This window comes from Carassius carassius, chromosome 36 (genome assembly GCF_963082965.1).
Source record: "Carassius carassius chromosome 36, fCarCar2.1, whole genome shotgun sequence".
NCBI classification, from domain to species: domain Eukaryota; kingdom Metazoa; phylum Chordata; class Actinopteri; order Cypriniformes; family Cyprinidae; genus Carassius; species Carassius carassius.
The window spans coordinates 2,490,251-2,634,429 of record NC_081790.1 but is presented as its reverse complement, the minus strand read 5'-3'; the positions used below and the strand labels follow the sequence as shown (position 1 = coordinate 2,634,429).

General features: G+C 35.8%; 5 protein-coding genes, 1 long non-coding RNA gene, 1 other non-coding gene and 1 pseudogene across 10 annotated transcripts in view; 2 read left to right on the top strand and 6 right to left on the bottom strand.

Moving 5' to 3' along the window:
• LOC132116907 (CBP80/20-dependent translation initiation factor-like) overlaps nucleotides 1-25,460 on the bottom strand; it is a 77,390-nt gene extending 51,930 nt beyond the window's left edge. Inside the window, exons 1-7 of the mRNA XM_059525798.1 lie at nucleotides 25,333-25,460; nucleotides 9,060-9,277; nucleotides 7,709-7,780; nucleotides 7,036-7,140; nucleotides 6,885-6,955; nucleotides 5,563-5,667; nucleotides 4,717-4,792 (exon numbers count right to left, since the gene is read on the bottom strand). Coding sequence (XP_059381781.1) covers nucleotides 4,717-4,792; nucleotides 5,563-5,667; nucleotides 6,885-6,955; nucleotides 7,036-7,140; nucleotides 7,709-7,780; nucleotides 9,060-9,239 — 609 coding nt within the window. The 5' untranslated portion in view covers nucleotides 9,240-9,277; nucleotides 25,333-25,460. The remainder of the gene's footprint in view (nucleotides 1-4,716; nucleotides 4,793-5,562; nucleotides 5,668-6,884; nucleotides 6,956-7,035; nucleotides 7,141-7,708; nucleotides 7,781-9,059; nucleotides 9,278-25,332) is intronic.
• A 40,789-nt stretch (nucleotides 25,461-66,249) lies between these two features.
• On the top strand, nucleotides 66,250-94,590 carry LOC132116906 (zinc finger and BTB domain-containing protein 7C). Of its 2 annotated transcripts, none has more exons than XM_059525796.1 (3): nucleotides 66,250-66,471; nucleotides 88,631-89,948; nucleotides 92,404-94,590. In XM_059525796.1, the coding sequence occupies exons 2-3, from the start codon at nucleotides 88,645-88,647 to the stop codon at nucleotides 92,972-92,974; spliced, it is 1,875 nt and encodes a 624-aa protein (XP_059381779.1). In that variant the 5' UTR covers nucleotides 66,250-66,471; nucleotides 88,631-88,644; the 3' UTR covers nucleotides 92,975-94,590. The 2 variants fall into 2 exon arrangements, with proteins under 2 accessions (XP_059381779.1, XP_059381778.1); XM_059525795.1 differs by lacking the exon at nucleotides 66,250-66,471 and adding an exon at nucleotides 80,817-81,023.
• A 2,528-nt stretch (nucleotides 94,591-97,118) lies between these two features.
• On the bottom strand, nucleotides 97,119-103,428 carry hnrnpabb (heterogeneous nuclear ribonucleoprotein A/Bb). 2 transcript variants are annotated; one of them, XM_059525793.1, is made up of 9 exons: nucleotides 103,295-103,428; nucleotides 102,726-102,887; nucleotides 101,718-101,886; nucleotides 101,484-101,642; nucleotides 101,270-101,401; nucleotides 98,439-98,532; nucleotides 98,192-98,356; nucleotides 98,026-98,109; nucleotides 97,119-97,441 (listed from the first exon to the last, which is right to left on the bottom strand). In XM_059525793.1, exons 2-8 carry the CDS (start codon nucleotides 102,866-102,868, stop codon nucleotides 98,039-98,041), a joined length of 933 nt encoding a protein of 310 aa, XP_059381776.1. In that variant the 5' UTR covers nucleotides 102,869-102,887; nucleotides 103,295-103,428; the 3' UTR covers nucleotides 97,119-97,441; nucleotides 98,026-98,038. The 2 variants fall into 2 exon arrangements, with proteins under 2 accessions (XP_059381776.1, XP_059381777.1); XM_059525794.1 differs by lacking the exon at nucleotides 103,295-103,428 and adding an exon at nucleotides 103,137-103,154.
• A 2,632-nt stretch (nucleotides 103,429-106,060) lies between these two features.
• On the bottom strand, nucleotides 106,061-109,046 carry LOC132116531 (small ribosomal subunit protein RACK1-like; annotated as a pseudogene).
• Nucleotides 109,047-109,331: 285 nt separating this feature from the next.
• Nucleotides 109,332-109,404, bottom strand: trnav-cac (transfer RNA valine (anticodon CAC)). The gene has a single exon. It is a non-coding gene; the product is annotated as a tRNA-Val (tRNA).
• Nucleotides 109,405-112,666: 3,262 nt separating this feature from the next.
• Nucleotides 112,667-131,570, bottom strand: LOC132116626 (uncharacterized). The gene is made up of 3 exons (XR_009425667.1): nucleotides 131,552-131,570; nucleotides 131,236-131,329; nucleotides 112,667-112,708 (listed from the first exon to the last, which is right to left on the bottom strand). It is a non-coding gene; the product is annotated as an uncharacterized LOC132116626 (long non-coding RNA).
• Nucleotides 131,571-135,024: 3,454 nt separating this feature from the next.
• Nucleotides 135,025-137,781, top strand: LOC132116625 (sphingosine 1-phosphate receptor 3-like). Its single transcript, XM_059525479.1, has 2 exons — nucleotides 135,025-135,160; nucleotides 136,323-137,781. The coding sequence occupies exon 2, from the start codon at nucleotides 136,443-136,445 to the stop codon at nucleotides 137,487-137,489; it is 1,047 nt and encodes a 348-aa protein (XP_059381462.1). The 5' UTR covers nucleotides 135,025-135,160; nucleotides 136,323-136,442; the 3' UTR covers nucleotides 137,490-137,781.
• Nucleotides 137,782-142,230: 4,449 nt separating this feature from the next.
• Nucleotides 142,231-144,179, bottom strand: part of LOC132116902 (SHC-transforming protein 3-like) — a 23,380-nt gene continuing 21,431 nt past the window's right edge. For both annotated transcript variants that reach the window (XM_059525791.1, XM_059525790.1), the window contains 2 exons: nucleotides 143,559-143,854; nucleotides 142,231-142,368 (listed from right to left, as the gene is read on the bottom strand). In XM_059525791.1, the coding sequence (XP_059381774.1) occupies nucleotides 142,240-142,368; nucleotides 143,559-143,854 (425 nt within the window). In that variant the 3' untranslated portion in view covers nucleotides 142,231-142,239. The remainder of the gene's footprint in view (nucleotides 142,369-143,558; nucleotides 143,855-144,179) is intronic.

Sequence of the window (144,179 nt, the reverse complement as noted above, 5' to 3'; positions counted from 1 at the left end):
TCAACATGTTAATGACAAAAAGTACATCATTATTAGTTAATATGTTGACAAAGATTATAAAGATGCTGACTATATATATATATATATATATATATATATATATATATATATATATATATATATATATATATATATATATATATATATATATATATATATATAAATGCATTAACTAATGCTAATCTTACTGTAAAGTGTTACCAATTTAACTTCAGGGTCAAAGTACAGTTAAGTAAAACACACACACACACATACACCTCCAAGACGGAAACAGACAGACTGACTCTGACCTTATTGGAAACGAAACCTATTTTGTGGGAATAATGGGAAGAGTGAACGTGATGAAACACACACACACACACACATTGTATCACTTCCTTCTGCTCTGTATTAAAGACAATAAAAGTTTACAGGGCACAGAAACATCCGCTTACACTGAATCACACACACACACACACACACACACACACACACAACAAACAAACAGAACAACAGCACGCAATATAAACACACCAGCCAAACACTCAGATCGTGTGTGTGTGTGTGTGTGTGTGTGTGTGTCTGTGCCACAGGGCATGTGAATCTGGCAGGTTATTGTTTATCAGGTGACAAACAAAACAGCTACAAAAATCTCTCACCTGAAAAACACACACACACACACACTTAAGTGGTCAGTGAGGTCTTGGATTAGGGATGTAGACTGTGTGTGTGTGTGTGTGTGTGTGTGTGTGTGTAACTAAAATAAATTATTCATGCCTACAATTATTTCACACAACTCTGACTGGAGATTCTTCAACTCAAGCTCATTATAAACACCTGTCAGTCTAGTATGCAAATGAGCTCCATTGTGATTGGCTGACCTCACAGTGTTGTCCTGAAACTTTCCAATGTGAGTACAATTCGCCACTAAATCTAGTTTTTTGTTGTTGTTTTTTTTTGTTTTTTTTTTACATGTAATGTACATGCATTATTTTTTTTATGAATTAATATTTGTATTGCATTAAATTTATCAAAAGTATTTGATGCAAAATAATTCTATTTAAAAGAAAAACTGTTCTTTTGAACTTATGATTCACCAAGGAATCCTAAAAATTAAATGCATCACAGATTCCACAAAATCAGAAATGTTTCTTGAGCAGCAAATAATGATATCAGAATGATTTCTGAAGATCATGTGACACTGAAGACTGGAGGAATGATGCTGAAAATACAGCTGTGCATCTTTGCAAATAATAAATTACTTTTCAAAATATGTTAATACTATATTTACTGTATTTGTGATCAAGTAAATGCTGCCTTGGTGAGCAAAAGAGAATTTTCGAATCGTTGTCTCTCCCAATACTTTATGTAATTTTTCCTTTTTTTTTTTTGCATTGTGGATTTTTTCTTTTGCTTTTGGAGAGAATAGAAACACAAATTATATATGCTATGGTTCTCCATGTACCTCTATAGATGTCTACTCAGCTATAATTTTTTTCAATGTTCTGAACCCAAAAACTGTAAAAAAAAAAAAAAAAAAATTGTGATCATTTTAACATCCAACAATCTGCACGTTCACCTTTAAAGTGTTTAAATAAACAGACGCACTTAAAATGACAGAGAACAAGGGGAAAGACAACAGATGATTTGAGTAAGAACAATGGCTGGCATCACACACAGTCCACCCTGTCTGCCATCACCGCGTCCAGACGCTGCCCACAGATGACCTTCTGACCCGCCTCTGCCACGCTAACAACATCCTGCTCGGTGGAGCCAAGAACTCACCGGTGGCCAGCAGAGGTGGGTAGAGTACCCAAAAACTGTACTCAAGTAAAAGTAAAAGTACTTCTAGAAATATTTACTCAAGTAAAAGTAAAAGTACTAGTCTTGAATAGTTACTTGAGTAAGAGTAAAAGAGTATCGGATAAAAAATCTACTCAAGTAGATAGTTACTAGTTACTTTGGGTCATATATACTGAGCCTATTTTTATTTAGATATATAGATAAAATGTATGTAATGTATGTGTGTGTGTATAAATGTATATATTTCATCAGCCTTTACTCCAATTTATGTAATTTATTATAAAACCCTGTCTGTTTACTTAAGTAACAGATATAGGTGTCATGCCATAACATATTTTTAATACGACTGACTTTATATTAAATGTGAATTTAACATTGAAAGTTAATGTGATTTAAATATTGCTACTAATCTTTCATTGTTCAGAAAGAGAGCAAATAACATTTACATTATTAAAGATAATTTTCACTGACAGTCTAGATTTCAATCACTCTCAGAAACTCCCATTAAAATCACTGAAACTGTTAACACTGTGAAATCAATATCTTAATTAAAGATTCGCACACACATCTGCACTTTGATTGTTCCTGCGAGAGAATTCGCCAGAAAGAGGTATTCAGTCAGTGAGCGAGTGAAGGAAGCACCGGCATTTTAGCGATGACTCATCTGAACAACTCTGATTGGTCAATGCTTTAATAAGCTCAAAAGAATCATGTGTGATTTGTTATAATGCGCAGCGCGGTATAAACGCATCTATCTCTGGCTCAGCGCCAGCAAGCGATCACAGATCTGAATTTAGCAGCTGATAATATGACTCGCTGAACGTACTTGCACCAGTGTGATTGTATTAAAATTAATAAAATCTTAATCGGCTATTTTTTGTCTTTTGGAAGCATCATTCAACTTGACTCCCCTCTGTTATAAGCCACACACGTACAACAAACTAATGTCACAGTGGTATCGTGTACTGTAATCGAATGTAGCCCAAGTTATTACCTGTTAAACAGTAGACAGCACACGCGGTGTTCATCTAATAAGGATCTCCATCGCAAGCAAATAATAGCCTTTGCAGATTTCATTTCAGTGCAGTTCCAGCCACGTTTTCAACGCTGCTGATGTTAAACGTTACAACTCTGAGTGAACCGCTTCAGATGCTCAGCACGTGCGGCAGGGAACTGAACGACTCATTCAAACTGATTCATGAACCAATTCACTCGTTTGCCAATTGGTTTGATCAAGCCTTTGAACAGTATTGACTCAAAAGAATGAATCATTCGCGAATGGGCATCGCTCATTGCCCAGAGAAAAGTAGACGGCGCGTTTGGAATAAACTGAAGCATTTATAACATTTATTGCATTAAGATAAAGTAACGAGAGGAGCGTCGCCCACAGTAACGAAGTAAAAGTACAGATTTTCCCCCAAAAATTTACTCAAGTAAGAGTATAAAGTACCCATCTTTAAATATACTCCGAAAAGTATTCGTTACCCCAAAAAATTACTCAAGTAAATGTAACGAAGTAAATGTAACTCGTTACTACCCACCTCTGGTGGCCAGACACAGCAGAAAGAACATTACAGTAGATTGGTGATGGCATTATGAAACCAGTAGATGGCGCTAACAGCTCTGTTATTTTACCATCATTGTAGCTTTATTATTTATTTTTCTATTTTCGGCTTAATTTAATTTTAAGTTTTTGAATTTTGTTGTTTGTTTTTGTCACTTTTTTCTTATATATATATATATATATATTTTTTTTTTTTTATTATTAATTTTTTTTTCATATATATATATATTTTCTTTCTATAAATATATGTCCAAATATATGAGTTTTTCATTTTCTTTCCGTTTTAGTTTGGTACATCAAGTTAGTAACAAATTATTATTTATTTTTTCAAATATTGTCTTGCCAACAAGCTGAAATAAGTTCTTGTTTAATATTTAATGGTTTTAGTAGTGCTGTCAAACAATTAAGCACGATTAATAACATCCAAAGGAAAAGTTTTTGTTTACATAATGTGTGCACTGTTTTTATTTATTTTTGTATATATAAATACACACACATACAGTGTATATATTGAAAATATTGGCATGTATTTACATGTATATGTTCATAGTACAGATAAATATATTTAATATTTAAACAGCATGCTTTTCTTAAATATATACATGTTTGTGTGTATTTATATAGACATTAAAATATACACAGTACTCATCCACATATTATTATTATGTAAACAAAAACTTATTTTGGATGCAGTTTAATTGTTGGACAACACCAGTTTTTAGTTTAGTAGCTCTGGTCAACAATGCCAGCACATCATAATTTCTTTGTTTTGAAATATCCTTTTATCATCATTCTCTCTTGACTCCTTCTGTAGGTAAATGGACATGAATCTGAAGCTAAAGTTGCTACAGCAGTTCATAAATACATGAACGTTAAATTCCAGACTAATGTAATGACTACTTTGCATGTTAGTATCTAGCTAAACTCATTACTAAAATTCACCTTAAAATTAGTAATCAATGCACATTAAAAAACTGCTGTAGCAACTTCAAAATCTCACATACTGTTTGTGAAGAACTGCATTCAAACACTTAATTCTGTGTCCCAGAACAAGAGGACTGTAGACAAACTCAATTTAGCTTGGATTAGACCGATAAACTAACACTAACCCAGAAGGCTGGCGTAATTCATACCATTCTCGGTGTTAACAGCAGATTCCTGAGCCTGAGCCTGAGCCCTGTCACACTGTCATATCATGACTTCACCACTAGATGTCAGTGTTGGATCAGTTCAAACATGTTTCAGCATCTCTCCAGCAGAGGGCGCACTTCTATACACTCCGATGGTACACAGCAGGACACAGACACTGATTGCAGACAGACTCCAGAAGGCTGAAGGATAAGTAAAAGCTTCTACTTATAGTTTCTTACCGGCAGGCTGGGCAGGAATTTCTCCATGTTGTCCAGGTCAATACCATCATCATCGTCAAATTTGCCCTTTATCATCCTGTGAACAGACAGACAATACATGACTGACAATGTTCAGCCAGACAACGAGTCTGCAGGCTTGTTTACGGTCAAACATTTAACACCTATAAGCGACAACAAATAAGCTTTTACGTATAATGATGGGCTTTTGAGTTTCCATACTGACTAACTAAATAAACCAGGCTGTAAAATTTAACTCTGTAAAGCCTGACATATGAAATAATAGTGATAAAATATTTTCTTTTCTTTTTTTTTTTCTTTTTTTTTTCAGGCAAAAATATATATTTTATAGTTTGTGCAGGGTTTTTTTTTGTTTGTTTTTGTTTTGGTATCATATTTGATCCATTAGGCTTTTATGGCTCATATAGTATGATATAGTGAGAACGTGGAGGAAAAACCAGTTGTAAACAATTGTACAATTATATTAAAAGGCCTTTTACTTGCTAAAGGTCTAAGCTATCAATCAGTTGACAGAAGGCATGGAGTAGATTGAGCGCAACAGGTTTTTCAGCAAAAGTTTCATCATATAATTAGATGCCTTAGAAATATTTAGCAAATATGATCCAGAAGGATTCTGTGGTGCATCTCTCATTCATCCAGTAGAGGGCAGTAATGAGTCGAGTGCCACATAAACACACAGCCACACCCATCCTGAACACTGAAAACTCCCTGCCATGCAGATTTACATGCAAATAAATCCACTTGAATAAAAGCATCCAGTGCATTAGAGTGAAGTGATTCAGACCGATGATCTGAGGTCTGTGTTATGGACGGTATCGTCTGTCTCACCCCTCTCGGTCGATGTGCGGGAGGTGTTTTGGTGTCCCTCTGTATGGCCTCCTGTGAAACTGTGACAAATCCAGTTTCTCCGGCTGCATGTCCCACGTAGCACCTCTGTGAACACACAACAGAAATCCTTAACTACTGTATATCTATTTACACTTAACTAAGGTCCTCAAGTCACATATTTTTATATTTATACACATGCATCAAGCTCATTCTAAGCCTCCGTTTCTCCCTGATCCGGGCTGTAAAACTCTGCTAATCAGCTGAAACTCTAGACTCTGTAAAGATGCTAATTAGCTCAGGCACTTTTTCTTTTCTTCTTAAAATACGCTGAATAGGTCAAGACAACCTCAGAGCGTGTTTTGAAAGGCGATATGGAGCTCTGAACAGATTATAGTGGCGTAACTCTAAATGAAAGCGTTTGCAACCTGCAAACTCGAGAAAAATAAACTAAACCACAGCTTATGAAATCTATAATGTACACAGATGTTCAAAAGTTTGCACTCGGTGTGTATTTTTGCTAAAGAAATTAATCCTTTTATTTGTCAAGGATGCATTCAATTGCTGAAAAGTGATGGTGAAGACATTTATAATATTGCAATAGATTTCTATTTCGAGTCAATGCTGTTCTTTTGAACTTTCTATTCATCAAAGTAGCCTAAAAGACTGTAACAGTTTCCACAAATATATGAAGTATTGTAGATAATCATAATGTTTCTCGAGCAGCAAATCAGCATATTAGAATGATTTCTAAAGGAGCATGTGACACTTCAGCTTTGATCACAGCAATAAATGAAACAGTTATTTTAAATTACAGTAACATTTCACAATATTACTGCCTTTACTGTATAATTTTAATCAAATGCAGCCTTGGTGAGCAGAAGAGACTTTCAAAAACAAAATCTCAAACTTTTGAACAGTAGTAGCTCATGGTCAGTTTTGATTTGATGTTAACACAGATGTTTACACACAGCTCAAATCTAATATAAGAAGAACTAGCCTCTAGTGTGTGTGTGTTCGAGGACTGAAGGTGACGGCCTCATTAATTAAATTTAGCCCGTGATGAGGTTTAAATTAGACTGTGAGTCAGCAGCACTGCAATAGCTCAAGCAGAACCAGAGCAGATGAAAACACATCAACAGACTGTTTTACTTGATTCACTGAACAAAGAAGTCAATTAACTCTGTGTGTTTCTATAGACTTGATTGAATTCAATCATCATTAAGCCATATCACGAGGTTTCATTTCAATGAATCATGCAGCCCTACTATTACATGTCATTATTTAATGGCTAGATTTATTAAAAGTATGAGTGTGAATCTCACCCATGACAGTCCAGGTTTGCAGCCCAAATGTCCGTCCCCAGAACATCAAAAGAACAGTCTCTGTTTCCATTCTACAACACACACATCGTGAACGTTTAAAAACAATGCATTTTTTTTCCCTGATGATATCAATATATTCATATAATGTCACCTTCGCTGGGGCACTGAACTGGTTGTTTCGTCCTCTGCTGCCCGATCTAGAACCAGAACTGGGTCTAGAACCGGTGCTGCCATTACTGCTGTGCTCCCAATCATCCTGAGAGAGACCAGATTGATTCAGATTCATCTGACGCTGGAGGTTAACATGGATACATTTCCTCAATCATTCAACATCCACAGGATACATTTAAAAAGTGATCGGGAATCTTTTCAAGCTGATTATTTTCTAAAGTAATGATAGAACAATGTATGCATAATGGAGTAGGTCAAATGAGTTTTCAGTTCAGTCAAACGCAAAGCAGTGAGATGATCACACACACGTTCAGTGACCTCATCACATCATGTGACCTCAGACACAATACTGTCACTGTGTCATTCACAATGCTCTCTCTCACACACACACACAACACTGCATCAAACCTTCTCACATGTGCCGTCTTTAATATTTAGACGCTCTAACCCTAACATTGCACTATCCAGGACAGATATTATGTGAACTGGGACCTAGCACTAGTTAGACGTTTCTGTTGTTTTCTGTGTCCATCCATTAATACGCTTGTCTGTGAAGTTTTCTGATGACAAACATCTGTTCCTGAACACCTCAAGTCAATTTCAAACATTTCTAGACATGGATCAGACGCACATACACACAGATGAAAACTCACTGGTTTGGACGAGCCCCTGCCCCGTGAGGACGACCAGCTCCCGTCAATCTTATCACTGCAGTCTTCTGTCCACTGAGAGACAGAGACACACCATTAGTGTCAAATTTGATTTATTTATTTTTGTTTTGATTATTAGTTAGAAAAACAGAATTACTGTACATCATTTTCAACATAGCTTTTGAGGTGCATGGGACGGGGTGTGTTTTGCCTGTAAGTGTGGGACAGGGTGTGAGGTGAAGGGCTGGGTGTGTTTTCCCTAGAGATGCACCGATTCCAAAAGTGTGCCCTGCCGATGCCGATTTTTGCCGATTATTAAAAACTATAATTGACAGCATATACAAAGTAAAATCTATACATTTTAATGCAACAAAAAAAAAAAATTTTTTTTAAACATTTACATAATAACAATTATTAAACATTACAATTCCCAAAATCTGGACAAAGGAACAGATGTTCTCTCACTTAAACAACCTTTAAAATAAAGTGCTAAAAGAGATAGAAATAACGATTAACTCAAAAGGAGTTGCTTTACTATTTAACAAAACATATTTCATTTCCCACTGTTTCTTAAATTGTCATTTTTTTCACTAGCCTTATTAAATGTGTAATCTTTCATATCAAATTCTTGCATTATTTAAATGAGTTCAGTTAGAATAATAAGAAACTGCAGAGCGGTTACCATTCCAATGAAATCAGTTTGAAGAAACTATCTTTCCACTGCAGCATCTGAAGCAGCATTAGATGTATTTACACAGACTGTTCGATGAAGCTGAGGTGCCATGCATGCATTTACACTGCAACCTTTTTAATGCATAAAGAATTTTATAAGGTTAATGTTTTAAATATATATTTTTAAATGTACAAATAAGAAATGTTGGGCTAAACAACGATAGTTTTAAATATGAAATCAAACCAGTAGGTGGCGGCAAATGACTGTTTGAATGAGTGAGTCATTTAGTCAACAGATTCGTTCAAACGGCTGATTCATTCAGGGATGAGGCAAGTGTCTACTGTCTTTACGAATGAGTTACTGAATCATTGACTCACTTGATTCGTTCAAAGACGTTGATTCATTGAGTAACGAAACATAGACACAACAGTTCTGCATGTATTTTTTTTTTTACTCCAGCAGTATGCATCTATATCTTTCTGTGTGTGCTGTTGCGCTGGATTGTTTTGAGTCTCTCTCACACACTCACTCGGGCTCCGTGAGCCTCATGTGACACGACGTCAAAACAGACTCGAAATCAGCAGAATGACCAGTTTCATGTGGAAAATCGGCTAATTCCAGTCCCTGGCCAGTCAGTGGATCAGTGCATCTCTGTGCAGTGTGGGATGGGGTGTGTTTTACCTGTGAGGCGTGGGACGGTGTCTTGTCCACATCCTGGTCTGTTTCGTTTTTGTCGCTCAGGAGTCCTTGCACCTGGTACTCCAGCACGTAGCTGTCGATGAAGCGCTCCAGTTCCTCGATCTCCTGCGAGCGCGTGCTTCCCGCCTCTGACGACGCTGATGCTACTGATGAGCTCTCCATGGCAACAGCCCAGTGGGGGGAGGAGGGAGAGAGGGGAGCTGTGGGCGGGGCAAAGAAAGACATAAGTAATGTGAAATGACTTTACAAATGGAGAATATAAATGTTATAATATATTACTTACAATTATTTTTTATGACACAATGATTTAATATGTCATTCAAATGTACACAAATGATGACTATTATATAAAAAAACAGACAAACTTTAGTGTTCATGCTGGGTTATTATTGTAATATAACAGATTTCATCCCTAAACATAACAAAAAATGAGCGATGAAAACAAATACAGAGATAAAAAAAAAAAAATAATAATATATATATATATATATATATATATATATATATATATATATAAAATATAATATAAAAACACTCATATGTATGTATCAACACACTACATATATATATATATATATATATATATATATATATATATATATATATATATATATATATATATATACAGGTCCTTCTCAAAAAATTAGCATATTGTGATAAAGTTCATTATTTTCCATAATGTAATGATAAAAATTAAACTTTCATATATTTTAGATTCATTGCACACCAACTGAAATATTTCAGGTCTTTTATTGTTTTAATACTGATGATTTTGGCATACAGCTCATGAAAACCCAAAATGCCTGTCTCAAAAAATTAGCATATTTCATCCGACCAATAAAAGAAAAGTGTTTTTAATACAAAAAAAGTCAACCTTCAAATAATTATGTTCAGTTATGCACTCAATACTTGGTCGGGAATCCTTTTGCAGAAATGACTGCTTCAATGCGGCGTGGCATGGAGGCAATCAGCCTGTGGCACTGCTGAGGTGTTATGGAGGCACAGGATGCTTCGATAGCGTCCTTAAGATCATCCAGAGTGTTGGGTCTTGTGTCTCTCAACTTTCTCTTCACAATATCCCACAGATTCTCTATGGGGTTCAGGTCAGGAGAGTTGGCAGGTCAATTGAGCACAGTAATACCATGGTCAGTAAACCATTTACCAGTGGTTTTGGCACTGTGAGCAGGTGCCAGGTCGTGCTGAAAAACTAAATCTTCATCTCCATAAAGCTTTTCAGCAGATGGAAGCATGAAGTGCTCCAAAATCTCCTGATAGCTAGCTGCATTGACCCTGCCCTTGATAAAACACAGTGGACCAACACCAGCAGCTGACATGGCACCCCAGACCATCACTGACTGTGGGTACTTGACACTGGACTTCAGGCATTTTGGCATTTCCTTCTCCCCAGTCTTCCTCTAGACTCTGGCTTCTTGATTTCCGAAAGACATGCAAAATTTGTCCAAAAGTCCAGTGCTGCTTCTCTGTAGCCCAGGTCAGGTGCTTCTGCCGCTGTTTCTGGTTCAAAAGTGGCTTGACCTGGGGAATGCGGCACCTGTAGCCCATTTCCTGCACACGCCTGTGCACGGTGGCTCTGGATGTTTCTACTCCAGACTCAGTCCAGTGCTTCCGCAGGTCCCCCAAGGTCTGGAATCGGTCCTTCTCCACAATCTTCCTCAGGGTCCGGTCACCTCTTCTCGTTGTGCAGTGTTGTTTGCCACACTTTTTCCTTCCCACAGACTTCCCACTGAGGTGCCTTGATACAGCACTCTGGGAACAGCCTGTTTGTTCAGAAATTTCTTTCTGTGTCTTACCCTCTCGCTTGAGGGTGTCAATGATGACCTTCTGGACAGCAGTCAGGTAGGCAGTCTTACCCATGATTGCGGTTTTGAGTAATGAACCAGGCTGGGAGTTTTTAAAAGCCTCAGGAATCTTTTGCAGGTGTTTAGAGTTAATTAGTGGATTCAGATGATTAGGTTAATAGCTCGTTTAGAGAACCTTTTCATGATATGATAATTTTTTGAGATAGGAATTTTGGGTTTTCATGAGCTGTATGCCAAAATCATCAGTATTAAAACAATAAAAGACCTGAAATATTTCAGTTGGTGTGCAATGAATCTAAAATATATGAAAGTTTAATTTTTATCATTACATTATGGAAAATAATGAACTTTATCACAATATGCTAATTTTTTGAGAAGGACCTGTATGTATGTGTATACATATATATACATATATATACACATATATATACATATATATATATACAGTACACATACATATACATTAGCGCTGGGCGGTATACCGGTTCATACCGAAAACCTGTGTATATTTTCGTTACGATCTTAATTTTTAATATGCCGCCATACCGATGTACTTAATTACTCAACGTTTGGAATGAACGTTATGCTGCGCCGCGGCCAAGCGACACTGTTTCAGACGGACCCTTTACAATGTTGCACTTCTAAGCAGCGACTGCGAGGCGTGGTGAGGGTAAACTCAGCAGTGCTCTGGTGTTACGTTATAACGCCTGTTTCACACATACACCGTCTGCAGTGCGTATTAATGAATTCCAGCTCTACGAGGTGTCAAAGAGCGGTGCTCTGCAGCAGTGCAGCGATTGTTAACGTACCGAGTCTATTTTTGCTGTGCTGCAGGCACTGAATTAAATGAAAGCGAATTGTTCGCGGGAAAAATTCACATGGATTGACACGGAAATGCAGTCATTTCACAATAAATGTATACTAATTAAAGCTGTTTCACATGCAAAACCATCGGTTTTTGGCTAGGTTTAAAACAAGAAAAAGAGCACTTTTAGATAAACAAGGAAGACAATATATATATTCACTTTTATGGAGGCAGAAAAACAAAATTCATTAAGACCCGTGGGATTGCTTGTGATAAAGATTTAAATGCAAAAGGCACGAGAGTGGTCAGTGGTCAGTTTCTGTCAGTGGTGTTTTAATTTTAAATATTTTAACAAGAAAAGTAGGCTAATTATTGTGTTTAAATGTTTTGCCGCTTGCTTGAGCAACTTATTATACAAACCTAAAAGTCAAATGCATGAATAATGCGTTGTTTATATTTATTGAGTTTAAACTAATGTCTATAACTATGAAAGATTGTTACTGTTCTATGATAAAAGACTCACAATGCTGAAAAAAAAAATGCGTCCTGTGTGAAAGCACAATGAGTCCGTGCTGTGGACTGCATATCACTGCAGGCAGATTATTTGTGAAACAGGCGTTGCAGGGAAGATGGATGCTGCAGAACTAGTAGAACATGACACAGAAGATCTCCAAAAAGAGGAGCCTGGTCTGTTGTTTGGAGGGTTTTTGGTTTCCAAAAATCCGATGTCGACCAAACATCCATTTTATGCAAGTGCTGTCGTACTGAAAGCATGTCTTGGAATATCAACCAGCAGAAAATGCATTGTACACCTGATTATGCATGAAAAAAAACAAAACGTCATAAACCGGGAAACCGGCATAATTTAGAAAAAAAACGTGATATAAATTGTTGTTCAAACCGCCCAGCACTAATATACATACATATATACATACACATATACATACACATATATATATATATATATATATATATATATTTGTTTTAGTAATTTATTAATTTGGTCAATTTATTTTTACTTCTTACTATTTTTCAAAATACAAACTTCAGCAACAGTGTAATTAAAATTAAACTTAAATCAATTAAATTTTAATTCAATTAAGTAATTATGTAAATGTTCACTTGTACTAATTCCCCAAAATAATAATAACAGGATCAAAGTAGCATTACTTCACACACTTGCTTAAATTTTTACTCATCCATTTGTTTTTGCATTACATAATGACAGCTCTGGGTGGGACGACATGCCCCGCTTACACCAGGTGACAGAGAGAGAGACAAAGAGAGAGAGAAAGAGAGAGAGAGAGAGAGAGAGAGAGAGACAGAGTGAGAGAGAGAGAGAGAGAGAGAGAGAGAGAGAGAGAGAGAGACAGAGTGAGAGAGAGAGAGAGAGAGAGAGAGAGAGAGAGAGACAGAGAGAGAGAGTTTAATCTGGTGTTAAGTCAATACTTGAATATTGGCCAAGCAAAGAGGATTTACAACTGGAGCAGCACCATCTTACCAGCACATCTCCACAATAACACTCCCACTTCCACTTATAAAACACATCTGCTCATATTTAAGATCATTTACTCGGTTTAGCAACTTTTTCACACCACACAAGATCTGTGCATGGATCTGTTGTGTACATATTCATCATGTTACCAAGCAGAGAGCATTAAAGTAACCAGAGATCTGACAGAGAAACTGAACTTGAAAGAGACAGCTAGTGTAAAAGAAAGACTGACAAAACCAGACCAGTGGAAATTGAAACAGGAAGCACAAGCATATGGCAGGAAGTCTAACTTCTGGAATACAATAAATGTTCTGAAGATCCACATCTGCAGCTGTTCTATCATCTGTCCAATCTATATGATCAATACTGCTCCACAGCACAGCTTATTCTGGTTACAGATTGACAAGACAAAGACGCCAACTGACCTGCAGAATCCATTCACAGGCTATTTTTATGTCACATCCTAATAATGAGCCATCTCTGAAAGATCTATCTTGATATTTGCCCACACTGTTTTGATGTATATATTATAAAATTATACAACCCAGCACAACTGCTTTCAACACTGAGAATAAAAATAATCAGAAATGTTTCTTGAGCAGCAAATCATCATATCAGAATGATTTCTGAAGATCATGTGACACTGAAGACTGGAGGAATGATGCTGAAAATACAGCTGTGCATCACAGAAATAAATTGCAATTTAAACTACAATAGAAACCAGCTATTTTAAATTGTAATAGTTTTTATTGTATTTTTGATCAAATAACTGCAGCCCTGGTATGGGCTCGGTGCACAAGATGATGTGAGTGTGTGCATACTTCCTTCCGGTCTTGTGACGCTCGCATTTACTGTAATGGAAACTTACTGTACATACGAAACTTGGCTAGATGTATATAATCAATGATTTTCAAATTTAACAGCGGATAGTGGTATATCAAAAAAAATGGGGAAACATCCTCCCAACATTTTTGCGTACCTCTGTGTGGAAATTAATCAAGATACAACGCGGAGATTGCTTTATTCTTCTGTTGATTATGCAGATCAGCGTCAGGTCCACAGGGATTTCTTCTTTCAAACACAAACCACTCAAATATGCAATACTTTACATTTTCAAAGAGCTGTTTTTTTTCTGACTGTTATGTAAGACCTAGGTTTCTGACTGTCAAACGAGACGCACAGAGATTTCTGATAAAGCATGTTTTATTAACTTTATTTGATAATTTATAACTAACTGTACAATTAAACAATGTAATTATGATAGGTTTGCATTAATTAAAAGATCGCTGTTTGCATTCATGTGTGTTTTATCTATGTTTATTTGTTTTGTGGAAGATCTGCAGCATAAATCATCTATGAGCAGCGCATGTATATTGTTATTTTTGCATTAATTATCAGATAAAACAGATATTTAAATCAGCCATGTACTAGTTAACTGTGTAAAATAATAAAATATGTTGTGAAATTAATGATGAGACAAACTAATGTGTGTGCACAATTGAGAAATGGATACTTCTGAAGATAAATCGCAGCCCACGTCTCACGAGGTAAATATCTCATTTTAAAAAATCAATGTAAGACAAACATTTTCTAGAAATAAGTAATTTGTACATTTATATAATTGGTAGGATAAAAATACATTATGTAGCTGTGTATACACAACCATGAGTTCAACTTTCATCTCGTGAACAGTAGTGAACATTAGTGTATTTAATTCAGTCGCCAGACCCAAACATACACAGTTTCAAATTCACTGGCTCAGTTAACATTTATAGTATAGTAATAATAGCAGTGTAGATCTTATTTGCATTTGAAGTGATATTATAAATCCTGTAAACATACTGAAGGTAATAATTGGATTTCTCCGGTATCTTTGCGGTATCCGAAATGCACACACACAGAGCAGTGAACACACACACACACTGTGAGCACACACCCGGAGCAGTGGGCAGCCATTTATGCTGCGGCGCCCGGGGAGCAGTTGGGGGTTCGATGCCTTGCTCAAGGGCACCTAAGTCGTGGTATTGAAGGTGGAGAGAGAACTGTACATGCACTCCCCCCACCCACAATTCCTGCCGGCCCGGGACTCGAACTCACAACCTTTCGATTGGGAGTCCGACTCTCTAACCATTAGGCCACGACTTCCCTTTCCTTTTCGTCCTTTCTCAAGTTTGACACACACACACACACACACATATATACAGTACAGACCAAAAGTTTGGAAACATTACTATTTTTAATGTTTTTGAAAGAAGTTTCTTCTGTTCATCAAGCCTGCATTTATTTGCTCAAAAATAAAGGAAAAACTGTAATATTGTGATATATTATTACAATTTAAAATAATTGTTTTTAAATGTATTATACTTTAAATCATCATATATTTCTGTGATGCAAAGCTGCATTTTTAGGATCATTATCACATGATCCTTTAGAAATCATTCTAATATGATGATTCATTATCAAAGTTGGAAAAAGTTCTGCTGCTTAATATTTTTTCAGAACATGTGATACTTTTTTAGGATACTTTGATGAATAAAAAGTAACAAAAAAAAAGAAGCTATGATTTTAAAATATAAATATTTTATAATAACAATATACACTACTGGTCAGTAATTTGGGGTCAGTAATTTTTTTTTCTTTTTTTTAAATAAAATCAAGACTTTTATTCAGCAAGGATGTGTTAAATTGATAAAAAGTGATAGTAAAGAAAATATATTATTAGAATTTTTTTTTATTTTGAATAAATGCAGTTCTTTTTAACCTTTTATTCATCAAATATATTAGACAGCAGAACTGTTTCCAACACTCATAATAAATCAGAATATTAGAATGATTTCTAAATGATCATGTGATCGACTGATGTTACATGTGACACTGAAGGCTGGAGGAATGATGCTGTTTTTACTGCCATCCTATAGTTAACAAACTGAAACAATGAAAAAATAAAAATGAAATATAAAAAGATACATTTCTTATTTTCATATTCTCTATCTCTCCAACAAAAACTATAATAGAAAATAATAAAAACTATGTAGATAAACTAAATGTTTTATTTTATTAAACTAAATAATTACAAGATTAACTAGAATTAACTAAGGATAAACTAAAAGATAAAATAAAATAAACTAGACTACAATAAACTAACAGTAACAGGACATAAAGCTGCCATCCATAAATCAATGTTCACACGGTGCAAAGTACAATAACAGGAATCATGTCAAAATTATGTCACCTTACAGCTCAAAAAATAAACAGCCTATAATGCTTTATAAAAAATCAGGCCTCACATAGCAGCCTTTAAACTCTCCTGTATGATGTGCATTATAAGAGCATTACTACAGGATAAATGACTTTTCGGTTCATTTATACAAGTGCATGTGTAGGAATGAGCTGAAAATATCATTAGGTTGGAATGAAAATCAGAAAAAAAGTTTTAGGATAAAACTAAATAAATATAGCTGTTGACAAAGTCTTTATGCAGTCTTGAACATACTGGCAGAAAAATAGCCTAAAAATCTGGGGGGAAATCTGCTAAGCCAGAAATAAGATTAATTGAGTTCTCATTAGGGCTTTTCCATTAGCTGGTCACATAATGATGCTTGTCACAATGAATGTATCTCGCGCCGTGCAGAATTTGATCACATCAAGGGTAAATGAGCACATGTGTCTGACAGGACAGTCACAGCAGCCTCGAGCGCTGCGACACATGATCTGCTAATGGAGCGGCTCTTTACACACCGTTCAACAACACGCACAGAAACACACCTAAAAGAAACATGCAGCGTTTCAGTTCCATACTGTGACGCAGTTCTGAGTAATACAGATTTATTTTGTGGGACAATATTTAGGCCCAAATGTAATAAAAGATTCATTTGAAATGTGTACAAAAATTAACTAGTGAATTTAACTAGTAAACATAATGTGAAGCATATCTATCAGTCATATATAAATAAGATAAGAAAAGATTTCTGTAATAGTGCACAGAAAAACATTTTGGGCAAAAACTATTTTCACTCCGAAATGCTATAATTATACTAATAAAAAAAATAAAAAATAAAATAAACGGCAAGTAGCACATTGAAACACATGAGATTTGGAAGCAGAAAGACTTTGAAGAAAAACAAATCTATTTTATGAATGTTATACACAGTTTACCAGGTTTTTTAATTTTTTTTTATTTGCAGCTTTGAAAAATCATTTATTACAGTGTAGCCATATTTTAGCCATGTGTTTAATTTTTAACAGAATAAATTTAATTGTTTTCAGAATCAGCAGATATTCTAATCGTAATGCATTTTGAAAATATGTCTTTATAATTTAAATATTTAATTTAATCCAATACATCACATTAAGGAAACTACAGTACATTTTTTTTTCTTTTGATTTGATTGTATTGTGTGTCTAATTAGCTGGAAAATGTGTTGCTTAATATTATTTTCCCATTGATACTTAAAAAAAAAATGAGTTACTTCTAGGATCCAAATACATTTTCAAGATTTTTTATGTTTTTTACTGATATTCTAAGTGACTAGCGAAATTAGAAACTAAAGGAGAAACCCCCTGCACCATCATGGACAGTAGTGGTTGACCGATATATAGCCAAGGCCGATATATCGGCTGACGTTTGGGACTTTTCAAGTACCGGCATAGGCCCGATAAGTTTTTCTGTTTTGCCGATGTGTTAGGGTTTTATTTTGCCGGCACTGAGAGCGGCTGCACCTGAACACACAGTGCTCACATTCTCTCGTTCACTGTTGTTGTTAATATTTGTGTCCACGGACAGAAGTCTGTCTATTCACTGGTACAACCCTCCCTTCTCTTCAAGAACTGTACTCATCCAGAGTGAGCAAAAGGGCTAGTAAAATCACTCTAGACCCCTGACATCCAGCACACTCCCTCTTTGAACTGTTGCCATCTGGTCGACGCTACAGAGCTCTGAGCACCAGAACAGTTTCTTCCCTCAGGCAATCAATCTCATGAACACTTGAGAATAAACATGGAACACACAACACTATTATACATTTATTTATTTAACACTAATTTTCACCTATCATGTGCACATACTAAAGTGTTTATTTTGTATATTGTGTTTTTTTTTATTTTGCACATTGTCTATTTTGTATATTATTCTTTTTAATATCTGTGTCCTGTCTTGTCACTGTCATTCTGTTGCACTTTGGAGCTTCTGTCACTAAAACAAATTCCTAATATATGTTTAAACATACCTGGCAATAAAGATCTTTCTGATTCTGAATCTAAAAACATTTACTAGTGACAAACCACTAGAGTAACTAGTAATTTAAAGTATTAAAGACATTGGTGGTGTGAAAAGATTCAGAAATGATAATAATAAAACGTCTTGATTATCCAGAACAGCTTCCATCTACACACACAAACACATGAACCACAAACAATGACAACAGCACAGCTACACTAACAGAATTAGGAACAGAAAGAAACACAACAATGTATAATACACAATAATGTGTGTGTGTGTGTGTGTGTTCAGCTGTTTAACACGTATCTAATTTCCCATCAAAATAGTTCCTTCTTGCAGCACTGCATTAAGATGTCACTGCTCTCTGATCTGATCTGCAGACGCTCACAAAGACCCCCGAAAGACAAAGAGAGAATCTGACAGAGAGAAGGAAGAGAAAAAAAATCAAGGAAGAAAGGACAACAAAGAATGAGAGACAGAAAAAGAGATTTCACATTTTTTACTTGCTTAAATTCTGATTCTTATTTTATTTCTAACTATGGTTTAATTAATAACTCCAGTCTTCAGTGTCAAATGATCTTCAGAAATCATTCTAAATTCTGATTTGGTGCTCAAGAAACATTTCTGATTATTATCAACATTTGTATATTTCATATAATGAATCATTTCAAAAGACAAGCTATATAAGTATATATAAAAACATAACATTGGTTTATCTTTTTATTATTACTACTACCCACTGCTTCTGTATGAGAAATGTACAATCACGGCAGTAAAGTACATTAAACTGACCACACACTGGAACTGAATGGAGTGAGTGGGTGGATGGAGCGATAAATAGAAGCATATGTTCAACCTGGAATGACTCAATGTGCAAACGTGGAAACAAAATAAGAGAAGGGTGACAGAACAGCAGAGAGAGAGAGACTGAGCGCTGATAGCGATGTGTGTCTGGTCTTTGTTGTCTGGTGCAGTAGAGTGTGTAAAATCCTCCACGTGTGTTACACTCGCTCACAACAGCTGTTTGAACAAAGAGCTCACGGACACGCCCCACACACACGCCGGCATCATCACAGCGGTGACATCAGCATGATGCATGACTTTCCCAAGATGTTCCATCAGTGCATGTTATTCCAGAGAAAACTCTTCTGTGTTTTCATGATCATGCATCAAAATCTCTCTCAAAAGACTGATAATAATGGAACATAAAATAAACCATAATATCCAAAGCCTTAATTGATTAATATTCACTTTCACTTATAAACATTATGCATTATGCCATTTTATATTGTCAATGATGCATGTTTAATTATAGACGAGCAAACCTGTGGACGTGCCCAACACTCAAACACACACTGACGGCAAGTTCAAAGTCTCCTGTACACTTTGACCTGGTGCAATATAAAGAAATATTCAGCATTTACTATCAGACTGTTATAACTGAGCAAACACTTTTAAACAGCATCACAGTCCTCGATAGACACACAAATGTGCTCAAGAGACAGAGAAAGAGTCACTTTAAACACAAACACTACAGATGTTGTGACACTGAAAACTGGAGTAATGATGCTGAAAATTAAGCTTTGCGTCACAATAATAAATTAAATTTTATAATACATTTGCATAGGTAATAGTTATTTTGAATTTTAATAATATTTCACAATATTTCTGTTTCTACTGTATTTTTTAACAAATAAATGCAGCCTTGGTGAGCAGAAGAGACCAGATTTAAAAAGTTGAATTCAAAATCTAAGTTTTATCTAAACCCAATAGACTAGCAGCTGTTCAGCTTTTCTAACAGATGTTTTAAACTGCTTGTCTTGCAGGTTTGAGTCATAGTGTGTGTTCCAGATCTCCTGACATCACAGAGGCTAGAGCTCTGATTGAAAGCTGTGATGATGTCAGCTGGTTGTCAAGACGACACCTTTCAGTCACATCAGCAACAGAGCTACGCTGACAACAGGGAGTCAGTCAACCGTTCTCATCCAACATTATCACAAACCACATCCGGAGCAATGCTTTCTGATCCATGGCCTGATTTTCTGTTCCAGAAGAAGTGTTGTTTAAGTCCGCCTCTTTGGCATACATACATAATCACATGACCGGTCATGATCAATGCAGTGAGTTTTCACAGGTGGGTAGGGCTGCAAAATAATCGAAAATAAAATCAAAATAGCGATATGACTTGGATCAAAACAATAAAGAAATCTAAATAAAAGTTTAATGATTTAACATTTGAAAATGAAAAAAATGTAAGAATATAATGTTTTTGAAATATTAAATATTAGTGTTGTAATATTACAGTTGTAATGTTAAATTTAAATGATTACTATTTTCTTATATTCTAATTTGTACTGTGAAATATTAAAATAGTCATAATTTTTCTTTTTCTTTAATAATTTTTATATTTATATTTAGAAGTAATACTAGTAATATTAATTTTGTTGGCTGATGTATTGCCACGTATTGCTTTATGTGGCAAATGCAGATTCAACATTCAACAATATTATATAATAAATACAATAAAATAAAATTAAAACATTAAAAATTAGGCCACAAACATGTTTTACAGACAAGTCAGGCATACCGATAAATAATCACAAAATTATTTCCAAATTGTGCAGCCCAACAAACTAGCACAGCGAACCTGGTAAGTATTTTTATTCATTTTAATTCACAATTTTATTTTTTACTCCAGGAGACGGCTTTAGTGCTGGAAATGATGATGTAAATGTGTAAAACTAAAGCCCAGCAGCACCAAAACAATACTTCTGTTGTTCTGTTCTACAACAGAACCTCAAAAAGAACAATAGCAAACCTTCACTCAAACTACAAGATCTAATCAGTGTACAGTCTTATTCTTCATAATGTGATCACAGCTTAACTCAAAACAACCCAAGAAGAAATCAACAGTGAACAACATCAGCTCAATGAATGATGGGCGATTCACTCACTCTAGACATCAGGCTCCTGATGCCTTACTGAATGCCATTGTATCTCAAACCTTGATGTGGATCATCTAAAAATGGTCAAATACTGGCTGATTAGCTGATGTAATCAGTTTATCATAGTACCAATATAGCAAACTTCTGTTGAACTCATCTTATCATTTTCTAATCACGTTAAACTATGACCAAACAGATCTTCAGATAATATACACCGAGAATTTATTCTCTAAATTTTTAAAGTACAACCAAACAGAAGTCAGAAAACAACATCTACAATGACAGACAACCACAGATAAAACATATACAAAAGCTTTTTAAGACAGATAATGCCGCACTTTCCCGTACTGAATATGACCTATAATGAACATCATCCACAACAATGCAATGTCAAATGCTTTTTATTTCAGTTAAGGTGTTCAGCAGCACACATGCACACTATTATCCAGGATGCATAAGCGTTGACACTATTAATTTGCATTTAAAATAAATAAATACTAAAACATACAGCCAGGATAATCCATAGGAGTTTAGTTCCACAATTTAGCAATTGTCAATGCATTTGTAGAGACTGTCAATATAAAAGTGCTGTTTAAAAGGTCTTTCTGTACAACAAGCACAGTAATATGAGAACATGCTGAACATGCGTGATATGAAACGACCGCAGTCTTTTAACAACGGGCCCACAAAACTCAATTACAGCCGGAAAGGGAGAGACAACACACACACATACACTGATGTCTCTACCTCTCTCACACATTTATGATGTGATCTGAATCCCAATGGAATGCGATGAGACTCGGCAGCTCTGATTGGCTGAAAAAGCAGGAAGTGAACACATTCCGTACACATTCCAACTCACACAGCACCACAAATGACCAATGAGAAGCACAGACACTGTCGGACTGAGCCAATCAGAATCTTCAGTTCATGATGAGAGCAGCAGGGATTGGATAAACAACGGTGGGCAGCTAAAACAGCCCTATCAGCACTGCTCTATGAGACAAACAAAGCCTCTCTCGTCAAGGAATAGATTTTATACAGCAAGAGGTGAAAATACAAGTGCATTATGATGTTAGTGTTCACAGTATGCATCATTCCTCATCATAAAGGGATTCTTGTATACTTGCGTTCTGTTCTATTGTATACAGTTAACAGTCTTTGCACTATTTTAGGTTTACTCATTTTTTCATTATTTCATTTCATTATATGTTTATCTTTTTATATATTTTACACACAGTCAATGAAGCTGACAAAATTAATATTTCATTGCAGATTGTATTCTGTATATACTGTAACTGTGTATGTGACAAATAAAACTCTTGAATCTGCACGACTATGAGACAAATTAATAAACTAAGTTTTTAATTGCTTTTTCATATTGAGCTTTTAAAGTTCTCTCATCAGATCTGACTGTCCAGCCATCATCTGCAAACATGCACACAATTCTCAAGAAACCTGCCATACACACACACACACACACACACGCAAGCAGAGGACAGAATGTAATCTTTCACATCTAATCACACTGAATCCTCTGCTCTGAGATTGATTGATTGGTCAGACTGAAGCGTTACAGATACTATAAATATATAGAGACAAAGGACATTCTTATGCTGCTGATTTAGCATTTATATCATTAATCTTATGACTTGTTTAACAGTTTTAATGCAGAGTGAAATTGCAATTCTATATGATGTTCTCAGACTGACATGTGCCTGTGTAGACATGTCTCTCTCTCTCTGTATACTGTACACACATACCTCCGTACATCCTAAAAAAATCACAGTGATTTGTGAGACAGCTGCAATCCCTTCAAATATTTCCCCCTATACATTTAAAACTGACTGAAGATACATCACTAAAACATGCATAAATCTTTGACTACAGCAACATAAAAATATATAAATAACAGCAGACTAGTTGTCATGCTTTTTCCCTCCAGTGTAGGGCTATTTTTTTTATTTGTAAAGACGCATACCATGCAACAGGAGCTAGATTTAATCAGTGCTACAATTATGCAACCACAAAAACAGAACTGTTAACACAAACATTTTAGAGGTTTTCATTCATGAACAAGATATTTCATTTAAAACTCTTACATACATTTGTGACAGCCAGCCTCACTCGTCCATTATATATGTATGCAGATCTATTGCATTTAATCCAGTCAAAATTATGCAACAATACATATGACAATGCAAATGTGTCTGACCATGATCTAGGAACGGATAAAAATTCTGATTACAAATGCAATCACAGTCACAGCTAAATAATGCACTAATGCCCCAGTAAGAGAAGAAGATGATTATATACAGCATATAATTAGTACAATTATGCTGAATACAGCCTACCTAACAACCAAACTATTGGCCACAATGCTGGTAACAGCAAACCGAATAGACTAGACTCTCTGATAATGACTGCTTTATGAGCTGAATCAGACAAATCCAGGATCTCATAAATTACCACCCGGCCGAAGGACAGAGAGTGAATGAATATAATCAGACACTCTTAAAGGAATAGTTCAACCAAAAACATTCACTTACATCACTCTACAATGGATCCTCTACAATGAATGGGTGCCGTGAGAATGTGAGTCCAAACAGCTGATAAAAACATCACAATAACCCACACAACCCCAGTCCATCAATTAACATCTTGTGAAGTGAAATGCTGTGTGCTTGTAAGAAACAAATGCATCAAGACATTTAATTTTAAACTAATACTTCTGGCCAAAATATGAGTCCATAATCCATTATAAAGCTTCCCTGGGAAGTCCATCTCCTGTTGTCTTTCACACCAAAATCACCCACATATTCATTTAGAACTGTTTTGGCTTGTAAATGGTGCTTGATCTGTGCAGATTTCTCTCCTGATTCAGACCAGATTACTTTTTTTACAACAGAAGACAATGTTATGGATAGAGGAAGCAACAGAAGCAATGGTTTGAAGTTTAAAAGGCCTTAATGATGAATTTGTTTCTTACAAACACGCAGTTTTTGGCTTCACAAGATGTTTACTGATGGACTGGATTGGTGTGGATTACTTTTGGATTATTGTGATGTTTTTAACTCATTCTGACGCACCCATTCACTGCAGAGGATCCGTTGGTGAGCAAGTGACTTAATGCTACATTTCTCCAAATCTGTTCGGATAAAAAAAATATATATATATATAATATATATATATATATATATATATAATAAAAAAATAAATGAATAAAAATAAAGCATATTTTCATGTGAACTACACCTTTAACAGGACTAATAAGTGCATCTGAAAAGAGGGGCCTATATAATCACTAGTGTAAATGCAGCCCAGCTGCGTGTCACTGCTGTTGAGGAAGGTGAAGCAGCAGGGGAAAATCAGGGCTGTTTAACTGCATGCAGGCGTGTGTTTGTGGCCCTGCCAGTGTCTGATGCAACCACACCGGAGATCGATGTGATATGAAACCGGTAATACGGTCCAGAACCGATCAGCAGAATACAGCTCTGAGACTGCAGGATCTCTTATGGTCATCAAGATGAGGATATTTATACAGACACCGACAGATCCCAGATCAGTTAATCACTTAACACTAGCACATCTGACAGTTCATAACATTTGGGCCTTTATTGCTTTAAATTAGTTCTCTATTATGGCTGGAGACTTTCAAAACAGCAACAATAAAACCAAAACACACAGCGATCAGAAGAATGTGAGCTGTCATCAGGTTCAATCAGAACGCCAGACGTCTGTCATTTCTCTGTGATCAAAGCGCCTCTGCCGCCGCCGCCAGATCAAACCGATACATTCTATCAACAACAAGATACAAAGTTGCGGATCGCAGCTCGTGTGAGGCGTTACAATGTATCACAATCGTTCCATCCGGTCGCGCGCTGTTACTACAGGCTGCGCTGGATACGCCACAGTAAACACCCCAAACCGGCGAGACCTTCAGATCTGCGCTAAACACACGCAAATACTCACCGTAGATCTGCGATCGGGCCTGCGGAGATCGCCGGGTGTCCTCCTGGGTTAAATCCGCCCGGTCATGAGTGTTTCCCGTGGACAGAGACGTGCCTGGGAGGGAGAGATTGAGATTAGCCTGCGTCCCTCTACCTCTCTCTCTCTCTCTCTCTCTCTCTCTCTCTCTCTCTCACACACACACACACACACACACACACACACGCCCGCGCGCGCAGGCATGAAAATGCAGGAATGTGACGTTTAGTCCGGTTTGCTGACAGGACACGGGCACTTGGCAATCGGGGATTGTGGGAATTTGAGTTCAAAGACAATGGCAATTTTTAAGGAATATCTTGTTGAATCGTTATATATATGGTATCTTTTCTCAATGTTAAATATTTTCTTTTCTATTTCAGTTTATTTTATTTTTGTACTAATGCTTTGGAAATATATATACTAAAATGTAATATCATGGCATTTTGATTCATACTGTAGTACTAAAGTACATTCATTTTATTTTTTATTATATTTTATTTTATTTGTAATATGGCAGTTTGATGTATACCATAGTACCTATTTTGACTTGTTAATGTCCTTATTTTATTTTATTGGTGCTTTGGAAATATTTTTTGTAAAAAGTTCATGACAATACTTACATACTCTAGTAAGTAGTAAATAAGTATATAATATAATAAATCACCCGTGAATGATGCCTAACATATAAAGAAAACTGTTGTTTAAAAAAAAAAGTTTAAGAAACATTTTGTGTAAAATGAGGTATTAAAATAAAATGAATTGTATTATCAAACTAACAGTTTAATTAAACGATTATGTTTCAGAAGTACCATGGTACATTACTTTTAGGTTGTATCACAGTTTTCATTCCCTTACTAAAAATACCATGATAATTTGATAATAGTAAAATTTATTTACCATGGTATTTATTTATATGATACTCTAAGGTATTTCCAAGAATACCACAGTGTTATCAAAGTTAATTGTCCAAAGAATCATTAGATTACCAGGGTACTCTAGTTTCTAAGGAGAAAACTAATGTATTTTTATACACAGAGCATATTCAGTCACATAATAGCACATATTAGATGGCATATCATATATGGCATGTACATTGTACATATGGTACATTGTACAGTGTATTGTACAGCATACATTCCCTGTATAGTGTTAAATCTGCAGTGCTAACTGTATGTATGTACATATTGCGTATAATGTGTAGTGTTAACTGTAAGTATGTCTAATACTACACTGTGTGTATTGACCATTTGTATGTGCATATTGCACACTTTTCACCTGAATTTCACTCACCAAGGCACATGTGCTGTGGTGATGTGACAATAAAAGTGACTTGACTTGATATAAAAGTTTATCAGTCTCTTTCCTTGTTTTCTGATGCCCCCTAGTGGTCATAAATATCCTCCGTCGCATCCTGTGGATCTTTGTCTGTTCACTGTCGCCCCCTTGTGCAAGTTCAGTAAAAGACACATGGTTTTGTAATACTTGTCATTTGGGCTATTTAACTGGAAAATATATTTCTTTAATTTATAATGAAGACATAACCTAATTATAAACATAGCAAAAAAAAATTCATTTATTCTAAACATTTAAATTGTTGAGTTGCACTGAACACCATGTGACGTTTTTGTTTTAGGGTTTGGCAGTGTATAACTAACAGTATTTACAATACAAGGTCCAATATTAATTTCCACAACACATAATTTTCAGAACTGTTTTATGGAGTTTTGTCCACTTTTTTCGGAAAGACATTTCGTAAACTGAACAATCGGTAAGTTGTTAAACTAGGGTTGCCAGGTTTACCTAACAAAACTAACCCAAACGGTAACACCACGGCGATATCCCAACTATCAAAACTTTAAATATAATATAAACTTTGAATATAATATGAACTTTAAATATAATATAGACTTAAGTACATATACCATATCTATTTTATACAGATCAAAAAACACTATTTCATAGTTATTATAGCTAAACACCGCTCAAAGGCTCTATAGCAGTGGCCCTGCTTCAGAAAACTTAACATCTTGCGCAGTTTTATCAATGGTAGAATATAAAATATCTCAATAAAAATATTTCCGTAAAATATAATTATATGTCAAAACTTACACCCGCGGGGAAAAATCATTTTAAAAGTAGGCCGATTTAGCGGGAAAACAGCGGACTTGGCAACCCAATCCATCGCTCTGCACTTCAGTCCCTCACAGCCTCATTTTCATTTCTGTCAAAAAATGAAATATGGCGCTGCCCTGACTTTTATGTATTCTGAGAAGATTTAAAAAGACAAGTGAAAAGTCGCCTCCCTCTACATGCCAAATCCACATGTTCACACGCACACACACACAATTATCAGTTTGTTTGTGAAGGTCATCGCATGTGATGTCCTTCTTCGACACCTTTCAGTCGCTTGGCCATTTTGGCGAGAACTGTTTTCATCAATAACAGCACTGCCAAGCTCATGTCTTACACACACACACACACACACACACACACACACACACACACACACTCACTGACACTCAGAAGTCTCCTGAAGTTCCACACTCTCCAGATGGCAATAACACTTTAGCTGTCGCTGTCAGAGACTAATTAATCTTCCTGGTGTGATCCATCTTCCTCCATCCTCTCTATCACTCCATCTCTGGCCCGGCCTGGACAGCCTGTCACCAGCGCAGGCCTCCACACACATCGGCCCCCGTTCTGTGAGAGCACCTCCAAATCTCCATTTCCTCCTGAGAGACTCCATGGTGCCAAAACTCAGCAGCATCGAGACAGTTCTGCTAGTTTAAGTTTGTTGTTTGGGTTGTTACTTACTTATTACCCATTGTCCTCTTTTCCTATTTGCTGCTTGACGATTACAAAAACACTTAATTTGCCATTGCAATCAAAACTAATGATAAAAATAAACACATAGTAGCCTAATAAACATTACAATAAACCAGTGCTATTTTAAAATCACGAATGTACTCGATTTTGTTAATATTTTAAATTAGACTTTATATATATTTTACTTTAATTTTTGTTCAAGTTTTAGGAATTGTGTTGTGTGTTTTGACATTTTCATGTATTTTGTTAATGTCTATTTTTAATTTAATAACTTTAAAGAATATCAGAAATGTTGCCTTGGCTAGCTGAAATAAAATAAATTTTTATTAATGTATTTTTTATTTCATATTATTTTATTTACATTTTACATTTACATTTACATTTATTCATTTAGCTGACGCTTTTATCCAAAGCGACTTACAATTGCTATATATGTCAGAGGTCACACGCCTCTGGAGCAATAGGGGTTAAGTGTCTTGCTCAGGGACACATTGGTGTCGCACAGTGGATTAGAACCCGGGTCTCTCACACCAAAGAGATGTGTCTTATCCACTGAGCCAACAAAAACTTTTTATGGTTTTAGTTCATGATAATAACTGTTTAATAAAATATAATTATCATCAAATGGATAAACAAACAAACAAGCAAACCAATCTTATTTTACTTTATAAACTTTAAGTGTTTTTATTAGTATTAATTATTATTATTTATTTTTTTATTCATTTTTTTCAAGTTTTAGTAAATTATTATTATTATTATTATTATTTATTTTTTATTTTTTTTTAGTACTTCAACTTAACAAACCAAACAAAATGAGAAATGTTGCATTGGCTACAAGCTGAAGTTTTATATTTTATTTTATAAAAATTTTATATCATATTATTTTATTTGTCCTTTTATTTTACATTTTTATTTTATTTAGTTTTAGTTAATAGACATCAAATGGATAAACAAACAAGCAAACCAGTATTATTTTAGTATTACTTATATAGTATTAAAGTTTTATGTTAGTAGTTTTATATATATATATATATGTGTGTGTGTGTGTGTGTGTGTGTGTTTGTATATATATATTTATGTATATATATTTTAATGTTAAGGTTTTAGTAAATGGTTATTTATTTATTTTTTTTATGTCTATTTATTTATTTATTTTATTTTTTTTAATTAATTTTAGTTCTTCAACTTATACCAAACTAAAACAATAAATGTTTCCTTGGGTACTATCTGGAATAAAATAAGTTTTTTTTTTTTTTTACTAAATTTCAAGCAACAACATTTATAAGGAGTTTAGATTTAGCTAATGATAACAACCCTGCAATAAACAACAACAAACAAACAAATAAATACATAAAACACAGCAAACCGCTATATGAAGGAAATGCAATATTAATTTATGATTTTACAGCAGTATAACTGCTTCTGTACTGTGGTGATATTATAGTATAACATGGTATGTCCACTGTATTTTTTAATAAAAAAATAGATATTCTGGACATGTTAAGTACCATTGTAGTATCATTGCATTTTGAAGTACCATATATAATTGTATTAGGAATGTACCATGGCACCATAGTACTTTTCTTTTATTAAGGTACTATTGGATGTTTCATATGTGATTTATAAGCATGAAATGGTGCAGCTCGGATCTGGTGTGGCTTGGAGCCTGACTGTTTTATATCTGCCATCTGAGCACTGGGTTTGTTTCGGTGATATAACACACTTTATTGTAATAGTCTGTCATTAGATGGTGAGTCACGCGGGCGTCGTGCCAGCCTGTGTGTGGGCAGTGGGCTCGGGCGGCACAATTTGTTGACTGTTTATTTGTCATGAACCTTTGCGTGTGTTCCGTTCAGTTGTGACACACAAACACACACATTCCCACACAATATGACCGCTACATGTGTGATATGGGTCATCCCTAATGCTTTAAATAAAAAGTAAAATATTAAACTGAATGTTTTTAAAGATGAAAATCATATTAGCTTGTTTTATCAGTGAAAAAAAGGTTACATTTCATTATTTACTAATCAAAATAATGCAAACAAAACAGTTATATTCTTAGGAATAGTTTTAAATGGTGCTTAATTTGGCTTTCCATCATGTTCATCTTTTGTAAAAGCTCTTTAACTAATAAAAGCCAATATTAGCAATGGATATGATCGATTTTGATATATTTTGTGGTATTACTTAGTTTGTGTGACTAAAACAATCCATTCTCTTTTGTTAAATTACAGAAAAAAAGTATATATGTATATATACATATATAATAAGTTATTTTAGCACTTCAACTTACACTAAAGAAGTTTAAGAATTGTTTCCTTGGCTATAGCTGAAATAAAATAAATCTATTTATTTATTTTAATATTTCATATTATTTCAGTCAATGTATATTTAATTTCAGTCAATGATTTTTGTTTTATTGTTATTTTGAAACCATTTATATATAATCATTTACTTATTTATAAAAAATTATGAAGCAAGAAACTGAAATAAATCTTGTAAAATTGAGAAATAAATTAGAATTAAAAATATATAATTTAATTAAATAATTTATAAAAATTGAAATCCATTGTAAGATAACTTTAGCTCTTTATTTCCATCCCATTTTTGTTGTTGATATCATCTAAATATCCAAATTATAACCAATATACCTGAAGTCTGCTATAGAGCTGGATTTAAATGGCTTTTTGAAGGTTACAGAGTTCAAAAAACAGGAATGACCCATCCGTTATTCCATATTTCCGCCTATCACTCAAAACGGTCCCACTTTCCAGACACAACACAAGTGGGTTGATGTAAAGACTGTTTTGCATTTGTTTTCCTCTGTGAATACTGCAGCCCTGTCCAGAGCGAGCGAGCAGAGCCAGTGGAGTGTATGCAAGGCAGTAATTAGCGAGGGAGAGCCGGCGTGATGATATTTCTGTGAGGCTGTGGCCTGCGTTTAAAAACTGAAACGTGGAATTATGCAGGACGGCCACCTCCCTTCCTTCTGCTCCACGGCCCCGTCCCAAACATAAACAACATCAGGCCCTGCGTTCAGCCAGGGCCGCACCTGCTCACGACAACATCACTCGCCCATCTGTGGAGCTGAATGACAGCCAGATGAACTATCAGCAGGGTTGCCAGGTCTGGGGACCAAAACTATCCCAATGGCCAATCAAAAGTAACCTGTTGACCATATCCCAAATATCAAGTCAGCAAATGCATAGCAACTCCCTGGATCCTCACACAATATTTTAGCATTATATAAATATAAATGAGGAGTTTTTCAGCAGCACATCATCAGCATGTTTCTGTCCAGCTCCAGACAGAGAAATGACTGACAGTCAGGCGGTTTTCAGCTTAAACGGCTGAACATTTAAACATAATTGAAGATTAGCAGGTGTTACAAAGACACAAATCGTCACTCAGTGTGTGTTTGGATCTTTAGCCAGCAGGTGGGGACAGAAAGCCGGCCAGACCATCGCAGTGTGTGTGTGTGTGTGTGTCAGCGGCTCTCAGTCCGTTTCTTACTGCTGTCCACCATATGCCATCAGTCCACACCAGCAGAGACCCTTATATTTACAATTATACGCTATACTTGTTTTAATTGTGTTTGGACTTTAATGCAACTCTAGGCCCTACTTCATACTTTTCTTTTTAAGTCAAACAGAATTCAATACGCAGCAAAAAGATTCCAAAAAGTAACATGCTGCATTATTGTCACGACCTCATTATTTACCGTATTTAATTGAGTTGCATGCATTATCAATAGTTTTACATATTTTACAACTCTCTAATCACAGACTGTAAATCATTAAGTTTCAGTCATTAAACTGGGAGTGAAAGGAAAAGTGCATTGCATTGTTGTATACTGCACATTTTAAACAGTCTACAATAGTGCATGCATAAAAGCATGCTGCAGAAATAGTAAAGTAGCCTAGTATGCTGAACGTAGTTTAGAATCACTCCACTTTAAAAATGTGTCTTTTTTTCTGGAAGTACAGTATTCATGCACGTCGTGTTGCCCCCTGTTGGTGGTCGTCGGTACTGCGTCAGGCCCCCTGCTGCGGCCGCTGGCGGCGTCGGGCTCTGGGTGAGTGTGTGAGCACCCGTTGAGTAGGTGGGTGAGCTGGAAGAGTGTGGGAGAGGTGGTAAGGGGGCAGATGGGCCGAAGAGAGAAGTTCATGGAGGATGTAGAAGGTGTCAGGTACAGGAGAGGGAGGGTGAGAGAGAGAGAGAGAGAGAGACAGACATGGCTCCTTATTACACACTTCCCATCTAATTCACAGATTCAGTCATGTAGGTGCAGAAAAATAAGTTTTTATAAACACACTCTTAAAAATGCAGGCTGCAATTAAACCCAAAGGGGTTTTGGAGTCTGTTGTTATAAGAGAACATAGTTTAACTTTTTGTTCTTTAGTTCTTTAGGCCTGTATATTTTTTTCCTTCTTCTGATTTTCTCATTTTAATACATACACCCAATCTTGATTTTTTTTATCCTCCTGTTTAAAATGATTATAGAACCTATGAAACAACAAAAACTTTTTAAAACAAGGTTCTAGTTAATAAGCCTATTTATTTACCTGTTTCATTCTTTCTTTGCAATACTTCTATTTCATAAAGCAAACACTGATTTGAAGAAATATGATTCTTGATAAGAATCTTTATTTTGTTTTGTGATTTTCTTTTTTAGATGAATATTGCATAAACAAAAAAAAAACTGATCTGAAGAACCTACAAAACTGACTGTACATTATCCTTTTAAAAAACATATATAACACTACAACGTGAAAACGACATCTTTTTTAATCACAAGCAGTCCTTAAACACATTAGGGACAGAGTGAGCTGGTGTTCAGCATGTGTCACAGATGTTAAATGAACTCTGCTTCTGGTTAATTTCTTCTTTAATGAGCATTCCTGTGAGACTGATGCTCATTTGAATGTCGCTCTTGCTTGGACAGTCACATTTTATTGCTGTTTTCTATTACAGTTTCTGTCTGGACACCTTGTTAAGCACAGATTGGCACATTTTCTGTGTGTGTGTGTGTGTGTGTGTGTGTGTGAGATCCTTCAGCAGACAGTCTTTAAACCTCCACGTCTCTGGTGCTCTCAGCCAGAGGATCATGTCATCAACTTTATATGTTAAAATGACCAGATTTCCACTGTTTCAGTGACCCACATGTCTATTTGTTAAACACATTCACTCATTTTCTTTTGTATTGTGAAAGCAGAAACAATCTGGTGCTTTAGCTGCCAGACGGCAAAAAGAATGACTGGTTAAAACATGCAAAATTATTTTGTGTTTTGCATTAACAGATTCTCATAATCAATAATTTGACAATTTTCAGTATTATCCAGTATTATACTAGTGGTGTTTCTACAAAGAAATGAGAGCACCAGACAGAAACTTAAAACACAAAAATGAAACACTAATACTGTATGCAGACATTTCCTGATTCTTCACATATGAGTTGAAAATTACCTGCCATTATTTATCACATTTAACACAAATGCACCATTTCATTTGATTATTTTTCATCAAAATTATGAAAACATTTGCAGACCAGTGCTTTCTATATTAAAGATACCATTTAAATGAATATGTAAAAGCAATATTTCTACTATGTCCTGACAAATGTAAAATACATTATATTGTATATGTACTGTATATATAAAGCAATTATTTTTTTTTATGTTTTTGAAAGAAGTGTCTGTCTATTTAATAAAAAATCCAAGTAATATAGTGAAATATTATTACAATTCAAAATAGCTGTTTTTATGTAAAATAATTTTATGTAATTGATTGCCGTGCTCAAAGCATCATTCCTCCAGTCTTCAGTGTCACATGATCTTCAGAACTCATTCTGATATACTGATTTGCTGCTCAAGAAACATTTCTGATTATTATCAATGTTGAAAACAGCTGTGCTGCCCAATATTTTTGTGGAAACTTTGATGAATAGAAAGTTCAAAAGAACAGCATTTATTTGAAACAGAAATCTTTTGTAAATGTTATTAGAAATGTCTTTAATGTCAAAGTCAAATCAAAGTATTAATTTCTTTTAAATGAAATCTTACTGACCCCAAACTTTTGAAAGGTAGATGAAAGAAACACTTATGAAATGTCAGTTTTGAATGATTATCACTGGTGAGAATTAAATTTTTCATAAATATAAGTGAATTTGGTACAGTATTTTGCATCTGACTTTATAAACATTGACCTATATTGAGTGCTAAGAAAAACACATTCTATAAGGAAACGAAATAAGCAGAACTGATTTCATACCACGCTAAAAATCAGAGTCAAAGACTTGAGACAAGAAAGGTGATACCAGTGAAGAGAAAAGATCCTGTATCTTCTAACCAGATACAGACACTCGATTTAATGCACTGACATTGAATCATTTTTTTTATTATTATTATGCAAGACATATTTTTTTGTGGCTATTATGAGCAAATGCATGTAAACTCTTTTTTTGTTATTCTTTAGCAGGCACCTTTTTACTTAAGCAATTTACAGGAAAGTGGACAATTACAGCAGGTTTATAAGAATAAAACGTCAATCCCCATAATCACACCCTGATGATTAATTATGATGCTATTAGAGTTATAAAAGGTGGCGACAGATGAATTAAATCAGAAGAGCAGCCAAACCCATCAAAAACCTGTCAGTTAAGGTTAAAGAGCTAGCATAATCTGTATTTATCAGTTTAATCTGCACACCCATCTTAGATGTTGATCAACGGTGCTTTGATTTCAGTCGTGAGTCGTTTCAGTGGGAGTAGGTTTCAAACCATGAATTTTGAATCAACCAGGTTTTTGCATATGAATAAGACTAGTTTTCAAACCCACTGGATCGATATCAGGCCGAAGGCGGCAGGGGAAGGAAAATAAACCAAAAAAGCAGAATGCATCCCAGTTATGGCTGGTGGAGAACAAACAGTCACCCCACACCCTGCGCTCGTGTCTTAAAAACATGCCCTGTTGTGTCAGAGGGGCGTAAAGTGAAATCAAGTCTCACTGGATACACTGGCTCTCGCCAAAACCGAACCCACATAAAGACTAACGGCTTTACCAGCCTAATGTTTAATTAGACCAAACCCCTGCCCTCCTTTCCTGCCCCGAACAGACTGGAATCCTGCACATAATCACCCCAGCGTCAGGCCTGGACAAAAACCACATGGTGTGACTGCAACCTCGCTTCTGTGGGGGTTTTTCTGGGCAGAGCCCAAGCTTTTGTGAATGCATTTCAGCAGCATCCGGCGTTCCTTCGTCATCGTGTCTGGGTTTGGAGGACGTGAACATCGTCCAAACTATTTACACTAATTGCATATTTACTGTTGGTAAATCACAGTGGATTTCTGAGGGAGGGAGATCATTTAGCACTCCCAAAATACTGAGCGCAGCAGGTGGAGTGACTTACAGTATACATACAGGTTTTTAAACTTCTTTTTACATTTGCAGTGGTCTTGGACTGTTAAGGCACACCTATAACTGTCAGTGGATCTCTCTAAAACATGCCTTGGATTCACACTTTACACCAAAATCATAAGAAAATATAGTAAATTATATTTGTATGGGTTAAATAGAATGGGTGTCATTCATGAAACTAAAGATGAAGAGAAATAAAACGGTAAAAAATTCTTCATAAATCCACTTTAATTGCTGCATTCAGTTCAATGTGATGCAAGAATAGTTTTACAATAACATTTTAGCAGATTTTGTACTTATAATTCTCAGTGATGATACTCGATGATAGTTTTTGTAACCTTATTACTGTTACCCTATTACTTATTACATTTTAAAAAACTATTGTGATCTACAAAATACTGGATAACTAACTAAATAATAATTATAACGTAATTGTTCTAAATATGTCAAATATATGCAACATTTTGTACTCATTTTCAAGGATGATGCTTATTAATGTAATAAAATAAACAATTTGTACCTTATAGAAAATAAATACTGTACATGAAAGTACATTAAAGTCAGTGTAACAAATACTGATTATGATTTGTGGAAGATTGGAGAAGTAAATAAATAAACAGTTGTTCAAAATATATGCAAAATTCATCATTTTAATGTGGGGGGTGAAATATGAAATATTATGTACTTCATAACATCAATCATGAACATTAGTTTTACTTTTTTTGTATCTGATGCAAGGACATTCAGTTTTACAATTACATTTTAGATTTTGTACTCATACTCAATGTTGATCCTCATGAATGTGATACAGTAAACAGTTTACCTCATTATGGATAGATAAATGAATAAATGCAAATGAGGTAGAAAGAATATGATTCTGTTCATAAAATTTACTATAAATATTTGTTTTACTTTGTTAAATGCAATGAATGACATCCTAACAAACATTTGAAGTGTCAGTAAACTCTACTGTAGATTCAAAGTATTTTGCCATAATTAAACAAGTGTTGGATGTTGTTGGGGCAAAAAGGGTGTCTTCACATCACCGAACACCTGAAGGGTTCAACGGACTTAAAATAAAACCCCAGACCCTAAACCACAGCCTCCCTCTGTGTGTGTGTGTGTGTGTGTGTGTGTATTGAACAAAGAGGGTTTCGAGTGTGTTTGAACTTGACTTTGTGGGCAGATACTCTTTTTAGGGAAGCGTTGAGGGTGGGTGCTGTGTTTGTTTGAGTGTTTGGGTGGAGGGGCCATGTGTGTGTGTGTGTGTGTGTGTGTCAGCAGGCAGATGCTGAGGCCTGCAGTGTGGTGTGCCATGAGAAGGGTGTGTGTGTGTTACCCGTGGTCTCTTAATGAGTGTGTACAGGCTTTGGCATGGATGTGTGTATGTGGGGGTGAGTGGGTGGGTTTTTTGGGAAAAGGTATTAAAAATACAAATGACCACGATGCAATTACTCAGTTTTGTTGGGTTGTGTTAATTTGTACAGCTCAGTGTTAATGCTAGACTCTACAGCTGAACAAACAAATAGAATTCTCAATTCATTTCTCAATTCATGAAAAATGTCTCTGCTAGTTTGAAATGAATTCATCTGGACCAAACTCTTGCTGCTATGACATTTAAACTTCTATTTTCAATTCTATCTATGGGTTAAATTAAGCGGGAATGATCCAGATCTCAAACAAAATAAAAAAATATATTTGCAGCTCATTTGGAAACTCAATTCAATAGCATACGCTACATAAGGTTTCAAAGCAAAGTTCCAAAGTTTCAGTGTTACACTCATGCAATCCACTTTCCATCTTGTGAACGATCCAGTGCAGGTTTTGTTTGCTCCAATATACTAAACACAATCCATTTAGTACATGCTCAAATACTGTTTTCATGTACTCACCCTCATGTCATTTGCGTCTGTAAAACACAAAAGGAGAATTTTTCCAGTGCTCTGCAAGCTTCACCATGGAGTGACAGTGAATGATAACTAGAGATTTAGACTGAAAAATGACACAAAAGCACAACATCGGGGGACAAATAGCTTTGTTATGTCATTTGACTAATTATGTGAGTATGTTAACAGAAATGCATTGTTGCACAGGAATTCAATTTTTAACTGCAAATATTATTTTCTGGTGTGAACAAGCACACATAGTTATAGGCAAACATATGGATCCTATATCATAATCACGCTTACAAAATGTACACACCCACGTCACACACCCTTCAAAACATCTACCATGGTAACTGTAGTTTCCCACAAAATACTCTGCAGTGAATGGGTGCCATCAGAATGAGAGTCCAAACAGCTGATAAAAACATCACAATAATCAACAAGTAATGCACATCACTCCAGTCCATCAGTTAATGTCTTAAAAAAAAGCTGCATGTTTGTAAAAAATAAATCCATCAAGACCATTTAACTTCAGTCACTCACTTCTTTCTAAAATGCAATTCTATAATCTAAAATAATATAATAATACTAATAAAACAATAATCAAAATCCACCCGCAATTTATTTGGAACTGTTTTGGCTTTTAAATTATGTTTGATTTGTGCATATTTCTCTCCTGATTTAGACCAGATCACTTTTTTGCCTGAAGAAAACAATAAAATGGAATAAAAGACTCCTGAAAACAGCAGTTTGAAGTTAAAAACATCATAATTATGGATTTGTTTTTACAAACACACAGCTTTTGGCTTCACAAGACATTAACTGATGGACTGGAGTGGTGTGGATTACTTGTGGATTATTGTGATGTTTTTATCAGCTGTTTGGACTCTCATTCTGAGGGCACCCATTCACTGCAGAGCATCCATTGGTGAGCAAGTGATGTAATGCTACATTTCTCTAAAGCCGATGAAAAGGGTGAGGACATTTTCAGCAAATTGGTGAACTATTTATTATGAACTTTAATACAATAAAACAGCTGCAAAGAAATAAAACATTGCAACACAAAGATTCATATACTTTTTGTAAAGAGATCAAATGCATGTGATTTTAACAATAGCTATAGACTATTGTTACCATGGTAAAGTTCTGCAAGGCCTCTCTGTCTATCTGTCCTCAGCTGCGCCGCTGGTCTCATTTGTAACTCTGCTAACCTGCAATTGTACTGAGCTCCACATTTAGCAGCTGGAATGTTAGGGTGGGCTGAGTGTGTGTCACACAACAAAGCTGAACACAAGGGTGTAGCTCCCCGCTTCACATCCTCCTCCGAAACCACCCGCCTGGCCCGTCTGCATGGAAACACAGCCATCACGGGCGTCCAGCGCTCCCCACCCTCAGTATAGACTCTAACCTCTCAACCTTTCTCATTCACTCGCTCTCTACTCCTCCCAAGATCACACTGAACCATATAACTCATGTTTTAGCATACATGTGTCACTGAAAAAAAGAAATGAACACTTCAGCAAGGTTTTATTAGATTGATCAAAAGTGACAGTAAAGATATTAAAAATGTTACAAATGTTACTTTGCATTCATCAAAGAATCCTGAAAAATAAAATCTACCAGTTTCCATAAAATATTGTGCAGCACAACTGTTTTCAACATTGGTAATAATCAGAAATGTTTCTTGAGCAGCAAATCATCATATTATAATGATTTCTGAAGATCATGTGACACTGAAGACTGGAGGAATGATGCTGAAAATTCAGCTGCGCATCACAGAAATAAATTACAATTTACTATATATTAACATAGAAACCAGCTATTTAAAATTGTAATAATATTTCACAATATTACAATTTCTGCTGTATTTTTTTACCAAATAAATGCAGCCTTTGTGAGCAGGAGAAACTTATTTTAAAACATTTCACTTGTCAATTGCATTCAATATTGAGACTGAATTTAAAATATATTGAATAAAATATTTATTATTTTTGTAAACTAGTATTTACATGCCATTCAAAATATATTAATGCATTAATTAAATTTCGATAAAGTGGTGGAGATTACCTTTAACAATGTTACAAATATTAGGAAACATTAAATAGAAACAATAACAAATGTTCTTATGATGATATAAGGTTTTCTATAGAACACTTAAACAATCTATTATACAATACTCACTTCTGATCACTTTAAAAAAAGTAAAAGTCATTTTTTAAATGCATGAATTGAATCTGTGGCCATTATGTGATTTGGTGCAAATAGTTTTTCCTGCTCAGATTCATCAGGTTTGTCTATGTCTGTGAGTGTATATATAGTGTTACATACGTTTAATTACTTTGAAAATGACTGTAGTTGAATTTATGTGTGATTTGGAATCATCTATAATTCTAGAGAATCAAGATGAGACTCAAAATTATCCAGGACCAAATCTGTGGTTTACATTTTTAATAAATTCACAATAAAACTAATCTCACCCCATACTGCTCTATGAATATGCAGATGCTCCCAGTGTGTGTGTGTGTGTGTGTGTGTGTGTGAACACGGATGTGTCAAAATCCTTCATAACATTCTGTGTGACTCTGATCTGACTTGTGTGTGAGGAAGTGTGGAGCTACAGTCTGGACACCTGCGTGGAGAGCACTTAAAAACACATTTGTTTTATCAACACAGAAGTGGAAAAAAGACATTTGGCAATAAATGTTATTTGGCTTTATTGATGAGAGACGAAAATGAGGAAGATTATAGCGTTTGAGCTACGGCATTCAGAACGGAGAACCACACTGACCACACTGACTCACAGGGAAACACACACACACACACACACACACACACACACAGAGAGACAATTATAAGACCCATAGGATTGGAAAATCACACATGAGATTCTTTAATATCTCAATGGCTTCTACTAGACATTAATGAAATTAAATCAAGAACAAATCTCCTACTCTTCAGATGTTTCTCCTGAGAAAAAGACCATAGTAATCTCACATGTGTCTCCTTTATCATAGTATATAAACTTAAACATTTCTCATCAAACGATCTGAGCTGCTCCATATTTATTTTAGAGCTCTTGATGATGACGACTAGTGACTGAAGTCTACAAATGAATATAAAAAAAAAAGACTTTTTGTAAGTATCTGCTACACTGTTACTGAGACATTACAAGCATCACAATTTCACCACTTTTTGTCCACATAAATATGAGAATTTGCACCAAATTGCATATATTTGCTTGAGTTTGGGCCTCTGAATAAAATTGAGCTGCTTCTTCCTCCCTATTCTCACTATATCAGACTAAATAAGCCATAATGTATCAAATAAACACCTGAGCAGTAAAATAACTTGTGTTTGGGTCTCAAACCACACACTTTCATACACCCCCTTAGTTTCTGTATGGCAATTAATCCCAGACCTAGACTAAAAAACTTTCCATTGGCAAATCGTGAAAGCTCCTCAGACGTTCAAAGCTCGGGAAAGCACCTGCTGAAGGTGTTTGAATGAACGATGACAAACAAACGCCCCTCCCTGACGCTATATCTTCATTTCTCTCTATTCTTCTCTTAATGCATTGCGTTGTCAAAGACAGCGGCGGCGGCGGCCCTCCGTCGCCAGCGGGCATTAACCCCGAACAATAGCGAGATTTCACTAATGTGTGTGATGATAAAAGCAGGGAGGGTGTCTCACTCCACCCCGGCTCAAGCATCGCCCGTCTTTCTCGTCGGGTGACCGGGCCCTTGAGATGTCTGTCATCTGCTGCCCCCCCCCCCACACACCCTCCCTCTCTCTTGGGACGCAGGGAAGGAGGCGCGAGACGCCTCCCACCATCTTTAATTTTCACCTCGGTTACGGCGCCGACACCATGGCAACTGAAGGGTGGCGACCTCGTATCTGTATCCGGATGCTGTCGTTACCCTTCGATGCCCCGAGAAGCCATGACCACTACGGGCCGACGGGGGGAGACCAGAGCCGTGCCAAATATAGTTCTTGTCAAAGAACAGACGAGAGCGCAGGTACAAGGACTGAAGTGAACGATAACTGGTTGTTTAAGTGTAAACTAGTCTAGAACTATGTTTCGCAATCGTAAAACCATTCAATAATCTTTGGCGTATTGTGGAAATGAAACATTTGTCATGAACAAAAATATTTTTGATTTGTTTTATTAATAGTTTTAGTTAACTATAGTAACCCTGTTAACAAATCCAAAAAAAATTTTGTTGAATAAAATAGATTTGACCTAAAATAAAATATAGAAAAGTAGCAGCTACATTTCTTATTTTCACTTCATCTTGATACTAAAATAACTTGAAAACTAAACTAACTTGAAAACTAAATTGAAACAAAAATATTAATATTTGTTATATAGTAATTAATATAATTAATATATAATATATAAGAAAAACTATAAATATTTTACACTAATTAAAAGGATAAAAACTAAATACAACTACAAATTAAAATGATTCTCAATGAAACTTAAATAAAACTGGTTCAGGAAAGTATACTTTCAAGAATAAAAGTAAAAAACTTTTTTATAAAGTTTAAAACAGTTTAAAAGTGTAAAGGTTTAGGGTTGGTAACGTTTTTAACAGAAGTCTCTTCTGTTCATTTATTTGATTAAAAATACATTAAAAACAGTGAAAAATATAATTCCAACTCAAGAGCTATCTTCTGTTTGCAAATATTTTAACAGCATGCAACTTCATGAGCGTCATTCAGTCATAACCATGAAATAACAATATTTATTTATTTATTTTTCTGATCAAATGAGTATGTAAGCTGTTTCTGTCATGGAATTAAACAAATATAAATAATAGTTTTTTTTCACAATTCAGACTTAAGATCATGCCATTCTGATTTGTTTTTTTTTTTAAATAAAAGGGTATTGCAACTTGCTTCTCCTATCTCTTAATTATTTTTTTTCTCAGAATTGTCAATTATTTCTCACTATTCTGAAAATTGCAAGAAAAAAGTCAGAATTGTGAGATAATTTCTTTTTTATATTTTTATCCCATGGTATAAATAAACTTTCATAAATTAGTCAGGTAAGAGATGCATAGATGCATGGAGAGTATAGAAATGGAAGTTCAAGTCGAATGCAGTAATCTGTTTAATGCGTTCAGTTTGCATGCTGCATATTTTTTATCAAATGCAGCAGGTCATCTGTGTACTGCATGCATATACAACATTTGCATACTCTGCACAGTATGCATTGCATTATGCAAAAACACTATAAATAGTATGGTGGTATGCAATTCCAAACACAGCCATAGGGAAAGTTTGTCCAGATTATGTGGGTCAGTCAAAGCTTTTAACCGTGTGACCTTACAATAAAAAAGCAAACGGTACAGTGCCTGGATTTTACACCTGGTACAAGTTCAGGCTATTATAGCAGGACATGAACAATCCGGTTTCTATGACGATGTATGTGAGTGTGAGTGTGTGTGTGTGTGTGATAACTGAGTCTGGCTAATCAGCTGATGAGGTGTTTACAGACCCCCGTCGCCTGGAGGGGCCCTGGTGAGCATGAGACATGACTTACACTAACACACACATGCATGACACAGGACACACACACACACACACACCACGCCGAGCTCTCATTACTCTGACAGTCATTTGCAACGCTGCATGCTGAATTAGGCACCAGTAGTCGAGAAACCTCTCTATAATAGTGCTGCCTGCTGGATGGGCCACAATGCAAATAAAAGCATTTTGGGTAAAATCAGGTCAGAAATCCATATGGATGAGATGCATTACTGATGAAACAGGAACCACACAAAGTCAGTGCTGATCCGGTGACGTTATGTTAATAAAAGCCTGTTCATTTATGAACCACTTATTGATTTATGAGTCTACCTGAATGTTAAAAACATTCCTTTGTATGTTTGATCAATCATTCATGTGCTGTGCTGCAAAACAAGCACATTTGACAAGGATCAATGACATATTTGTGATGCATTATTGTGCTTTACTTGTAAATATATTCATGTCACTATAAAATAATTCATAACAAATAAATTAAATTACATAACATTTATTGTAGTTTCAATTAATATTAAGTCATTTATTGAAGTATGTGTATAAACACACTATTGTTAAATAAATTGGGGTTGGTAGATTTTCTAATGTTATTAAAAGAAGTCTCTTCTGCTCAGCGAGGCTGCATTTATTTGATTAAAAATACAGTAGAAATTGTGAAATATTATTACAATTTCAAATAACTGTTTTCTATGTGAATACATTGTAAAATATTATTTATTCCTGTGATGAAAAGCTGATTTTCAGCATCATTGCTCCAGTCTTCTGTGTCACATGATGGAAGCCATCATAGAATTTTTTAATGGAAAATTTAAAACACTAGCATATATATATATATATATATATATATATATATATATATATATATATATATATATATATATATATATATATATATATATATATATATACATACCCCACAGAACATGTCATGTGATCTGGCCGTGTGGGACTCTATAAATGGCTGGCGTTTCCCGCTGAGGTCATCTGAGAGGTCACGCGGGCCCTGATTCCCACACTGATGGCAGTTCATCACAATGACACGATGGAAAAGAGAAGCATGAGAGAGGAACAGCCAATGTGTGCCCAGCAACATTATCAGCCAACTCTCTGAAGTCCAACCAGGAAGTCAGCGATGAATCACCGTGGTGATAACCTTAACTCCTGCCTATCCAGTGTAGTATCTATAGTGCACTGAGTCATGCACAAACTCGCAGTTCACAAGAAAAAAAATGTACTTGAAATAAAAACTGAGGTACAAAAAGTAAAAAAATATAATATGTGTGTATTTTTGCCAGTCATTTAAAATGCATACAAATTATAGGCTATATTTCAGTATTAAATTATATTATATTTTATTATACCGCAGAAGATTCTTTAAAAGTCTTCTTCTGTGTCCCACAGCAGAAAGCAAGTCATATGGTTTGACAACATTATAAGGGTAAATAAATGATGATGAAATATTGATTTTTGGGTGAAGTAAAAACTACTGCTTTTTAGATTTTAATCCATTACCAATAAAATATGATCCAGCAATACTGCAAGGCAAATTAATTAAAGCAACTTTTAATAAATCTGATTTGAATGTTTCCACACCCTTAAGTGCTCACAAATCAGTCCTTCGCATTCTCCTAATGCTTTTGTTCAGGGAAAATGTAATTGTTTCTAGGTAAAATCATTTTATTTGTTTGTTCTGTAATTTATATGTCTGTTTTTTCTTTGTGTGTGTGTTTTCAAACAAAACCTCACTACTGAGAAAACAATAATTACATTATTTTTTAGAGTGAAAATGTGGATTCAAAGAAGTGAGGTGGCAAAGCCTTTATATTTATCTTTGCCATGTATGTTGCGTATGAGCAAAAGGAAACTGGTTGCAAAGGTCTCCATTTAAGACCACAAATTACAAGCCTGCCTCTCAAAGAAACCAGAGCTCAAAACAAAAACGCAGGACAGTGGTCTCTTTTGAACATTAAAACCTGTTAAAATAAAACTGGCCACAGTGGTGGCTGCACAGAAGGTCTGAACCATAGCGGTAAAAAAGAGACACAGGAAACCCCCCTGTGAGAGGTTTTCCTCTTAAACACACACCAGTTCAGGAACAGGAAGCTATTTTAAAGATTTGCACCGAATGTGATCCTAAATGATCCATAAATCCCATCCATCCAAGATGAAGATGAGTTTGTTTCTTCATCAGATTGCCCTCGCAGTTAATGTCTTGTAAATAGAAGAGCTTTGTGTTTATTAGAAACAAATCCATCAATAACATATTTTTAACTTTGTTATTATTGTGATGTTTTTATCAACTGTTTGGACTCTCATTCTAACGGCACCCATTCACTGCAGAGCATCCATTGGTGAGCAAGTGATGCAATGCTTCATTTCTCTAAATCTGATGAAGAAACAAACAAACTGAGGGTGAGGACATCTTCAGCAAATTTTCATTTTTGGGTGAAATATTCCTTTAAAAATGTCTGAATGTGATTGCATTAACTAAAGTGTTATTTTTTCATTAACTGTAAAAAATAAAAAATTATGATCTACTGACAATGTCATTAAAAATGCATTTCCCTTTCCACGTATTCATGTCAGTTTCAAAAGTTTCTGAAAAACAGCACAGGTTATCTGTCCTCAAGTGCTGCAAGTTTTTCTCAAAACTAATTTCACTTCTTTGAGTCACTTTTGCGGTTTAATGTAAGCAAATCAAAACTCTGGGACATTGATGATTCAGTTTCCTGCAATGTGACTGTGCACTAAAACATTAATGGTTTTTATCAACATCATCACTGCAAAATGCCAGGACTGACACACATCTAGACGTTTATCACACATTTCCGTTACAACTGTCTAAAGGTTTCCCATCCTGAATTGTGCACATCCTCCATTTCTGTTGGCTCAACACTTGATCTTACAAACGTTTTAAATGTAATGCCATTCAAGCATTTTAAAGTGTGCCATAAGTGTTTGAAATACACGCTGGCACACTGGGTAACAAAGATTCAGGCCAGTCACATGAATATATTTGTAGGTGAGATTATCTAAAGAGGTCATCAAACCCTCGCTCCTCTGGAGGGAGTTTTAGGGCCAGAACCGTGAACCCCAAACCTCTACAGTGAACTGTAAAAGCCGCACGATTGACTCCGATCAAAGCCTGAACACACAAAACGAGAGAGCAAAGCCTCTTCCAGGACCTCATCGTGGGAACTTCCAGCATGAAATAGTGCACTGTTAGAATATTTATCTCATGTGAGTAAATAATTGAGGTTCTATTCACCAACCACTTCTCAAAACAGGAAACACACACTTGTTGACAGTTCATTCATTTTCCACTGACGTTTTCCTTAATGCAAGATAACAATAGTACAAGTGTTATTTTTTTGCATTGAGATACTATTACAGTTTTTATTAGTATTTTGAATTAGTTTGTAATTTTATGGCTTGTTTTTATTTTCATTTTAGTTAGTTTTAGTATTCTTGGGTCCTTTTTATCAGTTTTTTTTTTACACGTTTATGTATTTTCTTTTTTCACTTTTAATTTTAGTTTAGTACATCAAGTTTAACTAAATGAAACCAAATTTCTATCTTCATCAGAACAGATTTGGAGAAATCCATCACTTGCTCAACAATGAACTTCTGTAGTGAATGGGTGCCGTCAGAATGAGAGTCCAAACAGCTGATAAAAACATCATTTTTTAACTTCAAACCATTAACTCGGACTAAAATTTGAGTCCTCTATCCATTATAACCCTTCCTCCAGTGAAAAAAATCATCTCACCTGAATCATGAGAGAAATCTGAACAGATCAAGCATCGTTTACAAGCCAAAACAGTGCATAACATTTCTACACAAATAAATATTTAGGCTGGTTTAAAGGGTGCTATCAAAATCAGCCTCTCCTTCCAGACTGTGGTAAAGCAATCTGATACCATCATCTTCAGGCTCTGGTCATGTCTGAAGAACCGGCCCATGTTCCCCTCACAGATATAATCTGACCTGGTTTCTGGGGCTGACAGTGATGTCTGCTCCAAACGGCCGGTGATGAAGGGTTAGATCTGACTTCCGTCCCCCCACGGGTCTCTGTAATGACAGCGTTGAGGCTCTCGCAGGGTTGTGTTTTTACCGTCAATGTCGCTGGCTTCAAAACAAAAGCTCGGACGACAACCTACATTCAGCACGGGTCTCCGTTTCCCAGCCTTTCATCTCAAACACAGTCCAGAATCATAAAATGTGTCACGTTTTGATTCGAAACACTATCGGCATCAACACTATGAAAGAAAAAACCTTGAGATGTCAAACTTAAAGATCAGTTAGACAAAAGCGAACGAGAACGTAAAGTTCCATTTAGAACCAAAAAGGGTTTTACAAATGATTTAATTCCATTCTATATTGAATTCAATGATTTTACTCAATCACAAAGTGCTGTTAATGTCAAAAATATCTGTATTAGCTAAAACGGCTAAACACTTATTTATTAACCTTTATTGATTAACCTTAAATAACTACTAGTGAAGAAAGAAACGGCAAGTAGCACATTGAATCAAACATGACATTTTTAAGCAGGAGACTGTAATAGCCTTCATTTTATCTTAATCTTTTTTTTTTTAGTTAGTTATATTTGTCAGTGAACACTATAGTAGATCTGAATCCAATGTTTGGAAAAATTTTGACTTATACATTTTGAGTTTAAACTGAATCCTTGCAAATAGCCCAATATCTAACCTTAACCTTAACCTTTATTTATATATATATATATATATATAATTATTAAGGATAGATCACTAAAAATGAAAATTCTGTCCTATTTACTCACCTTCATGTCATTTCAAACCTGCATGACTTTCTTCTGTGAAAAAAAATGTGTTTGTGTTTTATTGTCCATTCAATGAAAGTCAATGCATTTCAATGTTCTTTGAACTCCAAAATTCTTCAAAACCTCTTTTGTGTTCTGCAGGAGAAAGTAAGTAAGGTTTGGAATGATATGAAATTTCATTTTTGGGCGAACTGTCCCTTTAAGGGTTCCAAATAAGAAGTGAGTAATAAAAAACATTTGTTCTAAGGGTGTAGTTTTTTAGAAAACCATTCAAGAAGTTATAATTTACCTATTCCATAGCATTCCCATTCATCCCAGAGAAGCTGCAGTGTCCCCAGATGTCCACTTCGTTTCATGGCGACTCTGAAAACTAAATGCCATGAGATCTATAACGACAAGCACAAATCTTGGTTAAATGACCTGAAAGATGAAAAACAAATACTTGCAAAAAACATCACTATAACATAGATTTTTTTGTTTAACATGTGCTTTAAAGAAGTATAATATTTTGTCAGAATGCACAGCTTCTTTTCAATGGCTGTCAATGGAGTAAGATGCTTTTTGTCCCTTTAATACTGTAGTTACAGGACCTACCAGCAGGGGCTAACTGACGCATGCCAACCACACTAACTGAACCCCTAAATGTTTAATACTTGTACATGAAAGAACCCAGAAGGCAATAAATAGATGTAATACAATGAATCATATTGCATCTCTATAAAGAAGATCGCTCTATATGAACAACATGCACAAATGAATCATGCACACACTTGTGAAAAAAGCATGCTTTACTGTATTGTATGTGCACTTGTAGTGTACTTCAAATCTTGAGGGCATTCTCAATAAGCTATACTTGTAGATAATAAAATATTAGTAAAAATAGAAAAGAGTTTCTTAACACTTTAGTAAACTATTAAAAAGTGCACCTTTGTATTGTATTGTTTAGATATATTTTGTGAAAAATGTGAAACCACGTGGATTTAGATAAAACAGAAATTACATTTAAGTATACTTAACTTTCCCATGCATGCTTGTCAGTAGATTCAGTAGTAGTGCACTTTAATTTCATAGACAATAGAAGTAATTATGAAAGTATATATAGATATAGTATTTACTCACGTGGGCCAAAAAAGCACTCTTACGTTCAACGAACTGCATTTCATATAAATTTAAACTATAATGCATTTTCATTAAACTGCAAATAACATGCAATTAAGTGTCAGTAAACATTACATTCAGTATATTATTTCCATAATAAGTACTGTTTTTAAAAGCATGCTTTTAAAGTTATTTTTCAGAAGTGCAATAAGTCCAGAAAGGCATGAAGAATTTAACCAGGGCCAATTCTGACTTTAGCAGTACAAGAGAAAGCAGCACTAGCTGTGATGACATGAGTGCAGCTTTATATTGCTTCATGGCCTGTGCGTTCCTCAGTGACCGCAGGTAAACAAGCTCATGCCATTGGTCATTATTGGCTTAGTAACAATAGAGACAGAGACAGAGAGTGAGAGAGAGCCAGCCGGAGACAGAAAGAGAAATGAAATGATATTGGTGGTCCCAGAGCATACAGTTTGCCTTTGGGCAGAGCAGACATGCCCTCAAACCCGTGCTGATTAGAGACTGTCACCGCAGCAGGACACACTAAGCACACCTCTCTCTTCATCACTTACAACACACACGCCGGTCTAAAACAATCACGCCGAGAAACACTGCGCAGGATTTCATGAAATTTAAAACATGATGGGCCTCGTTCACAGAAGACGAATAGAATGAATTTCCAACAAATCATTCCGAAATCCTTTCATATGCAGATCACCGCAGTGAATTAAAAGCAGTGGTTATAGAAAAATAATTTCATGCATGTATTATTTACATAGAAATGTATTCATTTTGGTCTAATTTAAGTCTATAAGAAAACATTCAAACATGCATGTAAAATTCTTGAAAATACTCTGTTAATACTGAGTTTTTTTAATGCCACAGGTAACGTTACTGCTCAGATGTTGCTCTTTTATAGCTCACAAGATCTGAGAAAGAGAGTAAGAGATATAAAATGGAGAATCTGATGAGAAAAGTTCAGAAGGGTTCATATTGAGATCTTTGACTTCTGATTGCAAATGCTTCATTGAAGCATCACCTTCATCTAAGACGCTTCTTCTCTAACTCCATCAGAGACATAAAACCAAAATAGACACAAATAAGTCAAAGCTGAAATTTTATGAGTTCATATTGAGATCTCTGACCTTTAATTGCAAACTTGACGAATCTGAACACTAGAGACTCTAGAGGAGAGATGTATGTGATAACATGGGTCTTTTCTCATGAGAAACATCTCAGGAGCCTTCTGTAAAAACTAGGAGAATCAACTGAGATGCTACAAAGACCTGACTGTTCTTTCTTACAGGTGTGTTTGTGCATGATAGATCAGTATCATATTGACTGTGCATGTATTAATTACAGCAGCTGAGATTTAATGAAGCTGTTATGGGATGTGTGTGCATTGGCCGCTCATTACTGTCTGAAGACCATCAGGCATCTCACCTCCACAAGCTAATCAGAGAAGACCTCCTCCACAGACTCTCCTCGCTGAAACCCTTGAGCAGTACCAGGTTTCATGTATATGCAGATGTGTGGCTCAATTCACACGCTGTTTTAACCGAGAGATGCATGCAAATGATGCCCTCAATACACAAGGGTCACAAACCATCCTACTCCTCTCTTTCACATGCTCTCTCTCTCACATACACACACACACACACAAAACAATGTTCCATTAGTATAATTAAACTATAGAAACTGAAGGAGAAATCTATAGTAGAAGTAGTATGGAGTCCAGAGGATGTTTTGGAAAGAAGTCTTTTCTCCTCATTATGGCTGCATTTATATGACCACAGATACAGTAACAATTGTGTAATATTATTACAATTTCAAATAAATGTTTTCTAATTGAATATATGTTGCTGTGATATGCAGCTGTATTTTCAGCATCATTCCTCCAGTCTTCAGTGTCACATGATCTTCAGAAATCATTCTAATATACTGATTTACTGCTCAACAAACATTTCTGATTATTATCAATGTTGAAAACATTTGCGCTGCGCAATATTTTTGTGGAAACCATGATCCATTTGATTTTTCAGTATTTTTTGATGAGAAGAAAATGTAAAAAAAAGCAAAAAACAAAAAAAAGGCATTTGTTTGAAATATAAATATTTTGCAAGAGTATTAATATCTCTATCTTTTTTCATGTTTATTAATATTTTGAAGTTATATTTATTTTTATATATTTTATATTATAGTTTTAATTTTAGTTACAATTTTAGTAATGTTTAATTTTTTTTACATTTATAGTTTTTTTTTACTAATATTTATTTCATTTTTTAGTTTAGCTATTTTAGTTATCACATCAAGTTAAGCTAAATATAAATGAGAAACCTTGGCAACTAGCTGAGATAAAATAAGTTTGAGTTTTTTATATTTTGCTTAATTGCAACTAATGGTTATTCTATTTCAGGTAACACATTTTTTTTTTTATTTAATGGTTTTAAATTAAACTACTGTATAATTAACCCTGCTCTGGATATGATACATGCAGCTTTCAGGTGATGTTATCATCAATGTCATATTTACAAGTGTGAAACGCAGAATTCTCTACAATGCACGAGTTGGATATTGCATATGGTGGAAAGCAAGTCTTCAGTCAATACAATAAAGTTTCCATTTCAGTGCTGTATGGCAATGATATAAATGCCAAAACCTCTCAGGGTGCAAATGAAGGCAGCAACATTTTCATTAGATCTGGAAAACCTTGGAAAGACAGTAAGAGAAAGATAATTAATAAAAAAGAAAATAGTTAATTTCAGTCAATACAGGAAAGCTGCGAGCAAACATGAGGGACAGGAGAGGTAGAGAGAGAGGTGTGAGGGCATCAGTGGGTGGATGTGTGCTGGTCAACAGCCGTTACACTAATCAAACCCTCACTAATGCTCCATTAAAACACTAATCGACATCAGAAAACCCACAGCTCACCCAAGATCTCAGCAGAAGTGTGAAAACACTTCATCCAGCCAATATTTCAGCAGATGAATCCAAAGGTAACCCCAGACCGGCTTCCTTATGTGATGTGACGATCAGCACAAAAACAGATTTCATTTTACAGGATTCCAGCAAAAGCTAATGAAAATCCTGCAAAATTACATTCACAAGAGATCACTTAAACTTTAAATGCTTCTCCTTAAAACTCTGGACTTCTGGGAAATAAAACAGAAACAGACACAAATGAGTGATTAACTGTCATTAAGTGTGTGTTTAATATTACAATACATTTGTTAATACAATGCAATGTTAATACAAAATCTAAATATTCACTATATTTATTAAATTAGACTTAACACACATTTCAAAAAAACTGAAAATAATATATTGTATTATATTACATTAATATTAAATATTAGACTTAAACAAATATAAGAAAATAAACAATAAACATAAAATTTAATTTACAAATATATATTATTTAATTACATAAATATGAATATCAAAAAAATCATCTAAATATTAAAATATTTTTAATAGTTATTAGATTTCATGGGCAACATCATCAACCATCTTCATTTACTCTCAATAATTGTAATGCTTTTAGTATAAACAATAAATATTAAATATAGCCATATATAATATCATATAAACAGTATAAAATGCTATAGAAATGTTGATATCATATAAATAAACTAAGTGGTAAATAGATTTTATGACAACTTTAGCAACCATCTTTATATGCTCTTAATAATTTCACCCCTTTCCAGAAGAAAAAAATAAATACAAAATATTAAAACACACACACGTTTGTGTGTTTCTGAGGGGACTTCCCATGGACTTCTATTGTTTTTATACTGATCAAATTATATATTCTTTTTATCCCCTAACCCTTAACCTACCCCTTACCGAAAACCTGTTTGCATTTATACACTTTCAGATAAACATCATTTACTATTTAAAATCCCCACCCCCCCTCTTAGGGACCACAGACCAGCCCCCACAATGTCAACAATGTCAAGTTTTACTATCCTTATAAGGACATTTGATCCTTACAATGTAGCATAAACACACAGCACACACACACACACACACACATATATGTGACCCTGGAGAACTTAATTCAGACAACTTTAAAGGAGATTTTTTTTTCAATATTTTATTTGCACCCTTAGATTCCAGATTTTCAAATAGTTGTATCTCAGCCAAATATTGTAACAAACAATACAACAGCTTATTTATTCAGTTGTATAATTTATGAGGTTAAAAGTCTCCTAGCACTGTCACAGACAGAGGGACAGACGATGGTCAGAAGGACTGTGTATTGTGCGAGCGAGTGCTCCTCAGATCTGGCTCCTGTGTGTGTTGTATATTTAGGTGAATTGTGCGGTGGGTTGGCGTGTTGTGGGAGGGTCTGATGGAGTAGCCCATCTGCAGCGCTGAATTGTAGGTTGTGTCTGAGCGCGGGGACTCAAACTAAGATAAATAATGAGAGTGAAGCTGACTGAAATAGCCTCCCCCGTCGCCTCTGCGGTTCAGTCCTGCTCAGAGCCCATCCAGGCCCGACTGCCTCTGCCTCCTCCTCTCTGGTTAGCATCCTGGCTAAATTTGCTCGCTGTGCTCCTGTAATTAAGCATGTGTGTATGTGCCAGAGTCTCTGATACACGCTGGCAGCTGGCTTCACTTCACTACTTGTTTCTTACCTCAGGAGATTCACATCCGTCACGTCTGATCGCTGAAGAGGTGCTGCTTTACAGCGTGTGCTTTCATGTGGGTGTGTGTTATTAGCCGGCTAAATCATTTGTTTATCAATTAACTTACTCTGTCATTCAGACAGACAGACAGGTAGACATCTGTACAATATGTACAAAAACACAAAGATCTAGGGAACTTCTCAAATGGAACAGATGCATCGTGGAGTTCCTGCATACGTATGCGCATAATAATTATATATTTAGGAGCAAAATAACCTGTAAAATAGTTTTAGATAAAGTATAACATTGCAACACTGCACAACAGTATAAAAGTAGACTTAAAAAATGCATTATGCATAATTTGTAATTAGTTAAAAATAAAGTTAAAAATATTTTTTTTATTATATTTATACACTTAATTTATTTTTATAATGTACTTCATTTATGCATATATATGCATATTTTATTATACTCTTTATTTATTTATAATACTTATTTTGCATGCAAATTTATACTCTATTTATATTTTATTTATGCTTTTTGATATGCATATTTGTTTATATGCTTTATTTATGATACTTATTTTACATGCATATTTATACTCTATTTATATTATGTTTTTGCGATTTATTTTACATGCATATTTATTTATGCAAGATTAATTGAAACAAAACCAAAATCATGCAAAGGCTTATATTTAATTACATAAATATATGCGGTTTTATTCAGAGTTAGGAAGGGCACTGTGTTCATTTACACCCGAGCATCTCATGATCATGTGAAGTTCATGAAATTTTGAAGCTATACAAACAGAAAACGCAATTACATTTTCGCCCCCAAATCGCAAAGCCCCTGGTCAATAATCATTATAATTAACTTATACAAATGAACAGAAGTCTGTCAGATAGCTAAGTATGTGTGTGTGGGTGGCTTTTAAAGATGCACTAAGACAGAGAGAGAGAGAGAGAGAGAGAGAGAGAGAGAGATATGAGCGAGTGAGTGAGCGAGTGATCACCACTCCGCCCTGGAGAGGGGCAAATCATAGCAACCACCCAAACTCCAGTGGCCTGCTCACACTTCTGATTCATGCATTACATAAGGTAACATAACACACACACACACACACACACACACACACACACACACACACACACAGTCACCCATGACACAGAGAGCAGACGTGCATCTACAGACCTCCATTAATGCTCCTCCTCATCTGAAGATCACAGATCACCTGTTTGAACTTCACAGGACACAAGGGTCATTCGTTCTTCAGTGGTCCTTGGGTTCAGCACAGAAACCTCTTGTGGTTGTAAAGCCCCTATGAAGAAAAGTTATTTAAAAGGTACCTTTCCTTCCTGCAACTTGTTATTGCTAGTCAGTGCTATAAATTAAAGGGGTCTTTTAACAAAAATTAACCTTTTGTCATCATTTACTCACCTTCATATCTATGTTTTTCTCAACACTCCTATGACTCATGTTTCTTTCTTGAATAATGTTTTTTCCCATATTTTGTCATTCAATGATATTAAGCTCAAAAAAGGACATACTGTTCCTTTAAGAGAAGGGACATTCTCATAGACAGCATTTCATTGGACAAAAAACTGCTTATTACTTGTGAACAAGATGAGTCACAAATAATTTGAGTTCATTTTACTGGAAGATAATGACTGTACACTTTAAATGCATTTATCTGAACTTTTAGTATACTTGAATTAGGATTATCAGACATGAGCTAAACCTCCAATTTTGACCTAATAGGGCCTTTAAAAGCTAAAAATTTAAGAGACACAAAAGCTGTCACTAGGGCAGAGCTTTTTCAAAAAGTACACCATTGTACCATATTCACCCCTAAGGGTGAACACTGGTACTTTAAAGGCACATATTACTACCTAAAGTGTACCTAAACAGTAACTTCCCAGTGTCAGACCTTTTAGAGTGAACTACACGGTATACACAATACTTCTGTGTGAATTGCATTGTTTATACAGTGTCTGTAGTGTATATTATATCTTAAAAGGACAGGTTACCCAAATATCCTCACATTATTTACTCATCATCATGTAAATCCAAACCTGCATGATTGTCCTTCTTTTGCTGAACATCAAAGAATAAAGACTTCTCATTTATTGGTGGACTATCACTTTAAATTTCAGCGCAGTATTGGAAATATACACTGCACAGATACTATTGTTCAGGAGGATGACTGTGTCTTTTAAATGCATTTATCTCAACTTTTAGTACACTTGAATTAGTATTATCAGACTTGAACTAAAACGCCACATTTGACCTAATAGGGCCGTTAAAAGCTTAAAACTTTATTGTGAGTTCCCCATCAAAATATATTATTTTCTAAGTAAATAAAAACAGATTTTTTTTGGACTATCCCTTTAAATTTTCAGCACCGTATTCGCAATACACATTGCACGAATGTTATTTTTTAATTGCTTTGATAGCAGCAGACTATAATATGCTAAGAAAACTTGTAAACCAGAGGAGAAATGTGGATTATGAACATGCAATTTCCCTCCAGACACAGACATGCTGCATGCACACACACACACACACACGGGGTCTCCCATCACACTGTGACCCAATCATTCATTGTGCTTCTGCAGGACGGCGGTCGGTTAAATGAGCGCTGCCAACGGTGAGTCCAGCAAACAGCCACCCCGCCTCGCGCCACACTGAAACAGGCTATTTTAGCATCTCACCGCCAAAAACGGCCTTACCCATAATCCCTCAGTGAGCAGACACGCCCTCCCGGCCCGCCAGGGTTCTGATAGCTAGCCGGAGTGATTACTAGTTTAAATTCCTCTGAACAGCATGTGGTCACCCGTGGACTGGTGTCAGACGGCTCGCCCACAGTCCGCTCACTGACCGTCTGATGCTGAACTGAACCGCACCTGCCACAATCTCTGCATCCAATCGGACTCAACCTGCAGGAGTCAGATGCTCAGCTGTTTGTTAGTTTACTAGTCTGGTGCTTGCATTTTCAATTTCTATAGCCTAGTTGCTTTTACTACTACGGTTATGCCACGCTTGCACATAATCACGACCTGTCTGTTTGTATTGCTTGGCTTAACAAGGAAAAAAAGCTGAGAAAATCATTTTTTTTAAAGACACTACAGGCGAAATAGTCAAAATTAATCTAATTCATAAATAGTTGTCACCATGCTTTTCCCATATGATTAAGCACACCATTGTTTTGTGTTGCACGTTTAACATGTTATGTTTAAATGTTATGCAAAGAAGGCATTATCTAATTAAATATGGACTAATCTATACATCTGAAAATTAATTTTAACAGTGGATAAAGCCTATAATAGCATCTATAATATTGTGCATATTTAGAACGTATTTGGAAAATTAATATAGCATATATATTTAATATGTTTTATATTATTTACATTTGTATATTTGTCATTTTTTCATTCTATTTATAAAAACACAACAGTAAACTGTTTAAATATGCAAATTAGAACATTATCAAATTTAAATTTGCACTAATTGACATTATGAATGTTGAACTTTGAATAAAGCCAGGTTCAAAATTTGTGAAATTCAGTTGAAGTTTCATGTTTGCAAAGTTTTTACAGGGATTTTAGATTTCTCTTTTTATCATTCCATTCCATAAATCAGAGAATACTGTCAACAGACATGCAAAAAAAAATGCATTTTCAAGAATAAAATGTTTATATAAACCAGGCTAATGATTTATGAACAAACCCCTCCATAAGTCAAGTCAAGTCACTTTTATTTATATAGCGCTTTAAACAAAATACATTGCGTCAAAGCAACTGAACAACATTCATTAGGAAAACAGTGTGTCAATAATGCAAAATGACAGTTAAAGGCAGTTCATCATTGAATTCAGTGATGCCATCTCTGTTCAGTTTAAATAGTGTCTGTGCATTTATTTGCAATCAAGTCAACAATATCGCTGTAGAGGAAGTTACCCCAACTAAGCAAGCCAGAGGCGACAGAACCAAGGAACCAAAACTCCATCGGTTACAGAATGGAGGAAAAAACCTTGGGAGAAACCAGGTTCAATTGGGGGGCCAGTTTTTCTCTGATCAGACGAAACCAACAGTTCAATTCCAGGCTGCAGCAAAGTCAGATTGTGCAGAAGAATCATCAGTTTTTTGTGGTCTTGTCCTGGTGGTCGTCTGAGACAAGGTCTTTACAGGGGATCTGTATCTGGGGCTCTAGTTGTCCTTGTCTCCGCTGTCTTTCAGGGATGTAGAGGTCCTTTCTAGGTGCTGATCCACCATCTGGTCTGGATACGTACTGGATCCGGGTGACTGCAGTGACCCTCTGATCTGGATACAGACTGGATCTGGTGGCTACGGTGACCTCTGAATAAGAGAGAAACAGACAAATATTAGCGTAGATGCCATTCTTCTAATGATGTAGCAAGTACATCGGGTGTTATGAGAAGTGTTCCCAGTTCCGGTTTACCTAATTAATGCAGCCTAAAAATCCTTTGGATATTAGAAGCATATTAGTGTGTTATGTGTAAGCCAGGTTAAAGAGATGGGTCTTTAATCTAGATTTAAACTGCAAGAGTGTGTCTGCCTCCCGAACAATGTTAGGTAGGTTATTCCAGAGTTTAGGCGATTTAGTTGATTTTGATATTCTAGGTATTATCAAATTGCCTGAGTTTTGAGAACGCAGCGGACGTGGAGGATTATAATTTAACAGGAGCTCATTCAAATACTGAGGTGCTAAACCATTCAGGGCTTTATAAGTAATAAGCAATATTTTTAAATCTATACGATGTTTGATAGGGAGCCAGTGCAATGTTGAAAGGACTGGGCTGATATGGTCATACTTCCTGGTTCTAGTAAGAACTCTTGCTGCTGCATTTTGGACTAGCTGTAGTTTGTTTACTAAGCGTGCAGAACAACCACCCATTAAAGCATTACAATAATCTAACTTTGAGGTCATAAATGCATGGATTAACATTGGACATTGAGAGCATAGGCCGTAAATTAGATATATTTTTTAGATGGAAAAATGCAGTTTTACAAATGCTAGAAACTTAGCTTTCTAAGGAAAGATTGCTATCAAATAGCACACCATAGGTTCTTAACTGATGATGAAGAATTGACAGAGCAGCCATCAAGTCTTAGACAGTGTTCTAGGTTATTACATGCAGAGTTTTTAGGTCCTATAATTAACACCTCTGTTTTTCAGAATTAAGCAGTAAGAAATTACTCGTCATCCAGTTTTTAATATCGACTATGCATTCCATTAGTTTTTCAAATTGGTGTGTTTCACTGGGCTGCGAAGAAATATAGAGCTGAGTATCATCAGCATAACAGCGAAAGCTAAGACCATGTTTCATGATGATATCTCCCAAGGGTAACATGTAAAGCTTGAAGAGTAGCGGCCCTGGTACTAAGCCTTGAGGTACTCCATACTGCACTTGTGATCGATATGATACCTCTTCATTCACTGCTACGAATTGATGACGGTCATATAAGTACGATTTAAACCATGCTAATGCACTTCCATTAATGCCAACAAAGTGTTCTAGTCCATGCAAAAGAATGTTGTGGTCAGTAGTGCGAATGCAGCACTAAGATCCAATAAAACTAATAGAGAGATACAACCACGAACAGATCATAACCATAAGTGCTGCTGAAGTGCATGAAGAAAAATCCACGGCCTTTGAAGGTCAAAAATCTGCAGACACAAATAGATAAAGTGTGATTTACAATTAATATTCTGGTTTCTTTGTACTAGTCTGAAAGAAGTCATGTTATGGAAGCAAATCAGCCCCAAAATCTCAAAATTGGTCAGTTATTATAAATCAAAACTCAAAAAAAAAAAAAAAAAAAAAAAATCAAAAGGATAATCCAGAGTCAGTCTGGGTAGACAACAGTCTGAACTTCCTGCTGAACAGACCACATCAAGAGGAGAAGGGTATAAAGAAAATGGTAACCTTTAAAAAAACGACATCACACTTCCTGTCGCATAAATACCAGAAGCTCAGATGCTTCTCGAAATGACAGGAGGAAACGGTTTTATGTTCACTGCAGGAATAAAATCTATGTTTTCCAGAATCAGAAATCAGAAATCAAAAAACTGTTAAGTTTGCCACAAATGTTTGCCATAAGTTTGATGCTCTTCATCAGGAAGGCTGAATCTGCTGCAGTGACAATGAACAGCAAACCCATAGTGCCAACAGAGAGTCAGTCGCTTTTCATTATTCATTTAAAATATTTCAGTCAGTGTTTTGAATGGGGAAAAAAACTTTTAAGCCCGGTTGATGTAAATAAAAACTTAAATTAACCAAAACCTTCTTCAATACCTACCACACTATTCATTCATACAGAGTAACACTCCAGCAAAACACGCATGGAATATTCTCTGCATTGAGCCACCAAAATCTCGATCGAAATAACACGTATCCATGCTTTTTGAGAATAGATGCAGTTTCACTGAGGGTTAAACACTGATCTTTTGCAGTATATGATTTTGCAAGTGAGAGGATTATCACTGTTATGTGCATTATGTGCAATTTTCTTCTATATGTGATATGTAAGATGAAAAAGAAAAGTTTTTTGTTATTTCCACAAACATATGTTGAAAAAAATTACAATCTGGTCCAAACATTCACTCATTATATATAATATACATTATTATATATAAACATTCTATATATATAAATATATAAACATACAAATATAAATAATTATATATATATATATTTATATATATTCATAAATATAAAGTTATTTATTTATTTGGAATATATATTTATATTTTTTATGTTTCTAACATTATAAATGTCTTTACTGTTACTTTTGATCAATTGAATGCATCCTTGCTGAATACAAGTATTCATGTATAAAAAAAAAAAAACATAATTCTGACCCCAAACTCACCATTTTCCATGAAAATATTTGGCAGCATGACTGTTTTCAGCACTGATAATAATCAGAGATGTTTCTTGAGCAGCAAATCAACATATTAGCATATTAGAATGATTTCTGAAGGATCATGAGACACTGAGCACATAAACAACTCCTTTAATTTAAAAATCTGATCAAAATATACGTTTCAGGGCCTGCAACAAATACTTTTGCCCTGTAAGTTTCACCCAACAGTGGGAGGTGGGGCAAAAATGTGATGTTTGTACCGTACCCAAACACACGAGAAAGAACAGCAGCAGCTCCAGTGGGCAGGTTTAGACATGAGAGAGAGTGAGATCACAGTGAGGGGGTTTAACTCAGAACAGCTCCACTAGAACAGACCCACCCACCCCGAGAGAGAGAGAGAGAGAGAGAGAGAGAGAGACAGAGAGAGAGAGACAGAGAGAGAGAGAGAGAGAGAAGGGGGGGGGGGGGGGGCAGGATCGGGGGTAGAATGGAGAGGAGAGGTCCGTGTGTTAAAATGTGAAGGAGAGGCTAAGAAAAACATTCCGACCTGGCAGCAATATCATGAGAGGGCGAGTGGGAGAGAGAGAGAAAGAGAGAGAGAGAGGATTGGAGGAGGGTGAGGTAATCTATAAGTGTGTGGTTGGATTACATTCCATGCCTTGTCCTCTCATGTAGTGGGTTGTGGGACCAGAGAAAGAGAGAGAGAGAGAGAGAGAGAGAGAGAGAGAGAGAGAGAGAGGGATGGCTGGTGTGAACCAGTCGGATCACTCTAGGGGTGTAGACGGCACTGACAACCACTAACTGTACAGTCTATTACTCTAGTGCACACACATTTCTCTCAATTACTAGCACTACTATGTTTATGAGGAAAAATAACGCATTAAAAAAATAACACAGATTAATCCATTCCGTATTGACCTTTGAACCCGGAGCTGTTCTAGCCACCATTCGACTGTAAAATGAAGGAGGGAGACGAGAACGCGATGGTGCTGCCTGGATCACTGATTGGAACATTTACTTATAAAAACCGGCCTGATGGAAGTGTTGATAAAAATAAAGTCGTCGGCAATGTCTGCAGCAAGGAATTTGCATATCACCGGAGTTCGTCCACTTCCACTCTAAAGTAACACATCAATGCAAAGCATCCAGGAGTTAATGTTAATCCAGAGGTACGACCTAGCACGTCCCATGATACCAACAGTCAACGTCATCTTCAAGATGCCTTGTTTGTACACTGAAAAAAAATCTTCTTCCTGAAGCACTTTTAAATTTATTTTCTTAGCATATGGGTCATAATGTTGATTGTTATGGCCATTATTTGAACAATGAAAATAATAATAAATGTCACTATTATTCATTGATTCATTTGAATTGAAATATTTTATACTCTTCCTTTTATTATTAGAATAAAATATTTATTATTTTAATGTTATTATTATTAATTACTACATTTTTGTCAATTTCAAAATCACATGGAATATTTTGAAATTTTTGATTTTTTTAATAAATAATAATGCATATATATAAACACACACACAAGCACACACACACACACACAATATCTCTGTATATTTACACATATATATTCAGACACGTGTATATATAAATGAAAATGAAAATGTGTAACTGATTTATATTAAACACATTATGAAACCACCTATCTGTACATATCTACACACACACACACACACACACACACACACACACACACACACACACACACACACAGTATGTATTATGTATGTGGACATTATTTCATAGCCATATTTAAAGATTTTAGATAAGCAATCACCATTTCATAGATTAAAACCACAGTCCATCCAAAATCCACCCATTACATCTGCATATTTAATTTAATTCATTTCCACCAACAACTTTGCATTCAATAAAGCTTTTTCTTCACAGGTTAGTGTAGCTGAGACTACTATGTGAGCGAAGAGCATGCTTGAGATGGATTTTTGTTGTGCATCAGTTCCAGTCATCTTAATTTTGTCGTATTATACAAAAAGATTGAAAAATTTTAATTCTTAAGTAGTATTAAAATAATGTGTTTCCACCACAGAATGGGATCAAACCCAATACATCATTCAAGATGAGGTAGAAAAGATGAGTTTAGCTCATAAAAAGGATTAAAATGAGTTTCATGCAAGTCCACAGGGTCAAAAGGGCCCAAAGTTGAAGAAACACCCTTGTGTATGTTATTAGGAGAGAGATGTTTGTCACTGCTCAGGGAAACACACACACACACACACAGGCATAGCAGGAAAGGAAGTGGTTGATTTTTTTGCAGTTTCAGCTAAAGAGTGAGTCCTCATTTATAGGTTTGTCTCGTCTCAAACAATCAGTGATCACAAAAAAGAAAGAGAAAGAGGCAGAAAAAACTAGACGGAGCCATTCATCTTTCTGAAACACAATAATCAATGAAAGAGAGATTCAGAAGATGCGCAAAAATACAACAACACCTAATCCTCCATCCAATGACATGAATAGTATTTTTGGCAATTGTTTACACTCTTGTCATATTACTGATCTAGAACTGGAAATCGAGTATTTCTTCAATGGCATCATGATTCTGCATCCATCTTGATGTGTGTACGGCCATAGTTAATGCAACAGCTCGTTTCTATGCTTCTGGTGATCCAATAGGTGATGCTGATGTTTAATGTGGGCGGTCAGGCATTAACATATTCATCTGACGAGTTGCGGAAGTTCACAAAGAGTCATTTCAGGATCTTTGTTTTAATGAAGCTTTGAGTTCTGAAAGTTACAGTATGTTTTCATAGTCAAACATCAAACTCTTTTATCTTAAAAGATCAAGGAAGATTTGAATCCTCGTCATATGGGTCCTTTAAAAGAAAAAAAAAAAAAAAAAAAAAAACTTTCATATTGTCTTATTTTGGAAATCATGTATTGAAGCTTTTTCCACCACGGGATAAAAAATAAAGGTAATTGTGATGTTTCGTCTCACAATTCAAACAATTACTTTTTTTTTTTATACTGTGGCAGTTTGAACTGCAAGATAGAAACGTAAAATTGTGAGATAAAAAGCCACAATTAACATTTGTATTTTTTAAGTGGGAAATAAAGAAGCAGAATTGCGACATGAAAAGCCTAAATTGCGAAAAACCAAAGAATTGAGGAAAAAAAAGAGTTGCAATTGTGAGAACTCAGAAATCCGAGAAAAAGCCAGAATTGCAAGATATAAATTCAGTAAAAAAGAAAGTCAAAATACAGGCTTTTTTACTCGGAATTGTGAGTTTATCTCCAAATTTAACGATTTCCGAGAAAAAAGTGCCTTTTTAACTTTTTTTTTTTATTCCGCAGTGGAAACAGGCTTCCATAATCATGTGACGTCCAATGATCACACCTTTTTTTTAGACCATGTGACTACGGTGAAAAAAACCACACCACATACTCATCAGATCATGACATTGCATGATTAATGATACGCTGCTGAATTAAAGTCCTCCTCCAGGTATCAAAGTGCTCAAGAATGATTTGAGTCGGGTAAACACAAATTAATCTTGATCTTTAAATGATGCCGTTTGCACAGCATGAATGACACAGTAATGCGTTTAGCACCGCATGCTTGATGCATTGTGTAATTATGTGTGTGGCACACCTGCATTCACAAACACCTTACTCATGAGCCTCACAGAAACATGCCCGCTCCCTTCTTTAGGTGGGTATTAATGGAGCTGCAAACAGATCTCCAACCCCTCCCTGACTTTAAATGTTACCAGCACAGACACTGAATGCTGGGAACTCAGCCATGAGAAGAATCAACACATATTTACACATCACACCCATATACACATCTTCCACGGGGGCCGTGATCAATATATTCACAATAAATATGCAGCCTACTTAAATACACGAGTATTTACTTACAACTAAGTACTATGGTATAAACCTTTTCATTCTTAATTAAAAATTTATTATATGGTAATAATCACACAGTATCATGGTATAAATAATAAAAGAGTAAAAGCATTGAATAAATATAGAAATGTTCTATATAAACATACATTTATCCAGTAAATATAAACAATGCAATTAAATATAAATAGTTTTTAATATTTAATAATATTTTAGTAATTGAACAATACTCAAATATTATTCAATACATACATAAATCTATATTTACTGATTTATATATATACTTTAATCAATGAAAGAACTAATCAATTAATTAAAAAAATAAAATATATTAATTATAAATGTAAAATAATTTATATTTACTGTATCAACAAACAAACAATAAATATAAATAATAATATAATTCAATATCGATAATAATAAATATAAACAATAAAATTTAAAAAAATTATTAAAAAGAATTAAATAAAATGTAATAAAATAAAATTGATATGTCTGTTAGAAGCCTTAATTTATATTTACAAAACTACTTTTTTCATTTATATTTTTAAAATATTATATTTATATCAATATATTTTTAAACTATCCTCACTTACTACATGCGAAATTCACTATATTTGACAGACTGTATGATATAAAACCCACATGTGTTTCTCTGACTTAAGCACAATAAAAGTCATGTATAATTCATCTGCAATGCCATTAACATAAAGTGTGGCGAATACAGTGTGTATTTTCTGCATTAATTCTGAATGTAAATGTGACAAATGTGGTCAGGCAACTTATAAATAGAGTGAATTCAGGTAAATTGGGCCTCTTTTTGCCACTGAAATAACTGAAAAGAAAAATGGCCCAGTTATCCTCAATTAACCCTTCATATGAACCATGTTTTAATCCAGTTGACAAAATAACATGATTGCATTGGATTGCACAAAAAAAACAAAAGTCATTTTTTGGTGTCAGGTCATGTCCAAAGAGATTTTTACGTTAACATTTTATGTTCATAAAAATAAAACAATATGCTATATCAAAACATCATCTGCTACCATCATTTGACCAACAATATGTAGTGGCTATATTACATGTACTTATAATATACTCACATATTGATGTGATATCTATATAAATTTCATTTATTTTTTATTTTAATATCGATATGTGAGTATATATAACATATCTTGTTTCCTTTAAGGTAATTGCAACAAATGTGAATTCAGGGCCATTTTTCTTTTCAGTTATTTCAGTAGCAAAAAGGCCCAATTTACCTGAATTCACTCTATTTATAAGTTGCCCGACCACATGTGTTTTAAAATGTTTTCAAGATTGCAAGTTTACCTCTCAATTCTGAGAAAATAATAATAATAATTCTATTGAATTAAATGAACCTGGAATTGCAAGAAAAAAGCAATTTCAGATAAAGTTTTAAGAAAATTGTTTGAGAAAAAAATTGTGAGATAAAATAAAATAAAAAATCTCAAAATTGTGCCTTTTTTCTTTCACAATTAAACTTTCCAAATTGTTTTTTTTTTGATCCCACGACAAAAACAGGCTTCCATACAAACCATATTTTTCATTAATAAAACTTTAAATCTGTTCTTATCTTAAAGAAAAATCCAATGAAATTCATCACATTTGTTAAAAACCTTCAACAACACAGAACACTTTCCGAATCAATGCAGAAAACACATGATACTCTGTGTGTGTGTGTGTGTGTGTGTGTGTGTGTGTGCATTTATTCTGAATGTAAACGTGTTGATGATCATGTTGCTCTCAGTGCATGACAGGCTGCCAGCGTCTGCAGGTAAACTGGGTGTGTGTGTGTGTGTGTTACTCTCCTCCCATAGCGAGGTGCATGTCAGGTGGACACGTGCGGCCGGCTGCCAACATACTTTTGGTTTGGAGGGAGGGCTGGGTGGGTGTGAACTTTTGTTTAGTGTCTCTCTCTCTTTCACTCTCTCTCTCTCTCCCTGATTCACGACACACCTTCTGTGCAAAACGCAACTCCTCTGCTTATCTCTCTCCCCCTGTCTCTCTCTCTCTCTTGTCTGTGTTCACTTTCACATGTTTGAGTCGGAGGATAGCAGTCTGTTTCCTGACACGCAGAGACTTCTCACCAAGACGCAACTCCACCAGCAACACCTAAAGGTCAGCAACCACTACTCTCTCTCTCTCTCTCTCTCTCTCACTAAGTTTGTTTCGATGGCTCACTGTCTGACTGCTCCATAACTGTCTGTGGTGAAATGTAAAAGGTTGGCATTTGATGGCATTTGTTCACTCGTCTTGTGCATCTGTCACTTTTCAGAGTGCATGTAAAGTGCACTAGATAGCGTGGGACCCCCCCACCGCCTCGTTCTCACCGTCGCTTTAATTAGAAAGTCTAATACAGTAAAATGAGCTGACAGGTCAGAAACGGGGGTCTGATGCTATCGCAGCATCACTCAGTGCTGCCCTGCAAGAGAACTCACGCTTAAGACGAATGGAGCTTTGGTGAATCCTGCGACAAACATTCGCGATTACGCCATTACAGCAACTTAACCAAAAATGCGTGAGAAGAAAAATCTAACTGAAAGGGATAGTCTATATAAGTAAACAAAATTCTTGAGAGTGTTAATGTTTAAAACATAGGAGTCTGATCAGATTCAATATATGAGTAAAAAAAAAAATATCTACAAAATTAGTAAAAAAACAAAAACAATGTATGGTATTATCACAGTACTGTTTTGTAAAGGGACATATTATTGCATATTTATAGGGGAAAATATAAACATTCATCAAAAAATGACTATTATTAACCAAGTCAATTTCATAATGTTTTCTGATATTTTCAAACTTTAACGATGCATATATATGTGTGTGTGTGTACCAAATGTCCCCACAAGGAGAGCAAAACCTGACATTTTTGACATTGTGAGGGCTGGCCTGCGGGAAAAAAATATTAAAAATAGTACCTGATGTTTATCTGAGAGGGTAAGAATGATAACAGGTTTTCTGTAAGTGCTAGGTTTAGGGTTAGGGGATAGAAAATATTGTTGGGTCAGTATAAAAACTATTCACAGAAGAAACGTGTGTGTATGTGTATATAGATAGATAGATAGATAGATAGATAGATAGATAGATAGATAGATAGATAGATAGATAGATAGATAGATAGATAGATAGATAGATAGATAGATAGATAGATGTAAATATATATAGTTTGCAGTAACTAAAATAAATCTATAAATATATGAATCAATACAAATGTAAAATTATTTCTATTTACTAGATAAAAACAAATAGATAGATAAATAAATAAATACATAAATGTATGTTTTACATATTAATTTTAATTAAATATAATAATATATAATTTACATTAAATATAAAGTTTACATATTTTAATGTTGCAACTAACTTTATATATTATTTTTCTACTTGAAATCAATCAGTTATAGGTAATTGGCTTATATTTGACCATACTCTGACTCAGAAACATTATTTGTGATTCTTTATAGTCTATAAGAATGACTTGCACTGTTTCAGAAATGAAAAGATTCTTCAGAAAATCTGATACATTTTAGAATTTAAAGTGAACATACTAATGAAAAAAATATAGATAATTTTTAAACTGCTTTGAACCCTGCTCAGCGTGTTTTCACTATCTGCTGTGACTTTTATTTTGCGTGAACTTCTCATTCGTTGAGACTGTGAGCAGCGCCGGTCATGTCTAAGACAGAATACAGGAAACATCATTCATCTGCTCTCTTTGTGAACATAAGCCGAAAGTCTATCACTTCAGCTAAGCGCAGAATGAATCCGAGGGCTTAAAGATTGAAATATGCACTCGGGTAAACTGTGTGAATACAGTATAGACTTCTCATTAAAACAACACAGAGAGAGGGGGAGCTTTGTTCGGTGTGGTCAGGGACACAGTGTATCAGGTGAATGGGCAGATGACCGCCGGACTCAATTATTCATTCATTTTAATTGTGGTTGTGACGGGGACCAGATTTCCTTTCAATGCCAAGCAGCTGCTTTTAGATCCATCACGGCATGTTGGAGCAGCACTGATTAACCCCACGCTAACAGGCCGTGATTACATAAAAACTCCTGCGTCCAAACCTCACCGTCACTGTTACACACTCAACAGAGCGAGAGAGCGGAGTGAGGGAGTGAGGTTATGCTGGGATACACACCACGCCTTTGTCTGTCGAGTCACTAGGACAAGGTTTATCAAAGTTGAACCTGATCCGAAGCGGTCTTTTGTTACATGCCAGATACTTTTACACTGGCGTGTTCTCAAACACTGGAGAGTGCGCTGTGCTCCGTGCGCTCTCACCGCGGGAGGGTGTGGGAACGAGGGAACCAGAACAATCATCTGGATCTCAGCGCGGTTCTAAATCACTGCTGGGTACGTTACCGTATGTCCCGCTCAAAACAGACACACACACACACACACTCGCACAGAGAGACTCCTCCTACAGACACACACACAGCTCAGAACAACTTAACTACAGATTTCCATAACACACATTTAAAAGATCAAAATACACACACAGTGGTGAGAATGCATGTACACTACTGCTCAAAGAGTACCATTTTTAAATGTTCTTGAAAGAAGTCTTTTCTGCTCACTGAGGCTGCATTTATTTAATAAAAAAAATTGAAAATATTGTTATTTATAATAACTGTTTTCTATTTGAATACATTTTAAAATGTAATTTATTCATGTGATGTGCAGCTGAATTTTCAGCATCATTACTCCAGCCTTCAGTGTCACATGACCTTCAGAAATCATTCTGATATGCTTAAGAAACATAATCAGTTTCTGCTTAATATTTTTACTTAAATTGTCAAAAAAAAATATTCAGGATTCTTAGGTGAACAGAAAATGCAAACGAACAACACCAAAACATTGTAAATTACTTTACTGACACTTTTGATCAATTTAATGTATCCTTGCTAAATAAAATATACACATAATTTATAATATGTAAGACGATGTAGTGTCACATAGAGACTCTTTTCATCTTTAGCAGCTAATATTTTCATCAAGTCATTTTTTTTTTGTTTATTATTGTACAAACCTTATCTGGACTCAAATAAACAAAGTACAAATAGTGATTAGAATGGTAGAGTAAAGAGCTTCTCCTCAAAAAACAAAAGAGAAAGAAATACAAGAGAATTTATCTGGTTGCAACATTTTAGAGAGCAGAACTTAATGTAAAAAATCAAAATAAAAAATGAATTTCTGCAGTCAAATATGTTTGTAACACGACACTACACTGTAGAATTTATCGCTGAACCAGGAAATTGATGTCCTCCATATATGTGCTAGTTTCATTATTGCAAAAAAAGTGCCCCCAAAAATGAGATTATTCAATCACATCTATGCACCATCTCTATCGGTGCTAGTTTCATTATCACAAAATAAACCCCCTCATGCTGATACAAACCCTCACATCAGGGTCTGGGTTAATTTTGTGATAATGACCAGCTGACAACCACTTACAAAAGAGAAGTATTTTAGTTCTGATTGACAAACCTGTTCATTTAATTCAGTTAGTGAAAGAGATACAAATGTGTGGTTTGTTACTAAATAATTTCACTTGGAGACACGCTTCTTCTGTGAATGTGTGTATGCCAGTGGGTTAAAAAGCAGTGAAGCAACCTAATAAGAAGAGTTTGACCAGTTCACAACCCAAAGAGAAAGTTAGGGGATTCACATCCGCTCACACAACTTGTTTCTGATGACACAGCTGCCCGACACACTCATACAGAGAGTCAAATACTGCCTCTATATGTCATTTCCCTTCCTCTCTCTTCATCTTCAAAAAAGCCTGTGTGGTGATTTGAATAAAACTCATCTTTCAAAGCGTGACGAATGTCCTGACCTCACCTTTACACACACACACACACACACATACACACACACAGAGACCGTTAACACTCACTCTGACAACCAGCTAATAAACACCTCACATCTGATGAATTCAAGAGTTAACAATAGATATTAACAGCCAAACACCCATTACCTTATGCTGATGTCATAGCATGCTATTTTTAACAATTCAGCAGATCACATGGTCATGTCAATTTTAAAGTCCATCACTATGGTCACGGTGAGTGAGCCAAGACGCTATTTATAAACTCTGAGCGCTGCGATTATATGAACTTTCTTTAAGAATTCAACAAGTGTTTATCTTTAGCAGCTCCTACACGTCACATGAATGATCGCCCATCACAAACCCACAAATTTGGGTCAAAGTCTTCAGAAAGGAGAAAACGTTTTATGCTCATACAATGACTCCATACAGCTCATCCGTTCCATATAAAATACTAAACTGATGATCAGTTCGTCAGAATCATTATCTGAACTTGGCATTCTAGAATTATTATGTTTAACTAAGCTTTACTGTTCTTTAACTAGACTTTACAAAGATACAACCAGACTTATTGTAATAATAGTTTACTCTTCTATCATTAGACCATGTTAAAATTATACTTTACTGTAACAAATTTGACTATAACCAAACTTACTAGAACTAAACTTTACTTTATTACTAGACTATACTATACACTGCTATACACTACACTACTATACTATACAATACACTACTATACTATAATATACTATACACTACTATACTATACTATACACTACTATACACTACACTACTATACTATACTATACACTACTATACTATAATATACTATACTATACACTACTATACACTACACTACTATACTATACTATACACTACTATACTATAATATACTATACTATACACTACACTACTATACTTTACACTACTATACTATACACTACTATACTATACTATACACTACTATACACTACACTACTATACTATACTCTACACTACTATGCAATACTATACACTACTATACTATACTCTAGACTACTATACTATGCTATACTATACACTACTATACTATGCTTTACTTTACTATACTATACACTACTATACTATACAATGCTCTATTATACACTACTATACTATACTATACTATACTATACTATACTGCAATGTACTGTACTATATTATACTATACACATTTGACTATAACCAAACTTACTAGAACTAAACTTTACTTTATTACTAGACTATACTACAGTACTATACACTACACTACTATATTATACTATACACTACTATACTATACTATACTATACACTACTAAACTGTGCTATACTATACTATACACTACTATACTATATTATGCTATACTATACACTACTATACTATACTATACACTACTTTACTTTACTATACACTACTATATTATACACTACTATACTATGCTATACTATACACTACTATACTATACTATACTATACTGCAATGTACTGTACTATATTATACTATACAAATTTGACTATAACCAAACTTACTAGAACTAAACTTTACTTTTTTTAATACTAGACTATACTATACACTACTATACTATACTATACACTAACTATACTATACTATACACTACTATACTATACTATACACTAACTATACTATACCATACACTACTATACTATACTATACCATACTATACACTACTATAATCTACACTACACTACTATACTATACATTATGTTCTATAACTATTAGTTATAGAGTTATCTATAATAGACCACACTAACCAAACTTTATTAGACCTAATATTTACTTTTTTATCACTAGACCAAACTAGAACTATTCTATAACCAATCCTGGTTAGACTTCACTATTGCAATAATCTATAATTTGATTGTACTATAACCAGATTTTTTTAGACTATTACAGATCATTACTGTTCTATCATTAGATTGTACTATAACCAATCCTAATTAGATTTACTATAATCTGTTCAATATTTAGACAAAACTATATCTAGACTATATTTTAACAAAGTTTTATTAGACTGTTACTAAAGTTTATTGTCCTATCCTATAAACAAATGATTACAAACTGATCAAGACTAATCATACTATAATCAATGTTATTAGACTATTATTGAACTTTACTGTCCTATCACTAAACTGTACTTTAATATAAACAATCTTTATTAGACTGTGAGTGACTTGATTAGATTTACCAATAACTTGACCAATGACTATTAGATTATTACTAGATTATTAATAAACATTACTATATTAGACCAGAACATTACCAGAACCATACTGTGCTGTCTACAGTACAATCATACCTGATTATTTATTATACTATAAACTTTTAGATATCTAGACGAATAAATAACTAGAATATAGTCATTTTTATTAGACTTACTCTTACCACATGTACTATTCTATCACTAGATTAGACTAAAGTTATATTATACTACGACCGAACTGGATTTTACTATTAAAAACTATACAACTGTGCTATAACTACACTAATAAGACATAATATAACTATTATATTCTACCATTAGACTATAACTAGATACCAAAATTGATTAGAGTTTACTATAAATGTAATGGTTCCATCCTATACTCAAACATAGATTCTGTTATACTAAACTTCACTTTACTATACTAAATGTAACTTTAGTATAACTATATCTTCATAAGGTAGCACTTTATTTTACAGTCCTGTTCCGCATCTGCATACTATGTATTTGATACAGTAATTGCAATAACTAGGTACTAACCATTAACCTAATCCTAATCCTAACCCATAAAGTAAGCATATTTTATCCAGTACTTTCTTACAGTATAGGTAAGTGCACAACACAACATTTTATACTTTATCATACTATACTACAATACTCAAACTTTATTAGCCTTCACACACTATATCTAAAGTTTACGTTACAATAGTTAGACTACACAACTAAGCATTACTATCCTGTACTGTCAAGTCTATCTCAAACTATTGCTAAACTTTACTATGACTGTACATCTTTGTATGGTAACATAGTTTAGTTTCTTTTAGCTGATGCATCTTTCTTTTCATTTAAGCCTGATCTGATGTGATTTCGTCTGAACGCTTTGGGCCCATGTGTGTGTGTGTGTGTGTGTGTGTTTGAGTGATTTCCTCTGAGAGCAGCTGATTGGGGAGCATCTAAACTCCTGTAGGTGTTTCCTGTGTGAGAAGAGTCACTGTAACCAGTGGCAACTCCCAGACTCTCTCCTCTTTCTGTTGTTCTGGGTAAATTACAGAAACACACACAAACGTTTGACATGATCACACACACAGTATTGAGGGCGATGCACCACAACACACGTTTATGTAGAGAGACCGAGCTCACTCAACCACACAAACACGCACACAAAATGATAGACAGAGGGAAAGCGGGCTGTTTTGTGTTGCTGTAAGATTTTGGTTTTGAAACTGGGTCCACCCACTGGTGTGAGAAAAGAGGAGAGGCACAGAGGAGGAGTGCAGGGAGAGAAAGACAGAGAGAGAAATGAGTGTGTGGGCTATCACTCACTCACTCTCTTAGTTTAAAATAAGGACACATTGATCCACCCACCCCAACATAACACACACACACACACACACACACACACACACACACACACTCAGACTGGAGCAGATAGCTCAGTAGAAGAGTTTAGGTATCACAGTGGCCTGATGGACTGACTGTGGGGTTGTAATGTGTGAAAGCAGGAAGTGCACATGATTGAGGAATCATCTCAGAGTTTGGTAGCTGCTGGTTACAGTGTTGTGTCTGGATGTTGTTCACGAAAAATGACTTTCAATAGCTGATACAATAACTTTAGAGAAGTCTGGCTGATATAACGCTAATAGACAATGACAAAAGTTAATATTAAACATATTAAAATGAAATGTGGGGTGGTGCTAGCGCAGTGGATAAGACACATGTCTTTGGTGTGAGAGACCCGGGTTCGAATCCACTGTGAGACACCAATGTGTCCCTGACAAGACACTTAACCCCTAGTTGCTCCAGAGGTGTGTGACCTCTGACATATGTGGCAATTGTAAGTCGCTTTGGATAAAAGCGTCAGCTAAATGAATAAATGTAATGTATAGATGAAATAAGCACATTTTACACAATATTTATTCCAAAATAGAGGGAAATGTCTTTGCCCGATGGATATTACACAGGCTTAGCAACCCAAATTAGTTCTAGCTTGGGTAATTTTTCAATACAGTTCCCCATTTTTGTCAATTTCAGTCTTATTTCAGTCTATAACTATCAATTAAATGAAATGTATTAATGCATTTATAAATTATAAAATACATGAAAATATTAAATTGATGTACATGGACAATTAACAGTACAATGAATATATTTAACAGGATATTTTTCCTGTTAAATATATCAATTGTACTGTTAATATTTTCTATGTTTTTACATTTGATGATTTAGTAACAACTTTCCTCCTCAAGTTTGTTCTAAAATCACCTATATTGCTATCTTTTTAATAAAAAATAAAAAAATACAAATACGTATATAACTACATATAGCATTGATGTGTGAGTCACACAGAAAGTTAATTATACAGCACCGTCATCAATATAGACTTCTATGAACGTGTGTGAGAACACGTCTGTGATATGTGCTTGCATTTTTTGCATGAAGCGACATATGTGCATACAGTGTGTGACTGATCACTATGAAAGCTTGCACCTTGTGTGTGTGTGTGTGTGTGTGTGTGTGTGTGTGTGTGTGTGTGAGAGCGCTTTGACAGACATCTGTCTCCTGTGCCCTGCAGCCTGGTTGGTTTTAATTAGGTAGAGCCAGAGGGCCCGAGGGCAGACAGGGGCTAGTCATAATCATTCACACACACACACACACACACACACACAGGGCCAGCCTCCCCCTCACAATCCTCCACAAAAAATGTCCTTTCAGAAGGAGCATCTCAAAAAACACAACACACACACCTGCACACACACACACTCCATCTGTCTCAAACACACGTGTGAGATGTGTGTTTTACATGCATGATTAGTTTGATTAATGACAAGTACATTTCGGTCAGTTTGAGCGCTTAACTGCCTTCAATGCCAGTATTCACACATGAACGCCAGCACAATGCCATAACCATGAGTCCTGACTGTCTGCTGAAGGTGTGTCAATTACTGAATCACTGTGGAAGTAAATTGGTTTCTATGATAATAATTTGTAATTCCTGCAGCTCAGACAGCAGAGCATGGGTTTGATTTGCAGGGAACGCGTAAAGTAATAAAATGTTTACCTTGAATGCAATGGATAAATGCATCTGCAGAAAAGCACAAATGTAAATTTGAATTGTACAATTTAGTTTTTTTTGTTTAGTTTTTTTTGCACATTTTGACAGGCTTGCAGAATGAAACTACATTTCCCATCATGCAAGTGTGTTTGTTATATACAAATTATGTAATAATAACATGTAAATAACAACAAAATAGTTTTATTTCAAAAAAACACTTTTAAACTTTAACTGATATATAGTACATTATTTGTGCTTTTGTTGTCGCACTTGCAGAAAAGTCACAAATCTTGTTTGAGATATGAAAAATAAAAATAAATTGTTTTCTTTATTTTAATTATGACTTTGACTTCTAAATAGGAACAAAATAGTTAAACTTCTAAACATGTATTCTAATAATGTTTGCTTTATTTTAATTAAATATTTATGACTTCAGCGGGGACATGTACACAAATATATGAACTTCAACTGCACTAATGCACATTATTTCCATTCTATATTGTTTCACAAAAATCTCAGATCTTTGCTGAGATATGAAAAAGAGCAAGACATAGTATTTACTTTATTCTCATCACGTAATTACATCTCATAATATATATATACAAACTTAAACATAAGTTGCACCAATGCACATTATTTGCGCTTCCTTAGGTTGCACAGAAATGTCAGATCTTTGAGATATGAAATAAAAAAATAAAATTGCTACTCATTTTAACTATGTAATTAATGCTCTTAAATATAAACAAAATAGTTAAACTTTTATATATATAATATGTAAGCTTTAAACAAGTTTTTTTAACCCAATAAAGCACGTGTATGCATGTGTACATCCCACAGTTACGGACTGAAAGTGCTGGTCCCTGTAACCATCTGCACCACAAGTCAACGCCTAAGAAGCCACACAAACAAATCACACAAATAAAAATACGGTGGCATTTTGAATCATTGGTGTCGTCTTTGGACTTTGATCGGCATAAGATTTTTAAAAAGTTAGTATCGATATGCAGCCCACACTCACATACAGACTCAACTAATCAAAATCACAGATAAAGCCCTTTTTTCAAATGTCCACTATATATATATATATACAGTGTGTGTGTGTGTGTGTGTGTGTGTGTGTGTGAGCATGTGCGTGTAGAAGATAGCAGATAGCACAGATGAAACCGTTCAAAAGACACAACACTTCCAGTAAAAACAGGAGTTGGAGTGTGGAGGGGTTCACTGATGACCTTGTTGCATATTTTTGCCTCTCTATGTGTGTGTGTGTTGTCCTTGGACGACTGTTTCCCACCCTAGTTGGTGGGTTTGTCTGTAAGTGGGCAGAGATGACAAATTTTTCCCACAAGCCCACACCCTGGAGCACCAAAGCCCCCACTCCCAGAATACATCTGTGCACGGCATCCCACACTGCAGATCCTAAGGCTAAGAAAACGGAATATAAAACTGACATGAGGGATGTATGCATCGGATTTGATCACAGTATCAAGAGATTTAAGAAATAAAGCAACAGTACTAGAGATGCTTGACTTGGTAAACTAGAAAGAAAGAAAAAATATAGAAAGAAACATCTGACCATACCTGAATTGAGACATCACAAGGTCACAAAACAGACAAGAGAATATCAGTCGAGGCTTTGAATGTGTCTCGTCTTCTTCTGGATGCTGCTGTAAAATAAAGAAAGAAAGAATCCTTACTGCATTTTAACTGCTAAATATTTATAAGGAATTTGATCTTCATGCTAAACAGGGTTATTATAGTTAAACATATTTTAAATGTGTTATCGAACATTAACTGAAGTAAACAACTTCAACTTATTTTAGCAAACTAAACCTAAAAGAAAAGTAATAAAAACGCAAAATAAAATTCAAAATATTAATAAATCTCTCAATTATAATAAAATATAAAACAAACAAAACTAAATAAACATAAAATGTTTTTCAAAAATAATAATAAAAAATATGTTTTCTATTAAAATTCCAAAAATACTATTTTTTTATTTGTAGTTATTTAGAAAATGATCAATTTACTAATGTTTTAAAGATCCCATATACCAAAACACCACATTATTCATGTCCAAAAATCCTACTGTGTCATATTTGATATGCAAGTTTCTAAATGACAAACATGATCAAAACTTTGCTGTTAAACCTGTCACACACAATCGACTCAATCATGATTGGACTGCATTACATTTTATGCTTTGATCATTTTAATCTCATCTTACTTACTAAGACATATTATTGGAGATATAGAGTGACAACTGATAATATAGATCATTTTATGAGAGTCACTGCTATACTGTTAGAAACATCATGTTAATTTACATTACAATCAAAATTTGGGAAAAAACCTTTTGGTCAAATTGCATATTTTTGCTTGCGTCTGAGCTCCATATTCTCACTATATCAGACTGCATGAGCCATAAAAGCCTGATGTTTCAAATATGATACTCAACATAAAACACACATGCAAACTATTCCTTTTTAACAAATGAGATTTTTTGGACTATTATCTCATATGTCAGGCTTTACAGGATTTAAAGAAGGTTCCACTGAAGAAAACGCTTGAAGTGTGTCTCATACAGGAATCTGTTTTAGGGACACGCAGAATAATCACCTGTCTGAGGTTTCTATGACAACTAACCGAGAATACCTACAAATAATGTTGCATGTGTGTGTTTTTAACTTAACAACAGACACACACGTCTAGCTAATTCTCCATCTCTTAAATCTCTCACTTTACATTCGTCACGTTCACGGCAGGACAAAGAAGTCCATTGAAATCATTGAAAGTTTACCCAGTAAAACGGTATTAAGTAACTTGTGCTTGTTGAAAAGCATGTCGTGATGAATCTGTCATAAATTACATAACTAGGTGGATTATTGATGTCATTTAGGAAATCCTGTCCATGTTAAAGCGTCGAGTCATGATTTAAAGAGACAGACACGGTGGAAAAATGTCACAGTGCCAAAAAACACAAACGAGGCAGAGAGAGACTGTAATAGTTTTATGGATTCTGAAACAATAGATTTTAAGGAAACACACTCCCTCTCACTTTTTTACACACAAAAACGAGTTGTATTTGTGTAAAGGTACCGCGGTCTGATATTTCAGAAATGCAGACAACGTTTGCAGGGAATTGATTAGCAGATTGAACTTTTGGATTTTGATTGTGGCATAATTTGAAAACTCTTTGATTATTCACATCGTTTTTTAAGTTCATTTTTGACCAGACGCAAGAAGCAAAGCAGACACTTTTACTGTTATTATTAAAATAAAATGGTCTCATTTCAAGAAATCTGAAAGATTTAGGTAACGTTAAACTCCAAATATAAACTAAATAAAACATGTTGAGAAGTGAGCGTTAATCAGCTGTGAGGCTGTTCATCTTCTCGATGTCCAGTGTTCAGCTGTAAAAAAAGAAAGACAATAAACATGCATTAGTAGGAAAAATGCATGAGAAATGCCAACTTTGACTCTCAGAATTAGCTTAAAGGTTTTGTGTCAAAAAACTACAACACTGGCAGATGCGTCATATCATACGCCAAAAAAATTAAATTACAATAATAAAATAAAAAAAAATAAAACCAATTATACACAACTTTGTTTTAATTGAATCATTCTGGTTCTTTTTAAAGATTATAAAAATATTTTGTTTTACCCAGACATAATTACTGTCATAATTGTGCTTTAATTATTAGCTTTTACGACTTTGATGACATTCAGTACATTTGTATTCATATTTTAATATAATATAGACATGAATATAATGTGTTATATATATATATATATATAAATACTAATATATTATTAAATATATTTTACAAATTACAATATTTATATTATATTCAGAATAATTTTTCCAACCAGTCAATGGAAATAAAAGTATCTCAAATGGAGAAAAAAATCTCAAATTTTTTCAATTTTTTGTTTGTGGCTCTCTATATACAACATTAAAGTGCATTAAAAACAAATATAAAAAATTTTATGCACCCCACGTTAAACATATTAAACCGTAATCTTTCATCTTTCCCTTTTACCACATTAAATGACAGTAAATAAAAAGTGAGAGTCCGATGAAGGAATGCAGTCACACAACTGTGAGTATAAGTTTACAGGTTAACTAACTGATTAGCCGTCAACCTCTGGTTTCAGTTTCAACGAAGGGAAATTGAACAGCCCTGTTGAGGAACACGCTGTCTGAGCTGTAATATGGGTCAAACCGCATGTATAAAACAACCAACTTCCAATGAACTACAAAGTCATAACGTTTCTGGCATTACAGTATATAACATATCGTTAAATTAAACTCACACACATGCAAAATATAAGCAGCAAATCTGCACTGTGTGCCAGATAGGACACAATTCAATAGTATACACTGAATACAACTCTTATTCAAGCATATATGTTTTTTGCATCGCAGTGTTATTTTAATATCACTGATGTACTATTATAACTTTTGTTAATATTTTGAAGGAGATATGTTTATCTTATTTTATTTTTCTAATTTCTGTTTTAATTTTAGTAAAAGTTTCAGTAGTTTTGTGGCATTTTTGCATTATTTTGTTTGTTTTTAATGTCTTTTTAAATACATTTTTCAATGACTGTTTTTGTTATTTTAGTATATTTATATTTATTGATCTATTATATGATCAGAATGCCACATGTATACATTAATTTTTTTAATTCAGTTAAAGATGCCAACTGGATCCCACTTACTAAATGAAATGCATTGAAATCATGTAAAAAATCTCTCTTTTTTTATGTTGCCATTTTTTTTTAATGCAGAATTAAGTAATATTTTTCATTTTATATACATAATTTAAATTATTAAAAAAAAAAAATACTGTAAATTATTACAAGAAAACACTATTTCGATCTTTCCACTTCAATATTTCATGTTTAATTCAAGGGGTTTCCTGCAGTTACTTTGTAGTTAATTGTGAAACTGACTGGTTTCTACACTAAATTCTGAACTTCAGGTCTTCCACCTTGTTCCTTCGTCTAATTCATCTTCTGAAGTCACAGCACACGCATATATAGAACTGGTACTTTTCTCTCTCTTCCTTCATTTGTGCCCAAGTTCGAGTTGCAAATCCTTCACGAATAAAACTAAAAATTCATTTTGTCTGACCCCAAATCAGAGGGTTTGTGCACCATGGGCTTTATTACATACTGAGCTTAAACTGTGTTGTGGAGGAGGATGGGTATTATTATCCTGAGCTTCCCACCCAGCTATAAAAACTACATCGCTGCTCTAGAGTAGATCCACCTCCTCCCTCTCTCTTTTTCTCTCTCTCTCTCTTTCTCTCTCTCCTCCTTCCTGTCAGAGTCCACACAAACCTCTCCGTCTGTCCGCGTGTGCCGTTGTTTGGGGCTTGTAGTTGGATGCTCGGCTGTGTTTTTTGTGAATGGAGAGGAGACGCTCGGGCAGACGGGATGGACAGACGTCTTTGCGTCCCTCAGAGACGGAGATGAGACAGGCTTGAATCTGAAACGACACTTAGACCTGGAATAAAACACACGTACAGTAACACACACTTGAGGATCTGGACGGGTGAGTGCGCTGCAGCCCAGTTCACCTGTTTTCAAGAGTTGTGCATGCGGGAAAGTGTGCGTCTGAATGGGAACACGCAGGACGTTTGCATCTTAGGTCTGTTTATGTTTGTTTGTGTGCATCTCATGTATAGAACAGCACGTCTGTGGGCAGTAATTTGATGACTCATGTAATTATTTGGGCCATTCTTTAGATGTCGTCTCCAGAAAATGAGCGTGAGGAGTTTTGGCCCGCTGTAAACGCAAACTAACACAAACAAGTAATGGCACGGCAAATCGACAATTACACCAGAAGCCGCTGGCTCAGATGTGTGTGAAAGCAAAGTGTTATCAAAAGTGTTTCTAAAAAAACAATTCGACGCTCACACACTGCAAGAAAGTGCCAATTCATTTTTTGAGAGGCTGTTCTCGTGACCTTTTTAATGCGGCCCACTGATCTAAACAGGCGATTGACCCACATAGGCACACATAGTCATCTTAACAAACAGTTTTCATAATACCATTAAATATTTCATCACATTTTTATGTTTTATGAAAGTTTGGGTTTCGGTTTATGGACTGTTTTAAGCTAAACATTTTAACTGCTACTGTGGTTGTTTAAAATAAGTGTCATAGATGTTAATGTGTAAATCAATTACAGTCACATTTGGGTTGGATGTTAAGAAAAAAAAAATACATTGACGTCACGTCGCAAAAATCAGATGCATATCAGATTTATTTCCACCCAAAAGTGGCCCAGATCAGATATGAAAATGTCAGACTGTGATTTTTATTATCGAAAACAGATCTGTGTCACAACTGTGATGGGAATGTCACCCTACTTTATCTAAATCCACCAAAAACACAAAAGCAAATGCAATTAAGTTCATTAGAATTGTTCATTTTTAGACAGTCATTTTAAAGGTTTTAAAGGTTTCATAAGGTGACAGGTGAATGTGTGTGTGTTTGAAGAGGGCTGATTGCAGATTAAAAACAGTGTAAATTACTGTTTGTAGCAGCTGAAGCGCGTGATGCAGGTGTCTGTAGTGTCTTGCTTCATACATTTACCAAACAGATGAATTTCAGCAGACGTTACACAACGGCTGTGTGTAATCCTAACGAGGCTCTTTAAGTGTCATTTACGTTCGTTCTGATCTGTCGCTAGGTGAATCAGACAACGGGTAGAAAGCAGCTCAGATGTACAGCAGAACGCAGGCCAAGACACGAGGCCAAACCTACACGCCGCACTTTATTATGTTTTCCTTAACTTTGTTGAACAATGTCCTGGTTTAAGACTGTGGTCTGTCCTCAATTTGTATTAGAGTACTTGACAACTAACTGGGAGATAAAGGTTTTTTTTTTTTTTTCTTTCTGAAATCGTAAATATACACACACACACACACACACACACACACACACACACAGATACATGCATATAGAATAAATGTAAAATAGATATAAAATTAGATAAAATAGATACTAAAAACACCAAAAATAGATAAAGAATATTTAAAATATATTTTATATAATAAAAAAATAAGGTTTTATGATATTATAATAAAATAATAATTATACATATAATTATAATTATAAATATTGAATAAATGTTATAAAATTTATATGGGATAAATGATGGATAGCTATAAAATATATATAATATATTTTATATAAATACAAAATAGCGATTTATGATATTATGATATTATAATAAAATAATAGTAATACAATTAAATATTAAATAATTATATCATATATATATATATATATAAAGAGAGAGAGAGAGAGAGAGAGAATAAAATAGGAAATAATTCTAAATGGTTTCATATTTCTATGTATATATTTTGTTTGTGTGTGTATATATATATATATATATATATATATATATATATTTATATATATATGTGCATGTATGTATGTATGTTTAGACACTTAGAAACAAAAAACATTTACAAAACAAAAAAAGAAGAAAAATCTCATTGTTAAAACTGTTAACACTGTCAATTCAGTTAACAGTTAACAAAACTAACAACAATTTTTTTGTATTTCAACTCAAAACTTACAATTACAATATAATGCACATTAAACCTGACGCTAGAACCTCAAAATGTATAACTCAAGACTGTTGAAACGACATGCGTATGTCTGAAAAATTCTAAAATGAAACGGAAATCAGGTTCACAGTAACCAAAACCACCATTAAACCGTTTGCTGTGTGTTATATGCAAATCAGGCCTTCAGCTGTTCACATGCAGAGCGTTTATCATCTACAGCACCAAGACGAACCGTATTCAAATCCACAGCCTCCTATTGGCTGATTGGCGTGCCATTGCTCGAACAGGAGGCACTTCTGTCTGTAAACAGGGCCGTGAGTCTCAGCGAAGCACTAATAGACTAAAACCTACAGGTGCCCCTGCAGGTGAGGCCCCTAAATGATCTCCCTCAGGACCCACGAACCCACGGCTGGATTTAGCCAATTTAGCAGCAGTCTGAGCAGCGTGACACGCGCTCGCTCCTGTCTGAGACTCCAGCCCTGCCTCCCTAAAGAGGCCATGATGAAATATCTCGCACAAATGTGAACTGTTTTAACTTTTGGAGAAGATGTTGTAACTTTACCCTATCAAGAGTTGGTCATCTTTGCATCACAAAGTCAGGCGAGGCATCCGGTGTGCACCAAATGCATGCATTTAACCTCCAAAAACCAGAGTAAGCATGCTCCGACTTCATGTTAACGGACAATCGCTATTAATTGTTAAGTCTTAAAGTCTTTGCCCCAGTTAAGACGTTCATCAAAGCTCGCGTGTGTGTACGCATTTAGTTCAAACATCAAACACAGGTGTGTTATTTTAAATGATCAAAGGACTGAGGGGGTAGTTTGGGTTTTTACTCACAGTGTCATTTATGTTTTGAGATATGACACATTATGATTGATGTTGAACTCCGAATTAGTAATGCAAAGAAGAAAATAGGAAAAAAGGTTATTATTCATGGCACTTAAATCACACCACATGCATTCATTTCTGAAAGCTGCTCAATTCAGTCCGAATCGCAAATAGGTTCAACTGATTCATTTAAATGAATGTGTGAATCAAAACGTGTGAATTTTTGCATGCCGGCAATGAGGACGACGTAATATGAAAGCAACAAATTTAGCTAACTTTTTTTTTTGCTGTTGTTTGTTGCAGTGCTGCTCCTGAATAGCGGAAGCACTGATACTCACACGCATGCATCTTTTTCAAATGACAAACTGTGCTGAAATGAGTGTGTGGCACTTTGTTGGGCTAAAGGGGTATTTTCTTCACCTCTTTAAACAAACTGTAGTCACCAGAACAGATCCTCAGATTATCTCTAAACATCCTTTACAATCAAACATGACACTATGATCTGGCATGAAACAAAATGCAGCTGATAAGCATCTGAAAATGCTAATTTTTATTATTTTTTTCTGTTATTTTCATTAAATGCTTTACTTTTATACATCCTTAAAATAATCATTTATGCCAAATTGTTTAGAGTCTCCAAAAATGCTTTAAATAAATCTTCAGGACATTTACTGAACAATTAAATTTGAAAATATTTATTTTTATTATATATTATAAAAAATCTTAGGCTACATGAAAACATGCTTGTAAAAAAAATTGGATTTGAATCTTAATGTCTTTAACAGTCAAACTAATCAGATTTACTGAAACAATAATGAATGTCTGACTGCAAAAATTTGTTGCCAGCAGCGTGTGAACATTACGATTAAATATTTCTCAGTGGAAAGTGACATCTTCCTATCATTACAAGCAACCGATTATCAAATCACTTCACAAAGAAAAGTGCAAACCCGGATGTTCTGTCTAGAGATGGACAAACTGAGCTGTGGTCCAGTCGAAGATACCCATCTGAAGCATTACTGCTTTACTAGCAGAGGCACATCAACAGTTTAGACAGGATTTCAGATAGCATCTATCACTGAGGTGCGTGTGAATCAGTTTTTGCCTACATACTGGGAACAACAGCTTAATGAAAATGTCAAAATGCAAAAACTGGTCTAAAAATTCTTAAATCAAGATACATTCATTTGACTTAAGATATTAAATCGTTTTTTAAAAAAATATCACAATTAGGTTTTTTTGCTTAAAACAAGAAAAAAACTTTACTTGTTTCAAGATGCATTTACTTCTTATTAAAAATACATTTAAATTAGTTTATGCTTAATTCAAAGGGAAAACAATATATTTTCTCACTTACAGATATTATTCTTATTTTAAGAATAAACTGATTTTTTCCCCCAGAAAATAAGACTAATAAATCTTGCATCTTTTCCTTCTCATGTAAAAGTATCTTGATTTTAGAATTTTTTTTAGATATTTGTACTTGAAAATAAGACATAAATCCTTCAGATATGAACTCTTGTTCACTGAAATCAAGTGATTTTATGCTTTAAACAGGAACAAAGATCTGTGAATGGGATCAGAAAACTACACTTAAGTCAAAGGAAAACAAGATTCTTTTTCCGACCTCATCAATAGAGTATAAACTCACTTCATTTAGATTTTGCTTTTTAAACGAGACTTATCTTAAGTAATTTTGCTTCTCAAGTAAATGCATCTTCTGCAGATAAAGTTAAATGCAAAATAATTTCACACAGATTCACAGGTAGAATATTAATGATGAGCTTTCTAGAGAACCAGCAGAAGTCTGTGATGCATCTGTGTGTAGATTGTGTCATATGGAGGGAGTAAACTGTGTATGTCAGTGTAAAGCCAGTGCGGAGGGGCCAGTGGGCCCTCAAACACACACACTGTAATTATGGGAGTGAGTGAGGAGGTGTGGGGGCCGGCCGGAGAAACGCATGCGCTCCCAGGGTGGGTGGGAGACCTCACTGTGTCTCTCTTCCTTCTTTTTCACTCTCTCCCTACTGTTGATTTTAGCTCCGAATGCCTATTTAACTTGGCTGGATTTTCCAGGGTGGGGCACCACTTTTTTTTGTGACTTTTGCCCAACCTGTCAGGGAACTTCTGGGGACATGAGATCTCATCCTTCCCTCTTCCTCTGTCTTTCTCTTTTTTCCGTGAAAAGTTTTCCATTTCCAATCTCATGTCGATTCATTCAGGCCAAATGTAATCCATTATTTCTGTCACATCTTATATATATATACATCTTTACCTGAAGGGCCAGATTGTTTGATAAACAAGGTTCTTAATTTAAAAGATACATTCTTTGTTAGTGCACTATATGTTCAAACTGTAATTAAAGCAACCGTCTCCTAGCAACAGTGGAAGGGACATTAAAATGTTGATTGGAGAATATTATAGAGAGTAAAGACAGACAATGGACAAGAAGTAAAACCCGAAAACACCAGTAGCTCATTTACTTTGGCGCACAGGCCGTTTTTGGGCCATTGAAGGCCAGTCGACAGCTCTGGTGGTGGCGGGACGTATGAAAGCATCCATCCACATGCCTGCAGTGACCACGGGGACGAGACACACTGAGATTAAACTCTATTCATAGCCATGAATGAAGGACAATGCTGCCAAAACGCCTCTTAAAAAGTCACTGTAAACATTTCAGGGAATCCGCATGCAGGTACAATTCAGGCTCCATTCATGTAGGCCTGTAGTTTAAGAGCATCTGATCGAAAGATCTGCAAAATACAGCTTTTCCAATGCTTTATTATTTTTGGACAGTGTTCTGTAAAGTACACTTCTAAACTAGACTTAAGTAAATCATAACAATAAGAAGAAGAAAAAAAAGATTTTGCATTTCATGCATGTCAATTAAAGTAGCTGCAATTAAACAGCATCGGCCTCTCATGAAGCACGAGTAAATCTGGGGGCGATGGGTGACGTTTACTCATGCCCTGAAACCTTTTTCCCGTGGAAAGCAGAAACTAGAGCCTGACCCCTTTTGCCTTCCTGTGCTGTGCTTTTTTCCGAACTTGACAAAGATAAGTGTCAGCTTTTCTCACAATGCAAACCATCAGATTTAATTCACTATCTTTTGAGGCCTTCACAACAGAATAGCCTCTGCTATCAATGTTTATGGCGTAAAAAGCAGAAGCCAGTGGAGTTGTTGTTTGATCGCAATCAGAGAGAAACAGAAACAGAGATTTGCTCCTCAGACGCTTGACGGGAGCTTATTAATTATCTGATTGTGCAATGCATCCTCTTTAACCACAAAGTGCACAGAGTAACACACTTTTGCAGAAACAAGCATCTTTAACTCAAATCTCACTTTCAGTCAATTACTGTGGGGCTATTTTTTCATATCTTTTGCTATCAATATTTATGATGAAATTCATTTTAATGGGTTAGGAAATGCATTCCACATGTCTGTTAGATGTTGAAAATGAATGAATACATAGTTTGTTTGTTTATAAGGAAACTTCATAGAGTAAATATTTTATTCTGTTTTCTATTTTATTTTTTTCCGAATTCTGTTTTATGATTTCATTTAAATTTATCATCAAAAATTGTTTCTAATTGGATTCAATTACTCAGTCTTTTAACATTCAATCAAATATAATTTGAAAATATAATTAAACTTCACAGAGTAAAATCGCTTTTACTTTTTCCATATTCTGTTTTTTTTTCTGGATTTTTATGTTTTATGATTTTATATTATAATATATAATTTATATTATTATAAATGTATAATCAAAATGGTGTCTAATGAAATTAATCAATATTTTAATATGCATTCAAATTAAAATATCATTTATTCACAACAAACTTTGCATTTTTATTTTTGTCAATTAAAATGCTGCCCAACACAACCTTTAAATCATGAATGAAAAAATATCTTGGTTGCATGATATTGCCTAAATAATAATAATAATAATAATAATAATAATAATAATAGGAGAAGTACACTATACATTTTTTTCAATAACAAATTGTAAATTGTCAATGTAAAAAAAAAGTATTGAAGTATGTTTTACAAAAACATTTCTATTTCAAAATTTCACATTTAATTCAATGCATTACTTCCTTTTTCTTTGTATACATTATAATAGTCATACATTTCTGTCAAATTAAAAGTCAACTTTTATTTTGTCAGTTTAAAGTGAAGAGCTAGATGCAGGCTAAATATTTTACTTAAAAGTACTTAAAAATACATTATTAATATTATGGGATTATTCTTGAATATTGATTTACAATTATATTTATTCATTTAACAGATGCTTTAGCGAAGGTATATTTGTAAAAAATATCCAGCAATACGTTGTATGGGTCAAAATGATCGATTTTTCTTTTTTGCCAAAAATCATTAGGATATTAAGTAAAGATCATGTTCCATGAATATATTTTGTACATTTTTTAATTTTATATCAAAACTTTTTTGATTACTGTTGTGCATTCCCAAGAACTTAATTCAGACAACTTTAAAGGCCATTTTCTCAATATTTAGATTTTTTTGCACCCTCAGATTCCAGATGTTCAAATAGTTGCATCTCAGCCAAATATTGTCCGATCCTAACAAACCATGCATTAGTGGAAAGCTTACTGATTCAGCTTTAAGATTTCAAAATTGCCCTTATGACTGGTTTTGTGATCCATGGCCACAAATGTCTATTTATCGCCCAGCCTTACTTTAATGCATGACAGCTCTGACCGATTTCACTTTTTTACCTGCACACAGATTCCTCGGAGAGGATGGCGCACACAGACGAAGACCTGATCGGAATCCCCTTCCCAAACCACAGCAATGATGTCCTGTGCAGTCTTAACGAGCAGCGGCGGGACGGGCTGCTTTGCGACGTCATCCTGGTGGTTCAGGACCAGGAGTACCGCACCCATCGCTCCGTTCTGGCCGCATGCAGCCAGTACTTCAAAAAACTCTTCACTGTGGCCACCGGCTCCAGCCGGGAGTCCAACACACACACCATCTATGAGCTAGACTTCGTGGCGCCGGATTCGCTGACAGCCATTCTGGAGTTTGCGTACACATCGACGCTGACGGTCACAGCATCCAACGTCAAGGAGATCCTGAGCGCCGCCAGGCTCCTGGAAATTCCCTGCATTATAAATGTGTGTCTGGAAATCATGGACACGGGAGGAGGTGGAGGAGACGGACCACCGGAAGGAGAGGAGTTTGAGGGAGATGATGAGGAAGAAGAGGATGAAGAGGACGAGGATGAAATGGAGGAGGAGGTTGACTCCAAAGATGGAGAATTTGAGGACAACAATAGCGAGAAATCCACACAAGGTGCTGAAAACCAAGAGGAACTCAAAGTTTGGGAGAACGGGAGGACGGATAGCCCACCTTGTAGCTCCCAACAAGGAGCGCCGATCCCAGATGGCCAAGAATCCCAAAGACGCCAATCGGACACTCCGGAAGCCCAGAAACCCAGAGCGCCGGAGGGATTGGAGGGCCGGGCGCTGAAGGACTTCTCGATAGAGTCTTTACTTCAAGAGGGACTCTATCCGAAAATGCCAGGCCTGGAAAGAGGCACCGGATTCTCGCCCCTTCTCCCAGGCTTCTATCCTCCCATGTGGGCGGCAGAATTCCCAGGCTACCCTCAGATTCTGGAGCAGAGACATCCATCCCACCCTTTTCCCAATGCTTCGCTAGAAAAAGGCCCTTTGGACCTTGCGGTCAAGAAAGAAGTCATCAAAGAAGAGCTGAAGGATGAGCCTACAAACCCCATCCTGCACAGAGACTTCCTCAAAGACTTCATGAGTCCAGGGATGGGAATAACCTCTGACCCCAGCCTCGGTCCGATCAAAGAGGGAGCGGAGCTGCGGTCCTACCTGAGTTTTCTTTCCGCCTCTCATCTCGGGCCGCTGTTTCCTCCGTGGCAGCTGGAGGAGGAGAGGAAGATGAAGCCCAAGGCGTCACAGCAGTGCCCCATCTGCAACAAGGTGATTCAAGGAGCGGGAAAGCTGCCACGGCACATGAGAACACACACCGGAGAGAAGCCCTACATGTGCACCATCTGTGAGGTCCGCTTCACCAGGTGAGTCGGGTTAAGGTGAAACAAACTTGAGCCCTCGATCCTTGGTAAAAAAGCACAAATGAGAGAAGATGAAGAATACTTTACTACTTCAGTATAGAAGTAGTTTGTATTTTATTTTAATTAAATTATTAAATGTCATTTTTGTTTTATTAGATCTTTTTAAATACATTTATTTTAAAATAATTATTAAATAACAATTAAAAAATATTGTATTCTTATAATAATTAAACTAGCAATTAATTAACATTTAAATTTATTATTTATAATTTTGATTTAAATTATTTTTAAATAACTATGGAAGCTTTTGCCACTTTTCTTTATAGTGATAGGTGACATTGTATATTTTTATACACTTCTAAGTATTAAAATTATTATTTATAATTTCATTTTTTTTTACAATTTATATTTTATTTATATTTATTTTTCAAATTTTCCTTTACATTGTATTAATATTACTACTTAATTCCTATTTATTGCCATTTGTAATATTTACAATAATTACAGTGATAGTTGATGTCAATTTAATACTTTTATTGTTTATATTTTTATTGTACTTTTATTAAAATGATTAATAAATTCCTATTTATTTTTGCCACTTTTAATTATAGTGATAGTTGATTGGAATAATGGTGGGTATATTTTGTATCTTTCTATACACTTCTAATTTGTTAAAATTCGTGTTTAGCAGTTAGAATGTTTATTATTTACTGTTTTTAATTTATTTCATTACTGTTTTATAAAAACAGTATAAAACATTTAAAGTTATAGTTGTTTGGAAAGATGGAATGAAAAAGACACAATCGGATTATGAAGTTACACAATCTGGATTTGCATTATATTTTTTAAATATTGTCAGAATTTACTCACCCTAATGTCGTTCCAAAGCATTATGACTTTCCTTTATCTGTAGAACACAAAAGCAGATATTTTGAAAACGTACAATAAAAAAGTCGATGGGTTCCAATGCCACATCAGAATGTTAATTTTTAGGCAAACTATCCCTTTAACATTTCAGGACTGTTTTTAACATCAATTCAAGCAGATGGAGTACAAGAATAACACTTTACAATGAACAGTCACTAAAAAGGAGCAGACATACTGAAGAAGGCAACGGTTGTTTAACAATGACAGATTTACGAGAAAGAATTCTGACTTGCTGTCATGCTACTAGAATAAATAGCCTCTTTGAAGCTAAAGAGCTAAGCTTCAGTATTACAACAGTGAAATGGCACATGAAAACTAGAGCAGCATCATAAGGACAAACCTGCTGTGAAACACTTTATGCATCACTGTGGTCGGAGCCGCATGAGGTTTCCACACTGTAATAAAAGCCAAAGCTTGGTGATGATAATATAAGACCTACATTTCACTTTTGGACTCAAACGCTCTGTGGAGGAATGAAATTTCGATGAGTGAGATCTAGACTAAGAAACAGATCAAATGAAGGCTTCAGAGCTTCTGGATAACTCATTCGGATACCACATAACAGGAACACTAAATCCGGTTTTCGTGTTTTTTGGGTTTTTCTGCCGCTGTAATGTTGAGCAACTTGCAGCTGTCTGCTTTTCAAGTATGAAGGCGTACACCTGCTTGTGTGTTTTTCTGCATGCATGTACGCTTTTCTGCGTGCATGGTGTGCCTTGAGGTTTTGCAGGGATTCTTACAGGTATGCAAAATAACCTCAAAACCCAAACTTAGACAAATAGTTCGCTCAAAAAATGAAAATTTGCTGAAAATGTAAACACAATCAGGCCATCCAAGACATAGATGCTTTTGTTTCTTCATCAGGTGTGGATAAATGTAGATGTCACTTGCTCAACAATGGATGCTCTGCAGTGAATGGGTGCCGTCAGAAAGAGAGTCCAAACAGCTGATAAAAACATCACAATAATACACAAGTCATCCACACCACTCCAGTCCAGCAATTAATGTCTTGTGCAGTGAAAAGCTGCAGATTTGTAAGATATAAATCCATCATTAAGATGTTTTTTAATGTCAACGCCTCACTTCAGGCCAAAATGTGCATCCATAATCCATAACATTGCTTTCTCCAGTGAAAAAGTAATCTTGTCTGAATCAGGAGAGAAATATGCACAGATCAAGCACTGTTTACAAGCCAAAACAATAGGTGGATTTTGATGTGAGAGACAACAGGAGATGGATTTTTTTCACTGGAGGAAGAGTTGTTATGGATTATGGACGCACATTTTGGCCAGAAGTGAAGCTTTGAAGTTAAAAACATCTTAATGATGCATTAGTTTCTTACAAACATGCAGCTTTTGTCTTCTCAAGACATTAATTGGGACTGCAGTGGTGTGGATTACTGTGATGTTTTTATCAGCTGTATGGACTCTCATTCTGACGGCACCCATTCACTGCAAAGGATCGATTCCTGAGCAAAAATTTAAATTTTTGGGTGAACTGTTACTTTAAGTGCTGTTTTTCTCTTTCTCAGGCAAGACAAGCTGAAGATTCACATGCGCAAGCACACTGGTGAGAGGCCATACATCTGCCTGCACTGCAACGCTAAATTTGTTCACAACTATGACCTGAAGAACCACTTGCGCATCCACACCGGCGTGCGGCCATACCAATGTGAGCACTGCTACAAGAGCTTCACGCGCTCCGATCATCTTCACCGACACATCAAGCGTCAGAGCTGCCGCGTCTCACGCCCGCGACGGGGCCGAAAACCCTCCGCCTGGAGGTCCACCAACTTCCTCTTCCCTCCAGATCCCAACGCCCTCCAAGCAGACAGGGCCATGCGGATTCCTGCCGCTGGTGGCACCCCCTTACTGGGAAAACAGCAGCCTACTGGAGGGAAAACGCTGGAGGACGTCGACGGTGACAGCCGAGAAACGGACAGGAAGCTCATCTCAGAGGATGTAAATAGAAAGCGGGGCGTGTTTGCTTTCGCAGTGGCAACGGAGGACGTTCTGCAACACCCGCCTTTCTATTCAGCGACCTCTGACCCCTGGGCCGTGAGACTGGAACGAGCGCCACCCATTCCCGAAGCTGCAAAATGACTTTTGTTAATTCCTTGAAACAGCTGCTCGCTTCAGACTCTGTAATATTAAATGAGATTTACTTTTTGTTTATTTTATAAGTCAGCTTCCATATGGGATGACAGGGATCTTAAATACTTTTTAAATGAATTGATTTGTTAATATCTTGGATGTGCATTTGTTAAAGCTGTTTTTGATGCTTCAGCGTTTGCTAACAAGGGTGATGCGCTCATAGACTGTTCAGTGCAATGGAGTATGTGAAAATCGAATGCAAAAATTTGACAATCAGGTATGCAGAAAAAAAAGAAAAAAAAAAGTCCTGCTGAATAAGCTAGAAGCTTTGATGTTTGCATTGTATGATCTGACAGATTTTCTAATTTTACAGCTTTCAGTGAAGCTAAATCCTAAACACAAGGAAAATTACAAATTTACATGTTGTAATCCACTATGCAAAATACATAAATGGTTAAACCACAAAGACAAAATGAATAAGAAAAACTCTCAGGATTACAAAAAGCTAAATTTTTTAACAAAAACATTTTTTTACAGCCAAAATATCAGATGTTGCACACAATAAAATGTCAAATCAATATGCAGTTAATCATGCAATTAGACAAAAGAGAATTTTTTTCTCATAATTATTTATTTTGTGCATTTCAAATTGACCCTTGATTAAATCTAATTTGTATAGAAGGCTTTCAGGTTCTGCAGTGGAATTGTTCATTATTGTAAGTGTTTCTATTGTAAAACATCCAAAGATGTGTTGTTTAAGAAAAACTTGAAATCCAATCTTTTTCACATATGAAGTGTCTTGGAGGTGCTTGTCATGTACAGGAAAATAAAACAATAAAACATCCACAACTTTGATACAGTTCCTCATCTGAATGGCTAGAGTAATTCAGCAACATTTAAACTGAAACTAAACATATTTTCATGCTATTTATGCATATTTAAATAAGCCTTGGCTATATTTTACTAAGATGTTTTATAATGACACTAACACATTTGTGTTCCGGTTGCATTTGTCTGTTTTCAAGAGAGAATGTGTCAATGCAGTGTACCATATTTGACATCAAACCCTCTGAAATCAAAATAATACGGTTATAAAAAATGCATAAAATCCCCCCTTCAAGACTTTTAACTTCTAAAACAACCACAAAACAGAATGCACGAGTCCTCCAAATGAGAATTAAAATCATCTGAAAATGTAAGTTTCTGCACTTCACACAAGACTTTTAAGTTGTTTTCATCTCGGTGTGCAAAATGCAAAGATGTTTCAATGGCCATGAAGGTGCTTAAGGATGTGTGTGTGTGTGTATATATATATATATATGTATAAAGCTCTTCTGAGGCGACCGGTGGAAACTTGCACTATTTGTTTGATGATGTTTTAATATTGGTTACGATATATTGATATTTCTTAAAGATTTAAAAACATACAAAAAAATAAATAAAAATCACAGAACATGTCTGAGATATGCACTTTACTCCTCTTTAACACAAGGGTAATTTCAGTGAAAGTCATTTTTATAAATGTGTGTGGTATTTGTATATTCGATTAATCCCTGGGTAAACAGAATCAAAGAACTGGAATAACAATAATAAAAATAAAAAAATAAAGCTTTTTTTTTCAAGAACCCGGTGTCTTTTTATTGCTCATTTCTTTCTTGGAAATCTGACAAAGCCAACTCTACAGAAGTAGGTCATTTAATGAGGCTTTTATCTACAGCGATGAGGTCAAGTGCATTAAAGGTCTCTTTAGAGTATTTAAACGTTATAAATGCCATACTCGAGAGTACATCGAAGGCAGATTCATTCTCCCTCCTAAACGTCCAGCTTTCTGGATGATGGAGCAGATCTTTAATGGTTAACTTACCTCAACCTAAAATTACTCTGAAATCATAGCATGTGGTAGTTTGTTATGACACAAGGCAGTGAGGATCCAACAGACAGCCCTCTCTGGTACAATTAATCATCTCTGTGAGTAATCTAAACCCACACGCTTTAACTACGCTTCAGTTTGAGCCAGTTTTTCCTCAAGTAAGATTGCATTTAGATCTCATTTAAATTAGTATTAGTCTTTCTAAGAAGTTGATTTTCTGACTATTAGTTTTTAATTTGTTGGTTACTGCTAGTTTTGGATGGGCATCTCAAACTGAATGATCAAATGAGACCATTAATAAAATTAAACATATATAATAATTAAAAGTTTTTAAAGCATGATTGCTATTTTACATTCATTAGTTCAACACACTTCAACAAGTAAAAAATGGGCCCTAAAATGAAAACTAATCAAAATGTAACTTTCTGTTCATTTAAACACAGTATGTATTTTATATATACCTCTTTTATTGCTATCTAGCGCCCTCTACTGTAAATCGAGGTTAAATACACTAAACAAAATGATAAGTTCAAAAGTTTAACACATTTCTCCAACACTGTTTTTCTGTATGAAAAATATACAATTGAAATGATTTGCTAAAGGAAAATATAACACCACATTTCTTACTAAATAATAATAAAACAGTTTACCTGTAAATTGCGCAACGAATAGTCCTTATTGGGCTTGTTTCAGGTAAACACACGTATATAAACCAGTCCCATGCTAGTTAATTGACTCTTTAATGTATATTGCAATTATTTTCATTATGACTAACTTATTGTGATTCTTATTATGATTCTGAACTGTATTTTCCCAACATCTGTGCATCATTTTACATCACCTGCTAATATAGTTCGTTAATCTCACCTTTCGTTGGCGAAATTGAGTCATACACATCCTAAAACTCCTCTGGCCTCCATCCATAAACTTTCTGCTTATTTTGCAATATATATTTTTCATTTCTTTTCTTGCAAGTCAACCGCGTGTTTACTTTTCCCACAAGTCAACTGAATGATTCATTTGAACCGGTTCTTTAGATGATTCGATCGAACTGATTCACATTTAACCGGTACGAGCTTTGTTTAGGAGTAAAGCTGCGATGTGCATGGTGTTCAACCAAACACTTGATTTAACCGAAAACATAGTTATAAACAGCAGCATTTAAATATTTCATTAAAATGTGAATAAATAACACGCAATGTTTTCTTCTTTGAACTCTATTAAGCGAAAACTCAAATGAATCGATTCCCTAAAATGATTCTGACTCTGTACAGAATGGAAACTCTTACTACGTACAAAATACTGTACACTACTAAAACAGTTCGATATTTTTCTTTAGCACACATTAAACTTTTCAAAAAGTGATATGCTTACATTTTTTTTTTATCCAGTGCAAATGTCAGAACAAAAGACGTTTGAGAATAAAAATGACAAGATAGTCTTGGATAGTCCTGAAGATAAAAGTTTATGACTAAAACAAGAATTATAAATGGGGCCAAGGTTTTTTTTTTTATCTTGCAGTTCAGATTTAATAAGCTTTCAGGCCTTAAATTATGTTGAAGTGTAAATTAACACCTGCAGAGTTCTTCTAGCTATACGAAATACTGCTTGCACTGCAAACTGCCATTTATTACAACTTTAAAATCATAAGCTAGTGTTGCTAGTGTATTTTGCATGTCATTCTCTTGTATCACCTTATAAAAAGTCAAACATTCACAGAACTTGCACTTCCTTCTGGAAAAGATGGATAGTTTTAGTCCACAATTGTAAAATTAAGACCTTCAGACAAAATGATCTGTCATTTACTATAAAGAAGTTAATACAAAGTTACCAGGGTTTAGAAACCAAAAGGTGTTTTGGCAAAAATCACCATTATAACTCAACTTAAAAACGATCACAGCAAGTCACCATTTAAAACATTAAGATTGACAAATTAACATTAATGTTAGCCAGTAAACAAGAACACTTCCAAAACTTCCAAATCATTTATTTCTACCAAAAACACTATAGGAATGAGATTTCGATGAGCAACATTGCTGTCACTAGCAAATATCCTAATTGACAAAAAGATTCAACTTAAGCATTATAACTGAGAAAGCAAGTTTAAAAAAAAAAAAAGAAAATTTAAAATTAAAGCAACAAAAGGTGGAAATTTCCAGTCACTATTAGATGCATTACCAAAAACGCTGACATTCATGGGACTCTGGTGTTTAAAACGGCTCTCCTACACTATGCAACAGGAAGCAGAACAAGCATCGGGAAACATTGAGAAAAAATGTACTCAAAATTGTTTTATTTCAAAAGCTCTGGCAGCTCCCGAACCTCATGTGGCAAATCCAGTAGACATGTAAAATACAACCATACAATACATTATTCAAAAAAGGTACCAAAAAGTACAGTAAAAATAACACTTCCATCTCTGGAAATGTGGACAAAAGGAAAAATAAAATAAAAATAAAAATGTGGAAGTGTGACGTTGCTTCCCCTATTCATCTGTTCTGTACAAATGGGTCATGATCTCATCTGGTAAAAGGAAAGAGCCGGCAGGTGTGTGAACTGCTGTCATCATCACTGTCAGACTCCTGGTTTTTGGGAATACATTAGTCCTGATGAGAAACAAACAGACATGGTCAGTGGCAGGTTGGAAAATGTTGTGAAAGACAAAATGCAAAGCAAAGTATTTGTACACTGTAAATATCTTATTTAAACCTTCTACAAGGATTCGTAAACCAGTTCAAAACAAAACTGTTACAAAACACAGCCTTCCTTCAAACATTCACACTTAATGCAAGGTTACTTGACATGACTTTGTAAAATTTACTAGCATTTTCTGAAAAAAAAAAAAAAAAAAAACTTAAATTTGCACCTCTCAAGCAAACATCTTAAGGATGTTCAGATATTTGTACTGGAAAAGTTTAAACTTTTGGCAATGCATGCCACATTTAATGAACAAATTTTAAACTTTCTACGACGATTTAAACTTCATTTGTGAAAGCTTTTAATTAAAAATAAATAAAGCCGATATGATCTGCAGAAATCAGATCTGAAAAAGTATCAAGCTAAATTCAAGGTCTGTTCTCACTTGACAGTGTTTGTGCAGTCAAATCAATATTTTTAAGTAGTGTTTCTTAAACCCCAAATAAGCAAGAATATGGAAACAAACACTTATCCATTGATAATCATACACTACCTGTTCTGTGTGATCAGTATGGCTTGTAGCCACTCTGGTGGCCTCCACGTCTTGGTGTTTTCCCATAGCTTGGAGTGCCCTGGTCTGGAGAAAATAAAGTGTGAATGACTGTACATGGAAGTGAAACCAGGAGGATCGTAAGAGCGTATGGAAGATGTCGACTTACTGTAATCATAACCACCACCATATCCATAGTAGTCAGAGGAATAGTCGTAGTTTCCGTAGCCTCCATAACCACCGTAGCCCTGCTGGGCACCGTAGCCATAGCCTTGGTTCCCGTAGCCCTGGTTCCAGTAGTTGTTATAACCCTGGTTCCAGTTCTGGCCTGGGCCTGAGGAAATGGATGCTATTAGGTCAATGACTGACACTGGGGTTTATAGTAATTTAATAAGCAACTAAAGCACGCCGCTTACCCCCACGACCCCTGCCGCGACCCCCAAAGCCTCCACGGGCCCCATACTGCTGTTGCTGGTAGATTTCCTTGGGCTGGGCGAGTTTGATCTCGCACTGAAATCAAATCAGAGACGCAAACAGGTGAGAGCATGGCCAAACTCTTAAAAAGGCATATGCATGCATGCATGCATGCGTGTATATACACACACACTTCAGTTTATGGGGATGGTAATAAAAATGTTAAATACAATAATTATAATGTAATGACTTCACAATTCTCCATTTTCAATTTAAAGCTAAATTGAATATTAAAAATTAGTAAACAATAGTCATAACTGCGACTTTACAATTTGGAGTTTCTCCTAGCAGTGGAGTTAAATTGCTATCACATTTGAGTTTTACAAAAATTATAGGTTTCTCGCTCACAATTATGCATTCATATCTTACAAATCTGAAGAAAGCCCAGAACTGAGAGATGCAGCGATTAAACCCTCTTTTTCCTCCATGGCAAAAACAAACTGCTGTAATTCACACACCACACTGTAACTTTAACTCACAAATTGACCCACCATAATAGAGGTCGACTGATATATCGGGCCGATATTTGTCATTTTTTAATATATCGGCATCGGCCGATATCAGTGTTTAGTAGCGCCGATTTAAAGTCAGGCACGTCAGCGGGCAGCCCCGTGTTATTGTTGCAGTGGAAAGTGCTGCTGCGTATGTGAAGGACCCCAAGCCAAAACTTTTGGAAGATTCAACAACAGTCCTGGGAGATAAAGGTAGTCAGAGAATTTCATTCTGTAAATGGGGTGGAGAAGTTGACAGCTCTCACAAACACTGCAGCGTGATTGAGGGCTACGTTACTCCGCCCCGCTCACAGACAGCACCGCGCTCGGAGAGACAGCTGTCCTGGAGCTGCCCAGAACGGTGAATGACATTTGTTCGGAAGCATGGTTTGATGCAGACAATAACCAGGTTTCCATCCACTCATTTGTATTTAGGGATGTCAATATTCGATAATTTCCATGATCGATCGTCGTTTAAATTAACGATCAATTAATAACCTTAATGCTGCATAATGCGTCTGCAGCGGTATTATTATTGTGTGCAAAAGCCACTTGGAAAAAAAAGCTTTCTCACCCGAATTAAAGGGGTTTTAGTATGAATAAAATGCTAGTGGCAGGACTGTAAAATGAATAGATGTGATTATGATCATTTGATAAAATGAATAGAGCGCGACATACGTTGGAGATCATTTTACTTTGTTGACTGTTTCCCATCAAGGAGACCGCTGAATGCGCCTCTTTAAATGGTTTCGTGGTGCTCGTAGTTGTATTTTAAAACGCAACTGCTATGTTTTCAAATGACACTATAGTAGTGGTGCAAACGGATCATCATTGATCCGTGATCCGTTCGGATCAATATCTTCGGTTCGGCACACACGTGACCCCGGATTGATTTATGAAAAAAAAGAAAAAAGTTGCGCATGTTCAGTCCACAATCAGTGGTCATGGCGAGCGGAGGAACGGAGGAGCTTGAACGCCCCGCGCATTTTGGATTCCCTGTCAGATATAACGATGAAGGAAAGAGGTTAGAGTGAAAAGATTGTGCCCGATCTTTATGAACACGAGAAAATAAAGTTGTGGATGAACTATCCCGAGCATCCTCTCTTGCGCTCACGACAGACGGGTGGAGAGCTCTGTGACGATAACTGCTCACCATCACAGCAGACTGGGAGATGAGAAGTCCGGCTATTATGTTATGATATTATGCCATGTGCACTTTAAGTTGATTTCATATATTTTAATTTAATAATTTAATGTTAATAAAAAAAAAAGACGAAACGTATGTTTATTTGTCTTTGCTTTTTTTTTTTTTTTTTGCTGATCCGAAAAATGATCCGATCCATACGAGGACGAGCGAGCGGGTTTGACTAGATGTATTTGGAGGTTATTGCTCACGTCTCGTTCTGCACATATCCAATTGTTTCCATATTCGCTATGTATCTGAACGTTAAACTATAATATTTTTTATTTTTTTAATGTAAACTAGACGGAAAAAATCATCCTCTTCACATGAGCAAAAACGTGCATAACAGCAGAGTGGACCGGTATACTACGGTCTTTTTAAACTGACCAGTGTAACCTTTTAAATGTTTGGTTGACTGTACTTTATTTTAATAATGAACAGACTGCGATGTAAGTTTGAAATTAGAATGCACTTTAGATGTTCTGTGTCATTTATACCAAACACAAATGTTGCTGGTTGCTAGTGTGTTTGCAGCACTACTGTTATTTATTTTTTATATATTTAATTTATATTTTTCAGTTTAATTGGTTTTTATTTCTAAAATTTTATTTATTTAAATGTATATTTAAGTTTACATTTGTTCCAGCAAACATGAAAAATTCTACTTGATGAATGCTCTAAAACTTTTATGTAAATGATTGAGATTTTATATATATATATATATATATATATATATATATTATTACCTGTTTTATACATTTAAAACTTGGTCAGTTTATTGATTTGTTTGGTTAACTTGATACATTTTTTTTTTTATACCATGCAGTGCACAAAATTAAGATTCGAGAGATGGTTCAAGTCAGTGCTCAATAAATGATAAGTTTAGAAATGTTGTGCATCCACTTATTAGTGAGACATTTTAGCATGCAAATGAAGGGGAAAACTTCAAGATATCGGCCATCGGCTGACCCTGACCTCTAAACATCGGCATCGGCTATAGAAAAACCCACATCGGTCGATCTCTACACCATAACTATGCATTTATAAATGTAAAAACACTGGAGAAACGCATAAAACAGTCTTCAGTTCCCTCCGTTACCTTGCTTCCACAGACATTGTGGTATTTCTTCTCCAGGATCTTTTTAATGGCAGATTCCTCCTTGAAAGTGATGAAGACGAAGCCCCTCCTTTTGTTCGTCTTTGTATCCATTGGAAGTTCAATCGTTTCAATCTGCAAGAATCATAACAGATACAGCATTAATAACAGTCAGAAGACACAAACATCTATTGTGTTCAATAGACTTAAATCTCACCTCTCCGAAGGCCCCGAAGTATTCACGGACCTTCTCTTCTGTGGTTTCAGGGTTAAGGCCACCTACGAAGATCTTCTTGACGAGCTCTTTCTTTATAGCCATGGCTCTCTTGGGGTCGATCTGTCGGCCGTCTAGCCTGTGCTCCTTTTGCTCCAGCACCTTTCAAAAGAAGAGACATGAAAGTCTGCCACCAAGCAAATGCTTCGATTGAAGGGAAACTAAAGCAATATGTACCTTGTCCACACTTTCTGCATCTTTGAACAAGATGAACCCAAACCCTCGTGACCGGCCGGTGTTTGAATCCATCTTTATGGTGCAGTCTGTTACCTCCCCGAACTTTGAGAAGTAGTCTTTTAGGTCTTTCTTACTGGTGTCCCAGCTGAGTCCTCCAACAAACATTTTACTGCACAAAAGAATGAAACCAATTTATGAGATCTTGTATTAAACCACAAACAAACTGCAATCAAAAGACTGCAACAGCTGGATTTCAAAAACAATTTGTAAAGCACCTTAAACAGTGTACCAGAGTGCTGTACAATTATAGAAGACAAATACACTTTAAAAAAAGGTGATATTCTAATGTTTTTTTTTGTTTTGCATCTAATAAACCAAACATCAATGGAAAGCTTGTTTATTCAGTCTTTGGTTTTGATATTCGTAGTAAACTAGATTGTAGATCTTCCCTTCATTAAAGCTCTCAAATAGACATTGTCAGTTTGTGACAAAGCTGGCTGCTATGATTTATTGCCTGTTAAGACCATTTAAAACTCCCTGTGGGGACAATTTTTGAACCAGTTGAAGTGGGCGGGGACTAGTGCGCGCTATAGGTCAGATTCTAAAATCTGATTGGACGAGCTAGTGTCCATCAACTATATCAATACCCAGTACCTTGGCAACCATAGACCGTTTATTCGGCGCTAAATGTTAATGAAGCGGTTTGCACATGCGGATGAAAAGGCTATCAATTGTTGGTTTAATAAAGCGACTTCATACCGATTGTAATGCTGTAAGGTCAGTTAATGCGCGCGCGTCGTGTAACGGCAGATAAAACATACCCTCTCGCGAGAGATTCACCTCCAAACAACCCTCATTTCCAACAATGAACACAATAACCGGACATAAGAACCGACCCAGAACACCACCCCACCCCCTCGATTAAACAAAGACACGGCGCCAACAGAGACGCCTTAAAACAAAACGACTACATTAAGCATGAAAACATAAAGGGCTGAATATTCTCACCCGGCGTCTTCCTCGCCCTTGCTGGCGTTGATCTGTCCTCCCTCGCCGGACCCGTTCTCCTCTTCTGCGGCCTCCGCGCCGTTCAGACTTTCCTCGTTCCCGTTCTCCGAAGTCTCCATCAACTGGTGCTCCGCGTCGGCCATTCTGGTAGCTTTTAATTACCTTTGGATCAGAAAATAATAAATTTAATCTCACAGTGCGAGATACTACGGTTGTTGCTAGAATAATAGAGCAGCGGCATGGAGTCGTCGGATTCAACGCAGACGCTCAATTCCAGTCTTAGCTTAATTAAAGCACAACGAAATGAGACTTAAATGGGTGTTCGAGACGTATAGAACGCATGTGGCTCAAAACAAACAAATAAAAAGACTTATTAAATGCCGCGAAGCGAAAGCAGCATGCAATGCTAACCTAGCTAAGCGATCGCCCTTGCGTTCTTTTTCCAACCACACCGAACGCATAAAACACGCGTTTTCGTCGGAAACGGCGTCTTAGAGGTGTTCTCGTAGAACATAAACTTAACCAACACCACTAACCACGGGAAATTAAATTCAAATTAACCGGCTTACTGTAAAATATTGGCGCTGAAAAAGCCGCTTTCCAAGATGGACTCTCGCGTACAGTACCAACTCGTGGCCAGCTTTATAGTACCGAACGAGTCCAGTGGAATAAAACAAGCTGTGATTGGACGACACTGTTTGACCAGGCAATGATAGCGTTCTTTGATTGGTCAAAGACGGTGAAACTCCGCCCATTATGGTTTTCTCCTGCGCACTTCTTTTCTGTTGTGAGTTCGAGCGGTTTAGCACGAGATGTTCCAGAGCGCGTGCCCTATAAAACACTATGATGATGTTGTGCAATTAAACACAATGAACATAAGCTAGACTAAAACGATATAATAACCAGTAATGCTTTAAAAAATAAAACTTGTTAGGCTTCCCAGTCGATTTAAATGATTTCCACCACTCGTCGATGAAGGAATGCAATCACAAAGAGGAAATTCTAGCAGAGCTGAGGATAAACAGAACAGATTTAATTCATTTTTTCCTTTACCTTTAGACAATTTTCATCCTCAGTTAAGCTCTTTTTTGGTTTACCGTCTTGTTTTTTAGACATTTATAACATAAGAACCACCCAAATATCAGTCAATAAAAACGAAATTGTCGATTGTTGATATGCTTTTCTGGAAAACAAGATACTGTAACAATGTTTAATGGTTTGCAGAGACCAAAACTAGTTATTGTTTAATCATTCACATAATATAAGGGCATACTATCAGACATTTTCATTTTTCATGAACAGATGCATCCTATGCATGATATAAATACATAATATATATATATTTCAGCTTCTCAGTTGAAAGGTAAATTGTTATTATAACAAAACACTCCAAACTGAGGGAGAAACAAACATTGCTGGACCTTAGGTTGCTGAAATAGTCATATTAAAGGGACAAATGGTTTGCTACTATAGTGCTAAACAAAAATAAATCATATATTTAACCCCAAATCAGCAACACTTTATGTAACAAACATAATCAGACAGCAGGTACAATATACAAATGTGTCAAAGCTTTACCCATTCACACATAAACTGATAATTTTTTTTCCTTCTACCTAACAGACACAAACTGATGCAAAACCTCATATACTGTATATTCATCAAGTAGATTATGATATAAAATGATGTAAATTAACATATGATAGATTTTTATTAGATAAAGAACAATCATATAGTGAACTGATGAAGTACAAATTGGCATCAACACAAGAGAAACAAAAAACATATAAAGGACAAAATCTGTATTTTTTTTCCATCTCTTTTTTTATTATTATTCAATTTTACATATTTTGCATGCAGATGGTTCCGATGGTCACATGCCAAACTCGGATCAGGTTGTCTGTGTATCCAGCAAAGAGAGTCTGATAAAAATTAATAGAGTGTATTTAATAAAACTCTTTTTGTTTGTCCAATTGGTTTATATTTAAGATTATACATAGCACACAATAAAACGGATCACCCAGAGATCCAGCATCCAACCTGACGCTGATTATCTGCAGAATAAGCTCATCTCACACACACGTACACACACACACATACACACATAGGCTCTCACCTGTCCGTCAGCAGACCAGGCCAGAGATGTGCACTGGGGCGGCTCAGCCTTGCTGTTCGTGGTGATGTCTGAGCTCATCAACGATGATCTTTCCCTCCAGATCCTAGGGAGAGACAGAGAGAAGAGTGACCGGGCTGCAAATGAACATCGAATCAAACCCTCCGAATGCCAAATATTCACATTCATTCAAGCAGATCCAAAATGCAAGTAAAAATCTAGTTCAGAATCAGTGTTTCCACAGTTAATCACTAAATGATCATTAGTGTATGATATTTCAGAATCTGTATTCAAAATAAAAGCATTCTGATAGAGTTATAAACGTCATTAAGTGGTGACAAAAGAATCCGAGTCAGTTTGAGATGATCCAGTTGAACACAGCAGCTCTAATTCCATTTTTGCTCTTCTTACATTGAAAATCATTGCAATACATTGCTTAATTTAAATGAGCAATTAATTTAAGTGAATTTGTTCATTTTAATGATTTCTTTATTCACCACTTACAAATGTCAATTTTGTCCTGTGATTTCAACTGATCACCATTGAAAATGATTGTAATACATGTTAAATCTAGACACAAACATCAATTTTAAGTGGTGACGAATGAATCAATTCATGGTTATAAACTAAACTTACCAGCTTTGACGCCATCTTTGTTCATGTAACTCCACAGTCAAAAACAATTGATTCACGACAAATAATTCACCAAAAAGAACTGAACTCACCTACGGCAGTTTTAAATTTAAAATGTATTTGCAATGGTTTTTAATGCTGAATAGCTGAAGTCACCAGTTGACCAATATTTTTTTTTTCCATAAACTATGCGGATAGGAAAAATCCAAATACTGGCTGACAGTCCCGCATGAGAAAGTTCACAAACTACAAATATAATTGAAACTGAGTTGATTATATATGAAGTAAAAAGAGTGAAACGGCACAAGAAATTAGAGCATGACCAAACGGACACCATCCTGCCAAGATAAACGTGTAAATCCAGTCTCTAAATATATATATATTAATATATCTATATTTTTTTGTTTGTTTGTTTTGTTTTTTTCAACGAGTAATATTTTTGGTTTTAGCTAATAAGAGATACTCATTCTAAAATTTAAAAAGCAGTTATATATTTTCATGTATAAATACCCAGAATAATCTTTTTTTTCCTTCTTCTATGAACTATTTTCATTGACTCCATAGTATTCCCCTAATTTGAAAACCTGGTCTATACGATATTCTGCAAGAAACGCATCCTATGTTCAGAAATTGACCCTAAAACAGTGAAAGCGACCTTTCCACCAGAGGCACCGAGGAACCCATCAGGAGAGACGGTGACGGTGTTCAGGAACCAGGTGTGTCCGATGTGATTGGCCAGATTCCACACCTGAAAGAGACCAAACACTACGAGTCAAAAGATCATCAATACTGACATTCCTGAAGAACCGTGCTGATTAGATGCTCGAGTTTGATGTTGTATAGTGAAAAACAATAAACTGCATTTATATGTGTGTCTAACGATAAATCTAATCATAAACATTAGCCACATTCTGACCAATCAGAGGACGGTTTACTTATGTGACTTGAATACATAAATTTTGGAACACTTTGAAATGTTAGAGGAGAAAACGCAACATTGTAACAATTTAAGTCACTGTTTCAGAACAAAGCAAGTGAAGACACCCTTAGACTCCACTCGGCTCTCACCTTGACCATCTTGTCCCAGACGCAGGAGACGATGATGGGGTTACTGCTGTTACAGGAAACCCACTCGGTGTGACTCTCATCCTGAGGAACAACACAGACATCTCAGCTCAGACTTTAACCCTGTGAAGCCTGACATATCTAGTAATAGTGTTTTAGCAAGCATTTATTGAAACCTTTATGTCTCATGTAGCAACATTTAATGAGAATATGGAGGAAAGCACAGCTCAGTTTTATTCAGAGGCCCAAACTGAGCACAAATATGCAATTTGGTGCTGAAATTCTGATGCTTGTAATGTAAATCAATGAGATGTTTATAACAGTAGAGCAGATACTGACATGAACTGATCTAAATATCAGTCATCACTCTATATCTCCAATAATAAGACGAGATGTAAATGATCCAAACATATAATGCAGTGATTGAGAGCTGAAGAAATCAAGGCTCCTCAGAAGATGTGAGATGTTCTGGAGGCTTGTGAAGATCATTCCTCCGCTGAGGAACAGTGAAAGTAAAGCTTCTGGAAACAAACGCACCTCAAAAGATTTGAGACTCTAAAACATGATTGATGGAGAATCAAGTAAAGCTGAGCTGCTTTAGTCCAGTAAGTGTCTTCTTGAAAGTTATTCTTACTTTTACTTGATAAAAATCAGTAAAGATTTGACAGCAAAAAGACATGTGAAGCACCAGCTGAAGGTGTAAAAGTCTAAACAATCCATATAACACATGTACATTGTGTGTGACAGGTTTATTAGCAACATTTTGAGTCTTTAGAAACATGATTTGACACATAATCACTTTAAGACGAGATCAGGCCTAGATGTCATCATCGCTGCTACAACAAGCTGATTTTCATCAAAGCCCAGCTCTCACGTGATTGGGTGTACTTGCAGACGCCCAGCGTGTTCCACAGCTGGATGGTTTTGTCCCGAGAGCCGGACACGATCTGCCGGTTATCGGCGGAGAAGGCCACGCTCAGCACGTCTTTGGCTGCGGTTGAGCTTCCACATGATGATGACCGTCTTATCTGCACAAACAAGAGCACAGACTGTAGAGCAAGTGACAAAAAAACTCATGTATTTTAATTAACAAATGGAAATAAATTAAATAATTTAAAATCGTAGATTAAACAACAACTAAAATAATAGTAATAATAATACAGTATAAAGCTGTGGAGAACACAGGAAAAAAATACAAATAATAAAAAAAAACAAGCCATCTGTTAGTGCAAGCAGGACAAACATGTTTTATCCACCACAAGATCCCTCATATTCAAAAAGCATCAATAGCCATTTCATAACCAACTAATGCCAGAAAACAAGCATTTAAAAGCCACACCTGGCTACAAGAATAGTTAATATTAAATAGTTAATGCAGAACCGAATAGAATACTAGCTGTTTTTGACTTCACAGTAAAATGAAACATGGAAATTATTTTAATACTTAGACAACATATGAATTCTGATGCCACATTTTTAAAATATCAATATACATACATATATATGTGTGTGTGTGTTTGTGTGTGTATTTTTCTTGTAAAACATATCTAACAACATAATTTATTTTAATTATATTATATTATATAAAATAATTGTATGTATATATTATACACAATTTTTATATTGAAATGAACAACAAAACAAAAAAACATTCAACATATAAATGAATTTTGAAGCTGACATTTGTTAAATAATTACAATCATATATAAAAACAAGACCTCAAAATTGTCTATATATAAACACTTAAAAATAAAAAACTATTTTATTTTATATATTATATTTATGTAAACACTTAAAAATTACAAAATATATTTATAGTATTATCTATATGTTATATTTATTTAAATAAACTCTTGAAAGTTAACAGTTTTTTATTTATATATTTATTTATATAAACACTTAAAAATTAAAAATATATTTATATTATTATTTATATATTATATTTATTTATTTATAGTATATGAAAACGTGAAAAAAAATTAATGATTGCAGTCAAAATCATTGTACATTTAGTGAGGAAGGGACTAATATTCTTTATTAGATTCAAATGAAGAAAAAAAATGAAATTAAATTTAAATTTATTTATTACCAAGAACATGGTAACACAGTATCATCATGGTATTTCTTAAAGTTCCTTGGACTGCCATTCTTGGAAATACCACGGTAAAGGATCTTTGTGCAGCAGCTGCGAGGGATAATCAGATTCGTCTGTCACCTCGCGAAGCGGCCAGAATCATGTCCGGAAACTGCGGCGTCGTGGGGATCTGGGTCACCCAGCCGTTGTGGCCCTTCAAGGTCCCTCTCACGGTCATCTGTTCGGTCATCTCGGCGGTCGGTCCCGATCGATGGCTGTAGATTGAGTCGGATGGGGTGAAAAGCCGCTTTACTCAAGTTTACAGCGCAGGGAAAGGACCTAATAGACGACGGAAGTACAAGTTCATGACTAAACGACGGCGCAGTGAATTGTGGGAGTTGTAGTCCGGATGCACCTGCTTGACGTCGTGTTGTTTTTTTATTTTAATTATTATTTTTTTTATCAGTTTTGGATTAGACTAGAAAATAATATAAAAGATAATATAAAAGCATAATACAAATGTATAATAATAGTCATCGTGACAAATTGTGTTTTTGGTCACGGTTGTCAAGATCATCAGAAAACAAAGTACATGCATTTCTACTATTATATGACAAATATAAAACTCTTTGGTTAATTTTTCGTGTGTCCACATTTTATCGACATTTATTTTCGCGTCTTCGCTTAAGTGAGGAAAACGGACATAAAAATATTAGTCTTTGTTTCCGCCCGGTTTCGAACCGGGGACCTTTCGCGTGTGAGGCGAACGTGATAACCACTACACTACGGAAACCTGAATGACGATTTATATGGACTGCACAAATTTGTTACGCATTTGTTGGGATATGGCGCCATCAAGTGGCGATTCAATGTCATTGAATAACTTATTGGCGTGTCTGACAACGATGGAATTATTTTATGTATTAGTTTTTAAATAATTGTAAAAGTAATATTTATAGTTTTTTCATTTATTGTATTTATACAGTATAATTTCTGTTTATTGAAAAGAATAGTCAATAGTGAAATTCACGTTTGTAACAAATGTCCACAAGGTGTCGCTCAAGATCAACAATTATTTGGACGCTTCATTCATAATTTTTTTAATTCATTGTCATTCATTTGAGAAAATGAAGCAAAAAAATAATAATTTCAAGAAAAATATATATTAAAAAAAACGGTTTGAAGTGATATGTAGTGTTGAAGACAAAAATATAGTGCCACTTTTTTTTACTACTTTTCCCCTTTAGATGAAATCCGTCGTATCCTTCCAGAGCTTTTTATATCCAGTCAGCCCTAATATAATTATAAGTGTTTCTAGTGAGGAGCTTTGTTTTTGCCCGCAAAACAAAGCAGCGCATCTGCGTTCAGACCTGTTTTTATACAGTCTATGGTTCAGACGTAGAGTTTGGGTCTTATAGAAACCGCATCGCTTTCATGTGCTGCTCTCTGCCTCGGAGACAGACCGCGTTCCTAATATACTGCGGCCGCAGGCTTTCTCCAGCACTCAAAGAGATGTTCTCCTCCTCTTCCTGGGTTTCTATTTTGATTCATACCAGAAAAACTCAAAGGCAGGCTGGGCTTTACCTCAAACTCTGGGCCATCTGGGAGCTTGCTGAGTCCTCAACAAACGTTGCATGTAAAGTTTTAATAAATATGATGTTTACGATGATTAAAATAAAGTTGTTCAGCTGATTTGCAAAAAGGCCTATTAGATAATTTGATCCCAACTAACAAAAACACGCTAAGTAGCCTAGTTAAGAAAACGTCAATGTTCTGTGAGCATACAAAATTGTAAAAAAAAAAAAAAGTTCAAACCTTTTTTATTTATGCAAACGTTCTATTTTATCGTTGGGAATGCTTTAGAATGTTCTCGGAACGTTCTAAAAAGAATAGTAACATTTAAAAAAAAAAAGTTAGTTAAACATCCAACTAAAATGCTTGTGCCAATACATCCACAACATGCTGCTGTGAGTGTGTAAGAAATATTTCTGATGCAAATATAACACACATGAATCACCTCATAGCAGATCTATACAGGTGGAGCTTTGTTAGGTGGAATGTTTCTGAAGCAAGCTGTAACTGCTACGCCCTAGTCATATATTTGAATGCTGAGCAGCGAGCTCATTCGCTACCTATATAGGAGAGAACCAATTAGCTGTGCCATGTGGTAATGATGTCATTAGGGCAGATTGAGTTAGACCTATCGGACTGCGCCATCTAGAGTTTCATGCCAGAACTATGTATTTCCTATAAATAATATTTTTCTGTTAATGTTTTGTGAACATTCTTAGAGACCAAAGGACAGAATGTTACTCAAAGAACGTTTGTTCATAACTTTGAGAGATATTTTTGCTGGGGATGATGCTGAGATCAAAATAATGATTAAAAAATCATTTATAGCTGTATATTACATGTATTTCATGTATCATATATATGGATAAGAGAGAGAAAGATTAATTTTTTGTTAATAAAATAATTAAGATTTTTTAAATGATTTGTTTTAATGGACTTACCAAAATAAAAGTCAAATGTTAAAAATGTTTTTTATAATGACAAAAAGTATTCAAAATGCATAATTTTCTCAGTCATGCATGAGGAAATGGGCTGAGAATAGAAATAATCATTGGCCCAGATGAGGACAGGAATCGTGTTTGTGCTGTTTTTCTGCTGATTAAGAGAGAATACAAACGTCCTCACCTTACAAATGGTCTTCAAAAGCAAAAACGCCGTCGAATGCATAATTCTGTTAGAAAGTGTGACATGTTCAAGCAAAACAGACACTATTTTTGGAATTGGCTGCTCAAAATCAGTAAGAAACACATTGGATTCCATTCAAATAAGATGCAGGGTGGTGTTTTGTGCCATGATGCATGTCACAAACTATTTCACAGAGTTTTGAAATCTGGTTTATTTTTATTTCTGTAACCAAAGAAACACAAACGTACACACAAACAAAATGCATGGATGTTGAATCAGGGGCATGTGTTTTTTGTCATAAGATTAAATCTCAAAAGTAAAGCAAATGCAGTCACATTCAAAGTTCAGAAGTGAAATCTTTTGTAGGGTTCAGGTGAAGTTGTTTCTGTGGTCTCCACCTGTTCTTTGGACCACACAGAGCATCCGAGTGTTTGTACCACAGCTCTCCCAGCTGACAGACCTCCACTTCTGCACGACAGGTTTTAAGTCCAGCTGAGATGCATGAAATAAAACTAGTGGCTATGTCTGTTTTAGTGCTGCAATATATTATATGCATGCTGTGCACAGTATGCAAATTTGTAAGCACAGAACTTCCACAAAAGCACTGTATCCAATGTATGACTCATTATTCGATTTGACAGCAACAAAAAAAATTTTTTAAACATAAGATTAAAAATGCAAAACATTTTTTTAATGAAATTCTGTTTTAATTGAATTTTTCTTCTGGTCCAGTAAAATAATAAGTCAAAAGCCTAAAAGGATACAATTTTACTTTTAGTTAATTCATCATGCTGTAAATGTAAGCTCAAGTTGAGCTGATTTCTTAATGTTTTTGAAAGTCTCTTCTCCTCACCAAGGCTGCATTTATTTGATCAAAAAAATAAAAATGTTAACTTTGTGAAATATTATTACAATTAACTGTTTGCTATGTGAATATATAGTAAAATGTATTTTATTTCTGTGATTACTCCAGTCTTCAGTGTCACATGATCTTACAGAAATATGCTTTTCTGAACAGTCTTCTAGTTTCCACCCACAAGCGTCCAAAACCTCCCTCTGTCCCTCATTACTCATCTCTGTGTTAGTGAAACACGCTTAGACAGTGAAACTCAAACACGCTCTCTGAAAACAAGACGCTTCTGAAACAGCAGGTACAACAGAGTTAAAGAGCGAGAGGAAACTATAATCTATGAAATCAGGTCCAAAACCCCCAAACATTACATCAACCTCAAACCCACATAAAATAATGATAACAAATCAGCCACAAGTGAAGGTCCCTTACTCAAGAACACAGTCATTCACACACAAGTGTTACTTACTTATGCTGATTATCAGTGTCACAGACTGCAAATATGTATCAATCAGATCCAAATAAAACAAGACAAATGTGCATCCAAGTGCTACGAAGAAGAGAGATACAGAGAAAAAAAAAGCAAAAATCTTTTTACCATGTTTTTGTGGAAGTCTGGCATTGCACAGCCAAGAAAACTGTCAAAAAAATTCCACCACAATTGAATAAATTAAATAAATTGAATAAAATTATATTTGATAATAATAATAAACTTTAAACAGTGCTTTTAAGAGTAGGTTCTCAAGGTACTTTACACAAAAACATACAAAGCATAACAGAACAATTAAGTAAACACTAACCTAAAAAGTATGTTTTTAGTCAAGTCAAGTCAAGTCTGCTTTATTGTCAATTCTTTCACATTTACAGTACATACATACAGAGAATCGAAATTGCGTTACTCTCAGACCCCCGGGAAGGGAATGTAAAAAAGACATATAATAAAATTAAAAATAAAGTTAAATAAAGCAGTGCAAGGCACATGGCAGATAGAGTGCAAATCAATGAAGTGAACAACAGTGCAGATAAAATCTTATTTAGTCTGATTAAAGTGACAAAGGGCTCAAGAGCAGTTATTTTATTTAACTAACTGATGAGGTAGTAGAATGACGTCAGTTCCATTGAATGAGGAAGTGAGCAGACCAATACTGCACAAAGTGACTAGTGCATGCCATAATATATTAGTGTGTGGGGGGGGGGGGGATCTGGGGGTGGTTTCATAGTAATGACTTTATGAACTACTTTACTTCTAAAATTGATACTATTAGAGATAAAATTGCAACCATTCAGCCGTCAGCTACAGTATCACATCAGACAGTGCACTGTAGACCCCCTGAGGAACAGTTCCACTCATTCTCTACTATAGGAGAGGAAGAATTGTATAAACTTGTTAAATCATCTAAACCAACAACATGTATGTTAGACCCTATACCATCTAAGCTCCTAAAAGAGGTGCTTCCAGAAGTCATAGATCCTCTTCTGACTATTATTAATTCCTCATTGTCATTAGGATATGTCCCCAAAACCTTCAAACTGGCTGTTATTAAGCCTCTCATCAAAAAACCACAACTTGACCCCAAAGAACTAGTTAATTATAGTCCAATCTCGAATCTCCCTTTTCTGTCCAAGATACTAGAAAAGGTGGTATCCTCACAATTATATTCCTTCTTAGAGAAAAATGGTATATGTGAGGATTTCCAGTCAGGATTTAGACCGTATCATAGTACTGAGACTGCTCTCCTTAGAGTTACAAATGATCTGCTCTTATCATCTGATCGTGGGTGTATCTCTCTATTAGTTTTATTGGATCTTAGTGCTGCGTTCGACACAATTGACCACAACATTCTTTTGCATAGACTTGAACACTTAGTTGGCATCAGTGGAAGTGCATTAGCATGGTTTAAATCATACTTATATGACCGCCATCAGTTCGTAGCAGTGAATGAAGATGTATCCTATCGATCACAAGTGCAGTATGGAGTACCTCAAGGCTCAGTATTAGGCCCACTACTCTTCACGCTTTATATGTTACCCTTGGGAGATATCATCAGGAAACATGGTGTTAGCTTTCACTGTTATGCTGATGATACTCAGCTCTATATTTCTTCGCAGCCCGGTGAAACACACCAATTTGAAAAACTAATGGATTGCATAGTCGATATAAAAAACTAGATGACGAGTAATTTCTTACTGCTAAATTCTGAAAAAACAGAGGTGTTAATTATAGGACCTAAAAACTCTGCTTGTAATAACCTAGAACACTGTCTAAGACTTGATGGTTGCTCTGTCAATTCTTCGTCATCAGTTAGGAACCTAGGTGTGCTATTTGATCGCAATCTTTCCTTAGAAAGCCACGTTTCTAGCATTTGTAAAACTGCATTTTTCCATCTCAAAAATATATCTAAATTACGGCCTATGCTCTCAATGTCAAATGCAGAAATGTTAATCCATGCATTTATGACCTCAAGGTTAGATTATTGTAATGCTTTATTGGGTGGTTGTTCTGCACTCTTAGTAAACAAACTACAGCTAGTCCAAAATGCAGAAGCAAGAGTTCTTACTAGAACCAGGAAGTATGACCATATTAGCCCGGTCCAGTCAACACTGCACTGGCTCCCTATCAAGCATTGTATAGATTTTAAAATATTGCTTATTACTTATAAAGCCCTGAATGGTTTAGCACCTCAGTATTTGAATGAGCTCCTTTTACATTATAATCCTCTACGTCCGCTACGTTCTCAAAACTCAGGCAATTTGATAATACCTAGAATATCAAAATCAACTGCGGGTGGCAGATCCTTTTCCTATTTGGCGCCTAAACTCTGGAATAACCTACCTAACATTGTTCGGGAGGCAGACACACTCTTGCAGTTTAAATCTAGATTAAAGACCCATCTCTTTAACCTGGCATACACATAACATACTAATATGCTTTTATTATCCAAATCCGTTAAAGGATTTTTAGGCTGCATTAATTAGGTAAACCGGAAACACTTCCCATAACACCCTATGTACTTGCTACATCATTAGAAGAATGGCATCTACGCTAATATTTGTCTGTTTCTCTCTTGTTCAGAGGTCACCGTGGCCACCAGATCCAGTCTGTATCCAGATCAGAGGGTCACTGCAGTCACCCGGATCCAGTACGTATCCAGACCAGATGCTGGATCAGCACCTAGAAAGGACCTCTACATCCCTGAAAGACAGCGAAGACCAGGACAACTAGAGCCCCAGATACAGATCCCCTGTAAAGACCTTGTCTCAGAGGAGCACCAGGACAAGACCACAGGAAACAGATGATTCTTCTGCACAATCTGACTTTGCTGCAGCCTGGAATTGAACTACTGGTTTCGTCTGGTCAGAGGAGAACTGGCCCCCCAACTGAGCCTGGTTTCTCCCAAGGTTTTTTTCTCCATTCTGTCACCGATGGAGTTTCGGTTCTTTGCCGCTGTCGCCTCTGGCTTGCTTAGTTGGGGACACTTCGGCCTAGTCCACACGGACACGGGTATTTTTATAACCGGAGTTTTTCCTCCTGCGTTTAAAAAAAAAATCCCGTCCACATGAAAACGCCAAAACATGCTATCAAGCGCTGTCAAGAGCATGCCACACCAGCAGGCGGCGATATAACCCAAATTGTAAAGTCACCTTGGCCAATCAGAAGCAGTCAGCAGCACACAATCTGACGTCAAACACAGCGGATAACGGCGCACACTCTGACGTCGCAAGGCAAAACCCCCAATTATACTGTCCACACGACAACACTGCAACCGGCGTTTCTGAAAATGCTCACCCTGGCCGTAGTTTTCAAAAATGTTCGGTTTCGGTGCCCTGAAACTGCGTTTTCGTGTGGACGAAAGGCCGAACCGCGTAAAAAAAGTCACGGTTATAAAAATACCCGTGTCCGTGTGGACAGGGCCTTCATCTACAGCGATATCGTTGACTTGATTGCAAATAAATGCACAGACACTATTTAACTGAACAGAGATGACAAAACTGAATCCAATGATGAACTGCCTTTAACAATCATTTTTGCATTATTGACACTGTTTTCCTAATGAATGTTGTTCAGTTGCTTTGACGCAATGTATTTTGTTTAAAGCGCTATATAAATAAAGGTGACTTTGACATAGTTTAGTGGTGCCTGGGGCAGAAGAGGTAAAGAGACGCTGTTGTGATTTCTTGGCCAGTGCTGCGGTGTTGTCGGTCCAGGAGAGGTCCTCTGTGATGTGCACACCCAGGAACTTGGTGCTGCTCACTCTCTCCACAGTCGCACCGTTGAGGGTCAGAGGAACGTGCTGAGTGTGTGCTCTCCTGAAGTCTACAACAATCTCCTTCGTCTTCTCCACGTTCAGAGAGAGATTGTTGTCCCTGCACCACCTGGCTAGGTGGCTCACCTCGCTCCTGTAGTTTGTCTCATCTTTGTTGCTAATGAGACCCACCACAGTCGTGTCATCCGCAAACTTAATAAAGAGGTTGGAGTTGTGTGTTTAGATTTAGACTTTACAAGTGCATAAATTCTTTGCATGAAAATGCCTTATCCCCTACAGCTCACAAGTGTGTTTTTGGAACAGCCTAAAGACCAGTTTGGAAGGAGTGCAAGCAACACTTAAGCCGCTTTCACACTGCACGTCGGACCAGGCATATTGCAGGAACATTGCCGGGTCGCCTTCTGTGTGAAAGCAACCACGTCCCAGGATTCATTCCGGCATTGAACCCGGGTCGGGGACCTAGTAACATTGCTATGTTCAACCCGGGATGAGCGCTGTGTGAACAAAAGCCAGATCTAATGCCTTGTCAAAGTGACTCTTTTACAGGCTGTTTTTAAGGAAGATCAACGTTCGCGACGAAAAAATATGTGCAAACTGTAATGAAGCAGAGATCAGTTCCTCACTTTCCGCGGTGACGCCAAGATCGTTCGATTGCTTCAGTGAAAGTATAACGTGCCTAACGTTTTCGACTCGTACATTACATGTCACGCCCTGATGTCACGTGTCGTTACGGGATCTTTACGGATTGAGTCTTAAAGCACGCACATATCCCGGGTAATCACTGGCAGGGTGAAAGTGCAAAATCTAGCGACCCGGGAACAATTGCCGGAACACTTTACCCGTGTATTTGCTGGAATGGCAGTGTGAAAGGGGCTTTAGGAGAAGCATATAAAGTTAGTTTATGTGCATATGGCAGAAATGTACAGAAAAATAAGTTAAAGATGTAATCAAACAGACAGTGAACACTATTAACAGGAATTATTATATGATGCAATCACACTTATAGCAAAATTTGGGGTAACACTTTAGAATACTGTTTCTTACTACATAACTAATAAGGAATTATTGAAGAACTAACAGGTGATTATTCATTAACACTTAACTCACTACTGTTAACTACTAAGAAAGATGTGTTAATTAATCAGTATGTAATATAATTTTATGATTGTGTTAAGTAACAGTTAGCTAATCAGTAACTAATATATTCTGTGATACCTCCTGAAGAACTACTATTAATTATCTATTAGTTAGGGTTCAAGAAAAATAACTATGAAATAACTACTACTGAACAGTTATACGCAAATAATCACTATAATAATCAGGCTGTGTCCCACAAATCAAGTACTTGAGTAAAAGTACAGATACCTCAATAAAATATTACTCCAGTAAAATTATAAGTAGGCCTATTTATTTTAAAAATTACTTGAGTAAAAGGACAAGTACAAAGTACTACTACAGTAGCAACTTTGTTACAGCCCACTTGTTAGCTTATAATGGAAATGAAATATGGATTTTGTTTGCTTCTAAATTATTAACTTTTGATTATGACATGTCTGTTAAATTAGTTAAAATGTGGGCAGTATACATGTTAAAATGGAATAAAATATGCTGTATTAAGAAATGTTCTCATCTGAAATAAACAGATTTTAGTCAAAATGATGTAGTTTATTATTATTTACTAATAGGTTCACTTTAGAATACTGTTAAAGATTCTAAGTAAGTCCTGCAAAATTATCTGATAATTCTTTATTAATTACTAATGGGTTCTCAACATTGTCACTTTAGAATAGGCCTAATATTTCAGGTTCAAAATAAGTCCTGCAGTATTATTTGATAACTAATTATTAATTACTAATGGGTTCCCAACATTTTCACTTTAGAATAGGCCTAATATTTCAGGTTTGAAATAAGTCCTGCAGAATTATTTGATAATTCTTTATTAATTACAAATTGGATACCTGTATTTTCACTTTTCCTCAGGCTTTGCCTTACATACAGAAATTTAATTAATGATAATGTGGTATATGCTGAGGAGGCACCCATAAAGTACTATAAATAAAATATAAAAACTAAGGTAAGTTATCACAAGGCACTGGAGTCATGGTGGGGTTCCTACTGGAAGCTGATTTCTTACAAAACACACCCACAAAACAATTCAATACACAGGCAAAACCTCTATAAAATGTATTGCATTTATTAATATTGCAGTTTCATACTACTACTACTATTGCTAATAACATTTATATGAAAGGGTCACAATTCAATGTAATTGTGTATAACTGTTCATTAGTAGTTACTTCATAGTTATTTTTCTTGAACCCTAACTAATAGATAATTAATAGTAGTTCTTCAGGAGGTATGACAGAATACATTAGTTATTGATTAGCTAACTGTTACTTAACACAATCATAAAATTATATTACATACTGATTAGTTAACACATCTTTCTTAGTAGTTAACAGTAGTGAGTTAAGTGTTAATGAATAATCACCTGTTAGTTCTTCAATAATTCCTTATTAGTTATGTAGTAAGTAAGAAACAGGATTCTAAAGTGTTACCAAATTTGGTAGTTCTGTATGTTGTTTCAGGGTTAGCATCATCTTAGGTCCTCTGAGTGTTTGGCATCATCTCTTCTCAGGTGTTCTGGATCCAGACTGGAGCTTGTGTAAATCACAGTTACCACGGGATTAACAGAGAAACAAATAGAGACATAATTAGCAAAGCTGCTGTTCCAAACAAGTCAAAGTAATTAGTTTAAACCAAGCTAAAGAATAATAATGCACATTCGATCAGATATAACTGCAGTTCAAAATTATGAGATGCATTATTTGAATGCAGATGCAACTACACTCACAATTTAAGAGATACATTATTCGAATGCTTGGCGAAAGAGATGTGTTTTTAATCTAGATTTAAACAGAGAGAGTGTGTCTGAACCCCGAACATTATCAGGAAGGCTATTCCAGAGTTTATGAGCCAAATGTGAAAAAGCTCTACCTCCTTTAGTGGACTTTTCTATCCTAGGAACTACCAAAAGTCCAGCGTTTTGTGACCTTAGGGTGCGTGATGGGTTGTAGCGTGGTAGAAGGCTAGTTAGGTATGCAGGAGCTAAACCATTTAGGGCCTTATAGGTAAGTAATGATAATTTATAACTGATAATTAATAGGTAGCCAGTGCAGAGACTGTAAAATTGGGGTAATATGATCATATTATTTTGACCTGGTAAGGACTCTAGCCCCTGCATTTTGGACTACCTGTAGCTTGTTTATTGAAGAAGCAGGACAACCACCTAGAAGTGCATTACAATAGTCCAGTCTAGAGGTCATGAATGCATGGAATAGCTTTTCTGCATCAGAAACAGATAACATGTTTCGTAGCTTGGCAATGTTTCTAAGATGGAAGAATGCTGTTTTTGTAACATTGGAAATATGATTTTCAAAAGACAAATTGCTGTCTAATATAACACCAAGATTTTTGACTGTAGAGGAAGTAACAGTACATCCGTCTAGTTGCAGATTGTAATCTACAAGATTCTGTGCACTGTTTTTTGGTCCAATAATTAATATCTCTGTCTTATGTGAATTAAATAGGAGAAAATTATTGATCATCCAATCTTTTAAATTTTTAACACTCTGTAAGCTTAGATAATTTAGAAGTTTCACCTGGTCTCGTTGAGATATATAGTTGAGTATCATCAGCATAACAGTGGAAACTAATCCAATATTTTCTAATAATATTACCAAGGGGCAACATGTATATTGAAAATAGCAGAGGACCTGGGACAAATCCTTGTGGCACTCCATATTTTACTGGTGATAAATGGATGACTCCCCATTCAAATAAACAAAATGGTAGCGATCAGACAGGTAAGATCTAAACCATCTTAGAGCCTGCCCTTGAATACCTGTATAGTTTTGTAATCGATCTATGAGTATGTCATGATCTATGGTGTCGAACGCAGCACTAAGATCAAGTAAAACTAGCAATGATAGTTTTAAAAAACTAGATATGATCCTATATTTGTAAAGCACTGCAGTTTATCTTTGGGTGCGATGGATGAAACTGAAGTATTAGACGCTGTAGAATCGTAGAATAGTTTCTACATTAAATTTAACAGACACTTAATAGATTGGACAGCTCAAGTACTTATTAGTCTTATTAGTACTTATTGGCTTATTAGTCATATGGAGCGAAGTTTCCTGGAGATGTTGACTCTGCTGGTCAATGGATATAAATGGAAAAAAAGAGTTGAGTTATTTTTTTTTTTTGATGCACTCCTATAGATCCACAGATATGAAATAATAAATCATAACACACTACAGCATTATGAATATCATAAAAATCACATACAATCCATTGGAAGAAAATGGATAGAGTTGCACAGATAGATGTTTGAAAAAATAAATACGTCAGTGAAGAAAATATCGTACATTATAAAAGATTAAAATATGGCTTTTGAAGGTATTTTAAATTAATTTATGATCTTTCTTAGAAGTGAAGATTGTGTTTGAAATAACAGATGAATGCAGGAGGTACAAAACAAATGTAAAGTGGAGGTGTGCCGTTTAAATGTTGTGTTTATGTGATAATATTTGTCTGATGGTTACAAGTCATTTGTTTTATGTGTTTAAAACCCATTTTTGAAGTCAATAGAACACAATTTATAATATAAAGTTATGAATGTAAATGTATACATTTTTTAATTAATGCATTATTTATAAATAAATAATAATAATGAATTATTTTAAAACATTACAAAACTAGTTAAAACATTATGTATGATAAAAATACAATTATATATAAAATAAATAAATAAATGCTTTGTTTTTAAAATGTGTGATTTAAAAACTATTTATAGTATGAAATTATTTTTGAGTAATATACATTTTTAATTATAAACAAATTGTAATAATACATTATTTGAAAACAAACCTTGTTAAAATCAATATAAAATAATGAATTTTAAATACCATGAATTAATAAACAAATTTAATCAATCAATAAAATTATTTATAAAAATATTTTAAAATAAATAATAATAAAAGAAAATGATATAAGTAATAAAATAGGCATAATAAAATACATATTAAATAACAGACATATCTTAACAGGACCACTAGTGTTAACCTCTGAGCTCCTGGTCACATCACGTCATGTCTTAAACAGAGAAAAAAGAAAACAAGAGAGAACATACATAAGCTATTTTCAGCATCTCCACAAGGTCATGTCAGCACTGACTTGCTTAGTTCGGCCAACAGCTCAAGGACATGGACATTACAATTATAGCGCATCCAGAGAGTTGAGAGCACTCGCGTAGCTACGGGTGGGCCTGGGCCCACCACCTGTCAGTCAGGCCCATCCAGTCATTGGCTTCACAATGTAGCCTAACAATATTCAACAATAATGTATTTTTGACACGAACATTAGTAAGTTGCTCTGTTTCATTTTAGTTTAACATACTTAGCTAAACTTCAGTATCCCTCTGTGAAATGTGCTCGTCGTTGTGAAGGGGGGATGGGCTGTTCGCAATCTGACTGCGAAAAGCTATGCGGGCATTTCATCATCACCATGACAACCAAACAAGAATCAAGAAACATTAAGATTTATTTTTATAGGTCAAGTATTGTGATAATCGCAACAGAAGGAGTAAATTATGTTGCAATTATCACAATACTTGACCTATAAAAATAAATCTTAATGTTTCTTGATTCTTGTTTGGTTGTCATGGTGATTATGAAACTCCCGCGTCAGATTGCGAACAGCCCATCCCCCCTTCACAACGACGTGGTGCACATTTCACAGAGGGACACTGAAGTTTAGCTAAGTATGAAAAATGAAACAGAGCAACTTATTAAAGTTTCTTTTCCACTGTAAATCGGATAAAAACTAGTATCAGAGCAACAATGTTGACACATAGACTGAACTCTTTGTCCCTTCTCTCATTTGAGAGAGAATTGACTGAATCCTTGGACTATAACGAAGTCATTGCAGTGTTCAACTCAAAGCCCCGTCGTCTCCTGTTATAAGCGCATCAAAAGTAAGCCAATCTACGTTTACTATGTACACTAGTTGCCTAGTAAATGTTGTTATATAACGTGGTTTATGTGGCCGCTGAGCCAGACCAAGCATTGTTTTTACACACTGTCCACTACTGTCCTGCTGATTTAATGATGGTGTTTTTTGCATCTGTCAGATGCGCATGTGTGTGTGGTGTGGCCGCGCGCAGTGGAAATGCTCGTTATGTTCTTAACACTGCTTATGACATGATACATGCTTGTGCCTTCATTAAACCGTGGTGTATTCAAGAAGCAGGTGTACTGTAGTTGTGTTGGCCTATTTTGATAACAGATGCATTTTAGGCTGTGCCCACCTGATTTTCTCTGGGCCCACCTACTTTGTGATTCCTGGCTACGCTACTGGTTGAGAGAGAGATAGTGAGACAGAGAGAGAGAGAGAGAAAGAAAGAGAAGAGAAGAGAAGAGAAAGAGACATTAACCAGAGACAAGCATGTGTTATGCAGTGTTACTGTTGGATTTCAACCAAGGTCCAAAGTAAAAATAGAGACATTTTTTCTTTCTTTTAAACTCTGAAGTAGTATTTTATATGAGGTAGACCAGCATGCACATGAGCATGAGACATGAGAGCATAATCAAAATGCATTTAAAAAATATTAAACTCATGCAGGGAAGCCATGTGCACTGGTACAAAAAAAGGGATCTTAGATCTCTTAGTAAAAAGATGAGTCGAGCACAAAGGATGCAGGAAACACAGAAATAGATGCAATTAATTTTAGCTCAGCTCTTGTGAAGCTGTTCTTCACATGTGTGGTCTGATACATTGACGTCTGCTCTATGTGAGACGTGTCTGTTGACACATTCAAAGACCTCTGTGCTATACAGATGTCATCACCCTTTACAAGAAATAATCCAGCATCACTTTAAAAGCTAAAACCTCCTATGGTCATTGTGACGAGGGGGGCGGGGCCGAGGGACGTGGGAGCGAGGCCGGTGGAGTGATTGGAGATGAACTACACCTCTTCGACCCGCCGGTCTCGAGGCCCACAGAGGGGATGGAAGGATATAAAACTGGAGCGATGACAGTGAAGGACGAGAGAGGACCAGGCCTGGGCTTTTAGTTGTGTTTTGGTTTTTATTTGAGCGCACCAGTCGTCCGTGAGGGGCTGGTGCGATGTTTTGTGTTTATTTTGTATTATTAAAATGTTATTTGATTGTCCGCCGGTTCCCGCCTCCTTTTTGCCGATGACTAGGAAGTCTTATATCATTACAGTGGTGCCGAAGCCCGGGAGAAGGAGGGACGCGCTGCTGAAGATCCCTCGCCGCTGTGGTGAATCTGCGGTGCCATCGAGCAGGCGAGGAGTGTGCCGCCATGGACGCTCAAGGCGGTGGGCTGGAGTGAGTTGCCGGGGACGGGCGAGCTCGCTGTCGGCCGCCCACGATATGGAGGGGCGGCTGCCGTCCGTGAGGGAGCGGAGGAGTCGGCGCCGTTCGCCAGGTCGCCGGAGCCTGCTGCCATCCGCCGGAACGGGGAGGAGCAGGCAACGGGGGACTCCTGCCGGCTGCCCAAAACCGAAAGAGCCGTCGCCGTCCACCGGGCGGCGGAGGAGTGTCGTGCCATCCGCCGAGGGCCGTCCAGTGCCACCGCCAGGCACCGCGGAGGAGATCACCCAGCTGGTGGAGGGCCGAGCAACAGTGCGCCTGGGAACCGGATTTTTTTTTTTTTTTCCTCTCTCCCCTCTCTCGTCTCTGTCGCTCCTCCTTCCATCTCCTTTTCTCTCGCCTCGTCTGTCCTACCCCCAGGTTCCCGCAGGTCCCCGTGAACTGTCCCCCCCGGGGGGGGGGGGGGTAGAGTGCAGTCTCAGGAGTACCCCCCGGCCTGCAAGGGGCGATGGGGGTATGTGACGAGGGGGGCGGGGCCGAGGGACGTGGGAGCGAGGCCGGTGGAGTGATTGGAGATGAACTACACCTGTTAGACCCGCCGGTCTCGAGGCCCACGGAGGGGATGGAAGGATATAAAACTGGAGCGATGACAGTGAAGGACGAGAGAGGACCAGGCCTGGGCTTTTAGTTGTGTTTTGGTTTTTATTTGAGCGCACCAGTCGTCCGTGAGGGGCTGGTGCGCTGTTTTGTGTTTATTTTGTATTATTAAAATGTTATTTGATTGTCTGCCGGTTCCCGCCTCCTTCTTGCCGATGACTAGGAAGTCTTATATCATTACAGTCATCAAACATCTGACCTCATGTCTGTTTACACAATAAGTGTTAAGTGTAAATTATATACAGCTAAAATATATAACAGCTGATAAAAACACAATAATCCACTCTACTCCAGTCCATCAGTTAATGTGTGAGAATTATTGTGGTGTTTTTATCAGCTGTTTGGACACATTCTGACGGCACCCATTCACTGCAGAGGATCCATTACTAAATAAGTGACGCAATGCTACATTTCTCCAAATCTGCTAAACAAACAAACTCTTCTACATCATGGATGGCCAAAGTGGGAGTAAACTGGGGAGTACAAATTGCCAAATTGTCATTGGACGAACTACGCCTTTAAGTTGGCCGAGTTTATACAGTGCTGCCCATTAATATTGGCACCATTGGTGAATATAAGCAAAGGTGGCTGTGAAATTAAATCTGCGATGTTTATCCTTTTGATTTTTCATTAAAAAAAATTGACAAAATTCTAACCTTTCATGGAACTAAAACAATGGAAAGTAGAGGAAACCCACATTATGAAATAAAAAATTTTCTCTAGTTTACGTTAGCCAAAATTATTGGCACCCAATTATTGCAATGTCCTTTTCCCAAGATAACAGTTCTGATTTTTCTCCTATAAAGCCTGAAGAGTTTGGAGAACACCTGACAAGAGACCAGAGACCATTCCTTCATTCAGAATCTATCCAGATCCTCCAGATTCACAGCTCCATGTTGGTGCTTCTTCTCTTCAGTTCACTCCTCTCATTTTCTACAGGGTTCAGTTCAGGGAACTGAGACAGCCATGGCAGTGCCCAGTGACCCATTTTTGTGTTTTTATGTTTGTTTTGGATCATTGTCCTGATGGAAGATCCAAACATGGTGCATTATAAGATTTCTTACAGAGACAGTCAGGTTTAGATGTTTTATCTGTTGGTATTTGATAGAATCCATGATGCCATGCGTCTAAATAACTGTGTTTCATCTTACCATAGAAGCCAGTCCCATTTGAAGTTCCTGTCATGTCTGACAACTGAGTTTTTTTTTTTAATCCATTTGAACAAAATGTGGTAATATAGGGGTATTATTATTATTTTTTGTTTTTTTTGGCTTTCTGACCCCAATTCAAGTTTTTTCAATTCAAGTTTATTTGTATAGCGCTTTTTACAATACAAATCGTTACAAAGCACCTTTACAGAAAATTATGTTTCTACAATATTTAGTAGTAGCTTACGGTGGTGACTGTCAGTTTGTGCACGTTTGACAGGATTTTTAGAAAAAATTAATACATCCAGACTGGAGCTTGTGTAAATCCTAGTTACCACGGGATGTAAATCCCGTGGCAAAACATAGAAACAAAATAGAGACATCATTAGCATAGCTGCTGATCCAACAAAGTAAAATTAGTTTAAACCAAGCTAATGAATAAAAATGCACATTTGATCAGATGCAACTACACTCACAATTTAAGAGATACATTATTCGAATGCTTGTCGAAAGAGATGCGTTTTTAATCTAGATTTAAACAGAGAGAGTGTGTCTGAACCCCGAACATTATCAGGAAGGCTATTCCAGAGTTTGGGAGCCAAATGTGAGAAGGCTCTACCTCCTTTAGTGGACTTTGCTATCCTAGGAACTACCAAAAGTCCAGCGTTTTGTGACCTTAGGGTGCGTGATGGGTTGAAGCGTGGTAGAAGGCTAGTTAGGTACGCAGGAGCTAAACCATTTAGGGCCTTATAGGTAAGTAATGATAATTTGTAACTGATACGGAACTTAATAGGTAGCCAGTACAGAGACTGTAAAATTGGGGTAATATGATCATATTTTCTTGACCTCGTAAGGACTCTAGCCGCTGCATTTTGGACTACCTGTAGCTTGTTTATTGACGAAGCAGGACAACCACCTAGAAGTGCATTACAATAGTCCAGTCTAGAGGTCATGAATGCATGAACTAGCTTTTCTGCATCAGAAACAGATAACATGTTTCGTAGCTTGGCAATGTTTCTAAGATGGAAGAATGCAGTTTTTGTAACATTGGAAATATGATTTTCAAAAGACAAATTGCTGTCTAATATAACACCCAGATTTCTGACTGTAGAGGAAGTAACAGTACATCCGTCTAGTTGCAGATTGTAATCTACAAGATTCTGTGTAGTGTTTTTTGGTCCAATAATTAATATCTGTCTTATCCAAATTTAATTGGAGAAAATTATTTGTCATCCAATCTTTTACATTTTTAACACACTCTTGTCAGCTTAGATAATTGAGAAATTTCAGAGTATCATCAGCATAACAGTGGAAGCTAATTCCGTATTTTCTAATAATATTACCAAGGGGCAACATGTATATTGAAAATAGAAGGGGACCTAGGACGGATCCTTGTGGCACTCCATATTTTACTGATGATAAATGAGATGACACCCCATTTAAGTAAACAAAATGGCAGCGATAGGACAGGTAGGATCTAAACCATCTTAGAGCCTGCCCTTGAATACCTGTATAGTTTTGTAATCGATCTATGAGTATGTCATGATCTATGGTGTCGAACGCAGCACTAAGATCAAGACTAGAAATGAGATGCAGCCTTGATCTGACGCAAGAAGCAAGTCATTTGTAATTTTAACAAGTGCAGTTCCTGTGCTATGGTGGGGCCTGAAACCTGACTGAAATTCTTCATACAGATCATTTTTATGCAGGAAGGTGCTCAGTTGAGCAGACACAAACTTTTTCTAAAATTTTAGACATAAATGGAAGATTTGAAATAGGCCTATAATTTGCCAGTACACTAGGATCTAGTTTTGGTTTCTTAATAAGAGGCTTAATAACCGCCAGCTTGAATGGTTTTGGGACGTGACCTAAAGATAACGACGAGTTAATGATATTGAGAAGTGGTTCTTCGGCTACGGGTAACAACTCTTTCAGTAATTTAGTGGGTACAGGATCTAATAAACATGTTTTTGGTTTAGATACAGTGATAAGTTTATTAAGCTCTTCCTGTCCTATAGTTGTAAAGCACTGCAGTTTATCTTTGGGTGCGATGGATGAAACTGAAGTGTTAGACGCTGTAGAATCTACATTTGTTATTGTATTTCTAATGTTATCTATTTTATCAGTGAAGAAATTCATAAAGTCATTACTATTTAACGTTGGTGGAATATTTGAATCAGGTGGCGTCTGGTAATTTGTTAATTTAGCCACTGTGCTAAATAAAAACCTTGGATTGTTTTGGTTATTTTCAATGAGTTTGTGGATATGCTCTGCCCTAGCAGTTTTTAGAGCCTGTCTATAGCTGGACATACTGTTTTTCCATGCAATTCAAAAAATTTCCAAGTTAGTTTTTCTCCATTTGCGTTCAAGACTACGAGTTTCTTTCTTGAGAGAGTGAGTATTACTTTCATACCATGGCACAGTACGTTTTTCTCTAACCTTTTTCAATTTGATGGGGGCAACAGCTTCTAATGTATTAGAGAAAATAGTGCCCATGTTGTCAGTAATTTCGTCTAATTCATGTGTATTTTTGGGTACAAATAGCAGTTGAGATAGATCAGGCAGGTTATTTGCGAATCTGTCTTTGGTGGCTGGAACAATAGTTCTGCCCAGACGGTAACGCTGAGACAGTAGTAATAGTTAATATCAGTGATATGCAGCATGCACGATACAAGGAAATGGTCAGTAACATCATCACTTTGAGGTACAATACAGCAGTAAGATCGATTCCATGAGATATAATTAAATCTAGTGTATGATTAAAACGATGAGTGGGCCCGGTGACATTTTGCTTGACTCCAAAGGAGTTTATTAGGTCAGTAAACGCAAGTCCTGAGAGGAAGGTCTGAGAGGAAATCTGCAAATTCTTTTAGGAATTCTGTATACGGCCCTGGTGGTCTATACACAGTAGCCAGAGCAAGAGATACATTAGATTTCTTTTGCATGTCTGACAGTGTAACATTTAGCAGAAGTATTTCAAAAGAGTTAAACCTGTATCCTGTTTTCTGGGTAACATTGAGAATATCACTATATATTGTTGCAACACCTCCTCCACGACCAGTCTGACGGGGCTCATGCTTATAACAGTAGTTTGGTGGAGTGGACTCATTTAGACCAAAATAATCATTTGGTTTTAGCCAGGTTTCAGTCAAGCAGAGTACATCAAAACTATTATCTGTGATCATTTCATTTACAATAACTGCTTTGGGTGTGAGTGATCTAATATTTATGAGCCCAAACTTTAAAAATTGTTTTTGTTCATTTACTTTACATGTTTCTGGTTTAATTACGATAAGATTTTTTCTAGATCCTACATTATATTTATATTTTGACCTCACTATTCGGGGAACAGACACAGTCTTAACAGTTTTTACAGCACAAGTACTTTTATCATTTAAGCGGGTGGAACAAAATAATAGTTATTTGAGAATTGTCTTACTAGTCACATGGAGCGAAGTGTCCTGGAGATGTTGTCAGAGAGCATCTCCGATCCGACTCTGCTGGGGTGTTAGCCATCAGCGCGAAACAGCCTAGGACGCTCCCAGAAAAGATTCCAGTTAGCAGTTTCTGTTCTTTACACCATGACAACAACCATTCATTTAAAGTAAAAAGTCTACTGAACCTTTCATGTCCTCGTCGATACGTGGGCAGTGGTCCTGACATGATGATCGTCGCCGCGGGCGTCGTGCTGCGAACCGTCTCGATCAGGCTGCTGAAGTCTCTCATCAGCGTCTCCGTATGCAGCAGCGTGGTGTCGTTAACCCCGGCGTGAAGCACGACCGCTCTGGGGCTCTCGTCGGCCTTCAGGATCGCGGGTATCTGCGCAGAAACATCAAGAACACGAGCACCAGGGAAACAATGAGTGTGCACTTTACCTTCGGCTAACGTAGCACGGATGTGTTGGACGATGGAGTCTCCGATGATCACAGCGTTGCGCCCTGTCTCGCGGAGGGGAGCGAAGCGGTTCCGGATGGAGATCTCGAAGGCAGGAGGGGGAGAAGTCGTCGCCCGGGGCCCGGCTCGCGTCCTCCGCTGTGGATGCACCCAGGGTCCGTGGTGTCCTGGCGTCGGAGTGAAGGACATCTGGGAAGATCGCGTCCTGGGTGCCCCGGGCCTGTGCAGAGAAACACACGGAGTAGACGTGGTGGGACTGTTAACAGCATGCTGTATACTTACCCCGGACTTGTGAGCGTCAGCCCGGGATGATTCCAGCGCGGCTCTCCGCTCTCTCAGCTGGGCCTGCCTCACCTCCAGGTCGCAAATCTTTTTCCCCACGGCCTCGAGCTCGAGCTGAGCGTGTCCCCACCTGCAATCAAAGGTAGACATTCATCCGCCATTAAAGCAAGTAACAGTGAGTACAGCAGTGGTAATGTGTGTGAATAGAGTATTAGCAATGTAAGCGCAGTTAGCTGCAACCACACCGCTGATGCTAATGGGCTATAAGCTAATAGCGGACCCGGGAGATCAAAATAAAACTAGTGATAGCGAGGTGCTCTGATTGTTTTTGTTGTAGAATACAATAAAGGATATATTCACACATTATATAAACGGAAACGATGGTGTATAAAATTGATTTTTTTAAGTTAAAAATAGTCGATAAAAAGAATATAGTGACGGAGCTCAAACGCAGTACAGACGCCAACAACAAAGTGATTGCTGTGATTCGTGGAGTCTTTGTCCACTCAAACTCTCCTCCTCACATTGCATTAGGATGATATAAACACATGTCCTTTTCCAGGCATATTTATAATATCTTTAGTTCATTGGAACTTCTTAATTATGGCCCTGATGGTGGAAATGGCGACTTTCAATGCTTTAGCCATTTTATTACAATCACTTTCTATTTTGTGAAGCTCAACAATCTTATTCTGTACATCAGAACTGACTTCTTTGGTTTTACTGTGTGATGGATGATTAAGGGAATTTGGGCTTTGTGTTCCTCATATTATAATCCTGTGGAACAGGAAGTCATGGGTGGACATTCTCATGCTCATAATCACCCTGGTTTGCTAAAAATTTAAATATGAATAGGAATATACTTCAGAGATATTTTACCCATAAGAATTTCTAGGGGTGGTAGACAACATGCATTTTCGAAAAACATTTATTTCATAATGTGAGTTTCCCCTCACTCTTAGTTGTTTTACGTCAAGGAAGGCTTAGAAGTTAAAGGAAAGATCAAAAAGATAAATGATGCAGATTTATTTTCACAGCTGCCTTTGCTCATATTTACCAAAAGTGCCAATATTAGTGGGTGGCACTGTACACACACCTAATCTGAAACAACAGACCTCAGACAAAATGTAGAGGAGTAGCTTGTGTTCACATTTCTATTCTTTGCGTTTATTGTGGTTTATCATTGGCACGAACAACCTGACCACTTCTCATGACATTAGACTTTAAACCACCTTCAGAGCAAAGTGACTTACCAACAAGGAACGTTCACTTCCCAAATATTATAACCATGCCATGTCGCATAGTAATCAAACAAAACAGTATGTTTTCCTTTGCATATTTTAAATAATTTGACACAAGTTTAACATTTAAAAACTAAACTAACCTGGATATTAAAAGGAAAATAAATATATATTAGACTTAAGCCTTACTGACCTTGACAGGCAGGCCTCTTTGTGATGTAATTTCCTGTTTCATAGGGTTCTTGCAACATGACAACAACAGGCTTCCTACTGAACATCCTCCCTCCCTGAATATGTTTTAATATAATACAATGTTTTGACAAATAAATACAATTTAAAATCTAAACTATTCCACTCATAAAAATCACTAAAACTTTACTTAATGTATTTTATGTTTTGCTTTTTTACTAAAATAAAGGCATTTTGCCAAACGGGCATGCAAAATGGGAAAAGTTGGAGCAAGTGAATGAGCAAGAGAGAGAGAAAGTAAATGAAAGGCTTTGGCTCACTGTAATTGCTCATGAGTTTCTGTCGTAAGTAAATGAGAGCTTTCCGTCTGAACTCCCCCAGATCTTGCTTTCTGAGGCCTGCAGTGAACCGATCCAACAAGTTGGGCTCAGAGACGCTGCTGAGCGAGTGCTGCATCAGAAAAACCAGCAAAGACTCCATTTCTGCAGGATTCAATGACTTTTAATAATGCTGCTCCTAAAACACCTTATATGAGAAATAAGACAACAGACAGAAATTAGCAATAAATGTACTTTTTTATCGTAGAAATTGGTATCTTGGCAAATTTAAGCACATTTTGAGACATTCGTTCTAAGAAAAGTCCAAACAAAAATTGTGTGTTAATATAAAGGAGTTTAGTGTATTTATATATTTTTTTATTATAATTGTTTTACTTGTATTTTAAATTATGCCTGTACTGTACCTTTTCCCTTTTGATACAGATTTTTTTGGGGGTTTTTTCACTCTAAAAATACTTACTTAAATACTTCCTTACTAAAGAATTAAAATTCTTAGATTCTTAGAAAAGTATCTTCTTAAGAATAATAGTAAATGTCATTTAATTTTAGAACTTATTCATTAACTTAAGTCAATTGTTCTGACACCGGCCCCATGAGAAGTATGTAAAAGTCCCCTTAAACTCAATAAACAACTCAATTATCAATTAAGGAAGTGAAAAACCACTAATATATGAGTGACGCAACATGTACTTCAGAAGTAATTTGCAGGTTCAGGCACGTCATGATAACTGGAAATAAAAAAAACAGATACCAAGACCATATTTACACTCATTAATTCAAATTCACACACACAAAAAAAGTTGCTTTCCATCTGAATTTTATGCAACTAATTTTAAGAGCAGGTGCAGCCAATTGTAAATTTAATGTGTCTTGACTTCCGGTCTCATCTGCTATTATTTTATAATGCAGTGTCCTAATTATGATTTTTTTTTTTGTTTTGTTGATAAAACCAATCAGATATCTATATTAAAACTCAGAAATGAAAATTTGCTGGAAATGTGCTCACCCTCAGGCCAAGATGTAGAAGAGTTTGATTCTCTGCAAACAGTGTGTCTGTGTGTGTGTGTGTTATTTGGCTTGCTGTCCTCTGATGAGGAGCTTGATAAAGCAGCTTTAACTCAAACTCAAATATACCTCCACAGAGACTTAATAAAAAGGGCAAGGCACCTAAAATAAAGGTGGAGATTTGGGGAGGTGGAGGGATGCTGTTCATTAATTTTTTATGAGCTCAAATATTCGAATGTGATATTTGCATATATATATATATATATATATATATGCATACAAATATTACTAGATATAATACAGACACATAATACTAATCTGATCCAGGGTCAGTGGAAACAACAGCAGAGCATTCAACTTTCACTCGTTCTGGAGTGTATAAATGCTAAACACGCACATTCAGAGCAACACACACAAGTCAGCAGCCACCAGGCCTTCACCGCAGCACTGAACCAAACGTCTTCATTTGAACGTCAGCTCATGGTTTATTGGCTGGTCATGGCAACAACCCGCTCTCTCTCTTTTCTGGGATGTTTCCCTCTCTGCAGTTCCATTACTCACCTCTGAAATCTGCCAGCTAAACACAGTGAGCTCCTGTTTAATTTCTGTGATAAGATGGAAAATCTGGTTATGCACTGTAGAGTTAGCCATTATTTTTAAATGTTTATTTGTTTCTCATCAAGTCTGACATACCTCAGTCATGAGAGCATTTCTAATTGGACTTGCTTCTCCTCGGATTTTCTTGAGTGATACACTTAGTTGATTTGAGCAGTGAGCCAAGAAAGCTTGTTGCTTTGGCTTATTTTTAAACTAGTTTCATTGGTGGACAAAGCAACAACAACAAAAAAAAAAAAAACCTAATGAATTGAATATGTCCCACATTCACAGAAACTTCAACCAGGAACTGTTCTAAACCAGCAAGGTCCAAAGTGAAAAGGACAAATTCTCTCTTTGGGAAACTTCCCCATTGAAAAATAAGGTGGATAAATGTATTCTTACTGTATGACAGTAACTGACTCATCTGTGACTGGTTATGTTCTATTTTAAGCAGTCGGTACTTCAATAAAACATATCGGATATCTCTATTAAAACTCAGAAATGAAAATTTGCTGAAAATGTGCTCACCCTCAGCAAAGCAACAACAACAACAAAAAAAGAAATAAAAGAAAAAAAGAAACTGGACTAATTTTATTTGAACCATAACTACAAATTAACAGAAGCAAAGGAAATGCCATTGCATAATGCATGAATGGTCTCAAAATAATATTCCTAATAAATCAAGCCCCATTTGGAGTCTTCTTGATCAAAATCTTGTTGATTACCACAGAAAATAATTTAATCTCATCCACCAGTATCTCAATTTGAATCAAAACCTGTAACGTTAGGCCTATTTACAGTAATAGTCTTACGAAACTAACATTAACTAAAAATAAATAAATAAAAACGATATAAAACTCCATATATCTAACTTTTTAAGTTTACAACAGATCAATCAAAGCCAAACCATGAACACTGGTTAGCCCATTTTTCCTTTTTTGTTTAAAATAAAGTATTTATATGGATTCAGGGGAATAAATAAAAATAAAGAGTAGCCTAGCCTACAAGAATTTGATTTTATTGTAATATATTTGAATTATTTGCAAATAATATTTACATTTTAAATTACATATAAGCCCGAAAGTGTGTCTAATGTGTTGGGGGTGTAAAAAACGGTTAGATCTATTTGTCTCGTCACAACACGTTATGAAATACATTAATTAAAAGGTTTACCCTATATTTTCCGTTCAAAACAGTGACATTTCGACGAAAAGTTTGAGATGTTTGCATTACAGGATAATAATGTCGGTCTTTTAATAATTCTATCGTAAAACAGTTGTCAAATGAGAACTATTGAGCAACACCTCACAATCCTCAACCGTTAAAATCTGAAGCGTTAAGCGCCTGTTTGAAATTCGCGATGGAAAAGTGAAGCCCCGCCTTCTTTGATTTGATTGGCTCATTCATTTTGACATTGACGAGTCCAAACATTTTACTTGTTGTTGTTTTTTTGTCAATCTAACAACAAATAGAGAAACTGTTAAAATTACATTTGAAACTATAAACAAAAAATTCTTACATTTTTTTTATTTGTGCATCATTTTAAACATATATGTTCACAACTATTCGCTTTTTTAGCTGTGAAAGAACAGATTAAATTAAATTAAATGTATGCATTTAGCACACGCTTTTATCCAAAGCGACTTACAGTGTATTCAGACTAACATTTTTTACCTAACATAAAAATAAATAAATAAATAAATAAGCCATAATAAGGCAAAATATAGATTACTGAATATGATCTATTAGAAGTGTAGTGGGAGGTGTGTCGTGGGCTGGACTCCGTCACACACAGAAGGAAAAGAGCAGCAGACCTGTGGCTGACTTTGAAGGAGTCTTCCGCTGTGGTCTTCCGTTGCGTGCAGACAGATTAAGTTCCTGATGTCTGAACTTCTGCACATTAAAGATGGAAAGATAACAGTTCTTATTTAAACAAAACTCGACACGAATGGTTCTCAGTGAAGAAGCTCTGCAGTTCGTGATCTGATGGTGAGTAGCCTAAATAAAGGCAATATCTTGTCAGATGCAGCATGTCAGATATTTAAATAAATTTTCTATGCAATACTAACTTTTATGAAACTATATTTGTGTGTGTGCTGGTCTTTAAATGATTGTCATTCAATTTGCAACCATGCGCACCATAGTAAGTTCAATGCAAACGGCAAAGTTTTGTGCATGGAATTATTCTAGAAGATCATAGTAAATGTTGCATGCAATGCATGTTACATTACTCTAACAAAATGGAGGCTTTTGAAAATTCACATGGTGTTTAATGTGTTAATATAAAGCATAATACCTGGTTAATGGTTGCTGGTTAACCACCATGTGTTCACCTTAACCAGCTAATGACCAATTTAAAGCAACTACAGTTATAAAAAGCAACTGCAAGTTTAAGATGGACTTTCTAAGAGAGTAGTACTAAGTTTTACTTTGAAATACAACACCGTGCAAAAGTTTGGGTTCAAGAAGATTCATTTTTTAAATAAATGAATACTTGTATTCAGCAAGGATGCATTAAATTAATCAAAAGTGACAATAAAGACATTTATAATGTATAAAAAATATTTATGTATATTTCAAATAAATGCTGTTCTTCTGAACTTTCTACCCATCAACGACTTCTCTTCTACTCTTTTCAAAAATGATAATAATAATAGTTTCTTTAGCAGTAAATCAGTATATTAGAATGATTTCTGAAGATCATGCGACACTGAAGACTGGAGGAATGATGCTGAAAATACAGCTGCGCATCACAGAAATAAATTACATTAAAATATATTCCAATAGAGAACAGGCTTTTTAAATTGTAATAATATTTCAAAATTTTTACAGTACTTTTAATCAAACAACCGCACCCTTGGTGAGCATAAAGAGATTTCTTTCAAAAACATAAAAAATACAGACCCCAAACTTTTGTACAGTATTGCACAATAAACTTGAAGTAGCATATATATATATATATATATATATATATATATATATATATACATATATATGAGAGAGAGAGAGAGAGAGAGGCACTATATGTGTTAAAGTTAGGCTGTGTTAAAGTTTACATGAAACATATTTGAGTGAAACAAAATCCAGATTGGACTGGATCAGAGTGTCATTATGGCAGCTGTCTTTAAAGCACATCTGGTTGACTCCACAGGCAGATGTGTGCAACTGACACGACAGTACACAGTAAACCCTGATGAAAGCAGTCGACCCGCTCGCCAGCACCCATCTGTGACCTGTCTTACCTGTGCGATCCACTCCAAATCATTCTACAATGATCAACAAACAGGTTTGCCTGCATTACAACTACGCAGGGAAACTAAACAATTGTAATGACACCAAAGGCACCCCGTTGGACCCCGAAACTGCAGTGTTTTTGGTCATCAGCAGCCTCATCATCTTGGAGAACCTGATAGTGCTGTTGGCCATCTGGCAAAACCACAAATTCCATAACCAGATGTTCTTTTTTATTGCCAACCTGGCTCTGTGCGACTTGTTAGTTGGCGTGACTTATATAGTCAACCTGCTGATGTCAGGAAAGCAGACGTTACACTTGACTCCAGCCAAGTGGTTTGTTCGAGAAGGGAGTACGTTTGTAGCACTAAGTGCTTCTATTTTCAGCTTACTTGCAATTGCGATCGAACGCCACCTCACTATGATCAAAATGAGGCCTCATGATGCAAAGCAAAACTACCGGGTGTTTCTGCTCATAGGAATGTGCTGGTTAATCGCTATCACTCTAGGAGCACTGCCTATTTTAGGCTGGAACTGTTTAGGTGATCTTCCTCAGTGCTCGACCATCTTACCTCTTTACAGCAAGAGCTACGTCACGTTCTGCATCACTATCTACATCTCCCTCCTGCTGGCCATCTCCATCCTCTATGTCCACATTTACGCCATGGTCAAGAGCAGCAGCCGCAAAGTCACCAGTCGCAGCAACTGCGAGCACTCCATGGCGCTCCTGCGCACCGTCAGCATCGTGTTGGGCGTCTTCATCACCTGCTGGACGCCCATCTTCGTGCTGCTGCTCGTCGATGTGGCCTGTGGGAACAAAAAGTGCCCGGTTCTGCTTAAAGCCAATTGGCTTGTGACACTAGCCATCTTGAATTCCGCCATGAACCCTGTCATCTACACGCTGGCCAGCAGGGAGATGCGCCGGGCGTTTTTCAGGCTCATGTGCGGGTGTCTGCTGGGGGACGGCGCCACAGGGTGCAAGCAGAACATGGACCCCAGCCAGAGCAAATCCAGCTCCAACTGCCCTCAGGCAGCCGAACAGGAAAACCCAGACGCCAACGCACACAATCAGACTAACACAAGCTGAAATGCACACTACTGCATTAGTGCATGGGATAGAACTTTAGTGTGCACTTTTTAAGTGCATACTAAAGTGCACAATAAAGCATCAGCACGTTAAGTGCATACTGAACGGTGGAAAAATGTCCTGAGATCCCAACCACTCTGTTCTCACACTGCAAAAAAGGTTTCTTACTCAGTATTTTCGCGGTTTTTCTGTGCAAATATGTAAACATTCTTAAATCAAGACATTTAATTAAGAAATAAGATAAGTCATGTTTTCTAAAAATTTTACCAAAATTTAAGTTAAGTTTTTGGTTAATAAAAGAAAAAATATCTGCTTTTAGGGTCAGAAAAAAATATTTACCAACTATTAAAGTCAACTAAAGCAAAAAAAAAAAAAGGGTTATTTGAAATAAAATGAACATTAAATGAAATACAATAAAATATAGAAAATGTTTTATTTCAGTTAGTTGGCAAGGCAACATTTCTCATTTTAATTTAGTTTAACTTGATGTACTAAAATACCAAACTGAAATGAAAATGAATAGGATATATAAATATATATATACACACACATATACTAAATATATAAATGGTAAATGGACTGCATTTATATAGCGCTTTCAACAGACCACATGGCCATCCAAAGCGCTTTACAATTTGCCTCACATTCACACATCGACTGCGGTGTCAGCCATTCAAGGCGCCATCCAGCTCGTCGGGAGCAGCTGGGGTTAGGTGTCTTGCTCAAGGACACCTCGACACTTGGTCAGGCGGAGCTGGGGATTGAACCACCAACCTTCTGGTTTGTAGACAACCTACATGAACCACTGAGCCACTGCCACCCCAGTATATATATATATATATATTTATATATACATAGTATATAATAGTATCTCGATACTAAAATAAGTTTTGAATTGTTTATTTTTCTTTTCACATTGGCAGATATTTTTATTTTCTTGTTTTAAGCAAAAACTCACTTGAATTTGTTGTTTTTCAGAAAAAAAGACTCTATCTCTTTAGAAAATGTGCCTTGATTTAAGATTGTTTAGATATTTGTACTGAAAACAAGACAAAAATACGGAGTAAGAAAATCATATTTCTATTCAGTGTAGCTGATTTTGACAATCCTATAAACATTGACAGTATTTATATAGTGCTGTATTTAATGATTTACTGATCTGTATACCTAAAGCCTTGTATGCAGGTGTTGATATATATTATAATAGCATGTTTGACACTTCAGCCTGTGGTACATTGTATATATTTTTGCTGAAATAACTTATCAAACTTTTACCAAAAAAACAATCATTCAAGATCAGTCTGTATGGCGTAAATGTACGCAGCTGTAAATGTATTTGTAAGAATATAACCTTAATGCTTTAAACCAATGCATGGTACAGCATATAATTCTGTATAATTAAATATCAATAGTGCACTAGCGCCACCTGCTGGACACATACAAACAGCGCAACTGAACTGTAACGCTCGTGATTATTTCATATTTTTGGACAAATAAAAGTTTGTGTAGGGATGGATGTATTATATATAGATATAGAATTTTCTTCATGCAAAACATAATTTCTTATTTTTTTTTTTCATTTGAATTTGGGGTTAAATATGACCATGTTAAAGCATAATCAAAGAGTATTTAATACACATGATTCTTTTATTGCCACCAATCATAAATAATAGGGATAATTCATACAAGCAGAGAGTGGACTTTCGTGGGTTGAATTCTGTCCCGTGTTTCGTGATCAAACGCTCAGTGGAAGGTGCTTCGACTACTGCACTTCAAGAAAAAAAAGCACAATAGTGCAGATAAAAGGCACGTTTTCCGTAACACAACTCAAAATGGCAAAGCAACACTTATATTTGGAGAAACTGGAAAAATCCTGCATTCATTTTGCAAACTAGAAATTTGTGAAAAATAATGTAAGGATTTAAGGAGCTTAAACTGAACTAGTGTTTCTTTTTTAAACCCTTCTGTTGATTCACGATAAACTGCGATTTAGTTTTGGCAAGAAAATGTAACTGACTCGCAAAATAGATCGCGATATAATATTTAGTAACAAAAATATTCATTTTATGTATGAACACATGTAAAAGTAAACTTGCGCTGTAAATTCAGCAGTGAAAATATGTAGTACTTTCCTGCATGTTATTTAATATTTAATAAGTGAAATTTAAATTTAAATAAATCTCAAATCAAAATAATTTGAAACCAAATATATATTTCTTTCATTCATCCTTTGACTCCAAATCAATATTTCCAGAGTTTAATATCACAAAGTCCAATACATTAATATCATGTGTTGATAAATGATGAAACAATAATGAAAACAATATATTTAAAGATCATATTACAATTTAGAGGGAAAAAAAAGAGATCCACAGCTGAGCAAATATGAAACTGCACTTATGTTTTCATTCTAGACTCACATTAATGCAAATCCCAATCTATGGGTGAATCTCCCAAAGAAAGGTCTTAAAATTATATTCATTATCAAGATAATTATGCCTGTTTTTGTAGGGACATGAATATTATTGGAATTATTTTCATGACCATATAAGCTTTAGTGACAAATATAATTTTTTGTTGATTTTTAGGTCATTTTCATCATTAAATCTTTTTGGTATTTTCCAAACATTAATTACATTGGATGAAAAAAAAAAAAAAAAAAAAAAAAAAAAAAAAAAAAATATATATATATATATATATATATATATATATATATATAACTGGAGCGATGACAGTGAAGGACGAGAGAGGACCAGGCCTGGGTTTTAGTTTGTGTTTTATTTGTGCGCGTCAGTCGTCCGTGAGGGGCTGATGCGCTGTTTTGTGTTAATTTTGTAATTAAAGTTTATATTTGATTGTCCGCCGGTTCCCGCCTCCTTCTTCCCGTGATCATGGAGTTTTAATTCGTTACATATATATATATATATATATGTACATACAGTACAGACCAAAAGTTTGGACACACCTTCTCATTCAAAGACTTTTCTTTATTTTCATGACTGTGAAAATTGTAGATTCACACTGAAGGCATCAAAACTATGAATTAACACATGTGGAATTATATATGGAATTATATACATAACAAAAAAGTGTGAAACAACTGAAAATATGTCATATTCTCGGTTCTTCAAAGTAGCCACCTTTTGCTTTGATTACTGCTTTGCTCACTCTTGGCATTCTCTTGATGAGCTTCAAGAGGTAGTCACCTGAAATGGTCTTCCAACAGTCTTGAAGGAGTTCCCCGAGAGATGCTTAGCACCTGTTGGCCCTTTAGCCTTCTGTCTGCGGTCCAGCTCACCCCTAAACCATCTGGATTGGGTTCAGGTCCGGTGACTGTGGAGGCCAGGTCATCTGGCGCAGCACCCCATCACTCTCCTTCTTGGTCAAATAGCCCTTGATGCCTTCAGTGTGACTACAATTTTCATAGTCATAAAAATAACGAAAACTCTTTGAATGAGAAGGTGTGTCCAAACTTTTGGTCTGTACTGTATATATATATATATATATATATATATATATATATATATATATATATATAAAGAAGAAAATGTATTTTAGCCAGCATTAAGAAAATGAAACCTGTTTGTTGAAACATAAGCATTTTGTTTTATTATTTTAATGGCAATTAAGCTTCATTGTCTGATTTTATGTTGATTTTTGGGTCAATTTCTTGACATTTATAATTTACCCTTATGCATGAAAACTTAACACATTCAGTTCTTAGAGCTATGTACGAAACAGTCATTGTATCAAATGCAAGTTTCATTTATCTAAAATGTGGATTTACAGGAAAACACAAGATGCAACAGAAGCATGTGACTCGTGGCTAATATGCTGAAGAATCCAGTAATATTCCAGTTCGTCCAGTAATAGACTGTGACCGTCTCTCACACAGAAAAGAGTTGATTGTGCTATTCATTTAGAACCGTTTAATTGAAAAGAATCATCAGAAGAAGAATCATAATACCAGTGTGTGTGTTTGTGAAGCCCACAGTCAAACCATGAAAGTCAGAACCGATAGAAACATCCAGGTATAAAGTAAAGGGCCGAGCCGAGCGACTACACACCTCTGACATGTTTAAAGAAGGAGCTAAACTCAAGGAATACTGGAAAGCATAAATATTTTACATTGAGAGCACACTAAAGCACCTCCGCTGGGGCTCTGGATGCTACCAACAATGACCACAAGTACAATTAAGGTTTTAAGTCATGCGAGTGCCACAGGTTTCAACGTCATCTAAAAATGATGGTACTTTAAAGCCGTGTGTGTGTGTGTGTGCGTGCAGCGTCAAAGTGTGATTTCTGCTAAAGTAAACACATTCACGTCATCCTCCCTCTAAAAAGCAGTGAAGCTACCAAATGATCTCGCACACTAGCTGCAGTGAAGGCCCAACTCCTAAAATAGGTCGATATAAACAGCTTTTTGTTTTTTAAATTTGCGTTTTTTCAAATATTCATTTCCTTCTATCTCTTGTCAACGAACATGAAAATCCAGTTGTGCTATGATAGACAAAACTAAACTTTTTATTTTTATTCTAAAATACTCTTTATCTAGTTTTCGTCGCATCCCTCTTGGAGACCGAGTTCGTTCAAACGGTCCGAAAAACCCACCGCCGTCTTCTTCTTCAAAAATAGAGATTCTCAACCAGCGCACAGTCCAGCAGTCGGACAAGCGTCACGTGTTCTCCGATGGGGTGTTTGTTTTGGTGAAAGAGCGCCACCGTGAGGCTCCCGCGGGGTTCAGCTGTCGTCACTGTTTTCTGTCCACCGGCTGCTTCAAACACAGTTCGCTTCCCGCCGACACGATCGGCAGGTTGTTGTCACGATGATGACCAATCAGGTGGCTTATGCTCTCGAATATGTGATCTTTCGTCCGGACCTGGAGAAGGCATAGAGTTGATCGAGTAGAAAGTTAAATCAGACATGACAGAATTACCATTTTAAAAATTTTGGGGTTGGTATGATTTATTTATTTATTTTTCTAAATAAATTAATACTTTTATTGCGCAAGGATGTATTAAATTGACTAAAAGTGACAGTAAAGTCATTTATGATGTTACAAATGATTCCCAAATGATATCCTAATAAATGCTATTCTTTTAAAATTCCTACGAGTTAAAGAATCCTTCAAATGTATCAGTTTCCATAAAAAAACCTGAAGCAGCACAACTGTTTTCAACATTGATAATAATAAGAAATGTTTATTGAGCAGCAGACTTATTTTAATATTAATGTCATTATTTTAGTTTTACTTATAGTTACTATAAAACTTTTAAATGAATATAGTTTTATAATTATAGTTGTATTTTTTATAATATTATTGCTATTTTGTTTTTTGCTAATATTTTGAATTAGATTTGAATTCTAATTTCAGTAACTTTTATTAATTTTGTGGTGTTTTATTAGTTTGTTTCTAATGTTTATAGTTTCATTAAGTTTTAGTATCAACGAAACACAAGCAACTAGCTGAACTAATAATAATTACTTATTTTTTATGTATTTCATTTTAGTTTTAGTTAACGAAGATAACAAATCAGCATATTAGAATGATGTGACACTGAAGACTGGAGTAATGATGCTGAAAAAGTGTCACTGGTCATGTGACTCTGTATTCATCAGATCTTCTTTTCCACTCAAGCTCATGATGCTACATTTCAAATCATGCTGGAGAACAAGATCAAATCTCTCAAATTCATGTTCAACTTTTCACTCCAATTGTTTTACTCTCAACTTCAAAGTACAAAAGAACCTAAAATAGAAGCATCTTCTCAAGAGATAGAATCCTACTATATTTACTTCAACACACTGCAAGAACAGTTTTCAAAACAAAGAAAAAAACGTTTCAGTATTTCTTCTTCAAGTAATTATCTTTGAATATTACTAGCAAATTCTGAGTTAAGAATGGTTTGTCATTTTTCAGTATGCGATTAGATATTTCTATAATCACTTCATATTCAGCAATGCTCGGAGTAGGTTTTTCATGTTTAAGAAATACTATATATATACCAATTTTCCAGCCCAACCTCATTAATAAAAAGACATGCTCAAGTCATTAAAAACCGTTCTCACCGTTCCCTCCGGATCGACCAGCAGCAGGTGTTTGGCCAGGCCGTGGTGCATCCCTGTCAGCACGTATGAGCCCGGGTTTGTGGTGCTCTTCCGCACCAGGAAGTCTCCGTCATGGAGCAGCAGTTTCTCGGCCTGGCGGCGGCTCATCTCTCCGTGGTACCACATCTGGTCCTCCAGCTCCTCCTGAGCTCTCAGAGCGGCCGCGCGCATCAGCAGAGGACTGGAGTTATCCACAGACGCCGCTTTATACAGCTCTGATGCTGGAGTCTGGGTCATGATGGCATCCTCAAACGGCTCTGATGGCACGAGAAAACAATGTGCTGATTGTTTATATCATCGCAAAGTTGTAACTATATTATCACCCAGATCTTCATATACAATCTGATGTTTGGTGTTTTAATGCCAGCATCCCTTGCTATTTCCATGGTGAGTAACAAGTTGTTCAATAAAGTCCAACTTTATCCAACTTTATCCACCACAAATGCGACTATGAGGATTTGAAGATATTAAGATGATGTAAACATTAACATCATGATGAAACACAACATGTTTTGTGTAAAATGCTAAATTTGGAAGTTAGAAGTTATTTAATATTCTAATGAGGAGTGGGATTTTGGACCA

Excerpts from the sequence above, each read along its gene's own strand:
- LOC132116625 (XM_059525479.1), top strand. The coding sequence starts at position 136,443 with ATGATCAACAAACAGGTTTGCCTGCATTACAACTACGCAGGGAAACTA.
- hnrnpabb (XM_059525793.1), bottom strand. The coding sequence starts at position 102,868 with ATGGCCGACGCGGAGCACCAGTTGATGGAGACTTCGGAGAACGGGAAC. Across the intron at positions 98,533-101,269 it reads ACAATGTCTGTGGAAGCAAG|TGCGAGATCAAACTCGCCCA; the intron begins GTAACGGAGGGA and ends ATTTGATTTCAG. Across the intron at positions 98,110-98,191 it reads TGGTGGTGGTTATGATTACA|ACCAGGGCACTCCAAGCTAT; the intron begins GTAAGTCGACAT and ends TATTTTCTCCAG.
- LOC132116906 (XM_059525796.1), top strand. The coding sequence starts at position 88,645 with ATGGCGCACACAGACGAAGACCTGATCGGAATCCCCTTCCCAAACCAC. Across the intron at positions 89,949-92,403 it reads TGTGAGGTCCGCTTCACCAG|GCAAGACAAGCTGAAGATTC; the intron begins GTGAGTCGGGTT and ends TCTCTTTCTCAG.